This window comes from Myotis yumanensis, unplaced genomic scaffold, assembly GCF_028538775.1.
Source record: "Myotis yumanensis isolate MYYU_CA2020_CCGP unplaced genomic scaffold, mMyoYum1.0.hap1 SCAF_5, whole genome shotgun sequence".
Classification (NCBI taxonomy): domain Eukaryota; kingdom Metazoa; phylum Chordata; class Mammalia; order Chiroptera; family Vespertilionidae; genus Myotis; species Myotis yumanensis.
The window spans coordinates 37618641-37726268 of record NW_027223756.1 but is presented as its reverse complement, the minus strand read 5'-3'; the positions used below and the strand labels follow the sequence as shown (position 1 = coordinate 37726268).

The window sequence follows — 107628 nt, the reverse complement described above, 5'->3', positions numbered from 1 at the left end:
TCCTTCCTTCCTTTCTTCCTCCCTTCCTTCCTCCCTCCCTTCCTTCCTCCCTCCCTTCCTTCCTCCCTCCCTTCCTTCCTTCCTTCCTTCCTTCCTCCCTCCCTTCCTTCCTTCCTTTCTCCCTTCCTTCCTTCCTTCCTTCCTTCCTTCCTCTATTCCACTTTTTCCCTCTACTTAAGAAAAAGCTGTAACAAGACAAACTAAAGAACAACAAGATTGATTATGTCATTCTGGCCTTTGAGGGAAGAAGGGGGAAAATATCAAATGATTGGACAGGGTCCTTTTAAAGAACTGCTGCTTTAATTTATTTTCTTATGTTTTGTCAATAACTGTTCCTTCTTAAACAAGTGCTGCACTTTATAAATGGACTTTGCTTAGGCAAAACAAACACAGTCCCTTCATACTTTTCCTTCCTTCCTTAAAACATGGTGAGTGGCTACGAGGGACACACAGGGCCTGGCCCAGACTCAGAAGGGTGACAGGTGGCTTAGAGACACCCAGCCCCATGCGGCGGGAGGCAGGAAGGGGTCGGACACAGCAGCCGGCCTGTGGCACAAATGGCCACTTCCCAGCCACACAGCCCGAGTCCCAGGCCATACATGCCCCCTCCCTGGGGGGCACTTTAGAAACACAGATTGCGGCCCACTCCCTTTAGAGTCTGACGCAGTGGGTGTGGAGGGGGACTCTGTGCTTTTCAAGTTCAGGTGATTAGATAATCAATCCCAGCTCCTCAGCGTGGCCTTCGGGCCAGCCCGGATCCTCCCTGTGCCGGTGACCTTCCCACCCCACCCACCCCATGCGGCCTGGACTCCTCGGGGCCCTAGCCCATGACCCTCTGCTTCTTTGGCCGGCAACTCAGACTCATCTTTCCAAATGGCATTCAGCCTCGTAGCCCTGCCAGGCGGCGCCATTCCTTCACTCGCTCATTCACTGCTCAGCGCACGTGCATTTGTTCAGCACCTTCACGTGCCCGGCACTGGGCTGGGCAGTACAATGCGTAATGTACAGAGACCCAGAGAGAGGAAGAGTCCCTGCCCTCCAGTAACCCACAGAACAGCCGAGGGGATGGACGGGGCTCGGCTTTCTGGCCTCTGCTGTGCCACACGTTAGCAGGGGTCCCGACCCCAGAGGCCCCAGGGGTCCCACAGGCCCCTCGGGGAGGGAAGAGGCAGGCAGGGCTCAGGCTAATGCCACCCACAGGCCCCTTTCAAATGGGGCTGCAGCCAAGCGTGCCTGGTAGAAGGCAGCTCAGTGTTGACGGCCAGTTTTTCAGAAGCTAGAAACCAGGTGTTTATAGGAAATCTCTGGATGGTAAATGCAGCTCTGGTTTTCTTTATATCCGCTCGTCCTGGGAGCCGCATAAACCCCGCCAGCCTGGAGGCTGCCTGTAGCTAGGTCTTGGCAACGCCAACCCTCTTGGAACCTGGTGCAGAAGGGCCTGGGGTGGAGCGGGGTGCTACAATGCCCCCACCTTCAAGGAGCCACCTGGGTGGTGAAGCCTTCCCAGGCAGCCTGGGCTGGCGACGGGCTCAGCCCTGGGCCTCGGGCGCAGCTCAGATGCCTCCCCGGGCACTGGACCCCAGCCTGTCTCCTCCGGTCGCCCTAGGAGCCCCACCACGGCCAGTCTCTTTTCCCCATGCAGCGGTCCCCCAGGCAGCCTGCTTCACCCTGGCCGCTCTGTGGACTTAAATAATAAATTGCGGCCGAGAGAGGGAAATTAAGCGTTGCTGGGCCGGGAGGTGGGGGCTGGAGGCTGGAGGCTGAGATGGAAAATCTGATGAGGAGTCAGCGAAGTGAAAAGGGGTGGGCAGGCAGGCGGGAGGGCGGCAGAGGCGGCGGCACCGGCTGGGTCTTCCCTGCCCCATCCCCAGAGCCTGGACGGGGAGCAGAGCTGCAGTGCAGCCTCCATCGGTGGAAACCAGGAATCTAGCTCGGCCCTGCGATTCTCAAAGCAAGAGGGAGCCTGCTGCCTGGCCCTCACCCTCTCAGCGCTCCCACCCCTCCACACACACACTCTGGACCAGCCTTGCTCACACGGCTGGGCACCCAGAACCCCTTGGCGGTGAGACCTTTGGAGGTGAGGCCTGGGAGCAGCGGGGCCCACAGAGAGCCCCCCAGCAGGCCCCAGGAGCAGCTGTGAGAACCCCTTCCCGGGGTCAGAACCAGAGGCTGGGACCTGCACCTTCTGCCCTCACAGAACAGCCACCGGGAGAAGGAGACTGACACACCAGGGAAGCTCCACAGTCTGGAACGTCGCCAGCCTATACCAGTGGGTTTGTTTATGTGACAAAAAAATTAAACGAACACACAAACAGCCGTCTGTTGTTTGAGCCGCCCCACCTACGGTGATCTGTGATGGCAGCCTGAGCTGACCAGACGGACCCCTTCCTTCCAGCTCTCAGCTCTGCTTTCCCTGCAGTAGCGTCCTTCCAGACAGACCCCTCTCCACAGAGCTCCCAAAGGCTCAATGCCCCATCCTACCTCTCACCACCAGGGAGAGCCCCCAGGGTGCCGAAGTCGCCTGTGGGCCAGGCCTGGGTCACCTACCCACCCCCGAAGCCAGAGGCCAGCCCCGCCGAATCAGAAATGGAAGTTCCCAGGGAGATGTGCGCACCCCGCTGGGGGAGGACCTGAGGGCTCAGCGGCCGGGGACTTGCCTGCCCGAAGCTGCCAAGTCTGCTGAGTCCTCACCACCACCCCCCTCCCCCGCCCCCCGTCTGCCCGCCCCCCCTCAGCCGGCTCCCCTGCCCCTCCTGCCTCCCTCCTCCTCATCCGCTCCTGTCAGTGTCACTCACCAAACAGGGATCCCTCTGCTCACCTCTCACTGGGCCCCTTTCCCCCCAGCACCTGCCTGCGGCCAGATGGATGGGTCCTGGGGAGAGTGAGTGGGGAGGGCGTGTCCATCTGCAGGCCCAGGGCGGGGAGAGCTTGCCATGCTGCCCTTGTGACCCCAGGGGAGGCCCGGTCACTGTCCTGCATCAGCCACGGGGTGTGGGTGTGAATAATCAGACACTCCCCCAACGTGCCGGAACCACACCTGCATCTTCCTGCAGCCAGCACCCCCTCTATTTCCTTTCTCCCCTTCCTATTGAATGCACTGGGGTGAGACTGGTTAATACAATTATACAGGTTTCCGGTGCACAATTCCTCCTCTTTATTTAAAATCCCGTGTTCTGCCAGCAGCAGAAAATGAGTCTTGGTTAGCTCCGAAATTAGGGTCAACTCAGGTGATTCAGGGTCCCCTCCCCCGTCTCCGTGTCCCAGGATCCTAGCGAGTGTTGGCGGTGCCAGAACAGGGTGGCAGGTGGGTCACAGGTCCTCGTCAACCCCGCGGGCACCCCCAAGACGTACACGGGGACGTCTGGTTCTTGGCTGCCATCACCCTTCAGCGTTGGCAGCCGACGAGGTGTCTGTGTCCCCATCTGGTCCTGCTTGGAAGGGCCCAGACAGGGTGATGGTGCTCTTCCCTCCTCACAGCTGGGAGGCCCCTCCAGGCCACACTCCCCTGCTGGGGAACCTGGCTGCTCCCCCAGGGCTCTGGGGCTGGAAGCTCACCCGGCTGTCTAGGGCCCTCGCTTCAAGCCACTCCCACCTCCTGTCTACTGTCACAGCACCTCATCAGGGCACAGGGTACCTGGGGGCCTCACTCAGCCAGGAAGCAAGGCCCAGGTATCCCCTCAATGAGACCCCCGACTCCCTCGAGGGATAATCCTCCCCAGCCCCAGCCCGGGACCTGCCCCCCCCCCCACCACCACACACACACACACACATTCCCCAACACACAGAGAGCCCAGCAGGCCCAGCTCACTGCTTTCACTCCCCATTCGCCTCTCTTTCCACCCGGCCAGAAGTTTTAACCTCATCTCTCTGTGATGAGGGCACAAAAACATACTAGGCAGGGAGTGTCCCAGATTTGCTGTTTAAGACCGGACCTGGGCCTTTGGAAGCTAAAAAGCTATGTTTTAACACCTTTTCTTTCTCTCTGCTTCTCTGCCTGGCCTGCACCCCTCAGGCGGTCTGGTTGCTGGGATGGTGGGAATGTGACAGGCTAGGGAGAGCACCGCAGGCAGCACCAGCCACACAGGGAAGGGGAGGACTTCAGCATCACCTGCCCCGGGCTGGCTGGGCTGAAGCCACACCCAGGGAGACAGACCATTCCTGAGGGCCTGGGCTGAGCCACACCTGGGCGCTGGGGGATGGCTGCAGAGGCGGGTCCCTCCCGCTGGGGCAGGTGCATCCAGGCATGGAAACGCCCGGTGGGAACTCGTCGCAGAGGCCAGATAAACTGCTCGGCCTGCCGCACAGAAGCCAGGAGGACTCGTGAATGGAGAGCACAGGCCAGTAGTTGGTGAACAGGCCCAGGGGCTGACGCCGGGGCTGGAAGAGCCGGCCGGCCAGGCCTGCACCTCCCGGGTTCCTGTGTTTATGTCTTTGTAAAGTCCCAGCTGAAAATGCACACCCCTCCCTGCCAGAAGCTCACTCCTCACCTGCCCTCAGGAATCTGGCCCTGGTGCCGGGAAGGGGTCAGGGATCCTTGCAGCATGGCTTCTAATTGTGAAAAGCAGGAAGCCACCCAGTTGCTCCTCAGGGACACCGGGGGTGCGGGGGGGGGGGGGGGGGGGCGGCTAACACACGGGCTTGAGCTGGAAGGGAGACCCACACGCAGGAAGGAGACCCACACAGATCTACACACACAGAGTGTGAAACATGAGTGCAAAAAGCAGGGAGCTGGATGGTACTGTTTAAGAAAGAAAAGAGAAACCCACGAAAGATTGCCTCTTTTGCCCTGGCTGAGGGGCTCAGTTGGTTGGAGCATCGTCCTGTACACCAAGAGGTTGTGGGTTCGATTCCTGGTCAGGGCACATACCTAGGTTGCAGGGTCAAACCACAGTTGGGGTGCGTGGGGAAAGCGACTAATCGATGTTTCTCTCTCACATTGATGTAGGTTTTTTTTCTCTATCTCTCTCTTCCTGTCTCTCTATTGATATAAAAATAAAAACACATATCCTCGGCTGGGAATTTTTAAAAGAATGCCCCTCTTAAGGTCTATATGTGTAAAATCAAGAAGAAAAAATGGTAATAGCAGTTACCGCTGGGGAAGGGGAAGAAGGGGTGGCGTTGAGGCTTGTGATCACAGGGAGCATCACCTGGAATGTTCTAATTTCTTCAAAAGGAGAACAGACCCTTGTATGACGTGTAATTTATCGTAACTGAAGAAAGGCAAAGAATTCCAACAGCTGGGCCACGTGCCCTCCAGTGCCGGCCTTGCTCCCCGCGTCCCCCCCCCCCTCCCCACCGCCCCCCGCCTGTCTCCCCACCCCTCAGGCCTTCATTCAGCCCCTCTCTCTGCAGGCCCCAGAGCTGGAGCTGTTGGATCTTCCATTTAAAACTCCTCATCCAGGCCTCGCTGGGGAGTTCCTTATTCCCTCAGATGTGACTGTCTGTCACCAATAATAGTCTTTTTCGATTTCATTTCCTTCAGCGCCTGCCAGCCACTCTGAGAGCCTCCTTCCCATCCCTGCTGCACCCCCAGCCCCAACTCGGGAGAAAAAAACACATTCTTGCCTTTACTATGATGTATGTGATCCCATAAAATAGTGAAACAGATATGAAAGGTTGAGAGAAGGTAGATAAATGGCTCCTATTATTCTACCAATCAAATGAAATACCTCTCCACGTCCTCATTTGAATGATAATAAAACTCAGAGAGGCTGCTGGTTCGCTGTTGTCATCGCTGGCAGCCGCCTCAGCCCAGAGCCACAGGCCAAGGTAACCTTGGGGTGTCCTCCGCAGCTGGCAGGGGCCTGCAGCCCCCTCCCAGGGCTCCCTCTACTCCCACCCCTTTCCTCCGGTCCCTGCCTGGCCACCCCCATCCCCCGCTGACCCACCAGACAGCCACCAGCACCCAGCTCCCTGCAAGGCCCCGGGGAAGAGGCAGTGTCCCCAGATGAAAGGCCAGGCCTCCTCCCTTTATGCCCTCCCTCTCTGCCACAGCCTCGCACCCTCCTCAGCCGAAAGCCCCACCTTCCTGAGCCGCCCCATGGCACTGGCCACATGCCTCAGCCACAGGGCTGCAACCTGTGTCTTGCTCTGTCCCTGGAACAGGGCACGCCCACCTCCACTACTTGACCCTGAATCCCCGAAGGCGGGAGCCTGGGAGGAGGACTTGGCAGCAGCCTCAGAGCCTCAGCGCCAGCCCAGCGAGCGGAGTCCCATTCATTCCGCCTGCATGGACCACACGTACCTGGAGCCCCGCCCGGGTTCATGCTGCGTCAGCGAAAGAGCAGGCGGGAAGCCCTTCCCAAGGGCAGCCGCTCATGGGTGCGGGCTGCAGGTGAGGCCACCCCCATTCCAGCCTCTGTGCTCACAGCTCGGTTCCCATAGATCTGCAGGGCCTTCTGAGTCCTTGACTGACAACAGGGAACACCTATGGCCTTTTCCTTCCCTGCTTTTCCCCAGCGTTTGAGGGCACAGCATCGAGGCCTCACCCCTGCCTCACAGGCAGCCCCGGGTGTCCATTGGGAGACCGTGTGCCCGGTGGGCACTGACGCAGCTGGTGAGGCCGGGCAGGCTCCTCTCCGTGGTTTTCCAACCTGACGACCACCCGCTAAAGAGACGTTGCTTTAAGGTCTTCCTACTTACCGCCCCCGTGCTGCCCTGATTTCTGCCTTTCCTCCCAATAAACGCCCCTTGCTTAAGGCGGCCACGGGCAGTTTCTGGCACAGGACTGACCACGGTCTGGACAATGCCCCTCGTTGGCCGCCAAGGCAGTGGGACTTGCTCTGTCATCTGGCCCAACTGCGCCATCTCATTGTCGGACCCTCTCCCACTGGGCAGGCCCATCGAGCTGACTCCTCCACCGTCTCCCCAGCACAGGGCGGGCACCTGCCCACGGGAGACAGTGAATGGAAGGGACTAAGGGTGCCCATTTCACAGACCAGGAAGGTGAGCCCCAGAGGGCGAGCGACAAGTCAGGACCCAGATCTGAGTCTTCTCTCCCTAAGCCTGGGCCCTTCCTCTGCTCCGGCTGCTCCTAAACCCCAGGCTCTCCCTCTCCTGGTTTCCGCGCCAAGGAGAGTCCACAGGACGAGTGTCCTGAGAGACAAGCGCGCCGAGGCTCCAGCCGCAGGCAGGGGACAGTGAGCTCGGCTCAGGGTGACTGGTTGTGAGCAGCAGGCAGCTCCCGGATGCACCGGAAGGTTGTCGGGTGGCTCCCTGCGTTAGCAGCAGGCAGAGTGTCCAGGCAGGAGCTGCTCAGAGCCGGCTCCGGCCACTGCTCAGCCTTGTGTTAGGCCGCCCTCTCCTTGGGCTCAAAGCCTTGGGACAAGAGGTGGACATGGGATCCGCCTTTCTCCAGGATAAGGCCTTGGTAGACAGTCCCCAGGAGGCTGCAGCTGATGGAGGAGGGGGGGCCCGAAGAGAAAAAGCTGTTACCTCCAGCACGGGGAGTGGACGCGGGCAGCGGAGGCCCCACAAGCTGACAAGCCAGGCTCTGACTCGGTCACTCCTGCCTCCAGCCCCGCTCAGCCTCCCTTGGGCCTGGTCCCATTGCTCAGGCCTCCAGCGGGGTTAGGGTCACAGGCTTGGAGACCCCAGGCTCCTTGGAGGGGACGGTAACCACACACCATGCAGCTGGGGAGCCCGAGGCCCACGGAGACGGTGACAGCACCCAGGTCCTTCCCACCCCAGCGCTGGGCCAGGCCTGGCTGGGACCCGCCAGGGAAGAGGCAGCGCACGGGGCAGGAGCGGGAGCCGCGGGACCCTGGGCAGGCCCCCACAGCCCTGAGCCCCATCTCCTTATAGAAGAGAACGCTGCTTTGTGTGGCAATGGTGAGGATTTAACCTATATGTTTGCTCATGTGAAAATACTTGGGATGGAAATAAAAACATATGTCCACATAAAGACTCGTATACGAAAGTTCATAGCAGCTTTATTCACAGTCGCCAAACACTGGACACCACCCACTTGAGTGAGTAAGGGCACGGGTGTGCCCACACGATAGGACACGGCTCAGCAGTGAAGGGACGAACACGTGACATGCCCACCGACGTGGGTGAAGCTCAGAAGCGCGATGCTGCGTGGCAGGCCGGCCTCAGGGGCTGCACGTGCGGCTTCCACGCTGTGCTTCTCGCTCTCGCGGTGGCTGCTGCTCTGCAAAGTCACTGCAGACACTGCAGCTGCGAGCAGTGAGCCGTTGCTCCTGGGGAAGGTGGCTGGGCTCCCGAGAGCCCCTGGTCCCAGCGTGGTCATCCGCTGGTCAGCACGTCCCTGTGTTGTGTGTGTGTTTCTGTTTAAAGACCCGCTGCTTAATACGGACTGTTGATTCGTTAGCATTGAACTCACGGCCAGCAGCACTGCAAGCCGTGTCTGAACGAGGTTCATCTCACACTCGTATTATCTCCATGAGGCACAGCATGGCCTTCTCATTCTAAGAGACACTAGATAGCACTTCAACACCACACTTGAGGGCCAATCGAAGCAGCAAACCCACAACAAAACAAAACAAACAAACTCCACAAAAATGTGAAAAACACGCACCAACTAGACTGCAGAGAGGACACGGGTGCCGTGTGAGAGCTGACCAGAAGGCGGAGCGTGGCCTCGTCCCGCCTCCGCTGGAAGCGTGTGCATCAGGCATCTAAGTTTCTCACCACTCTGCACATGTCCACCAATGGCCGCTAAGGCACCGTGAGTATTGATTTGGGGGTTACAGTAAATTTAGCAAGTACGTAACTTCTCCAACGTGGAATCTGTGAATGACTATATATGAGACTCGGAGAAAAAAATCTAACTCGCAGTGACAGGAAACATCACAGGTGGGGGGTGGGGGTGGGGGGCAGGGATTGACGAGGAAGGACCCCAAGCCACTTTCTGGGTGAGGGAATTGTTCCCTATCTTGATTGCGGTGGGGGTTCTACAGGGCAATAAACTTGTAAGACTTATTGAAATACACACTTAAAATGGGTACAGTGTATTGTTTGTAAATTATACCTCAATGAACTTGACTTTACAAAAACAACTTAGCGTGATGCCTGACCATCTGGCTTTCTTCTTGGGATCTTGGGCAGCCCCTTGGGAGGGTCATCAAGGACAAAGGAAGAGGCAAGAGTGCCCACGTGGGCTTCATTCGGAAGCTATTTGCTGCCCAGCCCCGGCCCCATGAGACAGCATGTATGACCCGGATCTTCAGCTTCTCCCGCCCAGACATACTCATTCCACTGTGTCAGTCAGAACTCTCTCGGTTGTAGATAATAGAACCCAATTTGAACAAGATTGGACAAAGCGGGGGGTGGGGGGTTATTTACTCATGTCCTTGCAAAGAGCAGGGAAGCTCTGCAGCAGACATGACTAGATCAAGGGCTCGAGTGTGGTCACCAGGCTAAGGCTGGTCACCCTCCCCTGACCCTGTTTCTTCGCGTCACCTCCACTCTGGGACTGTGGGCAGGAAGGTCTCCCAGAACAGGGAGCTTTTCTGCTTCAGCGAAGACTCAGCAGCAGCCGTCCTTTGCCTAATTCTCCACGGCCAGGGATGGAACGTGCTGCCTGGTCCGGCCTGGGTCCTGTTTCCACTTCCCTCGAGGAGCAGGGACCAGGGGTGGGGGAGATTTCCCAGGTGCCATTTCCAGAAGTTGGAGGGAGAGGTGGGGGCCAGGCAGAGACAGCTGGCTTGAGCCAGAGCTACTAGTACTTTTCCTGGGCATGTCATAGACACATCAAGAACCCGAACCTCACAGGCAATAGATGGGAAGTGGAAATCAGACTCAATATTTTAGAACCCAATATATATATATATATATATATATATATATATATATATATATATTTTAGAACCCCATGAAAGCAGCGGGATATTCTGACTCCAGGTGTCCCAAGAGGAAGAGTAGAAAGAGTTCCTGGGGCCCAGGCCTCTTATTCCTGCGGCTCCCACAGGTGAGAAGATGCTGCCGGATACTTTCTGCTCCTGGTACAGAATCCACCTGCCACCTGCTCTTCTCGCCCCTGAGATCCCACTGACCTAAACACCTTATCCCTGTTTCTAGACGGACACCAATTATTTTGAAAACAGCCTTTCCCTGGCACCCCACGAGCTCGCTCACTCAGTTCTGGTCTTAAGGAAATATTGTGCTTCGACCTTTTTGGCAGGACCATGATCAGAAATCTCTTGAGAGCAATGAATTTCTCAGACTTTGGCTTCTAGAGGATCTGTTCTGTTCCCCACCCCCTTCAAGAACTTGAGGACACACTGAATTGTTCTTCAATTTAATCAACATTAGTGAAGCATCCGCTTAATTGGGAAAAGTTAAAGGGATGGTCCCTGTCCCTTTCTCCTTTTGCTAACCTTCATATGTACTTCATGTTCACTATCTTGTGTTATCGCATGGGCTAGGGCGCACATATAATGCGAATGGCAGCACTGGCCCTCAGCATCCTTGTCCTACTTCTGCGGCTGTTTCAACATTCAGTGCAATGTTTGTTCTATGTCGTTATCAGGTTAAAGAAATTCCCTTTTATTTCTCATTGTTAAGAAATTGTGATATATTTTTTTTTGTCGTGTTAATCCTCACCCGAGGATATTTTCCATAGATTTTTTTAGAGAGAGTGAAAGGAAGGGGGAGAGACAGAGAGAGAGAGAAACATCGATGTGAGAGAAACACATCTACTGGTTGCCTCCCACACACCCCAACCAGGGCCAGGGGTTGAGCCCTTGACCGAATCGAACCCTCGGCCCTTCAGTCCGCGGGCCGACACTATCTACTGAGCCAAACCGGCGAGAGCAGAAATCATGATTTTTTAAAAATCGTAAGTTGTTGTTGAAATTTATCAAATGCTCTTTCAAGGTCATATTTTACTGAGATCTGTAATCCAAAAACTATACTACATTGAGCTACAGAAGAGGGGATGCAGGAGCCTAGGAGGAGGGGGCCAGGAGGACCAGGGACGGCGAGGGAATTAAGGAACATTTAAGTAGGTTCTTAAACAACCGACCAGTATCAATGAGGGGGTGGCATTGTGCATTGGGGACAAACCAAGCAAGGACATGGGGGCATGAACCTGCCCTCAGAGAACGGGGGTGAGTCTGATGCGGTTCTTTCATGTGAGACCCCCTCTCCTGGCTTGCGAACACCTGCCCCCTGTGTGTCCAGGACACGCCTCAGCCCTGCAGGGATGATAACTTGGGCATTTGACAGTGAAGTCTGCACTTACGGCAAAAATCAAGAGAACCGCAGAGGTTACCCTCGAAAATTGTTTAAATTGTCCATAAAAACACACGTGGGTTTTATGTTTAAAACCCCGGGAGCATTCCAGAGCGCTCCTCCTTGCCCACAGGCTGATCCAGCCCGCCTTCGTATTGAGCTTTACCCGGCGACGCTCACTAACAGATGTTAGCGGCTGAAAGACCACGGAGCTGTGTCTCAAGTCCGTCACTGTGTCATGCCTGCAGCAGGGACTGGATGTCTTCTCCCAGGACGGCCCACAAGTCCTCTGTGTCTCCTCTCAGTCGGGCGGAGGCTGGCTCAGACACCCCTGGGACACCCCCTCCCAAATCTGCAGGCACGGGGACCCGGGGTCTTCCCCCCTGGCTTCTCCGGGGCCCTCCAGCACAGCTCATCCAGGCAGGACCTTACTCGCCGTCTTTGTATATGGCCGACACCACCTCGGAAAAGGTGTCCTGTCCACCGTGACCCCACCGACCTTGGCTTCTGGCCTAGACTAGTGGTCGGCAAACTCATTAGTCAACAGAGCCAAATATCAACAGTACAACGATTGAAATGTCTTTTGAGAGCCAAATTTTTTAAACTTAAACTATATAGGTAGGTACATTGTTATTAACTTAATTAGGGTACTCCTAAGGCTTAGGAAGAGCCACACTCAAGGGGCCAAAGAGCCGCAGTTTGCCGACCACGGGCCTAGACCATGACCCTTCTTGCTTTATTGCCACTGAATTCTCAGTTCCTCTCCTCCTCATGGGCCACCATCCAGCCACACAGGCCCCTTCTTTTTCCTCAAATGCCCCAAGCTCGTTCCCACCTCAGGGCCTTTGCACTGCCTGTTCCCTTTTCCTGAAATGCTTTTCTTTCTCGCTGTCCAGGTCTCAGCTCACATGGTGCCTCCTCAGAGAGGCCTCTCAGGTCCCCTCCTGAAGCATCCCTCCATTCAGGCGCCCCCTATCACATAACCTGTTCGTTTGGTTCTGAGCATTTAGCCATTACTCTCTTCAGCATTTATTTTCCTAGTCACTGCCTATCGCTCTGCACCCGTGGAAGACGGTCTTCACTGTCTTGGTTTCCTTATAGCTAGCTACCCACTGCCTGGCACTTAAATATTTGTTGACTGACTATACGACGGAATCCTTGTTTCTGACCAGCCCTGTGGCTGCTTGATGCAGCTTTGGAATGTTTGCCTCGCTCCCCCACATATGACTAACTGCGGACACGGCCTGCCTTACTTACCTGGGGGCCCCAACACTCCTGGGGTACCATCCTTGAACAGCTCCTAGACTGGCCCCTGCCACTGCCCCAGTGGGCAGCTGAGTTCCAGAGCCCCTCTGCCCACCTGCATACCTGTCCTGCCCCCAGGCCCAGGGTGGGAGCCAATGGCAGCCTGGGGGGCAGAGGCAGCTGCCGACTCCCCAGCTGAACCACGCGCCTGCGAGGCCCATCACCACCTCCCGCCCACCTCTCTGCCCCGTGCAGGCCTCCGGGGGAGCATCCCTTGCGGCGGCACCTCCCGCCACATTCATCCCCATTAGCTGCTGTCCACAGTGGGCGAACGGGAGATCAATTACCAGGGCTGGCCACTGAACCGTGCTAATGAGGATGTACGCTTGCCTGGCTGGTGGCAGGAATGGGTGGGAGGGCAGGGGAGGCAGAGGGGCGAAGAGGTGTGATGGGGGCTACCTCTCTAAAGGCTTGAGGGACAGGCCCCCTTCGAGGACCCTGGAAGATGCCCCCGAGGGAGCAGAGACCCCCACCAGGAACACAGGTTTAACTCAAGCTGTGCTTGGAAGCAGAGGAAGCAGCCTGACGGGCTCAGGGACTCAGGGGGCAGGGGTATCACTGGAGAAGAGGAGCACCTCTGGGCCTAGATGCCCACCCACCGCCTCCCGCCCCTCCGAGCCTTTGCTCTCCCCGCTGCCAAGAATGCCCTCCCTGGTCTACCCCACACCCCAAGGGTCTGATGTCTTCACTCCGCTCTCATCCAGACAGGAAAACCGCCCAGCGCATGGCGCCCGGCCCCAGTGCACCCCGCTCTGCGTGGTTCTGATTACACCGAGTGGTACTGATCTGCATGGAAAGATGCCAACCTCTCTCATAGGAGCAACGCAAAGGAAAACAGGGGAGAGGCATCTCCTTCTATCAGATCGGCAGGTGCACCTCAGCAAGTGGACTTGACCTCTTCAAAGGGCAATTTGGTAATAGCTATGGACATTTAAAATGCACGCGCCCTTTAGCCTGGCATCCACTCCAAGCATTTATCCTCCGAAGATAAAAGTACAAGGGTGTTCACTGCTGCCAACATCCTGCACATCCAGGGGCCACAGGCATCCATCGGGCCCCGCCACACAGGCCGCATCCCGGGCCCCTCGCCTGCCCCGTGAGATAAACAGAGCGCCCATCTCCCGGCGGTCTGGGGGAGTAGGCCAGTTTGTACAAATAATGTGCTTAGAGGAGCCCCCCGCACATAGTCAGTGTAAGTTCTTGCTGTTATTGCCGGTTTGTTCTAGTTGAAAAGAATTGGGTGCATCTCTACATACTGATATGCAATTATCTCCCAGAAATGCTGGTCGGTGAGAAATGCAGACAGAAGAGCGTGCAGAGGCCGTGCGTGCGGAGCGTGGCCTGGGCTCTGGCTCGCTGTTCTCGAGGAGCTGCTTGCAACGCACAGGCATCTCTGGGAGGGGCGGCAGGACGGCACCGCCGGGGGAGACGGATGAGAGGGCGGTTTGTACACACCTTCCATGCAGTTTGCAGTTTGTAACCACATGCCTGCACCACCTGTTCACACAAATCCATCACTTGTAAAGACTGATGACTCACCTGCCAGCGTCTCCCACCGGACCTTGAACCCTCTGAGGACAGGAACCCCGTCAGAGCCGCTGCTGAACTCCCAGTGCCCGGCCCGGCCTGGCACACAGACGTACGGGCCAATGTTGGCTGACAGGGAAGCCGGATGGGATCCCATGTGGCCCGCTGCCAGGACCCCTCTCTCCAGGCACAGTTCCCAGGAGACTCCCACAGATGGGGTGGGGCATGTGGGGCAGCCTGGAGAAGGTCTGGCCGGGGCAGGAGGCAGGCCTAGAGAGCTATTTCCCAGACGTGAACATCCCCAAGCAGGACCCAGGTGCTCAGGTGCGTCCAGTCCTCCGGGCGTCTAAGGAGCCTTCAATCAAGAGCTAGACCCTCGAGCCACAGCGGACGCCCCTCTCTATGCAGGTGCTCACGTCCCATCTGCCTATGGGACTGCACAGGGGACCAGGAGGCATCACCGTGGCAACGGCCTTGGCAGTGTCGAGGGGCTAATTGGGTGGATTTTACGCCGCTGGTGGGCTGAGTTCCAGGCCTCTGGTGGGCATGGGCATCAAACTGATGCCAGGGCTGAGGAGCAAAGTGAGGCCCCCGGACCCAGGAAGGGACCTGCTGGGGCCCCCTCTGCCATTAGCCCCAGCTGGAGGCCAGCCTCCCCTGTAGCCCTCCTCCTTCTGCGCAGCAAAGCAACGGCTGCTCCCCGGGAACCCCAGGAGAGAGGGCTGGGCTTTGCCTCTAACCAGAGCCTGGGGTGGAAAGAGCCCCAAAGCAGGAGCGACTTGACTGTCCACCACCCACGGGGGAGGCGAGAAGCAGAGAAACACCCAGTCACCTAGGGAGCAGCTTCAGCACAGGCGGGACGAGGGGCCAGAAACGCAACTCTCGGTGACATGGGGAGTCGCCTGCCACTCAGAACACACACAAAACGACACTGAGGCCCTAACCAGTTTGGCTCAGTGGATAGAGCGTCGGCCTGCAGACTGAAAGGTCCCAGGTTCAATTCTGGTCAAGGGCATGTACCTGGGTTGCAGGCACATCCCCAGTGGGAGGTGTGCAGGAGGCAGCTGATGGATGTTTCTCTCTCATCGATGTTTCTAACTCTCTACCCCTCTCCCTTTCTCTATAAAAAAAAAAGAAAGAAAAAAAATCAATAAAATATATTAAAACTAAATAAATAAATAAACAAAACGACACTGAGCGTCCGTCTTCTGTGGATACACGATATGCATACAAAAATGGGAAAGGTCCAAAAGCTATGATGACACCCGGGAGGCAGAGGAGGGGAACAGAACGGGGTGGTAAGGGGCCCTGAGTTTCTTCCATTTTTAATATGGGCTGGGTTCCCAGTTACATGCTACCAAAATAATTCAAAAGGCCCCACTTAATACCGAGGCCTGCCCCGCCCCCACACTGCCGGCCCATACTCGCTCTGCTATCTCCATGGCACTCACACTCTCCCGGGTGAGTGACTCATTACAAGATTCACTGGTGTTGGGGGCAGGGGCGGCAATGGGGGGGTAAGGACACATATGTAATACCTTAATCAATAAAGTACAAAAAATCTTATAAGTGATAAAGTTCACCAGCTAAAAGCATTTGCAGGTCTTTGCCATTAGAAGAAGCTTACTAAACTCTAAAAAAAAAAAAAAGATTCACTGGTGTTGTCTCCCTTCCTAGGTTGGGGGCGGGCAACCCCAGACCGAGAGGTGAATCCAGCCCACTGCTGTTTTTATATAGCTCAAGGGCTAAGGATGGTTTTGTGTTTGGTTTTGTTTTTTGTTTTTATTTTTGTTTTCTGTTGTTGTGGTTAATCCTCCCCCAAGGATATTTTTTCATTGATTTTTAGAGAGAGTGGAAGGGAGTGGGAGAGAAACATCGTCAGAGAGACACATCCGTTGGTTGCCTCTTGCACGATCCCCGACCAGGGCCAGGTATTAAACCTGGGACCCTTAGGTGCCCTGGCCAACGCTCTAACCATTGAGCCACTGGTCAGGGCGGTTTTGTGTTTTGTTTGTTTGTTTTTTTATATATATGTATTTTTTTTTATTGATTTCAGAGAGGAAGGTAGAGGGATAGAGAGCTAGAAACATCGATGAGAGAGAAATACCAATCAGCTGCCTCCTGCACACTCCCTACTGGGGATGGGCCCAAAACCAAGGTACATGCCCTTGACCGGAATCGAACCTGGGACCCTTCAGTCCACAGGCCAACGCTCTATCCACTGAGCCAAACCGGTCAGGGCGGTTTTGTGTTTTTAACCATTGAAAATCAAGAGGTGCATGTGAAAATTATATGGCATTCTAATTTCAGTGTCCAGAGAATTTTATTGGAACACTGCCACGCCCATTTGTCTTGAGAGTGGCTTTCTGCTGTAAAGGCAGAGCTGAGTGGCCCAAAAGCCTAAAATATTTACCCTTTGTCCTTTGCAGACAAAGGCTGCTGACCCCAGTCCAGACTGTGAGCACCATGCGATGGGTCTTCTTTTATTCTCTTATGGATCCCAAGTGCCGACAGCAGTGTCTGGCACATAGTAGGTGCTCAGTAAGTCTGGCTGAAGGAGTGAATGGAAGTGTAGGTGGTGGGGCGTGTTGCTTCAGCCTCCTAGGGAAAGTGAGCCCCACTCTGTCTGGCAGACACCACCACCTACGAGGGCCCGAAGGTGGGCTCATGTCTTCCTGAGCCCTGGGAGAGGCGGGAAAGTGGGGGCAGTGTTGTTTGTCCCTGGAGTGGACAATGCAGAGGGTGGCAAGGCCTGGATTTGGCAATAGGATGGACCACCAGGTCACTGAAAAGGTGGTATGGCCTTAGTCACAGAGGCTCCCCTCAATGAACTCTGCACTCGCAGCCCCTGCCTGCCCTGGGATCCCGCAGCTGCGTGGGCTGAGCTTTTGTGCCCTCTGGTGGTCACTGGGAGTGGCTCCCCTAAGGCATGCGCTGCCTTAGCCTTGCTGGCTTTCCTCTGGAAGGGGACCTTGGCCTGACCTCCCTAGGCCATCAGCAGATCCAAGGCTCGCCAGCCCAAGCTCTCTCTGTTCCTTCTGGTTCCCCTCTGGCCCTCCCTCTGAGGCAGCCAGGGTCACAGATGCCTTCCCGCCCAGCTGGAAGCCCCTCCTCTGGTCAGGCTAGGCAGACCCGGGCTCCTGGGGCACTTCCAGGCTGCCAGACGACGGCCACCTGTCACCTCCGGTGTGCACCCCGCCCTGACGGAGGGTGGGAAGGTCACCTTGGTCCACATGGCCCAGGGACCTGCTTAGCGGGATGGGCAGGGGGCAGCCTCACACACTCCCTTGTTTTCTACACATCTGGAAAGGTCCCGCCTGAGTTAGCACTCCTCGGTGCGAGGGAAAGACCTGCTCTGAGTTCTACCGTGGGGGCAGGAATTTGTCTCTAACCAGCGTGATACGCCACCTAGCAGTGATCACGTGCTCCTCACCACGTACACATTGCACCACGAGCAGCTGCTCGTCTGCCTCTGCCAAGAGACTGTGAGCGGGGAAGGCACGGGCCAGTGCGACCTGCCTCAGCGACCTCAGCCTCCAGCTGGAGCCCACCTGAGTGGGTGGGTGGTTGAGTGAATGAGTTGATGAGTGGGTGGGTGTCCTGTGGCAGGACTGAGCTTTGGAGAACTCTGGGTCCTCAGCCAGGGTCATGCTCACTCCTACCAGTCTTTGCCCATTTCACCAGTCCTATTTCCAAATATAGCCTGTTTCCACCATCTCCCTGTCTGTGCCCTCTGCCCCTCACCCACTCCCACCTCTCTAGCACCCCAGCTTCCTCGTGGTGAGCCCACTCTGGCTTCAGGGCTCCTGGGCAGCAGCTACCAGGAACACTGTTCTTCTGGCGCCTCCCAGAGATGGCACCCTCTCCTCCAGCCACCCCTTCAAAGGGGCCCCTTCCCCAAACACCCCAGCTGTCACTGTCAAGCCCAGTGATGGCGAACCTATGACACGTGTGTCAGAGGTGACACGTGAACTCATTTTTTTGGTTGATTTTTCTTTGTTAAATGGCATTTAAATATATAAAATAAATATCAAAAATATAAGTCTTTGTTTTACTATGGTTGCAAATATCAAAAAATTTCTATATGTGACACGGCACCAGAGTTAAGTTAGGGTTTTTCAAAATGCTGACACGCCGAGCTCAAAAGGTTCGCCATCACTGGTCTAGCCCATCCCTCTTACTTTTCATGCATATATTATTTTTTAAATATATTTTTATTGATTTCAGAGAGGAAGGAAAAGGGAGAGATAGAAACATCAATGATGAGAGGGAATCATTGGTCGGCTGCCTCCTGGACATCCCCTACCAGGGATCGAGCCCGCAATCTGGGCGTGTGCCCTTGACAGAGTCGAACCCGGGACCCTTTAGTCTGCAGGCTGACGCTCTAGCCACTGAGCCAAGCCAGCGAGGGCCATGCATGTGTTATTAACACAAATGCTTCCTTGCCAAGGACCCTGGTCTTCTTCCCCTACATCCCCAGCACTTAGTGGAGGTTCGATCATGCTTGGGGAACGACACCTACTGTGCGTTACTGGTGGGCACTGAGTGTGCAGGCTTCCTCCTGTGATGTCAGATAGGCAGGACGTGACAGGGCAAAACTCCAGTGAGAAGGGTCAGCGCCAAGTGCCTCCTCCAGCTGTGCTGGCAGCTCCCTCCCCTCTCTGCGCTGGCTTCATCAGGAAGAGCATCTCCACCTCACACAGGGGTGGTGAGGTTTGGGAGGGGATTGAGAGTGAAAGCATTTGAAATTAAAGACACAAGACAAACGCACAAGACTGTGAGTGAATTTATTGTAGCGTCTACCAACCGCCTGCAACCGGCACCTGTCAGGGACCCAGGACACGATGCCGGGTGCATGCCCACCCCTGCTCACTTGGCAGCGACTCCCAGCACCCCTGAATGGCAGGGCACAGGGGCCAAAGCTGGCCCCACACCTGCTGTTTGGCTCACAGGTTAATTTTTTTTTCACTAGTTGCCAAGAACTTAAAACCCAAAATATTTTTCATAAAAATCTGGACTTCTGGCTTCTCCAGATTACTACCACTAGACCTGCTTTCTCACTTTATAGCAATTAGCTGCAACTTCATGACAGCCACCAACTTGAAACGGGGATCTGCTTTGCCATAGGCCCCACCACACCCTATTGTCTCTCAGGCCAGTTGCCATCATCACCTTGATTGTACAAATACAGATGTGGGCAGAAGTAGGTTTACAGTTGTTCTTATGGAAAATAATACAATTAATAAATAATACAAAAATAAACTTTCGCACGCACAACTGTAAACCTGCTTTTGCCCACCCCTGTATTTCTCTTGTCACAAAGCGATGTTTCTCTGTGTCCCGTCTTCAGTGACAATGGGAACGCCAGAGCAGCACGGCAAAGGCCTCGCCACTCAAAGGCCTCACTTCATCGCCTAGAGTATGACCTACCCGGCCCTCGGGACAGCTGCGTGTGAGATCTGGGAACCAGCCACAAAGAGCAGGCAGCCAGGGAGCGGTATGGCAGTCACTCCACACCCACCCCTTCGTGGGGCTGATAACAGGCGGAGCTGAGAACAGCCAGACTTCCCCAGCTCGCTCCTTTTGAAGTTTTCCAGTTCCCAGAACCCCCGGAGCACTAGTAAGCGGGGGAGGACTCACCAGGCACTTGGCTGTACTTGGTGAGGTTGCCAGAGAAAAGCCAGATGCAGAGAATGCTGTACTGGAGCGCCCTCTGGTGGCCATAAGGCAGCTCTACAGGCCACCAGGAAGATTTTGAACTTCATTCCAGATTGTGTGCCCAGGAGTCCCCCAACTAGGCTCCCCACCCCCAGCTCTGGGCTTCCAGCGACTTCCTTCCCAAAACCTTCCTGACCTCCATCCACCCCTCAACAACCTTCCTGGGCCCACTGGCACCCATTTCAGTCCCCAGCAGGGTCAGCCCCCCTTCCCTGGCCTCTTCAAGGCAGAGTCCAGCCTCCGTTCTTCACATCCCTGCACTTCCCTCCAGGCTTGGCCACAGCAGTGCTGGCAGGGATACCCCTACAGAGGTGGGAAGGCAACTCCCAGCCTACAGGGTCCGCAGGGCAGAGCCGAGTGAGCAGAATGGGCCAGGTAGGGCCTCAGAGAATGGGGAATGTTGCCCTAAGAGACGTTGCCACTAAAGAGTTGCTGCAGCCAGATGGCCTTCTTCCTAAGAAGCCGGGGGTCTGTGAAATACACTTTTATGTGAACGATACCAAGTTTTAAAGTTCAGCTCAAATGTATGCATGACCCACGTCAGAGAAAACAGGGCAGGGTGGGTCCAGGCCAGGGCTCTGCAGCTGACAGAACCAGATGGTGGACGTAAGCCAGTGGTTTTCAAGGTTTTGTTTATTTAAGTAGTTTGCAGCCATCATCATGTTTGATCCTGAGAGGCAAGCAAGGGAGAGAAAATTCTTGGACTCACTTTAGAGTCCGAGACCTTGAGGCTCAAGTGGGATCCCGGAAGGGTCAAGGTCACAGCCAATAGAGAAGAGAGCTCTGGAGCTGCGTGGGGCCGCATCCCAGGCAACAGCAGGCCCCAGCGCCCGCCCCGCACCACCATGCAGAGAGGAGTGTCCCAGCCTGCGCCCTTCCTCGTCCCCCGGGGAGCCTGCCACGCAACAACACAGAGGCAGCGGCTCCCTGTGCACACCCACACTGACACACACACCCTCCATGCACACAAGTCCAGAACGGGCAGAGTCATGCGGCTTCTCTGTGGGCACACAGCACGCCCACACACGAGCCCCACATGGGGCTCAGGTCCAAGCAGAAATGCCCCCTGCAGCTGTGCCCATCACGGCGCAGTGGCAGGTCCCTGGGTAGGCCAGGCGGGTGGCGTGGCCAACGTGGCAGCCTCACCAGTTGGCCTTCACTGCCTTGATGTCACTCACGAGGTTCTGGGCCAGGCAGATGCCAAAGATCTGTTCAGAGGGAGAGTGGGTGAGGGACAGGCCGTCGGCAGGGTGGGGGGCCCAGGGTAAAGGAGTGGGGCAGGATGAGAAGCCTCCATAGTACCTGCAGGAGGGCGATGCCCACGAAGACGCCGGCCACGATGATCAGGTTGTCCTGCAGCCACTTCTCAAACTGGCCCACACAGCCTTTTGTGTGGATGGAGCCCTGCTGCTCCAGCTCCTGGGGGCACACAGGTGTGGGCTCAGTCCGCGCCCCCACGCCTCATCTTATCCCACTCCCCCCACCCCGCCCAGGGCCTCAGGCCTCCGTGCCTGCCCGCTGGAGCTCTGCCACAGGCCTTGGTGTGGCTGGCTCCTTCTCATCATCGGGGTCTCAGCACAGACACCAACTCTTTTGAGAGGCATGTTCTGACTGCCCAGCCCCACTCCCATCACCTTATTTTATTTTCTTCCAAGCTCTTAGCTGAAATTGTCACATTACTGTTCACATTTCTGCATCAGTGAGCTTCCTGTCTCTCCCTCCCCTGCAGTGGGAGCTCCGTGAGAGCCGGACTCCATCTGTCTCAGGAGCATGCTTCCCGTGTCCAGGGCAAAACTCGGCACCAGTGGGCGCTCAGAGTTGGAATGAGCAAATGCGCCTGTGCCCGTGCCCGCAGGTCTACTGCTCCCATGTTTGGCAGCACCAAGGCCTGGATGGTTCTTAGGACTCAGTGCCCCTCCCCACAGATCCCTGAGGCCCTTCAGAGGAGCTTATGGGTGCCCCTTCCCATCCCCGTGCCCCAGCCCGGTCCCAGCCCGTCTCACCAGTTTGAGCCGGATATCGTAGCCACACTGGGTGTTGAGAACATCTTCCTGAGGAGAAAGAGGCCAATGAGCCATCTGTGAGGGGGCCCCCAGGCCCATGGCACCCAGCACTCCAACGGTTCTTGCTTCCAGGGGAAGCAGATGGACATGGATTCGGCCGAATCCAGAGGCTCGCTGAGGCCCGTGTGCCTCTGCCCGACGCCAGGACGCACAGCTGCACCTGCCAGCTTGGGCTCTCTCCTGCTTAGGAGCCCTGCCTGCTCGTGTTTTACAAGAATGGGAAGAATCCTGGCCCCCAGTGTCCCAGGTGAACTGTGACTACAGAGATGTCCCTGTGAGAAGTTTCTGCTCTGAAGATAGCCTTAAAGGGATCAGAGCCCCCATCCCTGCCACCCCAGTATGGTGGCCCAGGGATATGGTGGCTGGCTGCAGCCTGGGGGGCCCTGTCACACCCATGACTGAGGGAGTGACCCAGCCCCCGGTCCCCAGACAACCTGGGCTGCATTCAACTGGAAGCACAGGGTGCCTGGAGCTCGGTGGGGCAGGCCGTGCCCAAGGGCCTGCAACTGCCATCTCACTATGATCAGAGACAGGTTTTGCTGAAGAGGCACAGCCCCCACTCCAGCAGGGCTCGGTGCTGCCCACGGACACAGAGTCCCCAGCCTGGTAGGGGTGGCCCATATAAAATGACCTCCTCCCTACAGCCACAGCCCCCGGGGTGGGGCCGAGCTAGCCCTGTGTGGGTTTTTCCCAGGCTGGGCCTGCTCTCAGCAATGCCCACCGCCCCACCCCTGATCGGGGCCCACTCACCGCAGGGTCCCTAACGCAGCAGGAGAAGGGCACCCCGCAGCGCTCCCGGCTCGGGTTCAAGTCAGTGCAGTTGAAATAGATATTGAGGTTCCAGTCGTTGGGCCCTCGGGCTCCGCAGCAAGACCACTAGACGGGGAGCGGAGGGGGAAAGACCCAGGTAAGCCAGACCCACCCTGTTTGGGGGCAGACCAAGGCTGTAGAGAGACAGGGCGAGGCTGGGAAGGAGTGCAGAGGCACCTCCCCACGCCCTCCCAGCAGACAGGCCAGGGCCCAGGGTCATCAGAGCAGCTCCAGGCTCCTGCTCACGTTGGTGGGAGCAGGAAATAGTGGGAGCCTGTCCCCCTAACCCGAGAGGCTGAAAAAGGAAGGGAGCACAGCCGAGTGGCTCCATTGGTTGAGCGTCGTCCTTTGCATCAAAAGGTTGCCGGTTCAATCCCCAGTCAGGGCACATATGGAAAGCAACCAATAGATGTTTCTCTTTCTTTCTCTCTTTCTCTCTCTCTCTCTCTCTCTCTCTCTCTCTCTCTCTCTCTCTCTCTCTTTCCATGTCCTCAGGTGAGTAAGGATTTAGAAAAAAAAACAAAAAAACAGGAAGGAATGAGACAGGGATGTTGGCCCAAGAACTGAGACTTCCTGCAGGACACCCCGAGAATGGGTGCTGGGCCAAGCCCTGTGGGGAGAGGCTCCACTAAATACATCTATGCCAGTCTCCCGATACTCGCCCAGAGATCTTCCTCTCTACAAGGGCAGGAGGGCAACCCTGCCACTCCTAACCCTCCTGTTGCACTTCATAAATGCTGTCGCCAGCACCAGAGCCCCTTCTCCCCTGCCCAGAACATCGTGGGCTGCCTCCCTAGGTGAGTCAATGGCAAGTGTGGGCACAGCATGGCCTCCGCCCGCCCCCTCTCCTTCTGCCGAGCACCTGCTGTGGAACAGTCGCCTCTGCTCACATCCCTGAGCCCCTCTTCCTCCAAGGTCACCCCCCAGAGGCCTTCCCCTCCACCCTTCCCCATCTCAACCCTTACCACAATTTATAATTTTACACACACATACACACACACACACACACGTTTGTTTGCTTTGCTTATTCATCCTCCATCTCTCCACCCAGATTGCCATCCCCACGAGGACAGGTCCTCACTTTTTTTACCCCAGAATCCCCAGCACCAGCCCAGGGCCTGGCACATGATAATTCCCTGCTGAATGAACAAACAAACCACACCCTAACCGCCTGGCCACCTGTCTCCTAGCCCTGGGTTGAGAGCACCTCAAAGCAGACACCAGCTCCGGTTCATCGCTGCATCCCAGAGCAGACTATGTGGACCGCACCAAACGAGGATGACTGTGTAAGTGGGTGTGGCTGGGATCACTGTGAGCGGGCGGGAACTTGTAGGTGTGAGGTGTCTAGGGTTTCGTGAACTGTTCACTCACTATGTCTTCACAGGGGCAGGTCTGCCAGCTTGAGGGCAGGGCTTCTGTATAGAGTCTCAAACTCTAATATGTTCAGAGGCCAAATAAGTAATACAAATGAGAGAAGAGGACCGACAGGCATACTAAAATACAGAGTGTCACGGACAGTGGCAAATAGAGAGCCCCTGTATCAGCCAAGGGGAGCAACAATGCAGCCCCAGCCGCTACTGCGGGCCCAGGGTTTCCTAGAAGGGGAATCTATATTTTTATTCCTACTGTAAGCGTGGTATAAGCCTAGCCTAGGAGCTGCCAGTTTGGAGCCTCTGGCCTCTATTCTCCAACCCTGTTTCCCTGCAGGACCAGGCACAGGGGGACGCACAGGGCGCGGGGGTGGTCCCCGCACACAGGGAACTTGCTCCCACTCATCTGCCCAGCAGGTGCCTCCTGCAGGTGGCGGGCCCGAGCTGGACGCTGGACTCACATATTCCTGAGCAAAGTCAATGAGGTTCTGGAGGTCAATGTCATCCCGATAGGCCTTGACGTTGTTGTTGATGAAGAGGTTGAGCTGGTCTCGTATCCAGTCCTTGAAGACGAAGACCAGGATCCCTGTCGCGAGCTCCAGGAAGAAGATGAGGCCAAGGAACACTGAGAACTGGGGGTGGGCACATACAGATGGCGGGGATCGGAGACGCAGGGCCTGGAGGGTGCCACGGGATCCAACACAGCCCAGCGTCCCCACCTTCCATCCTGTTCGTGTTGCTTTATGGTGTGAAGACAGTGCTGGCCTTACCGACCCATCCATTCCGCTTCCTCCGGTAATCACCTGTTTTGTTTTGTTTTGTTTTTGAGGAACCACCCTTCCCACAAACCTTCAGTTTCTGTGGCTGGGCTGCAGCCATCACTTTTCCCCATTCCCAGCTAGAGGACTGCGCGTGTGCCAACAGCTCACCAATCAGAGGGCTACCTCCCCGAGGCCACAGGGATTGGTCCACACAGCCAATCAGAATCACGGAGATGCAATTAAAGGACTTGACAGAATAGCTGAGAAGAGCCTCCGCCTCCAGTAGGAGTAGGAGTTCCTCGGAGGGCAGCGCGGGCAGCGTGAGGCCGGTACCCACAAATCCTGGGCATCCTTCAACCCCATGGGGAATGGAGCTAACCGAGAAGGACAGAGCCAAGAAAGAGAGGCCAAGCCAAGCGACACTGTGGTGGTCCCTGGACCCCAACGTGCCAGCAGCCAGCACACCCCTGGGCTGCTCTTAGTGAACCAATAAATACCCTTTTATGCTCGGGCCACTCGTTTTCAGTCATTTTCAACAGAAAGGATCCTATATATGGATAGATAATACGAATCTATTATTATAACGTAATAAAACTACCCATTATTAAGCACAAAAATATATGTAAGAAGTGGGTGTGAGAAAGTTGGGGTCCCCAGTGGGTCTGGGGGGGGGGCACTCACAAACTTGAGCAGGAAGGTGTTCTCCCGGAGGGCCCCGATGCAGCCAGCGAAACCCAGCACCGACATGATGCCTCCAACCACTACAAACAGCCACACAGGGTCAAGGCCTCCCAGATCCGTCAGCGCCGAGATGTTGGAGAGAACGCCCTGTGACAGGGGAGCAGAGACAAGTTGGGGTGCTGATCCTCCCATCATTTTGACCTGCAGCAGCCCCACGCCCTACCCCACCTCCTCACCTTCTCACCCCAGGCCCAGAGGCCGATGGCCAGGAACAGGGCTCCCAGCACCTGCAAGAGCAGAAGCCAAGAGCTGAGAGCTAGGCACCAGCATCCTGCTCCCCCCAACACAGCCTCTTCCCCCAGTACTCAGGGTCTCCAGGGGTGAGAAAGGAAGAGGGCAAAGGGCTGTAAATGGGATCCAGGATCCTTCACATCTTCCCAAGAACACATCTTAGTGTTTCTTCCCCCCCAGCACACAGCCTGGAAGATTAAACACGCCTAGCCTCAGAAAGGACAGCAGGGCCCCTTCCTGGAACTCAGAACCGGAACAGGGGGCGATCAGCAGCAGCGTCCTGAGCCTCTGCTCCTGCCCCAGCCCATACTGGGCTTCAGGGCTCTTGGCCTCTGCCCCGCCCAACTCCAGCCCTCTGGCTGCCGTGCAACTCTGTGACCACCAGCCCACCACCATCGCACCATTTCAACCTGTCAGCCAGAGGCCATTTCCTGCCAGGCTCTATTCTCAGAGCTCAGAACCAAAGCCCCTGCACGACCAGGAATCCTGATGCAGAGCAGGACCCAGCTGAGGGCCCCAGCCCGGGCCAGCGGCTGAATCCTGGAAAACAGGTGGCCACAGCTCTGCCTGGGCCTTCTAAACGCCACCAGCCATCCTGCCTCAATTCCTTGCTGGGAAGATGTCAGGGCCGCTGCCTGACGCTGAGCAGATCCCTGACCATCCATCACCTCCAGCCCAAGCCTAGGGCCATGAGCCCCCCCACCCCACCCCCCCCACACACACACACCCCACCACCCACACTCCTGCTTTCCCTCAGGCTCCTTCCCTAGCTGGTCAACTCCACCTTCAATGCCTTCCCCTCTCTGACCCAGGCTCCTCCCGCTGCTGTACTCTTTCTTTAGAAATGTCTTTCCTTCCCTCCCCCACACTGGATCTGGGATGTGAAACCAAACCTCACTTCTCCTGCCTCATCCCACTTGACCCACCCACAGCCCGGAGACAGGCTACCACCACTGCTTTCTCCTTCCTGCACCCCTCGGTGTTAAGTCCATGCCCGTCTTCCACCTGCCCCTTCTCAACCTCCCTCCCAGCACCTCTGCTTCACCCACCCTCCGCACATGGCCATGCCCACCCCCCACCAGATCCAGCCTTAGCCTTCTGCCCACTTCCTCTTCACACTCATTTCCCACCCCTTCATGACACTGCCATCTGTGGGATTGCGAGCCAAGCCTCTCCCTAGCTCCAGACACTACCGCAAACACGTGCATGTCCCAGGTTCTGTCCCAGTGCTGGGACCACCTCATGAATAGGACAGATAGCTCTCAGCCCTCATGGAGTTTAGACTCCAGTGGGGAAACCCACAGTGAGCGAACAAGGTAATTTCCGTTAAGTAGACCCTTTAAGGAAAATCAAACAGGAGCGGTGGGGAGTGATGGGGGGGAGAGCGAGCTTTAGTTAGGGAAAGGGGTGACATTTTAGCTGAGGTTTCAATGATAAAAGGTACAGAGAGGAGGAGAGAACCCCAGCGGGAGGGACTGGCAAAGGACCTGAGGTTAGGTCAGTTTGGGTTGTACAAGGGACAAGCTGAAGGAGGCAGGGCCAGACTCCGGAGGGGCTAAAGGCCATGGGGAGGAACCTGGACTGTTTTCTAGTGAGAAGCCACTGGAGGAGGATGAGCAGGGTCACACCGGGATTTGCTTTCCATTGAAACAAAACAAAAAATCTCTGGACCTGTTTCACAGGCACCTCCCTGAGGCCACCATGACCCCAACCTGAAACCTTCCCTTTCCCCCTCCCCCAAGCGACCTGGTCCTGTCATCCCGCCTATAACTTCCCCTGGAGTTGTCCCCCCTCCCCTCACCACCACCCCAACTTTACCCCAGCCCTCCTCCCTAGTCTCCCCACCTCCAACTCCTGTCCCTCACTCACCCTCCTCAAGGCAGCCAGACAGATGTGCCTCGAACAAACCCATCACCAGCACTGAAGCCCTCACAGCTCCACACTGCCCTCACATAAAACTCACACTCTGCCCCAGCCCCAGGACCCTGAACAAGCCGGGGGCTCCCTTGTCTGTCCCCCCTTGGCATTTGAGGGCTCCCTCTGCTCAAAGCTCTGCCTCACCTCCACCCACTGCCCACTCGGCTGTCACCTTGGCTCTGCACTTACTGGCTGTGTGTCTCTAGGTTAAATGACTTAACCTCTCTGTGCCTGTTACCTTCTATGTAAAATGTAGGAGATAATAAGAATACAGTAAACTATAATCCACTTGACAGGCCTAACCCTGGCTTCATTATCACCCCCTCCCCAGCAGGGAAGCAGAGGCCCAGAGAGAAGTGACTTGCCCACAGTCTCACAGCTAGGCCTATACCAGAAGGCCTCCAGGGAAGTCTGCACATCCCACACCCTCCGAAGCTGACGCTGCTGGAGCCAAAGGACACCCACGTGCGGGTGACGACACGGGAGCATGCGGGTAGAGGGCTGTGCCACTGAGTCCTGCTGAACAAAGCTGAATGGGCCTGGCATTTTGACCACGGCAGCAGAAGCAGAGGCTGCGGAGGCAGCAGGCGGCCTTGGGGAGATGAGATGGGGGAGGGAGAAGGGAAAGATGACTTGGCAGGGCCCAGGGGCACAGATGCCACCCTGGGAGGGGCACCAGCAGCTCCCTTCTCAGGGCAGCGGCAGCCCCACCCTGGAGCCTCGGTTTGGTCCGCCGTGGAATGTAGAATCCTGTTCCCCAGGGCCAGCTCCCAGCCACTCAATGGGGAGATCCTCCCCGGGACTCTGACTATTGGCCCTTCCCCGGAAAACCTCCCAGCGAGGGGCTGGGGTGGAGGCTCTGACCCAGCCCACTTGGCCCGAGCTGAAGGCGAGGTGCCAGGCCAGGTGCTGGGAGGGGGAGCAAGGGGGCAGGAAAGGAGACCCTGCCCTTCCCTTCTCGGCAGACTCTTCCCTAAACCGGGGCTGGGGCTCAGCGTGCACCCCACACCCCAGGGCATCGAAGTGAGCTGGGCAGGAGGAAGGGCCACTCGGACCACGCGCGTCCTGCCCCTTCTCCGCCGAGCCTTGAAGACTCCCGGTCCCCACACCCGGCGGCGGAGGCTGGGACCGCCCCCTGCAATCTGGGCTTCCCCGCAGCTCCCTCCGCGGGTCTCTGGGGTGGGCCGGCAGCTAGGAGTGGGGAGAGCGTCCTCAGCCCTGGGGCAGGGAGTGGTCTCCCTTCAGGAGGAGACGGAACCTCCTCCCGTCACCCCAGCGCAGGGCCCGACACCCACCCCGCGCTCACCCAGAAGACAATGTTGAAGCCAAACAGGAAGTATTTCCCGCAGCAGCCGACCCCGGGTTCCTGGAAGTGCTGGTGCTTGCCGGGCATGGTGAGCGCCCCGCCGGCCCGCCAACCGGAGCCGGGGCCGGGCCCAGCCCTCCGCGGGCAGCCCTGGCTGGAGCCGCCCGGGGCCTAGCCCGGCGGCTGCGGCTTCATAGCCAAGGCCACACCGAGCGCCCGTCGGGCCCCGCCCGCCCCGCAGGGACCGCCCCCGGCGCCGGGACCGCCCTGCTCCAAGTGCGCTGGGTACCCGCAGCCCCGCCTGGCTCCGCCCCCGCCTGGCTCCGCCCCTCCCCAGTCCCCTCCGAGCCCCGCCTGGCTCTGGCTCCGCCCCCGCCTGGCTCCGCCCCTCCCCAGTCCCCTCCGAGCCCCGCCTGGCTCTGGCTCCGCCCCTCCCCAGGCCCCTCCGAGCCCCGCCTGGCTCCGCCCCCGCCTGGCTCCGCCCCACCCCAGTCCCCTCCGAGCCCCGCCTCGGCCTGGCCCCGCCTCCAGACACCTCCCCCTCCCCCTCCCCTCCCCTCCCCCCCTCCCCTCTTCCCCTCTCCCCCCCCTCCCCCTCTTCCCCTCTCCCCTCTCCTCCTTCTCCCCCCGGCTTGGCTGCTCTCGCCCTCGCCGCGGAGAGCGCCCCGGCGTCCTTCATTCCCCCCGCCCCAGATGCTCGATGATGGCAGCACCAACCGCGGGCATGCAGGACCCATAGTCACCCCCACCCCGCAGGGCCAGTGCCCGCGCGCCCCAATCCCCGGCCTTGCTGTGGGAGCTCATCTTGGAGAGAAGTAACTACTGCGCTGGTGAGCAGATGGCGATGGAGGCTCGGCTGGGGTTCTGGACGCACGTGCAGGGTGTTTTCGCCCAGGAGTCCAATCTGACACGCGGTTCGCTCGCCAGAAACGTAGCCCTGCAGCCCCCGGCTCGCGCGGCTACACCACGCCCGGGCCCTGGGAATGGTGAGTCGGCTGGTCGCTGCCCCTTCAGTTTTTCTGGGGGCACACACCCCACCCCCTGGCTCAAACCCTTTTGGTGCTTGGAACCCGTCTTATCCCTCTTCCCATCCCAGCGTGGGCCTGATTGGGCTCCCTGGTTAGGCTCACACGAGCGCCTTCCAGGGAGGACGGAGCAGATCGAGGTTTTGGAGGGACTGAGTCATAATGTTAGAGCCCTCCTTTAAAAATCATTCCAGTTTTGCGCAAAGGGGGGTATTTATTTCGAACAGGAACAGAAAGGAGCTTGAGCTCCATCAAGTTTATCCACCTTGAGTAGCAAACCCGGGATGAGGTCTGACCGCCAAGCCGCCTCCTCCCCTGGGCGGGGCCTCGTCTACCCCCTTCACTGAAGCTCCGCCCTGAGCCAGGGAATGGGGAGGAACACCCAGCCTCTCCCCCTCCTCAGCTCCCTGTGAGATGTTGGGGTTCTGCCGCTAGGCCTCCAGCCTCTGGAGTGAGGGCACAGCCCTACTCCAAAGAAGGAAGCGGGTCCAGGGTGGGCTCCAAGCCTACAAATCTGCTGAGGGGAAATCCACAAAGGGTTTCCAGCACAGCGATCACCGCAGGAGAGGCCCGGGAATGCTGGCTCTCAGAGGGGCAGGAGGCTTGAGCCCCCTCCCCTAGAACGGAAGGGTTGGTCCTCAGGCCTAGCTAGCCCCCTTTCCTGGTAGGCACAGAGTCAGGACTGGATTATAGACTGTTCCTGTCGTCTTTCCACCTTCCCCGGTGACACCCCACCCCACCTCTGGGTGACACTGCCCTGGGTCCTCAGCCTGCCCTCCACCACACCACCCACAGAGCAGCCCCTAGGCCTGGGCCCCAACTCATGTTAAAGAATGTTCGTATTAACTCCCGAACAGGTGAGAACCAGCCCTCCGCCTTCGCCCCCAGTCCCGCCGGGACACATATACAGCAGTGGTGAGGGGCTCAGGGGTGGCTGAATGGAGAGGGGTGCCCAGGCCCTCTCACACCACAAACTTGTTCTTGGCCAGGATGTTGCTCTTAGTAGCTGTGTCTGCATGGGCCTGGTACCCAATGACGGTCTTTGTTGAGAGTCCCAAGCGCCCTTTGTAGACCTGCCTGGGATGGGAATAGGGGGTTAGTGGGAGAGGAAATGAGACAGGCAGTCAGCAGCAGTCCTGGAGGTAGCCGGGTCCTCTGCCCAGAGCTCCTACCCTGGTGCCAGCCACAGACACTCCAATTCTGTGTGTTTTAGTCATATGGAAACCCAAAATAAGACTAATGCAAAAGAAGCGTTCTTCTAGAAGTAGTCTGAAATCTAGGTTCCCAAACCCTTCATACATGTGAGGAAGGCAGAAGGAGTAAAAGGCAGGGAGAGTTCCAGAGGTCCTCCTTGTAGGCCAAGCCCCCCCCATTTCACTCTCTCCCCTAGAAGAGGCCGAGCCCCCACCCCAAGCCAGACACCCTCACCCGATGTAGAGCACGCCCGTCTGGTTTTCTGCCTCCCGCGTCCACACTGCGATCTTGTCCCCCTTGGTTCGGATGTTGATGACGGCCCCACACACCTCCTGGCTGTACTCTTCAAAGCTCTCCCCAATGAGGCACAGCAGCTGGGCCCAAAAGGGAGGTGATGAGGTCTCCAGCTGTGGCACACAGGGACTGCACCCGCCATCCTTGAGACCACTGCCACCACGGGTACCATACCGGCCCTGCCATCTCCTTTGGGGGACCCTCCCTACCAGCCCCTCCACTCACTGTCTCCAGCCACAGGCGGTCCAGCTCAGTGTGGCGCTGCTGTTTGGCAAGGCTGACCAGCCAGCGGCCACCCCGCTTATTCCTGGCGTCTTCCCACATGGGCTCGATGCCATCCTGGGAGGCCAGATGGCAAATCTACTGCCTCCCTTTGTTCAAAGGGAAGTGGGGGCCCAGCCACCTCCCCCGGTCCTGCTCCTGCCCCGCAGGAGGTCTCCACAGGCTAGTTTCTGTCATGCCTCCATCCCCTCTGTACGGGCAAGTGCCACCACCAGCCATTCAACCCCCAGAGCCTCCTCTGAGCTCCCCCAGGCTCCAGAACCCTAACATGTGTCATCGTTTACAGCCTTGCCCGTGTGTGTGCCTGTCTTCTTTACTGAACAGAGCTCCTGAAGACAGGAGTTCAAATGGGGGTAATTCACAAAGCCTCTGGGGCAACCCTGTGTGGGCCATGCCAGACATCCCAAGCTCAGCTGGGCACAAAGTCACCTGGGAAATCTTTAAACACTGACGCCAGGGTCGCACCACACACATCTGCTGGTCGGCAGCTCCAGGGATTAGCCTGGACCTTGGTGAGCAGTGCCCATGACCAATTCTGATGCCTATTCCTAGTTAAGGGACTCAGGCCAGAAACCTGGGCTCCTTCTTTGTATCCCCACTTTTCAGACTCGCCCTTCAAGGTGCAGCGCAGGTCTGACACTTTGTCCAGGCTCCTCTACAGCATTTCCTCCTCCTGGCTCTGAGGGAGGCTGTCCTTAGACTCCACCCACACACCCCCTGTGAGGGAGGAGTGCTGGGGAGAATCTGCCGCCCTGTGCCTGGGGGCGGGGAAGCAGGGCTTACCTTGAACAGGGCATAGTCACAGCCTGAAGAGAGCTTACTGGCCAGCTGGATGTGACTGTAAATCCTAGGAGAGTCCCCGACCCCAGGCTGAAAGTCCAGGCTTTTTAGGGCCTGGTTCCAACTGACCTCAGCCCCTCAACTTCTTACCAGACCCCACACTGCTTTCCACCCACCTTCCAGCCCCCAAGCCTTTGCTCACACTGGTGCTCTGGCCTGGAATTCCATCCTTCCTTACCCGAACCTTCAAACCCCATGTCCTCCCTGGAGCCCCCACCACCACCCACGCCCAGTGCAGGGTTGTTTCTGGTGCTCCCCCCCGCCGCCCCCCCCCCCACCCCCCCCGCTGGAGCCCAGGCCTTCTCCCCCAGCCCTAGGGTTATAACAGCTCCTTCCCGGTCCCTCACTTGGTTCTCCATAGACACTGAAGCATCCTAATTCTCGCTTTGTGGTCGAGACAAGCTCAGAGAGGGGACGGAACTTGCCCAGCGTCACAAATCATGAAGCAGCAGAGTCAGGGTCAGCCCCTCGCTTTCTCCCACTTCGCAGGCTTTCTCCCTGAGCCCCAAGAAGGTTTCCCCTGGCCTGTGCCCCCTGAAGAATCCACTGAGCCCCAGCCCTCACACACACTGCCAGGCCCCAGGGAGGACTGGGAGAGCTGTGTGGAAAGCAGCCCCCAGAAGGCGGGGGTCTGGGAAGGATCCTGCGCTCAGAGTCCCCGGGCCTCAGCCTCTTCCATGAAGGGCAGACACTCACGCCCAGAAGTCCTCCGCTGTGTCAAACTTGGTGACTAGTTGCAGGTTATCCTGCCAGGCCCGGCTGCGGTCATTCTTGAAGAACCACAGGGCCCACCTGGAAGCAGAGAGCCCTTGTGCCCACCCCCAGCAGCACCTGGGCTGGCAGGGAAGTCTCACCCTTTCCAGGACAAACTGGGGGACAATATTTGGGGTACAGACCCCCCAAGGTGACTGGAGTCAGTTACCCTGGTGGGGCAGAGGGCCAGAGGAGAAGTGGAGGCACTTAACCCAGAATCCCAGTGGGGTTAAGGCTGGAAGGAACACAGGGCCCAAGTCTTAGGCCAGCTCTGGCCTTCTCCTTGAGAGAGGACGGGGCTGTCCAAGGCCACAGAGCAGGAGCCTGCCCTACCTATTCTGCAGCAGGTGCAACTCCAGCGTGGCCTCCACTGGGCCCTCACTGTGGGCCTTCCCCCTCAGGGACAGCAGAGTTGAGGGAGAGTTTGGAGCCTCTTCTTTCATTGATGCTCCTGCTGCTGCTGCTGCCTCCCCTTCCTCTTGCTTTTTTTCCTCCTTCTCCCACATTAGGATCTCACCCTCAGCCTCTCTGACCTGACAGAGAAAGGAGTCAGGGTGGGCTGTGAATTCCGGCCCCGGCTGCCCAGGCTGCAGGAGGGGCAGGCAAGTGGGCTTACAAGGCTGCTGGTAGCCATGCTGAAGCAGGAACAGCCAAGAGGGACCCCCAGCTGCCAGCTTTTAACCCATCAGCACCCTGCCCCTGAGTGCTCAGGGCTGGGGAAGGGGTGGAGCCAGCATGGGGCTGCTCCGAGGGAGGAGGGCTCACACTGCTCCTTCTATCAACAGCCTTTAGCAAGCACTTTCTGCCTGCAGGCCGGGGCTGCGGGACAGGCGTGACCAGGCAGGCTCAGCCCCACCCACATCATGCGGCTGAGACGGGAAGGTAAGGGTCAATATTGGGGTGGCTGCCCTTAGTAACACCGAATCCCACCGAGGGTGGGGTTTGAATTTAAAGCAGACGGTCTCAGAGACGGCAGGAGCAGTGACTGGCACAGCTGGGGCGAGGCCAGGTCAGAGACCTGATACGTGCATGGTGGCATCCCCTTGTTTCTCTCTGCTGCCACTCACCTCCTCGCGTGGCCACCAATGCCATCTGACACAGCATTCGTCTGGTCTCGGGAAGCATCTGAGTTTATGTTAAATATAATCATTCAGAAACCGGGAGATTGTATTAAAAATCCACAGTTTGGGTTTCTCTTGAAAATTTGGGAAGGTCTGGCCACACTGGGGCCCCCACTTCACAGGTCCACAATCCACTGCGGCTGAGGCTGCACATGGCCCCACCAGCCCACCACTCTCCTGGCCTGTTCCAGTACCGCCCACCTGGGCATGGATGGCAAGGGGTAGTGCCACACAATCAGGTTCAAGTCCTCCCTACCCTGACCTCAGCCAACTTACTGAACCTCATTGAGTCTATTTCCCCATCTGTAAAATGGGAAGGTTAATGATACACAACTCAGAAGCTTATTGTATTAAATGATATAAAACACAAAAGGCCCATAGAAGAAGGCCTGGCTCAGAGGCCAATAGACATCACCTGAGAACTACCCTGTTGGGAGTGGGGGTTGGGAACTGGAAAGGGAAAGGGGGAGTGGAGTGGGGTGGAAGCTCTGGCTCTGAATACCCTTTCCCAGCCTTCTCAGCAGCACCCTTTTCTGCAGGGGCTGATGCCTCCCCAAGTTTCTTACGGTTTCTCTCCCTCCCCCTGCCCACTTTTAGGGGCCCAGATCTCTAAGGCAGTGGTTCTCAACCTTGGCTGCACATTAGAATCACCTGGGAATCTTTTTAAAATCCTGATTTCTGGGCCTCATCCTCCAGAAATTCTGTTTCTTTGTTACTAATGTTGTGGCCCCACCCCATAACAAAGAAACAGAATTTCTTTGGGAGGATGAGGCCCAGAAATCAGGATTTTAAAAAGATTCCCAGGTGATTCTAATGTGCAGCCAAGGTTGAGAACCACTGCTCTAAGGGGACCAGTCCCTTCCCCTCCCCCACACCAAGGGAAGCCCATGACCACCTGGAGGCTGACAGGCTTTATTTATTCAGCCCCCATCCCCTAATGCTAGGTATGTGCCAGGCATGGGGTTATGTGCTAGGAGGTGCTGAGTGCAAAAACTGGGTGGCCCCTGTTCTCTGATCTGCCAGGGAGCCAGACATCAGATAATCTCCCCAAGATCACCTTTGTAATCACCTCTGAAGGGAAAGAATTGCAGGTGGAGGAAATGAAGTCCACCACCTGACCTGGGGCTTTAGAGCAGTTCTCAAGTGCGTGCTCCAGAATCACCTGCCGGGCTTGTTAAGCAGACCACATTTCAAGAACTACCAGCTCAGAGGTAGCTCACTGGAGAGGTGATGTTTGAGCCGAGAGATGACGTATGAGTGAGAGTTAACTAGGTCGTGGAGGAGGGCATCTCAGGGGTGGAGCAGCATGCGAGAGGCTCTGGGGCAAAGGGAACATGGGTACTGGAAGATGAGGAGAAAGAACAGTGTGGCGAAGCCCAAAGGAGGAAGGGTTGGTAAGTCTTGATCCCAGGAAAGTGGAGAGCATCGCTGAGTGCTTAAGTTGGAACAGATGGGCTGGGCAGGTAATCACATGGGCTTTCCAGCAAGTTCTCTGTAGAAACAAAAACACTCTTGGCACCAAGAGTGGGAGGAGATTCATGAGGATGCTGACATAGTTTTCCAGGTGGCGGGGAAGATGGAGAGAACATGGGTTTCAGAGGTATTTAGAAGGAAGACTCAGTGGCGTTTAGTGATGGACAGGCTCTGGGCAGGTGAGGCATGGTGTCCCAGCTACCTGTTGCTGCACAATAAACCACCCAAACTTAGTGGCTTAAAACAATAATCATTTCTTTCACTCACAGATCTTCAGTTTGGGTAGCCCTCAGTAGGGACAGTTCATCTCTATTCCAAAGCATTATCAGTTGGAGTGGCTTACAGGCTAGGGCTGGAGTCATCTGCTCACTCCCAGTGGGGCAGTTGATGCTGGCTGTCCACTGGAACCTCAGCTGAGGGTGTGTGCTTGCTAGGACAGCTCTGGTGGCCTCTCCATGTGGCTGCTTCCCTTCCTCACATTGGCTGGGTTCCCAGAGTGAGAGTCCCAAGAGATGGGAAGCAGAAGCTACCAGTTTCCTAAAGCCTGGGCCCAAAAACTGGCACAGCATCATGTCCATGGTATATGAGTCCCAGGGCCCACATGCAAGGATGATGACATAATCCTTGGAAGGGGTATGACTTAGTCCACTGGGAGGAGGGTTAAAGAATTTTGGACAGAGGAAGCACTGGAAGAAGGCCAGGAAACCTGTATTTTCCCTCTATCCATTTGATAAAGTATACCCTTATAAGCAATATTGAAGAATTTATATTTTTCTCCCTACCTAATCCCTCCAGAAGTTGGCAGCTCTTAATATTATTATTTTCTTAGCAATATGTTTGTTTGCATGAATCCAATAAGAATCTGGTCTCTTTATAATAGAACACATAAAGCCAGTTTCCAACTGCAGTTTTATCCACCAAGACTTTGATTGGAATGTCATGATGGCGAGAAACATGCCTAGATTCTGGATGTCACCAGAAAGCTTTAAGGAATTAAGATTGACTTTGAAGCTGGTCAAATCCCCTTGGAGAAATGGCTAAAGACTAATTAAAGCTCAATCTGGAGATTCCTTATGAGACAGATTCCAGCAAAGTAGATTTTTAAAAGCCTGTATGATCAATTCTTCTTCTTGTGTTTATGCAAATAAGCAGGCCAAATTGAAACTGGACTTACTGAAGTAAATAGTCTTGATTTGACCATCTCTGATTTTTTTTTAAAGGAGGATGATTTTAGTGGGGGGAGGGGGTCTGTGTTTCAATAGAATCTATACTACACAGTTGTGGATATTAGACTCTAGTTAAAGTTTTACTTTTCACCAAAAAACTGAATTGGATCCTGAATTTTTCTAGTTTTCTTAAATATTTGGGTGCAACTCTCCAGACTAATGTTTCAGTTTTCTCCCATCCTTTGACTTGGAATTATTGAGAATTACTGATGCACGGTAAACCACACAAAATTTACGTGAGCACCTGGTGGTATTCAAACTGCAGATAAGGAGTATCTATCAGACTGTAACAGCAAAAGAAACGTCGAGCCTTACATCTAAATATCTTCTCGACAGACAGCCTTACAAGCTGAGCAACTAGTTTATCCTTTACTCTGATCATTAACCTTTGTTTCTTCTCTCCAGTCTTCATGGGCAAACCCCTGTGGGATACCTGATTGCCTGTTTACACAGCACAGGTCTCACTTTGGGAGGCCATCTGCATCACTGCCTCCTAAAATGAGATTTAGCAATTTAACTGAACTGACTTTTTTTTTCAGAACTAAATAACTGAGTCTATGAAATATGAAGCAACCTACCAACTTCACTTTATATCAACCTTTATTAGTTAAAAGGGTGGGTCTGCAGAAACCAAAGTTCTGCCTCCTTGAAACTGCTTTCCCCATCCTGGCCAAGAGGTTCAGATGAAAAATAAATAAATAAACTTACTTCAGGAAAAAGATCTTAAGGTGTTTCCCTTACCTAATTTAAATTAAATATAGTGAACAAAAGGGCTTCAGGCAGATGACACGCCTTCATCCAGGGAAGCCCGTCCACCAATACTGTAAAGTCGGTCCCTCCCTCTATCACCTGATTCTTACCTCTCCTCAGACCTTAAATAACTATAATTCTCCTCCTCATTTTCAGACCATGCTTTTTCACTTTCTTGTCAAATTTGTCACTTCTGGGATACAATTCCATATCAAGATGATAATGCTTCATGGATTCAGCCTACGCCTACTTCAGAGGAATCAGCTATAGCCTCTCTGTTCCAGTCTCAGATCCCATGCCCTTGTCCCCCTTGGATCATGCACGGAGACCCTTCCACACCATCTAGAGCAGCGTTTCTCAACCTGTGGGTCGCGACCCCTTTGGGGGTCGAACGACCCTTTCACAGGGGTCGTCTAGGACTATTGGAAAACACATATATAATTACATATTGTTTTTGTGATTCATCACTATGCTTTAATTATGTTCAATTTGTAACAATGAAACTGGGGGTCACCACAACATGAGGAACTGTATTAAAGGGTCACGGCATTAGAAAGGTTGAGAACCACTGATCTAGAGGCAGATACCACAGCCTTTGGCAGCAGGAAGCAGTTACTGAAGACAGACCATCCTCCCTCATCACCCCTAAAAAAATTCAGGGATGGAAGTCTCTGAGGGGGGAATGAGCAGGCCAGTAAGCCTGGAATAGGGAAACTGAGATAGATAATTAAATGGTTGAGCAGTTTACAGCCATTTAGTAAATCACAAAATCCTATCTTCCATAACCAAGGACACTTACAGGTAAATGGTTACACTTGTCCTCCCCAACCAGAGAGTAAATGGCTTAAATCACCCTATTCAGGGAAATAGCAGAAATCCAATGGTGTACTGGGCTAGTTTGGACCAGCTGGTGAGAACAAATATTAAAGTTTCAGGAATTTTATTAGCCATTTATAAAAGCCATGCCCTGGCTCAGTTGGTTGAGCATCATCCTGTGCACCAAAGGGATGTAGGATTCCCAGTCAAGGGCACATTGGTGGGGTGTGTGCAGAAGGCAGCCAATCTTCGCTCTCACATTGATGTTTCTCTCTGTTCCTGTCCCTTCCTTTCTATCTAAAAACAATAATCTATTCTTTAAAATCCATTATTAAAAAATAAATAATATAAACTTTTAATAATATAATTATGTTGAAAACAAATATAATAAGCATATAAAACAAATATAATAACATAATAAAAACAAATTTCTAATTATTTTACTATTATCTATGCTCTTAAGATCATTTTTTTAAAATATATTTTATTGACTTTTTACAGAGAGGAAGAGAGAGGAAGAGAGAGTTAGAAACATCGATGAGAGAGAAACGTCAATCAGCTGCCTCCTGCACACTCCCTACTGGGAATGTGCCCTTGACCGAAATTGAACCTGGGACCTTTCAGTCCAAAGGCCGATTCTCTATCCCCTGAACCAAACCGGTTAGGGCTTAAGATCATTTTTTAATCTATTTTATCTGATGGTGAAAATACAGCATATCTCTTCCCAATTCTCTGTTCAGTGACACCACGTTGAAAACTTGAAATTAATCATGGTAGGAGAATTTACACCATGGGTATCAGCAAACTACAGTTCAAGGTACTCCCCTTCTTGGATAGCCGTGTGTTAAAAGTTCCTCATACACCATGGCCCAGATCTATATCTGAAGCCAGCCTGGAGTGAATGCCTGAGCTCCGGGCTGACAGCCTGCTATCTGCTGGACACCTCCTCTAGTTTGTCTACAGGCGCCGCACATTTGGCATGCCCCAAACAAGCCCGTCACTCCCCCCGGTACTGCTCCACCCCCTCAATGTCTATTTCATTTTGCAGCAGCATTAATCGCCCTTGTGTCCAAGCCAGAAGCTGGGAATCTTCCTAGACTCATCCCTCTCCCTCTCCCCCAGCACCTGATAAGTTACCTCCTGAATGATACCCAAATCACACACACACACACACACACACACACACACTGGCTTTGTCATCCTTCCTGTGGATTCTGCCTCAGTCTCCTCCCTGATCTTGCTGCTTCTAGCCATGTCCCCCTCCAACCCACCCTAATTTGTTTCTATAAAATGAAAATCTCATGTAGGTCTCTCTTGTGCTTAAAATCCTGCGGTGACTTCCCAGTTCTGGGAGCACAGACACCTTTCATCTGGTCTTCTTTCTCTCCTCCTCCTCCTCTCTCTCCTGCTGGGTCCTTCCTCATCACATACTCGGACATTCAGGGGTTTTTAGTCATGAATCACAGAAATCACTTCTGGCTAATTTAAGCAGATGAGTTTATTAACTAATACTGGGCAGCTCAGAAACTCTCTGGGAAGGCCAGAGAACTCTCCCTGGAGGCCACACAGCCTGGAATGACGCCCCAACGTGCACACTGCCAAGCAGGCCCAGGAAGACTCCCCTGATGCTCTGGCTGGGCTGTCGTGCTGGATGCTCCCAGAAGCAGGTAGTTCCCTGGCAGGAGCTGCCACCACCACCACCTGTCCTCACAGAGCAGGCCCCTCATTCCTATTGCTCTGGCACTAGCTTCAGATTCAGAGTCTGGGGCTGAGGTCACACGCAGGTCCTGGCTGCAAGGAAGGCTGGGGAAGCACTGGGGGTGCCTAAAGGAGGAGGTGGGCTCTGCCTCAGAAGGTGGGGATTCCCCAAACATAGGAAGGGGGCAATTTTAATGCTGAGAGGCCAATGATAATGATAGATATCCCCTGTGCTAGCTCTTAAAATTATACAAGTAAAATACTACTCAAGGTAAAATAATCAAAGGTGATGAAATATAAAAGCTTCTCTCTCTAAGTCCTTTTGGGGGAGAGAAGGGACAACTACTGTTAATGGTTTTATTAAAAGTCCTTGCAGCCTGGCCAGCATGGCTCAGTGGTTGAGCGTCGACCTATGAACCAGGATGTCACAGTTCGATTCCCGGTCTGGGCACATGCCTGGGTTGCAGGCTCGATCCCCAGTGTGGGGTGTGCAGGAGGCAACTGATCCATGAGTCTCTCATCATTGATGTTTCTATCTCCCTCTCCCTTCCTCTCTGAAATCAATAAAAATACTTTTCAAAAAAGTCCTTGTAGATGTGTTCTTTGTATATTCAGATATGAGTACGTCTGTATAGATTTGTATATAAGGTATCTTTATAATGAATATAGCATGTGATATATGTAATTTTCTATGTAATCAAAATTGGCTTGTCCCACACCTTACAGTTTGGCACCTGTGTCAGTTCACATGGGCCTGGCAAATCCTTTCTAGGTAACATAGCATTTCACCGATATACCGCAATTGCCTAGCCAGTCCTCTACAGATATACATACAGGCTCTTTTCAGTTTTTTGCTACAAGAAGCCATGCTGCAGTGACTATCCTTGCACACATGTCTTTGTGTGCTTGTGTGAGTAGAGATCCGAGGGATACATTCCTGGAAGGGGGAACTGTTGGCTCGAAAGGAGCATGCATTTCTGTCTTTGTTAAACATTGCCAAATTGCCTTCCAAAAAGCATGCGCCAACTTGCAGCTCTACCAGCGGCCTGTGAACATTCCTCCCCCCCGCCCTCCCCCCCCAGGCCCTGAACACACTGGCTGCTAGCTGCCCCCTCATCACCTGTCACTTACATACCCTGTGCTTCTAGCCATAGTGCCTCTGCCCAGGCTGTACCCACTGACTAACATTCTCTTCCTCCCTTGTCTGTCAGATGAAATCTTACCTCACCCATGAGGCCCAGCTTAGATGTCACCGCCTCTGTCTGTACAGCTTTCCATGACTGCCCTAAGCTGTCAGAGTCCCTTCCTCTGGGATCCCAGCTTCTTGGGCATAATTCTGTCATAGCAGTGAAGGCGCGTGTGTGGCTGGAATTCTATGACCATTTTGACCATCCCCACCATAACCATACAACAAGTCCATCTCCTCTCCCTTCCTCCTGGCTCTCCAGCTGCACTGCCTTTTATCTGAAGTATAGTCCTGCCTCCGGACCTTTGCACCTGCAGTTCCCTCTCTATGGATCCTGCCTTCACCCATCTTGGCCTTGGTGCCTTTGCCAGGGTCTGTGCATCCATTCACCTCCTCACAGAGGTCTTCCCTCACCACCCTGTCTCAAGAATCCCTCCTCTAGTCACTCCGTTACATCACCATTTTATTATCTTCATCACACTTCTCACGAGCTGAAATTGGCTTAAATTGTCTGTCCTGTGCCCCATCTCTACACACACACACCCCGTTATAAGCTCCTTGAGTGCAGGAACCTCGTTTTCCGTTCCTACTGTCTCCAGCCTGGCGCCTGTGTAAACGCTCAGTAAACGTCCTTTGAATAAACCATCTGTATTTTGCAGAAGAGGAAACATTCAGAAAGGAGAGCTGAGTAGCCCAGGGCCCCGCGGTTAATTTTTAAAAGCACAGCCATCTGAGCTCCCAATGGATTCTGTTTCTTCCCTACTCTTAGCACGCTGCATTGTCTCCCCATGAGACTGGGCTCTTGGGGGCCGGACGCGAGTCTGACGCCCCGAGGTCCCCCACAGCACGTCCCAGGCTCCGCCTGGGAGGCCAGCGGGCTCTGTGGAGATGTCACCCTCCCCGCCCCCTTGTCAGTCAGGCCGAGGGGGCGGCGCGCTGAGCTCAGAGCTGCCGCAGCGCAGGAGCCGGAGCCGGAGCGCGAGCAAGTGGGGCTCTCGGCGCGAGCGGCGGCAGGCGGCGCACCCCAGGCCCGAGCACTGCTGCGCCCGGCTCAGGTCCTGTGTCCGCCTGCTGCAGACCGACCTCAGCGCCTTGCCACGGCCCGATCGCCCCCTGGCCCCGAGCCCACCCCGGCCTGGCCTACCCGAGCCCCTGCGTCTTCCCGCCGCAGCCTCTCCAGTCCCAGCTCCGCCCCGCATCCAGGTGAGGCGGCCGCGCTTTGGGAGCGGAGACCCGGAAAGGACTGGGGATGGAGAGGGGAGTAGGTGGGACGGGGAAGGGACTGGGGATGAGGAGGAGCCGGATGAAATGGGGAAGGGGCTGGAGAACGGAGAAGGGGCGCCGGTGGGCGCCTCTCCCTGTGCGCCCCGGGGCATGTGTGTCTGCTGCTCAGTGTCTGCAGCCGCCTGGGTGGCCGTGTAGCCGTGCGCCCGCGCCCGTGTGTCCGTGCGTGTCGGGGTGCCCGCGCGCGATAGAACGCCTGGGTGTCCTGTATGTGCACGTGAGCGTGTCCGTGGAGTATTTCTGTGTGCATGCACGGCCGGGTGGCATGTGTGTGTACAGTTAGGCGCAGAGCCGGCACTCCGGTTCCGCGGGGCTGCAGCTTGCGGGTTCCCGGGTAACCGAGGCGGGGGCCCCTCCCGCGTCCCGGGGTTTCAAGGACGCTGGGACTCGCCACTGCCCGGTGGCCTCGCGCGGGGGACTGGGAACGGCGGGAGGGGGTCCGAGCCGGAAGCGCGCCCGCGTCTCCGGAGGGCAGGGAGCCCCCCACCGCGTCCCTCGGGCCGCGCTGGGGTGAGGGTGCAGGGCCAGCGCCCCGTGCCGTGTGTTCGCCCACCCTAGGCCGCCAGGATGGACGTGTTCATGAAGGGCCTGTCCATGGCCAAGGAGGGCGTCGTGGCCGCCGCGGAGAAAACCAAGCAGGGGGTCACGGAGGCGGCGGAGAAGACCAAGGAGGGCGTCCTCTACGTCGGTGGGCGAGGGGCGAGGGGCGAGGGGCGAGGGGCGAGGGGCGAGGGGCGGGGCTGCGGGAGGCCGGGGGTCGCCGGGGAGAGGGCCTGGGCACTTCCAGGGGGTGGGGGTCTGCGCAGGAGAGTGAGTCAGCAGATGGAGCGGGGTCCGCAGGGTCACTGGGGACACAGCCGACGGGAGGGGGGATGGGAGTCAGGGTTGGTGAGGGTGGGATTCAGCTGAAAGGCCAGAGATGAGCGAGTGATCAAAGCAGGTCGTCTTCCTTTTCTCCTCCTCCTTCTTCTTCTTCCCATTAATAGTTACCTGGTTTTGAGCCCTTTCTCTCTGCCAAGTACTGTGTGAAATGCCATAGCACCTATTCCCTCATTTAATTCTCCTGCCCATTCCACAGACCAGGGCTGGCCTCCCCGGAGGTTTTACTGTCTTGCTCAAGGTCACACAAGCTGATAAGATCGGAAGCTGGAGTTGAAGCCAAGCTTTCTGGACTGCAAGGCCCCACCCCTCCCCTGCTGCCTCCCTCCTATATTTTTGGGACTCCCTCCAGCCCTCCTCCCCACCTACTGCCACCTGAGTTGCTCTCCGTGCCTCCCAGTGCCTGTAGTTCCACCACTGCCATCTCTCCTCCGGGTCCCCCTCCTCGCGTTGCCAGTCGGCATCAGGACAAAGGCCAAGTGGCTAAATCTCTCACCCTAGATGCGAGAGAGGAGGGAGCCTGCAGCATCGTTTGTATAAAGGGAGGCAAGACCCAGAAACTGGCATGTACTGAACCCAACCTGTGATTCAGGCCCTTCTTGTGTGCAGTGGGTAGAATGTCTCCTGTGCAGGCGGAAGGGGGCTGCTTTTGGCTTTGTGGTCATTTGGAAAATACTTGTTGACTACCTACTATGTGCCAGCCATTTCATGGCTCCCGGAGACGTAACAGTGGACAAGAGAGCCCAAGGCGCCTTCTCTCCTGATGCTGACACAGGAGTGGGATTTGACAAGGGGCTGGGGCGGGGCCACTTTGGTGGTGGGGGGGGGGGTCGAAGAGGGTGACATTGGAGCTGAGTCCTGAGAATAAGGAGCCAGGCTGGGGTTGGCGGAGGCTAGAGAGCGAAGGGAATGGTTGGCGGGCAAGAGCTGGTTCATGAAGGGCCCTTGGAGACCAGGGCAAAGCATTATAGTTGCCATGAGAGATTAGAACAGCCGTGGGCAAACTACGGCCCACGGGCTGGATCCAGCCCGTTTGAAATGAATAAAACTAAAAAAAAAAAAAAAAAAAAAAAAAAAAAAGACCGTACCCTTTTATGTAATGATGTTTACTTTGAATTTATATTAGTTCACACAAACACTCCATCCATGCTTTTGTTCCGGCCCTCCGGTCCAGTTTAAGAACCCATTGTGGCCCTCGAGTCAAAAAGTTTGCCCGCCCCTGGATTAGAAGATAGGGACTGACAGGATCTGATTTCAGTTTGGAAAGGTCCCAGCGACCTCTGGGGACAGAACAAAGCCCAGGATGTCCCCTGGAAGGTAGTGTAGCCACCAAGCAAGGGTGGCTAGGGCAGCGGTGATGGAGTTGGGGAAAAGGCTTGAGCCCACACCTACTGGAACCCATCTGGCCTCCCTTCTGCCTCCTCCCCCTGCACAGGAGCCACCAATGACTCCCAGTTCCTACCCTGTGAAGCCTCAGCTCCCTGTAGCCTGACATGGTCCCGCCTCAGTCTATGTTCCCAGCTTTGTTTCTCACCATCCCCATCCCCATCTCTGCTGGCACACGGACCACCTCGATGTGATTCCTGGAGGCCCCAGACACACACCTCTCTGTGCCCTGCCTGCATGGTTCCCTGTGCTTAGAGTACCCTCTCCAGTCTCCCTTCTGCACATCCACCTGCTCCCCATCTGTCAAGCCCAGGCAATGCCCTCTCCCCAGTCACATTCCCCTGGAGGCTGGAGGCCCTCTCCCCACTGCCTGAGATCCTGAGCACCAAATCTGCTCTCCTCGTACCCCATCCAACTGTGAGTGATTGGCCGGGGGCCGGGCACAGAGCAGGTGCCTAAAAAGGTTTCTGGGAGGAAGGAATGGGTACACATGCAGCTGTCCCCTGTCCCAGGGTATTGCTGGCTTTAGATGTGAGAATCCTGTCTTCCCACACCTGCCCCCCCCCTCCTCCTCCCAGGGGTGTCAGCCCGCCCACACACTCATTTCTGGGTCTCTCGGCTGTTGTCTGAGTTGCCAAATCCTCAGGATAGGAGATTCCTCTCTCCCTGGAGGGCTCCCCTCACCTCAGATCAGCCCCCTTTGCCTTTCCTAGCAGCCCCACATTTTGCTGTGACCAAGCTGTCACTTTCCTGGGAAGATCCAGCCCTGCCATAGGTGTCAGTCACAACCTGCACATCACCCATAGACCCATCAGGCACCTAAGACACTCCACTCCGGCCAGAAGGAGGAATCTGTACCCTTGTTAGGAGTAAAGAGTCTTTAGGAGAAATGGAGTGGGTGGAGGTCATATGGCAGCATCCATAGGTAGGATGTGGGCAGTCAGGCACCAGGGGCACCTTTCCAAATACATAGCCAGTTTGCCCCCCAGCCCCACCCTCGCCTGCTCCCCCGCCCGCCCCGGCAGAGAATTAAATGAACTGGTGCTTTGTACAGTGCTGGTGCTCAAACAACAGCCCCCTGAGGGTGCAGGTATCAGGGCAGGTAGGGGTGGTGAGGAACAGACAGCGGGCGGAACTGACGCCCTAAGGAAGTAGGTGTGGGGGGCTCAGTGCAGCGATGAGGGGGGACTAGTAGGATTTTGAAGCCCAAGGAGGCAGTGATGGGGCCAGGATGCCCACTGCCAAGCAGGTCCCTCTGCCCATTGTGTAACCGCTGTGCTTGCCAGAGTCTCTGACCCCTCAGCTCACAGCCCTTAAATGTGCCCCTTTATCTTCCTGCAGGAAACAAGACCCGAGAAGGGGTGGTACAAGGCGTCACCTCAGGTACCAGCCCAGCCCTGGCACAGCCCCTTTCCCTCCCCCAGCCTGAGAGCTGCCTGATTCCAGAGGGTGGGGGTAGGGTGGTAGAAAAGGGCACCCCCAAGGATTTAGGGGGTGCTCCATGGGAAAGGCAGGTCCCGGGTCACTACAGGGGAGGGGGCACCTATGTCTCCTTCACCTTGGCCCCCAAACCCCTTCCCTAACCTTCTCCCCACTCTAGTGGCTGAGAAAACCAAGGAGCAGGCGTCACATCTGGGAGGAGCTATGTTCTCTGGGGCTGGGAACATCGCAGCAGCCACAGGCCTGATGAAGAAGGAGGAATTCCCCACTGATCTGAAGGTGAGCAGTCCTTCCACCACACACATGAATGACAACAAATGTACACAGTGCCCATCAACCTGCCACCAGGCTCCCTGCCACCCCAGCCAGCCACCTTTCCTCGCCTTCTGCGGGACCCTGTTAGAGAGTCTAGGGGTGTATAGGTGCGGGGCTCCCTGTGACCATCACCCAGATCTGGCTGTGCACATGTATCCTGCTTGCAAGTGTGACCTGGACCACTCCTGGCCACGTCTGCAAGTGTCATCGATTGTTCATTCATTTCTTTTCATTCAACAAGTATTTATATCCGAGAGGAATTGTTCTGGGGATTACTGCAGTGAATAGTTACCTGCACTCATGGACCTGACATTTCGGTGATAGAAGACAGTAAAAAGCCAATCAATAAGATTATTTCCGACAGGGATAAATGCTATGAAGAAAAGACAACAGGGTGATAGGATAGATAGTCCAGGGATGCGGGGGCTGCTGTAGCTAAGAGGGCTTTTCTGAGGAGGTGACATCTGAGCTGACACCCAAGGGATGAGGCAAGCCAAGTGGGGAATGTATTTCAGGCAGTAGCAGCAGTTCGTGCAAAGGCCCTGAGACAGGCATGAGCAGGTGAGGTCCGGGGGAGCGGGAAGGGGGAGTTGTGTGTCACACGTTTGTGCAGGCATGTGCCCCCAGGTAGTGGCGGTGGCTATCCGTGTGTGCATAAGACAGGTGCCTGCATGAGGACACTCTGCAGAATAAGCGTTGTGAGCTCTGGAACCTCACAGAGCTGGATCTGAATCCCAGCTCCACTACTTCCTGATTGTGTGACCATGGGCAGGTCTCGTCATGTCTCTGAGCCTGAATCTTTGACTGTAAGATGGGAGAGGAGCACAATAGGGCTCTTATATAGATTAGAGATAACATAGATCAGAGGTCCTCAACACGGAAGCATGCATGAGAATCACCACAAGGCCAAGTTAAAATACAGACTGTTGGCCCCAACCCTAGAATTTCTGACCCGGTAGGTCTGAGGTGGGGCCTGATAGTTTGCATTTCTAACAAGAACCCAGGTGATACTGATGCTGCAGGTTCAGAGACCCCACCGTGAGAAGCACTGGTGAAGAGACAGGCTTGCATACAGTGAGTGCTCAGTAAGACACAGTGGCCCCATGACCATGTGAGCGGTCCGTGTCTGCCCCCAGGGGCCTGTGAGCACAGGTGTGCATGGAAGTGTACCATGCACTCTGTATTGCACTCCAGGCCCATATGTTTGCACAGACATTCATCCCCCTGTGGGATGATGCATGTCTGTCCACCTACAGGGGCAGATTCTGCCTCTGTGAGGTGGGGGCTCCTTCTTCCGCACCTGGTTTGGGAAGTCAGTGTGCATTCCACGTGAGTGTATCCATCAGGCTGAGGGAGACCCCACCCCATTCTCCACTGCAGACACTTTGCACAGTTGGTTCCTTCCCCAGCAGAGGTCTGGGACTTGGCTCGGAAGTTCTGCTTCAAGTCCTGCCCATGCATTTTACCAACTGTAAGGCCTCTCATTTCTTATTATTACGTTTCCAGTGATTGCTCCCATTCATTGACCTATTATATGGGCAGGCACTGCTCTAGACGTGTTACATAGAGGAGTTCATTTACTCTTCACAATGTCCCTGTGTGGAAGGCACCACAATTAGCCCATTCTACAGATGCAGGAACTGAGGCTCAAAAGAAGTGAAGTGACTTGCCCAAGACCCCATGTGTGCCTGCCTCCCTGAGAAAGTGGTTGGGAAGATAAGCTCAGGTCCATATCACTGGAGTCACTTGATGCCAACTGGTGCTAGGACCTCTGCTGGGGGCTGGGGTGCAAGAGAGAGGCAGGTCTGGGCTGTTTGTGAGGGGCATTTGCACAGAACCATCTTTCTCTGGCTGCCTACCTCCTACCAGCACCTCAAGCCTCCTCTCTCAAGGAAGCGCAAGATCATAGATTTACAATCCAAACCACAGCCCTCTGGGGCCACCCAGCACGGGGAAACCTGGGTGAGCCCAGCATGCGTGCTCCTGAGTGTGTCCCATCCCAGCCTGCTCACGTACGGCATCATGGAAGCCTCCTGTACTCCTACAGAGCAGACACCATCTCCCTTCACACCGAGGCTGCTGAGGTCAGCGGTGAAGTGACCTCCCCGATGCCAGACAGCTAGTGAGTGGCCAGACGAGGAAACACCCTCACGTTAGCAGCACCCAGATCAAGACTCAGAGCACCAGCCCCTCAGGAGGCCCACCTTCTACCCCTTTCCAGTCCTTACCACCAGGGCCAAGACTAGGGTGAGATGAGGGAGGTGTCTGGGGCACATCATTTAAGGGGTGCACTCATTTCCATGGTGCTGAGAATGGGTGCCTTCTCAACACTTGCACCCTCAGCCCCTCACTCTCCTACCTGCAGCCTGGCCCTGCCTCCCTGTCCGTGCTTCCTGCCTTCTAGCATCGCATCACAAATTAGCCGGGTGTTTTTAACATCCTGTAAATGTTATTCTTAAGTAGATGCTCTTCTGTACCCGGCTTCTTCCACTCAGCAGGGAGCTGTGCTATGTACTATTGGTCTCAATATTTATTGTGCGGAATCCATGTGTGATGAAACCACAAGGCATACATCCTTCTACTCTTACTTGACTTCCGAATTGTTTCCAAGCAATGTGCTTGAGCTTGAATTTTTTAAAATTGATTTCAGAGACAGGAAGAGAGAGAGAGAGAGAAACACACTGATGTGAGAGAGAAATACCAATCGGTTGCCTCCTGAATGAGCTGACTGGGGATCGAACCCAAAACTTGGGTATGTACCCTGACTGGGAATCGAACCCTCCACCATTTGGTGTACGGGACAACACTCCACCCAACTGAGCTACACCGGCCAGGGCTCAAGTTGGGATTTTTAACACCATGTTTCTTTCCTGGATTCTGACTATAGCTGGGTGACTAACATTTCTCCACCTCCTGGGCCTTGGTGTATCCATCTGGACACTGAGGGGAATGAGTCAGGTCAAGAGCTGTGTGTGAACTCCTTTGCCCAGGGGGGCCACCTAGACAGATAATTCGAAGGAGATGAAGCTGCTTGGATGGAGTTGGTGCAACTACCGTGCACCGTGATCTGTCTCAATGTCAGCCCTTCAGGATCCCAAGAGTCTTATCTCCACCCAGGAGGGAGGGACAGTGGTACTTGTGGGAGTGGGGGAGGTGGTATGCCCTCCTCCCTACAGGTTCCCCAGGGGTCCAGGTGTGTGCCGGCCCATGTGGCCTTGTGCAGCAGTACATTGGACCCCAGGTTATTGTGTGTGCAGCCAGCTCCATCCCATGTTTGTGCACCTGCAAGTGGCTGGCCATGTGTCTGGCAGCCCCTCATTTGCATGCCTACTGGTCGGCACCAGGCTGGGGAGCAGGTGCAGGGGGAAGGGACTAGAGTCTTAGCTCACACATCCAAGCAACACCACTGAGCTGTTGCTTCCAGCTTATCTTAAAATAGCAACAGCTGAAGAAACCAGGCCACACAGGGCCGCGGGGGAGGGATGGATGGAAGGTGGCAGGGGAATGGCTCAGAGCCCCTACCCAGCCCATCTGTGAGCCTCCATCTCCAGCCAGAGGAGCCTCCAGGGTTATCTCTGGGGTCCCAGTGCTCACACAGAGCCTGATGCAAGGGGGTAGGGGATAAATAGGTGACTGTGTGTGCTATCTTCCCGTTCCAATCAGTGAAAATGATGGAAGTGCAGGAGTCTGCCAGGTGCTGGGGAGAAGAGTATGGCGAGCCCTGCTCCACTCCCCACCCCCAGCTTCAAGCAGGGTTTGGAGGGATTTCACTTCTCACGCACTCATCCCACTTCCAAATAAGCAATTTAATTAGAAATTCTGGTTGCACTGCCAACAAAGCCTCACCTTCCCCTAATCAGCCAAGAGCTTCCCAGGGCAGAAATTTGGGGGGCATCCCTGGCTGCCCTCACAGGCCCTGTCCCTTCTCTGCCTGCAGCCTGAGGAAGTGGCCCAGGAAGCTGCGGAGGAGCCACTGATAGAGCCCCTGATGGAGCCAGAAGGAGTGAGCTATGAGGAATCGCCTCAGGTGAGGGGTAGCAGGGCTGGGTAGGGCTTTGGGCACCCCGGAGGATAGCTGCCATCCCCAGCTGGGGTGGGAGGTCCCTGGCAGGGTAGGGTTGGGCCAGAGAGCTTCAGGTCCCCATTACCTGGAACCCAGGTCCCCATAGGTGTTAGCATGGAGGGAGGACAGATGGGGTGTAGCACTGGGCCCCAGGGAACCCTGCCCAGGACTGGCCAGGCTGTTTCCAACTCGCAAGTTCCTTGCCTGGCCGGGGGTGGGGGGGAACGGGGTGCGGGGTGCACTGTTCCTCCTTAACAGGGAGAGGTCTCAGGCCCAGAGCCTGGCCACTTGGTTCCCAACCCCTTCCTCTTTTGCTCTTCTCCACTTCACCCCAATCCCTCTGATACAGGAGGAGTATCAGGAGTATGAGCCAGAGGCCTAAGGGGCCAGGAGGGCCCCCCACCAGCAGCACAATTCTTTCCTGGTCCCTGCCTCACCTCCCAGAGCCAGGGCTGTCCTTCAACCCCTGCTCCCCAAATACGAGATCTTCCTACACTCCAAGGCGCACCCTCGGAGCCTGTGTTAGTATCTGTCCATCTGTCTGTCCTACCCGCCAGCATCCAACCCTGGGTTGGGGCGTGGACAGGGCCTGGCCTGCAGACGACAAGGGCAGCCTCGCCGCCCCACCTGTGTTGCCCTGCCCGCCCCATCGTCCAGTGTCTGCGCGGATGTAGCATGTTCTATGTGTTTTTAAACCAAGATCCGAAAGCGACGGCGCCCTACCCCACCCAACAGAGGCTCTCTGAGCGACCCCTCCAGAATCCCCCACTCCACTCCCACATCGACCCCAAAACCTTTTTTTTTTTTTTACCAAAACCGGGAGTCAGGCTGTGCCATACCCCTCCCCCAGCCGGTCCGGTCCAAGCGCGGGCGTTGTGTGTCGTGATTGTGGCATGGAGAGTCCCCCAGCCCCTGTGTGAGCGTGTTCTGGGCGGGCGGCCCAGCCGCCCCCGACGTGTCCATGAATAAAGTCAACCTGTCTGTAGCCGGCGCCACACGGGCAGGGCTGGGGCGCCAGATGGGGGTGGCCGACGGACTTCCAAGTCTCAACCTGCCCCACTCCCCTCTTTGGGGCCGGGCAACCTCGGCCCAGGTGTGAGACTGACAACCTCGGACCTCCGCTTCTCAGCCTCCCACCCTCCCCGTGGAATGATCTGGGGAGAGGGGTTCTCTCGGGCGGGGACCAGCAGTTGGCTGGGAGGCGGGAGGCAGCCTCGGGAGCCACCTGCTGGGCGGTGAAGCGCCTGCTGCCGGTTAAGGGAGGACGGGAGCCCCGCGCCGCCGCAGCGCAGGGTGGACGGGTTCACACCTCGCCCCACACGCAGCACAAGCGCGCGGACCCGCGTGCGCGCCGGCCCGAGTGTACGCTCCCTGGCAGGCGCTCCCGCGCGGACACGTGCACACTCACAGTTGCACGCGCGCCGCGGAGTCCTCGGAAACCTGCAGCGCGGGCACTGAAAGACGATGTTGTGGGCCAACAGACCTCTCTCCTCCCCGGAGCGTTTACACGCACACACACCTGCGCGCGCGCGCACCTGCCCAAAGCAGACACACCCATCCAAGGGGACGGGAGATGGGCAGCTGTCTCCGGAGAAACAGCTCGGGCTTCACCCCTCCCGGAAAGGCGCCCAGAGGTTTGAGGCCTGGGCTGAGGTGGGCGAGGGTCTGCAGAAATCTGGAAGCCGGCCAGCAAACTCGAACAGACCAGTATCGACATTGGAGGGACCCCCACACCGCCTCGGTAAGGGAACGACGGGGCGGAGACACCTCGTTGCAGCGCAGAGGTCCCGCTTCCGTCAAGGCGAAGGAGCCGCTCTCATTGGCTCAGAAGGCCACCGCACCCGCGCCGAGGCCCCGCCCCCATCGATGCGCCGCTCTCTCGGCCATGGAGCTCCTTTATTTCATCCCCACTGCAGCCGGGCCCGGCCCAAGCGGAGCCCCCGCTTTTCCTTGCCGCTGGACCCCAACCTCGCCTGTGTAAGAGCTCACCCCCTTCTCTGCCTGTTCCGACATCCTTTCGGACTCCAGCCCTGGGCTGGAAGGAGCTTGACCAATTCAGTCAACCTCCCCCCCGACTCCCCCCACCAAGTGTTAGCGCTGCCCTTTCCCCGAGGGGGTGGGGGCTGGGATGGTGCCGGGCTCGGGAGCTCCTTGAGCATTGCGGGCGATCCGCCCACTGGGGTCACCTTGGCCTGTAGTGTACCGAGCCTTTGCTTCCGGAAGTCGGAGGCGGCTGGCAGATGTGTGTGTAGTGAGAACAAACCGGTGGGCTTGGCTTCTCTGACTCCATGTGCGGGTGCCAGGATCTCCACACCCCTTTTGACTGAATTAGGACACTATTTACAACCCACAGTACGCGGGGATTGCAAATTCCTGACCCTCAGTTTGAATTTGGCATATAGAGATGCTTAATTTGCTAGCACAAGGTTTAATTTTTTTTTTATGTGATTGCAGTTGGCAATAGCCCCTTTCTCTCCCTGTTCACTCATTTTCATGAGCTGCCTGCTAAAGAATCTGAGTTTGCCACCTCCTCTCCAGATACCAGCACCGGATCCCCAGTTTTAGATGCCAGAACAAGGTTTGCCATCTGGCTTAGGGTGGGGGTGGGTTATTCTTCCTTCTCCGTTGCCAAGCCACGCACCTGGTTTTCTGAGCCTGGTTTCTAGTCAGAGACCAAAGTTGTCTTCCGCCAGGGTCACTTTTAAATTGTATTCCAGACACAGGCACAGAAGCATCAGCAGAAGGTGCCAGCCCTGTGTCAGAGGGCAGCCCTGACTGAGGATGCACATGTAAGAACACACAACTCCAGGGCCCTCCCTGGTGACAGGGATGGAGCTACTTACCAAGTGCCCAGTTTGTCTCGGGCATCTGACATCTGTCTCCATTACTTTCACTTGAAATTGTGCTCAATGATCCCTTGTTATTAGATCCAGTTTACAGATGAGAGAATGGAGGCCAGAGAGGCAGTTACCTGCCCTGGGAAACATTGGTAGGAAGTGACAAAGGCCACAAGCCTGATCCCAAAGCCCAATTTTCCCAAAGGGACTTGCTCCTGGGGGAGATAAACACACAACACCATTAATAAAGGAAACCATGGGGGCAGCAGAGGGGAGATAAGAGATGCTGTGCAATTTCATGCAGACTGCAAGTGAGGTTGTGTGGGTGAGGTGTTGAGCTGTGTGTGCACACTTACGTACATGAGGGGAGTGTATCAGTTGATGTGTGTACATGGATATTGCCCACATGTGTTGTGTGTGTTTAGTCATCCAACAGTATGCGTTGCACACATACTCTGTTCTTAAAAGTGAGGGGCTGCAGGAACAGCCCTGCAGGTGTCTGCGAGGACATGGGTGTGTGGGCAGCCTGGCTGAGCCCTGCTGGGCCTGCTGATATCAGCCCCATCTCGCCTGATCCACACCTTCCCTTCTTTGCCTGTGCTCTTTCCTCCACAGCTGCCCTCAACTCAGCCTGTTGGAATCCTTCCCTCCTCTGAGCTTCCCCTAGCCCTCCAACAAGAAATGGCTAATCCTCATCACCCCATCCTGCTCAGTTGTGCACACAGTGACCCCTCCCCTCCCATGTCAGCACTCTGTGGACATTTGCTGGCTGGCGAACCTGAAAACCGCCCCCTCCCCCTGATGAAGGGCTGGGGGCTGTCCCTGTGTCCCCACCGTTCCCAGTTTCCCTCCCAGCTTCCCACTCCCACCCCCCCACCCCCCGGAACTTTATTTTTGTTGTCTCCCTTCCCTATTTATAGCTCTCTCCCCTCCAGAACCATCCCAGCATCCATCCTGTTGCCTAGAAACTGGCTCTGGGCTGAGGGTGGGGGAAGGCCAGGCCAGCCAAGGCAGGGGGGAGGAAGAACTGTCACCCACTCCCCCTCTCAGCATTGCTCTCAGGCTCCCAGAAGCCCACACCAGCCTCTGCCCAGCACCCACATGTGTTTCCTAAAAGATAAAACAACATGTGGAAAACAGCAGCCTTTGTGATTTGTGAAGCCCTTCACGACTTCTAAAGGGCAATATACATGCCATTCCCTGATGCCTCTCAGTAGCCTACCCTGTGGGAGGCCTGGACCCACTTTTTCAGATGAGGAAACTGAGGCTGCAGGAAGCAAAGGTCTCATAGTTCATGTCTTCTCGGTAGAAATTCCATGGCTTTCTTGGGACATTGGCCTGAAACGCTGAAAAGAAGCTCTGAGAGCACAAATAATCCCATAATCCATTATTTTCAAAAGGGTAAAGAGAAAAATGTCATGATCTTGTCACACACCAAGCCACCAGCCCTGCCTCTGCCATACACCCACCATACACTCTGCTGTGCCCCACACCATGGTCCCAACACGTCCCTGCAATGCCCCATCCATGCCACCCCACGTGCCCCCTGCCATGCCCAACTGCAGCTTGGCTCCTGGTCCTGATGCTCACCTTCCACAGGGTGAGCCTGAACTTGCTTCCTGGCTCTGTTACTTCACCAGCTTTGTGACCTTGGACAGTTCACATAACCTCTCTGAGCCTCGGTTTCCTCAGCCTGAAAGAATGCTGATTTCCATCCCAGAGGAGTAGTAAGAGACACAGGTGAGATAGTGCTTTGAAAACCACAGAGTGCTGTAACGTGTGAGTGACTAATTCAAATAATTACTATTGCTATTGCTACTATTAGGGCCAAGAGGTAGGGCAGGGGAGCCAAAATGGGCCCGGGCTTACCAAGGGAGCCCTGGCCTGTGTCCAGCCAGAGGACTCCTTTCCCTGGAAGAAGGAGGGACCTGGGTGGGGACTGCCTGAGAGCACCTACAGACCACTGAGGAGCGGGGGAGGTTCAGAGGCCTCCTGCCCGACTCCTCCGGCTCTCAAGCATCCCATCCCCTCCTGCCCCACTCCCTGTCTCCCACCCAAAAGGCCCACTTGTACCTTTGAAATTGGCTCTCTGGGCAGAATGGGGGAGAGGGCTGCCAAGGAGCAGCTGGGCCATGATTCAGCCTGAGTCACCCATCCAAATGCTGGGGCCACTCCCAGCTGGGCCAGGGCCTGCAGCTGCTGGGGGTGGGGATATGGAGAGGAAGGGAGGAGGCCTGTGTGGGCAGCAGGTTGTGCTCACATGTGCTCAGGCCAGGGCCTTTCATGAATATCATAGCAGCTGTGAGGGGCTGGTGCATATGAGGAGGTCAGAGTCGGGAGAGTGACTCCATGGACACCAGTTATCTGGGCTGACTGAGAAGGCAGGGTTTGTGTGTGTGTGTGTGTGTGTGTGTGTGTGTGTGCGTGCGCGCACGCCTGCACATGCATGGGGTGTTGCAAATATATCTGAGTAAATGAAGAAGAGCTAATAGTATGGACTGAAGTTTGGCTCCCAGCTTTATCACTTTCCAGCTGTGTGACCCTGGTAAATTACTTAACCTCTCTAAACTTCTATTTCCTCACCTATGAAATGGAAATAACAATACTATCACTCTCAGGTGATTTTTCTTACGAAGTAAATGTAATGAGATGATGACTGTAAAACAATTAGGCAGGCAGTAAGTGGTACATCACCATCATTATCATCATCTAGGGCAGTGGTCGGCAAACTGCGGCTCGCGAGCCACATGCGGCTCTTTGACCCCTGAGTGGTGGCTCTTCCTAAGCCTTAGGAGTACCCTAATTAAGTTAATAACAATGTACCTGCCTATATAGTTTAATTTTTAAAAATTTGGCTCTCAAAAGAAATTTCAATCGCTGTACTATTGCTATTTGGCTCTGTTGACTAATGAGTTTGCCGACCATTGATCTATGGTATCTGGGTTATACATTGCCTGCATGAGGACAGGTACATATCTGAGTGTCTGTGTTCAGGGGTGTGTCTGTACAAGCCTCAGGGGATGGGAGGTCTGAGTGAATGTTTCTTGAAGGAGCCAGTGAATGTGTGTTGTGTGTACAATTCTGAAGCAAACACAAGCACTTTCCAAAAAGTTGGATTCACTGTCTGCCATATGATCCCATCTACACACACACACACACACACACACACACACACACTCTACCGCCTCCACCACCACCATACCTTCCATAGAGGCTGTAGTTTGCTGAAATTGGCCTAGACCTGGACCAGTGTTCAAGCAAACAGTACAGGAACTGTGAATGCTGTTGCATTGGAACTCTCAGACCTTCTCAAAAGCCTTTAGCCTCAAGCAAAGCTGGAATGGGAGTAACTGGCTAGACCCCAAGGGTGGGTGTGCCTGGATATGAAAGGGGGACTGTGTTTGATAAAGTGGATATGAACATCAATAAGCATGAGGTGTGTGTGTGTGTGTGTGTGTGTGCATGCGCGCACGCAGGGGTGGCACTGGGGGTGGCTGCTGTCTCTGCGCTGGTACAGTCTGCTTGTCTCCATGGAGCCTGTTGCCACACATGCTTGCTTTTCAGAAAGTCACCGGGATTGTTTTTTCCACCCCCAGCCTGGGCGCCAGCCAAGGAGCTGTAGGCACTTGTTTATCTTTTGGTGCGTACGAGTGTGTATGGCTTCCCAGCGGCAGACCATCGAGATACACACACACATGCACACATACACTCTCGCACAGGTATGGGTGACCATGTTGGTTGTTGCAGAATGAGCCTGAACCCCAGGATGAGCCAAAACCTGGGCCCAGGCCAACTCGCTCTACATGGGGACAAAGATGACCCCTCAGCAGCCTCAGGGGACACACCACAAGTTTAGCAACCCCCAAAGCTCCAGGAAAGTGTGAGAGCCAGTTGCCCTGGCCTTGGTCCTGTACTCTACCCCCATTCCCCAGAACTAGTCACTGCACAGCAAGTGGCCAGGCCTGGGTTACTGCCCCCCCAAAGCTGGCAGTGGGGTAAGTCCCACCCCACCACTTGGACTGGAGTGGTTCCCCAAGGAGAATAGTGGTGCTGTGGTCAGAAAAGGGTGCACAGTGTTGGGCTCGCCATTACCCTCGTGTTCCCCATGAGTGCTACACTATGCTTGGTGCTTGGTGTGGGATTTTAATTTGTTGTTTGGGGTTTTATTTTCTCCATACATTCTCCTTAGAGCTCTGAGAGCTCTTACATATGATGAAGTTGAGACTCAGAAAGACCTTAGTCAAGGCCACACAGCTACTAACTGGAAAGACCTTAGTGTTTGGTTTTGTTGTCTGGAAACGTGCCATTTTAAATGTTTTTATCAACAAGTCCCCATGGAACAAGAGTGTTTGGAGTGTGGCAAAGGGCACAGATGGAAAGAGGCCCTGACTGTGCCCATGTAGCTGACAAGGCCAGAGCTCTGACCACATCCTCTCAGACAACCTTACCATTCCTGTGCCCACCAGCAAGACTCCCCGCAGCCAGGACCTGCATCTTTGTCAAAGAGCTGCCCTCTGGCTGTGGGACCCACTTTGCCTCATGCACTGCGAGCCAGAAGCACCTGGGAATTAACACTCAGCCCCAGTGTCTACGAGGCACTTGGATATAAATGTACCGGCTCCCTCACCCTTGGCCAGGGGAATTCTGAGATGTGCCTTTGTCCCATTTCCCAACACTTCCTGTGGGATTAAGCTTCACTCTCCCGCTGTGGTAGCTGGCTTAACAACTGCTCCGTATTGGATACCTTCCTCTCCTGGGTCACTTTCCCACTCCCCTGCTGGTGTCCCTGCACCTCCCAAATAAGCCACAATCTCTCTGTCTTCAATTCAGGTCTGTGAGCTGCCCCAAAGCACTGGATCCCGTCTTTCCCTTCCACCCTAAGCATCTGGGCCAGCCATCCTGCTCTCCCTTCCTGGCATCTACTGCCCCCCTCCCATCAGGATTTAGATGCTGCCGATCTCCTCCTAGCCCCATGTAGAAACCGTGGTATCTCCTTTCTCCCTGCAAGCTCAAACTTGTTGAAAGAGTCATATCCTTGTCGCTCTGGTGCCTTGCTCCTATTTACTCATTAACCACTACCACCACCCGCCGTCTGGCTTCCACCCCCACTATCCACAGACTATGCTTTCATCAAATTTCCATTACCTTCTTTTCAAGTCCAGAGGACATCTCTCAGCCCATGTCCTATCTTCCTGATGCAGTTAGCCCTGCCTTTCTGGAACATTCTCTCTCCTTGGCTTCAGAGACATCACACTCTCCTGGGTTTCTTCTGGTTTCTCAGATCTCTCTCTCTCGCTCTCGCTCTCGCTCTCTCTTCCCAGCTGGTACTTTAATGTTGGAGCTCCTCAGAGTGGATCTGGAGTCTTCACTCACCCACTTTGGTCTACATGCTCCCCTCATATACCAACACGTCCTCATGACTTCCATCACCAGCTTCCTGGTCTGTCTGCCTTGGCCACTCGGGGGCTCCGTTTTGGACTGTATGTGAAAGCACCGCCGTCCCACAAGCCCCAACTTTCCCCAGGGCTCATCAGGCATCTGTCCTCCATCCACTTGGCTCCCCAAGGCAGAACCTCTGTCTTCTCACGCCCACATCCAGCCCATGATCAAAGCTCCTCTCCATCCCAACAAACGCTGCCATGCTTCAGAGAGCATCGTCTCTCACCTAACCAGCGCCACGGCCTCCTCACTCACGCACGCCCTGGTCTGGTTCAGAGCCCCCCCGCCCCTGGGGGCTTGGATCAGAGGTTGGTCCTGCCGCTTTTCACATCTTATGAACCTCCCCCAGCCTCCATGCCTTCATCTGTATCACTGGGCCAATAATGTTTACCTTGAAGGACTGTAGGGGGAATAAAATGAAATGACAAATGTAGAACAGGGTTTGTAAACTGTGAAGCTAAGTGCCCTTGTGGGCAGCGAATGAGCAGTTTTCAAGGCCTGAACGTTAGTAAGCTGGCCCGGTAGGGGAGTTGTCCGTGGTGCTGAAAATTGGTTCGGGCATTCTGCGGTTTTCTGCTTCCCTGGAGCGCTGGCTGAAGACGCTGGCCCAATAGATTGTCTTCATTTGCCATCTAGATTTTTAAAAAAGATCACAGTGACTTATGGCTCACCAGGTAAGTGACAGGAATTTAAAAAATAGGGATTAAGTGTGAGGTTTATTAGCTGTGTGAGCAGAAACAAGTGATTTATCAGTATCTCAACATTCTTATCTGAAAAATGGGGCCATAACACATTAATATGAACACTCTTCTAAGTGATTGGAAATTGAAATTAGATGAAACCTGTAAACAAAACTTAACACGGTGCCTGCCCCTAAAAAAGCGTTACATTGACGTGTGCTGTTGCCATTTTTAGTAGGTGGTTCCACAGTACAGGGGAGAGGGTTTATCCCCTCTCCACAATTACGGAATTATTTTTTCTCCTCTGGAAAGTCAAAGGGGGGGGGGGACTATTTCTCTGCTGAGAAATGTCGAGGCGGGGTGGGCTGCAAGTCCTGCTGCCCTAGGCAATTCATATTTGACTGGGAGCCCCTGAACATCGACCTCAGGCTCCTTCATCCTTCCAAGACCACTGTGAAGTGATTACTATTAGTCCCATTTTATAGATCGGGAAATTGAGGCTCAGAGAGGTGAAGCGATTTGCTCGAGGGCACCTAGGGGAGAAGAAGTGGACTCGCACGGACTAGAAGGTGGGCGGTCACCTGGCTAGGGAGGCGGCTGGCGGGGGAATCCGAGGCGCTTCCCCTCAACCCCCACCACTGGTGTCCGCTCCACTCGCGCGGGCGTGGGCAGCGGCGAGACAAAAGGAAGGGGGCGGGGAGGGAAAGGCCGGAAGTGCGGGCAAGGCGGAGGCGGGAAATTTCCCCGCCCTGAGAGCTTGGAGATCTCACCGACCTGGGTCCCCATCCAGGGAGGGGCTTCCCCGCTCTGAACCCCAATTTCCCTCTCGGTGAAACGTGGAGAGGGTGTCTTGGGGCTAGATTGAGTGAGATCTGAGACAGCGCGCCCCGCCCTCCAGAGGCGCGCGGCTAAAGGGCAGCCCCTCCACCACTGAGTCTCCTAGTCTGTGAAATGGAAACTTAATCGATAGGGCGGGGAACCCAGAAGCCCAGGGGCCAGGGTGAGGGGCGTCCCTCCCTCCCTCCCTCTACCCGGCTTCCCTGCCGGCACCGCCCCTCCCGGTTCTGAGACCGGAGTCGCCAGCGCGCATGCCCGGGGCGGGGCGGGGCGCGGGGCGGGAGCGCGGATCTGGCGCGGGGGACAGCGGTGCCGAGTCCGAGGGTCCGCCCGCCAGCCCGGCCTAAGGCAGCCGAGGCCGCTCGGGCGGCCGCCGCGGGAGCTGGAGCGCAGCGCGCCTAGGAGACCGAGCGGCGGCACAGCCGGGTAAGCGCGGCGCCCGCACCTGCTGCCCCTCCGGGCGGGCAGCGTAGAACCCCTTCTTCTCTCCTGTCAAACCCGGAGCCGCTGTCCAGGGTCCTCGAAACCCCTGGATGCGGGGCTTCGGCCCCGTGGGCGGCGTGTGTCCGGCCTGAGCCCGGGTCCGTGTGCGCGCGGGGCCGGGGGCGGCGGGTGCCCATTCCTAGGCTCCTGGCCGAGGCGGGGCGGGGTGGGGGCGGGTCCCCGAGGGGCCCCGCCGGCCAGTCCGCGTGTGTGTAGAACCCTGGCCCCGCGCCTGGACTCGCAGCCCGCAGCCCCTTTGTTCCGCATGGCCATGGGGGGAGGGGGCCGGGGGGCGCTTCCCGCTATCGCGGGGAGGGGTCCGCCCGCGTTGATTCCTTTCTCTCCTAGAGCCAGCTCAGTGCTCGAGTGGCTCTGCTGTTCGTGAGACCCTGAGCACACTCGCCGTCGCACACTTAGTGTGGCACACACTCTGGGGTCCCATCACACACTGTCACACAACGCATGAGGCCAAAGGTCCACACATGTACACTGTGGGCCTTGGTCATTCCAGCAGACTCATACACTTGGCCACCTGTGCACCCACCCAGAACACCCAGTGGGAGCCTTGCGTACACACCCAGGCATAGCTACGCACTCACACCAGCCATCGCTATCACAGCATACTCAACTCAACAATACTCCCTGATCCTGACACACTCGCAGCCACCCTGCTCTGGCCTGCGTGTGCCTGTTCACACCTGCTCATCATGGTATCCCTCCTGTATCCCCGGACCCTGGAGTAGGCCGTCACACCTGTGTACACTTTCCCTGTCACACACGCTCTGTCTCTTAGCTTAACATCCACCTTCCCCCACATTCAGCCCCAGTGAGCACACTCTTGCCCTCTTGGGGATGGATGGGTGCATGGATGATCTGGGGGCCATTTCTGGAAGGAGGTTTGGCCATCACCCCCGTTAAGCTCTTTCTTACCTCCAGCCCCAGGCAGGGAGCTTCACTCCCGTGAGGGTACTGAAAGACGAGGGGATGAGAGGGTGAGGGGCAGCAGAAAGGATTGTCAGACAGACACAGGCACACACTCACGCCTGTCAAAGCCCACAAGCCTTTATAGGTCCTGTTACTATGGGCGTAAGTGTTCACTGGTGGCTGGCAGCCCTGGGAAGAAATCCTAGAGGGAGAGGAACGGGCTGGCTAGGTCTCTGAGCCAGAATGGGCATTTATAGGGGCTGCTCTGCCCAGGAGCAGGGCACACCTCCAGGCCAGCTCTCCCATGAGACTCTGAGGCCATGTAGCCACACATGTACACACCCCCAGGGTCCAAGTGGCCCCCATGCGACACAAACAAACAGGCTATTTTATGCATATGCAGGTTGCTCATGTGTACACCAAGCTCTTCTTGAGCAGAATGCAAGGGCCAAATCCCGGCTCCCAGGCTGGCCTAGGCTGGTGCACTCTACACTCCTGCTGCACACCGGGTGAGCTGGCCCACACCCTAAGGGGTCATCTGCTCATGGGGTTTGAGGTTCCTGTAGGTGGGGTGTGCCTGGGGGACACTCTTGCTTCCTCTCCTGAATGTTCCCGGCACTCTGCCTGTTAGGACCAGGGCATGGGAAAGACCCTTGGCCTACCCGCCAAAAGCAGAAAGGGGTTTTAAGAATCAAGGGTCAGTGTCCACGATCTTAGCTGATACCAGTAGGAAGAACCCAGGTTTTGGGTTCAGAAACAATAGGCTTTGAACCACAGTCCCCCACCCCATCTGTGTGCCCTTGGTGTCATGTCTTTTCTCCCTCTGTCCTGTGTCCTCATCTGTGAAATGGGATAATAATGCTCCCCTCATGAGATTTTTGTAGAGTCCAGATGTTAAAGGGAGCCTGAGAGTGCTGGGCCCAGGGCTGAGCACACAGTGGGAGAATGATGGAACTGGGTTCTAGAAAGAGGGTGGGGGTGGTGAGAAGGTGGCACCCCAGGCTTGAACTGCCTCTTGGAGAAGTGGCTGGATGGTATCAAAGCTTTTTCACGAGCCAGGAAGGGCCCAGCAGAACTGTGAGTAGCAGAGCCTCTGGGAATGGTATCTTGGCAGATCTTCAACCTTGGGCTGGGCCAGCTCTTCTAAATATAACCTGCATCCCCTCCCCCATTTCACAGATTGGGAAAGACCCATCCAAAGTCATGGAGCAAGTCCATGCTCAGGCTTGACCCCACATCTTTCTGACCCTGGCCAGGCTCTCTGCCCCTATCCCAAAACTGATCCCAAGTCCAAGAACCTTGAGCTGGGAACGGAGACACCGGCCTCTTCCAGGTGGGCCTTTCGGAAGGGGCATGTTACCAGCTAGGCCCTGCCTGCCTCTCAGGACCTCAGTTTCCTCCCTGGAAAGTAAGAACACAACACCTGCATGGCCGATGTCCGGGGTCTGCACATAAACACGGGGCCTTGTGTGTGAGGTCACTTCCCACCTTTCTATCTAGTCAAGGGTCAAAACTCAGGTGGCTACAGGCTAGATGGATAACGTACATGAGAGGCTGGCTGTGAGGAAAATGATGGTACAAATACAGTGACCCATGGCAACCAACATCAGCCCTATGTGCAGGACCCCACAGGGAGGGCTGGCAATTGTGGCTAATTAGAGACTACACCTCCATCTAACGAGGCAGCCACTGCTTGGCTCCTGCTGACTGTTGCCATGCAGAAAGCACGCTCAGATTGCCAATTTTTAGCTTTCCAAGAGGACCTGGAGATATGGTTTTCACATGAAATCCTCTAACTTTTAGAAGTTAATTCCTTTTTTAAAAAAATGTTTTAGCACTCTGGGTCAAACAAGCGTAGCTGAGGACTGGGTTTGCCGGTCTGTGCCTCTGCTGCAGGCCCTCCCTCCCCTGCCCCCTCCCGGGAGCACAGCTGGGCGCTGACAGGCTGAGTAGATAAAAACAGGCCTTCCACAGACACAGCCGGCCCCAAAGTGCAGAGCTGCGCACACCTCTCATCTTCATTAATTCTCACAACAGCCCTGTGGGAGCAGGGGGTGGGTTTGCCAGGGTCCCCAGTGGGAAGAAGGGACTTACCTAAGGTCACAGAGCTGGTAACTGGGGAGCTGTCCTGTCTTCCTGCTAGGCCACACGCAGGGGGAGGGAGCTTGTTGGAGGGACTAGTGTGAGGGGACCCAGGGCTGGGCTACTCAGGGTGAGATAAGGGGTAGTGAGGACTCAGAGCACCCCTCCTACAGCCTTGTTAACTCCCTCCAACTCCATCCCCAGCTCCTCCTATACCTGCCAGGCAGCTATTGAAATCCCATTTTCCAGAAGAGGAAACTGAGGTTATGAGAGGGGGCATGGCAGGCAGACCCAGCCCTCACCAGAACTTGGGCCCTCTCTCTCGTGGCCATCCACCCAGTCTACCTGGCTTATTACATCCTTTCCTATAGCCCAAAGGACCAGATAGATCAGAGGCCTCAAGTAAGTGACCTAGGGATCAACACTGGCCCGCAAAAGTGAGTTCTCTGGCCTGTGTAGTATTTTTAAAATTAAGCAACATTTAAAATATAGAAAAATCCAAGTTGATGACTTTGCTCAAAAAATGAGAACTGGCCACGCAAGAGCTACCTTTACTTCCCTGCTTAAGACACTTCAGGGGTTCCCAGTACCCTTAGGATAAGCCCTCGCCTCTCCCCCATGGCCTGCATGCTGGGCTCCCACCTGCCTCCTACTTCTCCCCCTTCCAATTCCACTCCAGCCCCCCAGGCCTTTCATGGCTGCCTCAGCTGTTACCTCCTCAGAGGGGCCTTCCTCAAGCATGTGTTAAACCAGCCGCCCACTCCTTTGTCTTCACAGCATCTATTATTATTTGAAATTACATGATTTATTTGTTTACTTGTGGATTGCTTGTCCCCCAATCTTTCCACACCTGGAAGGCAGGGACCATGCGTTTCTTATTCACTGCTGTATCCCTAGTACCAAGAACAACGCATATGTGGATTAATAATTGAATTCCTGCCCTGGCCAGTGGGGTTGATTGGAGCATCGTCCTGTGCACCAGAAGGTCGCAGGTTCGATTCTCAGTCAGGAACATACCTGGGTTGTGGCTTCAAACCCCAGTCAGAGCGTATAGGGAAGGCAACTGACTGATGTATCTCTCTCACATCAATGTTTCTCTCTCTCCTCTCCTCTCCTCTTCTCTTCTCTTCTCTTCTCTTCTCTTCTTTCTCTTTTCTTCTCCTCTCCTCTCTTTTCTTTTCTACTTCTTCTTCTTCCCCCCACCTAAAAAAATAAGAATAAATGAATTCCTAATCAGCTAGTAGAACTTAGTGCTAGAAGGGGCTATTGCTCTCTAGTTTACCACAGTCCCCACCATTCCCACTTCAATCAGGAGTCTTGAATCATCTCACTTACTCTGCTGTTTTTCTTATGGGAGAAAAATACTTCCCTGTGCCCATTTCACCATCTAGAGCCAAAAAATGAAGATGGACACAGTCCATACCACTCAAATCTGATGCCTGCTTGACCCTTGTGGGCCAGTGACCTTCCAACTCATTCTCTTTTTTATGCTGCTAAAAACCAGATGCAAAGAATTCCAGCCAGACCTCTCCGGTGCTTCAAACCTATCTCAGAGCCCTGGCCAGTGTTTCTCAGTAGTTAGAGTGTTGGCCCGTGCACTGAAGGGTTGCAAGTTCAGTTCCTGATCAAGGGCACATGCCTGGGTTGCAGGTTCTATCCCCAACCCTGGTTGGGACACATGCCAGAGGCAATCAATGAATGTGTCTCCCTTACATTGATGTTTCTCTCTCTTTCTCTCTCTCTCTCCTTCTCTCTCTCTCTCTCTCTCTCTCTCTCTCCTTCCCTCCCTCCCTCCATCTTGCCCTCCTTCCCTCCATCTTGCCCTCCCTCCCTCCATCTTGCCCTCCCTCCCCGCTTCCCTTCCACTCTCTCAAAAAAACAAAATCAATGGAAAAAATATCCTGGGGTGAGGATTAACAACAACAACAAAATCCTGTCTCACAGCTGCTCCTGTACGTTCCCCCATAAGTCCCACAGGCACCCAGTTCACCTTCCCAAGACCCAGTGCCCACCATTGTCTGTAAGACTACCCTCCCCCTGTGTCCCCACTTTGGTGATGACCCCCACCACCACTTCGAGTCCCATAAGCCCAAAGCCTGCAGACCCAGTGGTGAACAGTAGGAGCTATGTCCCCATCCAGGGACCTAAGTCTAGGTGGAGACCTGGAGGTGTAAGTGCAGAGTGACATGAGTCTGGTTAGGGGAAAACTGGAGGCTGTGGACCCTGAGGGAGCTGGCGGGCAGAGAAGGCTCACAGGGGAGGAGGAGGAGGCATTTAAACTGAGACCTGAAGGTTGATGAGAGCCAGGCAGGAGGGAAGAGGCCACGATGGGAGAGATGTGAACCATAGAGGAACCCAGAGAGGTGGTACGCATATATATGTGTGCGTGAATATGGGTGTGTATGTGTGTGCGTGAATACGGGGGGTTGAGTGAAATGGATGTCTGTGCTAGTGACAATGGGTGTGTGCATGCGTGTGCGTGCATGTATGTGCTTTGGGGGAGGAAGTACATAATGAATGATACAGCCCAGCAGGTCAGTAAGTCTGCAGGGGCTTGAAAGCACATTATGAAGTTGGATTTGACCCTAAAGGTAGTAGAGAGTCATTAAAGGTTTCTGTCTTTCATGTTTATTTGTTTTTTTAAGTCATAACTCACCCGGCCAGCGTGGCTCAGTGGTTGAGCGTCAGTCTATGAACCAGGAGGTCATGGTTCGATTCCTGGTCAGGGCACATGCCTAGGTTGCGAGCTTAATCCCCAATGTGGGGCATGCAGGAGGCAGCCTATCGATGGTTCTCTGTCATCATTGATGTTTCTCTCTCTCTCTCTTCATTACTGAAATAAAAATAAAAAAGTCATAACTCAAATTCAAACTTTATAGAGGGGCAGACAAAAAAATCTCTTCCATTTCCAAATCCCTGGTCTCACTTTCCAGAGGCAATCACTACTAAAAATTACATGAGTTTCCTTCTAGAAACATTCTCTTCATAATTAACCATAAATGTGTGTCTGTCCTTTACCTTGGCTACATGCATGGGATCCCACTGGTCATGCTGTCCCCCGGCTTTTTCACTTATTTTATTCTGGGCGTCTTTCCTCTTCACTCCACACATTCTGACAGCTATGAGGGGTCCCAGTGGTTGTCCTGCATTTTCTGAACACACTTCTCATCACCATCCATGTCCTCCTGCACCTCCGTACACCACCAGTCTGTCTTCAAGGCCGTCCCTGGAGGTGGGTGTGCTGGCCCAGATGCTATGTGCACTGAAATTGATAAATGTCCTTCCAAAAAGATTACAGCCAATTTACTTCCCCAGCAAGAGCCAGGGGAAGTAAATTGCATGGAATCGCATGGTTGGACCAACATCTTAAAAGATCACTCAGTCATTCATTCAATAAATATTTATTGGGAGCTACTAGCTTACTACTTGCTAGTCATTTTCTTGACTCTGAGGATACATCAGTACATGCAACAACCGCCCCCCCCCCACCTGCCGTCATGGTAAAGCCAAGTCATAAGCAATAAACCAATGTAATATGTCGGATGGTGACAGGTACTGAGAAGAAAATCGGAGCAGGGCAAGGGAGATGCAGAGCTCCAGCCAGTGTCGGGGAGGAGGCTGTTTTATACAGGGAGCAGACCATGCAGATATTGGGCAGAAAAGCATTCCAGGCAGAGAGGACAGCCAGTGCAAAGGCCCCAGGGCAGGGGGTGTTCGAGGATCAGCCAGGCAGCCAGTATGGCCAAAGCAGCATAATCGAGGGAGTGGTATTGGGGCCAGAAAATGCAGAGTCTCACGGGCCATTATAAGAAAGTTACTTTAACTTCGCATAAGGTTGAGGAGACACTTGCATGGTTCTGAGCACAGGAGGGACAGGATCTGCCTTGAGTCCTATTACGATCCCTCTGGCTGCTGTGTTCAGAATGAGCTGCTTGGGATGAAGAAAAAAGCAGGGCTGATCCAGGGGGGAGATGGTACGGGTTAAGCTCAGGGTGGCGGCCAGAGGCTGGGTATACTTTGAAGGCAGATCCATTATGTTTTGCTGATGGATGGGATGTGGGCTGTGGAGAAAGTTAAGGGTGACTCTAGGGATTTGGGCCTGAGAAGCAGCAAGGTGGCTTCGGAGATGAGGGCAGGAAGAGCGGGCTTCAGGCTCACTTTGGCTGCTGAGTGTGTAATGGAACCGAGCTGCTCACAGACCCAGCTGCCTGCCAGATCCTCTCCCTGGCTGTCCCCCAGGTACCACACACTTGGCTTGTCCAAAACGCAACTCCTCCTTTCCCCACATCTCCTGCCCAGCACCATTGCCTGGCAACCCACCCACCCCCAGCCAGAATCCTGCGGTCCACCCCCACCAGCACCCCCTACAGCCAGCTGGTTCCTGTCAGTTTTCCCTCAGAGCTCTCAATCCTGCCGACTCCCATTCCCCAGGACCTTTCCTGTACCTCTCATCTAGACATTGCAGCTGCTCAGGGTCCGCTGCAGAGAGGGGCTGGGTGAATGAATGAAGGACTGGATAAATGAGATTGAATGAATGAATGACCAGCCTCCTCATAAGCCTTGGCCAGCCCCTCTCCTCCAGCCCCAGCCTCCACGCCATTCCAGAGCAATCTTTGAAAACACACATGTTGGACTATATCCCTTCTTAGACTATAAACTATTCACAGCTCCCCAGGGCCTACACAGACATAACTGGTAGCCTACAGACATATTTTGTTTAGCCCCCAGAGTGTCGTAGATGGTGTGGTTTTTTTTTTTAATCTTGAATTAATTAGGACATTTTACATTAAAGTGCCGGGTTTCCCACTTCTCACTGGTACTACCAGGATGCATTTCTCCAGAACAATACTTGGCTGGTGAAGTAGTGGTTCTCCCCTCAGACAGGGCATACACTCTCCGGTTTGCTACAGTCTTCTCCACTCCCTATTGTTTTATACTTAGCCTGCTTCCCTCACTTAAATTACTACCTAGCCCCAGAGTCTGTGACCCCTGGGCCAGAGGACAAAAGCATAATTTCTAGCAGCATGGGGTGGGCTGACAAGGAAGGGTGATGGTAACGGAAGTTGAAAGTTAGACTGCGGCCAAATGGTGAAGGGCCTTGAATGCCATGTTAGGAAATCAGGGTCACCGGGGGCAGGGAAGCAGGGCAGTGATGTGGATGGGTTAGTGTTTTTAGCCCCAGCCCTCTGGGCATGAGGGGACCAGACGGGGGCAGAGAATCTGGTGAGGAGGCCTGGCTGCGAGGAGGAGGGTGAGAGAGGAGGCCCGGGTGGAGGCTCTTCTCCGCTGGGTCTCCCCTGCGTCTGAGTCTACTCTCTCTGTGTTTCAGAACCCGACAGCAGCCTGGGGCAGAAGCATGGCCATGAGGGCAGGTGGACAGTGCTGAAGAACCGGCCTGGCTCCAGTGGCTTCAAAAGGACCCCAGCCCTCGAGGACCCCAGCCCACAGCCCTCTGCTGCCCACAGGATGGGAGCCTGGGGGCTGGGAGCCCGGCCATGAGGGATTACTGCTCCTCCCCACGAAAGGCCAGCCCTGAACCCCCCAGGCACACCCCTGCCCCAAGCCCAGGCATGGACTCTAGACACAGCAACCCCAGTGGAACTGGGGAAGGAGCCTCCTGCTCTGAGGATCCTGGCAGGAGTTTGGCCTGCCCATCCCTGACCTGCATCCCTCCCCAAGAGGCACCCATGAAAGAGACAGTGGGAGCACTTGGAGCCTCGATCTCAGGGACACCAGAAATCACCTCCTCTGGGAAGCCAGAGCATGTGTCCTCGGCGAAAACTGACCCCTCATCCTTGGAGAGCAGAAAGCCTATGTTCTTGGAGAAGCTGGACTCCACACCTTCAAAGCAGGCAGATTCCACTGGCAGAGAAAAGGAGGATGCGGGGTCCTTGAGAAAGGCAGGTCCCATGTTCATAGGAAAGCCAGAGCCTGCCGTCTTGGGAAAGGGGGATCCGGTGGCTTCTGGAAGGATGGATCCTGGAACCCCAAAAAAGGAAGATCCTGTATCCTCGGCCAAAGTGGGCCCTGCGTGCCCAAGACAGGAGGAGCCCAGGTGTTCGGGACAGAAGCTCCTTGTGTCCTCAGAAGAGGTGGGTTCTGCACCCGCGGGCGAGGCAGATCTTGTGTCCTTGGGAAGGAGAGACCCTGGGCCCGCAGGGAAGGCGGACCCCAGGTCCCTGGAATATGCCCCGCCTGCAGCTGCAGGAAAGACAGATCCTGGCTTCTTGGCAATGCTGACTCCAAGGTCGCCGGTCAACATGGAGCCTGGGTCCCATGGAACAGTGGCTCCAGGGGCGGCAGGAAGGGGCCGGCTCGTGGAGATGACAGATCCTGTCTCCATGGGAAATGCGGACACGGTGTCCTCTACAGAAGAGGACCCTCGGTTCCTGGGAATGATGGCGCCCGCCTCCTCAGGACAGGGAGCTCCCACGTCTGTGAGCATGACAACAGCCGGGCCTGCTGGGCAGGCGGACGCTGGCTCGTTGAGCAAGGTGGGCCCAGTGCCTCTGGGGAAGGTGGATCCTGTGTCCTCGGAAAAGCCAGAGCCCCTGTCTCCCGGGCAGGCTGAACTGGCATCCGTGGGAAAGACAGGAGCTGTATCCCCAGAAAAGGAGGACTCGGCGTCTTCCCGAAAAGTGGACCCCCCCATTTCTGTGGGAAACAGAAAAACATCGCCTGCTGGGAAAGAGAACCCTGAGTCTTTAGGAAAGACAGACCCTGTGCCCTCAGTCCCAGGAGACCCCACGTTCTTGGGAACAGCGGGAACCTCGTCTTCTGTAAAAACTGGGGCAGTGGCCGAGGGGAAAGCAGTGCCACTGTCCTCAGAGAGAGCAGGCCCTGTGGCCTCTGGAAAGGTGGGTCCCACCATCTCAGGGAAGGCGGACCCGGCCCTGAGCAGGGTGGACCCTGGGAGCAGGGGGGAAGCGGACTCCGAGTCTTCAGGAAAGGTGGCGCCCCCAGCTCTAGGGAAAACAGCCCTGGCACCTGCGGGAAAAGCCCATGCCAGCCCGGAGGGAAAGGTGGGTGCTCGGCCTCCAGAGAAGGGGAATCCTGTGAACTCCACAAAGGTGAGCTCCGGGGCCTTGGGGAACGCAGACACAAAGCGCCCTGAGCGTGAGGGCACCACTGCATCAGGAAACGCAGAGGCTGCGTCTCTGCAGAAGGAGCAGCCACTGGCCCCGGAGAGGGAGGATCCTGGAGCCTCGGGAAAGGCAGGCCCTGTTGCCTCCAGGAAAGTGGAGCCTGTGACCCTGGGGAAGGCCGACTCTGCACCACCCCCGGGAAAAGCAGAGCCCCCGTCCTTGGGGAATGTGTCCCCTCCGGCTCTGGAGCAGGCGGAGGCCCCCTCCGGCCGCAGGAAATCAGATGGTAAAGCCTGCGGCTCAGCCACTTCTCCCTCGGGGGTCGCGGTTGCCTGGAGCGGCGGGGGCCTCGCGCAGCCAGCGCCGGCGGTCAGCACGGAGGCCTGCAGCCTGGGCCGGGAAGACCCCGCGGCCGCCGGGGCCCAGGGCAGCCCCGGCCCGGAAGCCGGTGTCCCCGCGCCGGGGCCGCGGACTCGTGACAACTTCACTAAGGCGCCGTCGTGGGATGCAGGTGCCCCGCCGCCGCGCGAGGACGCGGGCACGCAGGCAGGCGCGCAAGCCTGCGTGTCGGTCGCGGTGAGCCCCATGTCTCCGCAGGATGGCGCGAGCGGCCCGGCCTTCAGCTTCCAGGCGGCGCCGCGCGCGCCCAGCCCTGCGCCCAGGCCGCCCTCGCGTCGGGATGCGGGCCTGCAGGTGTCGCTGGGGGCCGCCGAGACCCGCTCTGTAGCCACTGGACCCATGACGCCGCAGGCCGCCGTACCGTCCACCGCGCCGCCCGCCTTCCCCGAGGTGCGGGTGCGGCCAGGCTCGGCGCTGGCTGCCGCCATGGCGCCCCCGGAGGCGGCCGAGCCGGTGCGCGACGTGAGCTGGGACGAAAAGGGCATGACGTGGGAGGTGTACGGCGCCTCCATGGAGGTGGAGGTGCTGGGCATGGCCATCCAGAAACATCTGGAGCGACAGATCGAGGAGCACGGCCGCCAAGGAGCACCTGCACTGCCCCCCGCCGCCCGCCTGGGCCCTGGCCGCGCAGGTTCGGTGCGTGCTGCGCCCCCCGAGGGTGCCCCCAAGCGCCCACCAGGCCTCTTCCGCGCGCTGTTGCAGAGCGTGCGTCGGCCCCGGTGCTGCTCACGAGCCGGACCCACGGCCGAGTGATCAGCTCCCCTTTTGTACGCCCCGGTTTCCACCCTTCTCAGGCTCCCTTCTTGACCCCAGATCCCTAGAAGGGATCCCTTGGACATGCCACAGGCCTCCAAGGTATGGGCAGCCTCTAGGGGCCTTCTCATCCTCTTTTTCCCAGCCCCCTCCCCTCCCACACAAATGAACCCTCTCTACCCAGCTCCCTCCTGGCCATGAGTCCAGGAGCCCAGCCCTGACTCCCAACCGTCCCCTCACAGCTCTCAGCTCCACTCCCTCCCAGTCACACTGGGCGACCTCAGGGACCTGCTCAGTATCCCGGCCCTGAGCGTGGAGAGCTGGTGGGCTGCCAGTGTCAGCCAGGTCCCCAGAATGAGAGAGACTGTGCATAAGCTCCAAGTGTGCAAGGATTGGTGTGTGAGGCCCCGGAGTGTGCAAGGCTCTGAATGTGAGGCCCTGGGCGTGTGTGAAATTGTGTCCTCCCCACGGGCTTTTCCCATGGCCCAGGCATCTCTTGCATGCTGGTAGTCACCCCCAATTCCTGTCTCTCCCTCACCTGGCCCAACTCCCAGCCCTACATCCACCCTCACAGAACACTCCTTACAATCCCCAGATGGGGGAGGCAGCTGCAGGAGTGCCCTGGCCCTGCAGTTGAAAGGAGAGTCACAGAAGGGTCAGAGGGTCTCAGACAGCTCTGGGTTACAGGTCTTGGGCCACAGGCAGACTGAGTGGCAGCTGGTCTTGGGTATTGGGGCAGAACGGAGAGCTCATTCTACAACCACAGTTGTCCTTTAAAGGCTTCCCTCTCCAGCCTCTTGTACCCCCTGTGCTGTGAGCCCCACAAGTCTCTGAAGACCACTCAGAACACCTAGTTACCCCCCCTCCCCTCCAGCCTTGGTTTTTGGCTACAAACTGTCACAGTATACATTGGTAATAAAATGTTCCCCCAACTCTCATCAGTTGTGATTGGCAGCAAGCAGAAGGGAGCAGACAACACAATACTAGTATATTATTATATGCAGGGATGGTAGGTATAGTTTGGGGGAAACAGAATCTCTTCCGAGGTAGACCAGAAGAGGGGGCCCATGCAGGGCTCTGTGGCAGGGCCCCATCACAGGTCGGTGGTATCCAGGCCAGCATTGGTGAAGGACAACGCCTGCTGCTGTCCATCTGTGCCCGCCGTCCTTCCTGACAGCACCACGCTCAGGGGCTCTGCGTCCGGCTCCATCGGACTCTGGGGGGGCTCCTTCTGTAGGGGGAGAGAGGAGAGGTGTGAAGGGCAGGGACAAGATGGGGTGATGTCTCCAGGCCCTGAGGAAGTGGGTAGGCCTTCTAGCCCACACAGACAGATGGCTCCTTGGCCGGAGTCCCACCCTGCTCCTCTCGGGGCCTCAGTTCTCTGGCTGTGTCCCAGAGGTGGCCATGCCACTGGAGGGACAGATGGACCCAAGTGAAGGGCGGGACCTCACCTGATGGGAGAACTACTCTGGCCTCTGCCCCATCCTCAGACACAGCAGCACTGTGGTGTTCGGCCCAGGCCTGAGTAATGCCAGGCCCTGGATCCTGTGCCAAGGAGCCGGTCCAGCAAAGTTCCTGCCACCTGCACCCCACGGCAGGCACCGTGCTGGCAGGCTGTGTCAATGGCACAATCTATCCATTACCTGAAGTACCCACAGGAATCCCGTGAGGGAGGAATTGTGTGCCCCACTTTACAGGTGTGGAAACTGAAGCTGAGAGGGTGCTCATGGCCAGGGAGGGGCAGCGCAGGGTTTGGGCCACTGGCCTTGCTGGCTCTAAAGTTTGTCCACAGCACAACACTGCCTCTGGTGCAATCCGACATCTTCTGCAGCCAGGGTCTCACTCTGTTCATTGTGATGCACACTCACATATCCTCCCCTCCCCCCTCCGCCCCCCCGCCTTGTGACATGCTGCACACACACAGCCAAACAGACACACTTCAGAACTGAACCCTTCAGTAGCCCAGGCAGCCCCCAGGCTCCGCTACTGCACAGCAGAGCACCACAGGGCAGAGCCCCAGCACCGTCCCTGGGGGACCACCAGGGCTTTTCCAGGCTGGGCTGTTCCTGGTAAACAGTGGAGCATCTGAGCGGCCCCAGGTCAGGCTAAACTTTGTCCTTGTGCTCCCTAGAGCCCTCGCCACTTACCCCTACCCCCCCCCCCCCCCCCCCCCAGGAGTGTTGGCACGGTGCAGCCCAGGGAAATGCTACTCGCCTTGGAGACGGCCTGGGTTCTAGTCTGTACTTGACTTGCAAGCGTTCTGACCTTGGGCAAGTCAGCACCCCTCCCTGGCCTTGGTTGTTTTAAACGGTAGGATTGGATGATCCCTCGGGTTTCTTATACCTTCCCCACCAATGCAGAGGTCTTGAGTGAGTCAGGGCACCAGGGATCTAAGGAAAAGGCCCCCCACTGTGTTCCCCACTCAGCCAAGGGAGAAGAGGGGCAGCCAGTTCCTGAGAAGGCCCCAGGGCCTCCACGCCTGCCTCCTGCTACAGGACAGGGGGTGGGACCTCGGGCCGCTTCTGGAAATATAATGACCCCCTGCCATCCCGGGACAGTCGTGGCTCTCTCCTGGCTTTGAAGGCTCTCGGTGGCCTGGCCCCTTCCCTCTCCGGACTCTTCAGAGCTCTCTGCCTTTCCCAGCCCACAGGTCCAGCCCTGCTGCTGGGGCCCCTGACTGCACTGCCCTCTGGGGGCAGCTTTGGCCTCCGCCTGTCTGGCCACCAGCTCTGGCAGGCAAGACTATTCCCTTCTGCCTCAGTTGCCCCTAAACATGTCCGTGGGACTTTTCCAACCCGTCTTCAACCAGAGATGAGCTGTTTGCCCAGAGACCTCTACCACTGCCTGGTGGCCCGGATTGTCATCTCACTCCCATCCTTGGATCCTGTCTGGAGGCCTCCATGTTACAGCCAGACCTCAGTGCAACAGTCTGGTATTGTAATGCCCATGAGAGGCTTTGGTTGGCCAAGTGCTTCCATGTAAGGCATCCTCAAGGGAAAGTAAGCACTGAAGGCATGGTGGGGAGCCCCAGAGAGCAGGACCTAGCTGAGGGTAGGACCCAGAGGCCGTGGATACCTAACCACTCCCCCCCCACACAGAACCTCAGACTATTAACATTCAGTGGGCCTTAGCGCTTCTTCTCCAGTGGTGGTTTTCAAAGTGGGAAGGAGAGATGGTAGTTCCTTCCGGTTCTGGCGCCCACCCCTGCAGGGAGAGGACCCATCATCCACGCCTCTCCTGCTTCTCAATCCTGCCCGCACATGAGGACCCCAGGGCTTTCACAGCACATCCATGCCAGGCCCACCTCAGCCCTCGGATCAGAGTCCCTGGGCTGGCAGCCAGTATGTCTAAAGAGCTCCCCAGGTGATTCTAAGCAGCAGCCAGGCTGTGCGAACTCTTGAGCCAATAGAACTAGCGGACTTATTGAACAAATGGTGGTACTGTGGTTTATTTGAGCCTACCTTCTCTCCTTTGCTAGGTTATATTCACCTCCACATCTCTTCCCCCCACCCTGCCAGCTCTTCTATACGGGATATAAAGGCAGGGAAGCAGATATTTTAGCACTTACTTTGTGCCAGGTGGTTTTTATACCCACTCTTATTTCATCCTCACAACAGCCCTACTTGGTTGGTGTTCTGATTCCCATTTGCAGGTGAGAAAACAAACCAGAGGGAGAAGTCACCCACCCCGGGTCACAGTGAATAGTAGAGGAGCAAGGCTTGGACTCCATTCCAAAGCCATAAGGTGTCTCAGGGCCTGGAGCAGAAATGCTAGGTCAGAAGCAGACCCTCTGCTCTGTCCTGACCCCACTTCTTCAGACAAGGACCCCAGGTCAGAATCCCCAGGCAACAACTAATCCCCCGTCTTGCCTTGATTTCCTGTTTGTTCTTTTCCAGGTCCACAGAGTTGTCATCCAGGGAGTTGAGGCTATGGGGGAGAGGATGGAATTCAGACAGTTGGCAGGCCCAGTCCTCCCTGTCTGTGGTCAAGAACCACCATTGCCTCTACCTTCTTCTCTACCATACCATCATCATCACCACCACCATTACAGCCACCATCACCATCACACCATCACCACACCATCACCAGCACCATCATCACCACCATCACTCCCACCATCTCCACCACTATCACCACCACCATCATCACCATCACCATCACACCATCACCACACCATCACCAGCACCATCATCACCATCACTACCACCACCACCATCAGAGCCATCATCACCATCACACCAGCACCAGCACCATCATCACCACCATCACTCCCACCACCTCTACCACTATCACCACCACTATCATCACTACAGCCACCACTAACACCACACCATCACCATCTCCACCATTATCACCACCAGCTCCATCACCAACTCCACCACCACCCATCATCACCACCATCACCACCATCACCACCACCACCTGCACCATCACTACCACCACCAACCAGCATGGTTATGAGTGACACTGCTCACCTGAGATGGTCCACGTCGCTGGAGGAGGATTGGGACTCAAAGCCCAGGTCCTTGGTGGGGAGGTTCAGCACGGGATTGGCCCTGGAGAAAAGGCCTAGTCAAGCGGCCGTGTGCCTCAGCCTCCCCATGGGACCTCTTACTCACCCTTTGATCCCACTCACCGCTCAGCGGTGTACATGTTAGTCCCAGGGATGGCAGAGGTTGAAGGCATCACCCCTGCTGCTGTTTTCCGGGCCTCCTTGGCAGCCTTTATAGCCCGAAGCTTCCGGCGGTAGCTGTGGGGAACCAGGAAAGGGATCACTACTTTCCCTGCACACCCACTGTATGTCCAGTGCAGGCCCTGGGAGTGTGACTTCAGAACAACCCTGACAAGTAAGAGTATTCCCTCCATTTTGCAGTGTACAAGTAACTGTCAAAGAAGGAAAAACATTTGCCAAAGGCCACACAGTTGACTAGTGTCAAGGCCTAGACTCAAACCCACATGTGACTGCTGACTGCAAATTATTGGAAAAGGAAAAAGAAGCAGCATTTATTAAGTGCATTTTAGGTGCCAGACATCTTGCTGGGTGTGAGATGCACATTGCTTCCTTGAGGACTTTGAGGAATCTAGTCTCATGCCCATTAGGCAGATGAGGAAACTGAGGCTTGAGGAGGGAGATGACCCAAGATGTCACAACAGGTCAATGCGGATTGAGTACAGGTATACCTGACACCTAAACCCAAACTCTATTTACCCCCTCTCCTTTATGGCTTGGGGGGGGGGGGGCAGAGGTGGGGTTGGAGACACAGGATGATGAGAACGTTACCTCTTTCGGGTACACAGGAGGGCAATGGTCATGATCACGATGACCAGCAGCAAAGCCACTCCCAATCCTATGATGACGCTACTGAGCACCTTCGGCAAATCTGACTTCAGATTAGCCTGGGAGCCCTGGAGAAAGAGTGTGAGGGAGGCTCTGGGGTCCACAGACATACCCCACCCCACTCCCCCACTGCTCTCTTCCTGCAGTCACTCACCAGCACCACCAGCCCCAGCTGCACCAGCTGTGTCTCTGCGTCCCGGTCTTCCAGGATAATCCTATCCACAGAGCCCCGCTCAGGCCCGAGGGACATTGGCATCCCCCGGGCTTCCTGGTCACCCTCCTGCCCCACCCCCATGGGCAGTCCCACTCACCGTCTCAGCTCATCAATTGTCAGGGCCGACCCATTTGAGAAGACAAAGTAGGCATCGAGGTAGGAACGGCCTCGGTCCCTGGAATGGGCAGGGGTGAAGCGTTAACAGGAGCCTAGAACCACCCAGCAGCCCCTCCTGCTGCTCCTCTTCCTCACCAACCACTGGGCCTGCTGGCACTCACCGAGCTGTGGACTCTATGTCCTTAATGTCCACAATGTAGACAGTAGTCCTGGTCACCTGGGCCAGAGCCCTGCAAAGGGGCGGGTGTCACAGAGGCCTGGGGTAGGGCCTTAAACCAGGCCAATGGCCAGGGCCCTGCCAGTGAAATTAGGAATTGTGTGAATTAGGAAGGGGCACTTCCCCCGGACAGCTCCATTGGCTAAGAAGGTAGCACCTCTGTGCAAATAGAGGAGGAAGCTCTTCCTCTGGGGTTGGGTTAACAGCTTAGCGAGCAGAGTGCACAGCCTTAGCAACTGTACACAGCAGCCCTATTGAGGTTGTTCCCTGCCCAGCCAACCATAGGCGTCTGGGGACGTGCAGAAAGGAGGTGCAGGTACAGGGTCAAAGACAGGGACAAGATATGAGTCTGAGACAGGGCTGAGAGACATTCCATCCTGGCCTTATCAGGGACCAGGCTCACAGGCCATGTTCTTCCCCACACCCGCTTCCAGGCTCCCCAGACCTACGCCTTAATCTTGTCCGTGTTGGCGCCCACCTCCTCCTTGCTCGTGGAGAACTGCAACCTCACACGGTAACTCTGATCCACAGTGAAGAGCTATGGAGGGGGCATGGGAGAAGATGAGGCACAAGGGACCCAGGGGCTGGCAGAGGACACCAGGGCTGGAGGCAGGGCCCAAAGCTCACGTTCAGGGTGATGTTTGCTTCCAGGGCAGGACCCACTGAAGGTCTGTCCTGGGCCTGGACGGTCACTTGGTAGGTGCCTTGGCGAGTGGCATCAAGGCTAGTCTTAAGCCTATGGAAGGTGAGAGGGAACAGCTCAGCCTTGGGATGCAAGCTGGAGTCCTCTGGAACCCACTTGTACCCTTCCAAGGATGAGGAACTCACTGCCTTGAGGTCCCCTTTGGGCTTCCCCCACCCCCATCCAGGGGCTGCCCGTAGTTACTCAATGTGGCCAATGAACACATCAGCCTCTGAAGAGGTGGAGACCCGGAAGAAGTCCTGGAAGGGGAGCACGGCCCCATCCTTAGTGATGAAATCCGCTTGGAGGATGGAGAAGCGGATGGCCCCGTTGCTCCCTGAGTCATTGTCTCTGGCCTGGGAGCAAGAGTGGACGACATCTGTGGGCCAGGCCAGGGAGCCCTCACCCCCAGCAGGAATCAGAGGCTAGAGTGGCCTGGAAGGCTGGTCTGCATAATCTCTATCAGCCTTCCACAGGCCACCCCAACTGAGCAAATGCTTTAAACATTACAATTCAAGTTCTGGCAAGTCCCTGCCTCTGGCCCCCCAACCCAACAGGTTACCAACCAAAAGTCCCTTTCATGTGGAAATCCTACCCTGCCCCACCTACCCATGGCCACACACACACATTCAGATTTCCTGAGCACCTACTGTGTGCCAGGCTCCTTCCCTTGGAGCCCTCATTTCAGTGCTCACTGACATGAGTACAAATTCCCCTAATGAACCATAAAATGACTGGGAGAGAGGGCACAAATATTTTTATTCATTCTAGTGCCTTTTAGAGAAAAATATAGCCAACACACAGAAGCATGAGTCCACTATGTCACTGTTCAGGATGAGGCCAAAGCTGGTGTTTAAGTTTAAAAAAAAAAGTTGATTTAAAGAAAAAAAAAGTTGCTCAAAGCCATGGCCAGACACATGACATTGGAAGACAATTGGCTAAAGACTGGAAAACTGACTCTTTAAGACTTTGAAGGAAACTGAGGCTCCAAGAGAGACCCTGTCCTACCAAAAACCCAGCTCTCATGAGGCATCCATCTCCTGCACCCACGTCCTTTCCACAGCACAGAGTGGCACCCAGACACCACCGCCTCTGGGTTAGAGTCACTGCCAGGAACTGCCAGCTTCTTGTCTAGAGGGAAGCTGAGTTCCAGAAAGGCATGGCAACTGCCCAGGGCAGCAAGAGGCCAGCCGGGCCCAGGCCCCAGGCTGTGTGGGAGGCCTCACCACTTGGCATAGCCACCACCCTCGTAAATACACCCATATTTGATACCATAAAGAATTGAGTCTTTTGCCCTAACCGGTTTGGCTCAGTGGATGGAGCATTGGCTTGTGGACTGAAAGGTCCCAGGTTCGATTCAGGTCAAGGGCATGTGCCTTGGTTGCGGGCACATCCCCAGTAGGGGGTGTGCAGGAGGCAGCTGATCGGTGTTTCTAACTCTCTATCCCTCTCTCTTCCTCTCTGTAAAAAATCAATAAAATATATTATAAAAAAAAAAGAATTGAGTCTTTTTATGATGTTGCTCTGGAAATGACTTAACCACAAGGAACTTGTTTAATGTACAGTTGATTTTTCTCTAATACTCAAGAATCCTGGTGTAGTGAAACAAATCTAGCCTGCAAGTGGTTTTTATGGTCATGAAGTTTTTATGAATACTAAATTTAACAATGAATGAAGTTTAATTATATCAATTAGGCAGGTGTTCATTTCCATTCTGGCGTTTTCTTTTCAGATGTTGAAGTCAATAAATTTCCCTTCTGGTGTTAAAACATTTGGGGCGCAGCTCAAAGGCCTAAAGGCCCTGGCCCCATGTCTCCTGGGCTAAAGTGACTGCCAAAGGCAGAGCCAAGAACTTACCCGGACAGATGCCACCTGCTGGTTGGGTATCACAACTTCTGGGACGATCACTACAAGTGTTGATAGGAAGGGGTCAGTGGGGTCAACCTGGCCTAGTGCTGACCACTAGCTTAGCTCATCCCCTCGAAACCTGCCCTCAACCTCTCTACCATCAGGGACTCCCATTACAACGACCCCTGAGCCATTAGTGAGCAGGTCATCCATCTCCCATTGTGCAGATGGGGAAACCCAGACCCAGAGAGGGAGGGCCTGGTCCAGGGTCAGATAGGAGTGGGGGCAGAGCCGGGGTAAACACTCAGGTCCCCCCTCCTGTTGGAACCTTGGGGGAGAGGCAAGATTGGAGGCCTTCCTCCCTTTCTAAGGGCGCACCTGGGCCTCAGGAGGGTCTATGGGAGTTGCCCAAAGGCAGTCCTGGCAGTGGGGAGGGAGCGGGTTGCTGCTTACCGAAAGTCTCACTCTGGGGCAGAAAATAGGGCGCATTGTCATTTATGTCCTCGATGGTGATGGGGAGGCTTCCTAGGAAACAAGGTTGGCTGGCTCTGGTCTCTAGGCAAAGGCCTTGCCCAAAAAGCCTGGGCCTCAGCCATGCTCCCAGCAGCCTCTCTCCCATGCATCACCCAGTCCCCTCTCCCGCTCCTGACCTGGGATGCCCAGTCGATCTCCTCTGGCCTTTGTGGGAGGGAGTATCCTTCCCAGACCTCGGAGAGCAGTGGACCAGGATTGAGCCCAACCCAGGTATCGGTCACCCAACCACAACATTATACTGTCACTTACCAGCTGTGTAAGTTAGGTTATTGAACCTCCCACTCTGTGCCTCAGTTTCCTCATTTATAAAGTTATATGGGGGTCACCGAGCTCATGGGTTGTGTGGGAGTGAAATGAAGAAGCGCTTACCAGGTGACCGGCATAGCCCTGGCTGAAGTAAGGACGGGGCATATGCCTGCTATTAATATGGTTATTTTGCTACTTAGGTCAAAGGTGGGATACAAGTACACGACTGACTCTGCAGTGTGCTCTGTCCTTACACCGCCCCGCAAAATGAGAGCATTGAGTGCTATCTGTGTGCCAAGCACTGTGCTAAATGCTTTACATGCGTGTTCTCGTTTGATCTGCACAGCCAGCCTGCCACCCGACTGCATCTGACAGATGGGGAAGGTGCCACAGCTTTCCCGGTGACACAGCCGGTAAGAGCCAGAGCCAGGATCTGAACCCAGACCTTGCAGGTTCCAGCCCAGGGCTCTTTCCCATGGCCCCTACGCAGCAGCCTGCCAAGCCCAATGTGCCAGACCACCTCACCATTGTCACTGTAGGCCTGGAAGCGGGGGTCCGTTGCGAGGTCATAGGCCCGCACGACCAGGGTGACCAGGTCACAGGTCTCATAGTCGATGGCCTCGCTCTGATTGATGAGCACAGAGCCATTGGCCAGCACAGAGAACCAGCCGTGGCACAGGCTGCCCACATCCACCCCGGCCTTGGTACAGATGACGTTCATAAGCTGCACCTCCAGCTGGGCATCGGTATCCACATCCTCGGCGACCACCTTAGCCACCTGGCCGTGCTGCGAGCCGTTCTCAGCCACACGAATGCCCCGGAGCGAGTTTGAGTTCAGGGTAGGTGGCTCATCGTTCACGTCCTCCACACGCACGAAGATCCCTGCTGTGGCCTCCGCCCCTTGGGGGTCTGGGTTCTCGGCACTCACTGTCAGATTGTAGGAGGCCAGGGTCTCGTAGTCCAGGCTCACGTCTGAGGGCAGCTGGAGGCGGCCCTCAGCCCGCCCAGACCCCAGCATTGAGCCTCGGAGTATGAAGTTGTTGGCACCGCTCCCTGACAGGCTGAAGCTGATGCGGTTGTTGGCTTCTGTCTGGTCTGCATCCCAGGCCAGCACTACACCCACCAGCACTCCTGCGGACAAGAAGCAGAATTCCCAGGGACCCCTGGCCTGGTCACTGGAGGCGTCCCCTGCTCTTACCTCCCTCGGGCGCTTCAAGCCCAGCCTGGGAGGGGTCATATGCCACACTGGTCCAGCCCCCGGGCCCGGCCTGGCCCCGAGAGGACTTACCTGAGTCCCTCTCCTTCACCGAGAAGATGTAGTTGGACTGGTTGAAGATGGGCAAATTATCATTGATGTCCTGCAGACAAGGGCGGTTCTGAGTCCCAGACCTCAGGAGCCCTGAGGGCTCAGCCTCCCCCAGAGCCCAGACTCTGTGGTCCCCCAGACAGCACTGCCCACTTCACAGATGGAAACAGCCTTTAGAGGGTAGAACTAGCCCAGGTCTCACACCTGGGGCTCTGAGGCCTGTGGCGGGACCTCTGAAGTCAGTTATATACTGTCAGGGAGCCCCGCCTCTGCTCTGCTTCTCTGCCCACAGCTCAGAGCTGCCTTAGACCCTGTCTTCTGCAAGGGTGGTTCCCGTCCCCATGTGTGTCCCTGTCTGGCCCAGCTTGACTGCCATTTCTCAGATGTATGTGTTGGCACCAATACCACTGTGTGTCCACAAAGGCCCTGCAGCCCGAGCTTCCCCTCGCCCCCTTTCCTCCTGTCTCTCCTGCCCTCAGCCAACCCCACGACACTCGACACGCCTCTGTGCTCAGGCACCTGCCAGGGCTGAGGCCTGGTCCTGCCTCATTTGCTTACTGTTTTCTGTTCTTGCCTTCCCTCTCTGGCCCTGGCCACCCCACACACAGCGTTACCACTGCTGTCAGAGCATACAGCCAACGCCGCCTGCCGCGTTTGCCCCTGACACTGGGGGTGCTGGGGGTGCCCTTGAAGTTTCCAGCCCTCCCCCAGGCAGCCCACAGACACCCGCTTTTGCTTTCAGCTTTTTCTAAATAACAGTAGAAAGGACATCTTTAGAAACAAAGCCCCCCCCCCCCCCAACTCGATGTATTTTCCTTTTACTGATTTTAGAGGAGGAAGGGAGAGGGATAGAAACATTGGTGAGAGAGAAACATCATCGATTGGCCACACCGCCACACCACACCCACACCCACACCTGCCCAACTGGGATCCAGCCCGCAACCTGGGCATGCATCCGACCAGGAATCGAACCAGTGACCTCCTGGTTCCTGGGTTGATGCTCAACAGCTGAGCCACACCTGCCGGGCTAGGTGTCTTTTCTGATGGTGATTTCCCATAAATGGCATGACTGGCTCAATGCACACAGCCAGCTGCCTTCGCCAGGCCTTCCTAACTCTAACGCAAAGGAGTGGGGAAGCGCACAGCTGTGCGTCAAACCCGGCTCCACCTCTGCCTCACGTGTGACTTTGACCTCTCTGGGCCTCAAGGTCTTCACCTGCAATACGGGGTCGGTCGTAGTCCCTGCGCGCAGGGCCATAGTAAGACTAGCCCATGGCTGTGAAAGGACCACTCACTCACTGAATACAGTGCTGCTTTCTTCCTTCTTTGTGGCCCACTTCTACCCCAAAGACAGTTGACAAGTCTTAATTCAGCTTCTGTTTCTCCATTTTCCCTGAGGTGTCACTCGGATCCTTGTAGGAAAGTGGCACTTCCCAACCTGAGGGAGCACAGGGCTGCCCTGCAAGGTGGTGCACTCACACTCTCAGGGGCTCCATCCACACACCATGGACATAGCAGGGTGCACATTTGTTACAATGCCTTTCTAGAGGAAGGTGACTTGTGGGCTGGTACCAGACAGACTGGCTTCAAAACCCCATTCTGAGGCCCTGAGCAAGCTACTCAATCTCTCTGTGCCTCAGTTTCTTGATCAATAAAATGGTAATAACCATCACTACCTTGCAGGGCAAGGTGCACAGTAGACACTATAAATGCTGATTTTCGCCCCTTGTCTTTGCCCTTGAATGGCGGTGGGAGACAGGAGGGATCAGGTGGATTTGTGAATGAAAGTTAGAGCTAGTATTCACTGAGTGCCTGCTATGGGTCAGGCACTTTCCATTCGTTAACTCACTTTATGTTATTTTCATCCCCATTTTACAGATGAGGAACTTTAGGGCACAGAGAGGTTGAGAAATTGCCTAAAGCCACACAACCAGGCAGCCAGGATTCTAACCCATCAGCCTGGCTCCAGAACTCTCTTACCCACCATGCCGAAAAGGGCAGAATGTAACTCGAGCTGGGCGGAGGTGGGGAGCTGGCCATCTGTTTGGAAGCCCCCCAGTACAGGTTCCATCCTGACCCCTGACCCTGGCTGAGCCAGGCCTTACCTCCACAGTGATGGTGACATTGACCTCAGTGCTGAGGACAGGCACGCCACAGTCAGCCACACGCACAGTCAGCACAATTCGGCCCTCCAGGGTGGGGTCGATGGCCTCTCTGTCCAGGGGGCCCAGGTTTCTGAGAAGCCCTGTGTCAGGATCCACTGAGAAGTTGTGGCTGTAGGGACTGGGCAGCAGGCTGAAGTACAGGCGGCTGTTGTTGGTGCCTGGCTGGTCCTCATCGTGAGCCTGGACAGATAAACGGGGATGGGTGCCAGCCCTTGGTGCTACCATGCCCCTCAGTCATACCTCTGCAGCCCAGCCTCCCCTCCAGCACTGGCCATGAGGGCAGTAATTGGGTCTGGAGCCCGTGGGATGCTGGCCAATCTCCCAGCCTCGGTTTCTCATCTAAGAGGGTCAGATCAAGAGCTTGCAAGAGCTTCTGAGATGGTCATTCATTCCACAAATGTCTCCTGTGTACCTACAATATGTCGGCTCTGTTCTAGGCACAAGTAATAGAGCCAGGATCACGACAGTTCCCATATGGAGCTGATATTCTAGTGGGGAGGGAGTCATGGAGGGAGTATATTATAGACATTCAAAATTTAAACAAGCATGGCATAAGTGTGAAGTCAGCAAGACTCTGATTTTCTCATGATGACTGTGTACCTGTCCTGCCAGGGTCCTGAATACATGCTCAATTGCCTTTACGTTGATCCAGCACAGACAGTACAACAGGCCTTTGTCCATGCTGTCCCCTCACCCTGAATGCCCTTTACACCTTCTTTGCCTGACTCCAGGCCAGGATGGCGCCTCCCCTGGGCCTCCAGGATCCTTGTGTTACCTTCAACATAGCAGAAGTGACATCCTGGGGCTACTGTTCAGTGCCCTCCTCTGAGAGTCCTCTGGGGGCATGGTTATGATGCATTCACCTCAGAAAACCTGGGGTCCAGCAAAGGGCCTGGTGCATAGTAATAGATGCTCAACACACGTGGTTTTAAATACAGAGCTGGGCTACTCTAACTTGGAACTAATTCTTTCCCTTTCCTCCCTTCCCAGCCTCCATCTTCAGCTCTTTCATTTTAGTTCTGTTGGAATCTTGTTTATTAAACGCCTCCTGTGTAGGTAGCCCGAGATGGTTTTTCCAGAAGCCTGGCCCCATCTGTTCATCCCTCAGCACTCTGAACTCAGGCCAGCTTCTCTACCAAGTGCTTCTCAGGGCTCACATGGGCACCATGGTTACAGCAGCAGATCTGACATGCTCCTGACCAAGATGCTCTAAGCCCAGGGTGAGAAGCATCGAGGAGCAGCGGAGAAAGGCCCAGGATGTTGACCTCCAGCCCAGCACTGCTTTTACTGGTTATGCAACTACAGAAAAAGTCACTTAACCTCCTTGAGCCTCAGTTTGCTTCTGTGAAACGGGGACCATTAGAGCATCTGCCTCACAAGTCAGTCTAAAGATCAGGGATGGGAACATGCTCTGGAAACCACACAGCCCCGGAAAGATGGGAGGCTCCATGGCCACGTGTGTGTTATTCTGATGACCTGGCCACCCGCTTCTCACAAGACCCCCTTTCAGATGTCTCAGGGGAGAAGCTTCCCTTAGGTGTTTCTCTAGAGACAATAGTGGGTTTTATCTCACAAATTCAGTCAACCCAGTCATTGATCTCATTTCATATATATATATATATATATATATATATATATATATTAATTAGACCGGAAGAAGCCGGGGCTGCTAGGGAAGCCTGGGTCCCAGGGGGCCAGAGGGAAGCCAGTGCCAGCAGCTGGGGGAAGCAAGGCCTACTCTTGCACGAATTAAGTGCATAGGGCCTCTAGTATATATATATATATATAATTGAGTTCAGAGAGGAAGGGACATGGAGAAAGAGATAGAAACATCAATAATGAGAGAGAATCATTGATTGGCTACCTCCTGCACACTCCACACTGGGGATTGAGCCCACAACCTGGGCATGTGCCTTGACCAGAAATTGAACTGTGACCTACTGGTTCTTAGGCCAACATTCATTTCCTTTTTTTGCTTTGGCCATTAGGAAGCTCAGAACTGAATGTTCAGGCCACTCCTAGCAATTGTGTGGCTCTGGGTTCTAGATCTACCTTTGTGCCCTTTAATAATACCATAATTATTTTCTCTCTCACTTTATTTCTTTCATACTTTTATCTTATTTTTTTAACCTAAGCCACCTCAAATCCTTTTTGGAATAAGGCAGTGGCCTGAATTAAAAAGAGCAATATGGGTTTTTTTTGTTGTTGTTTTTTAAATATATATTTTATTGATTTTTACAGAGAGGAAAGGAGAGGGATAATTAGAAACATCGATGAGAGAGAAACATCGATCAGCTGCCTCCTGCACACTCCCTACTGGATATGTGCCCACAACTAAGGTACATGCACTTGACCGGAATCGAACCTGGGACCCTTGAGTCCACAGGCCAACGCTCTATCCATTGAGCCAAACCGGTCAGGGCAAGAGCAATATGTTTTTGAGGGCTTGCTCTGTGCTAGGCTTTGTGCCGAGTACTTTCCATACATTATTCCCCAGTGACCCTGGGAATAAGTAGGATGATTGCCCTCATACTCTGAAGAGGAAACAGAGGCCCAGAGAGGCTGAGTGACTTCCTCTTAGCCACACAGCAAAGCCCAGATGCCAGCCCAGGGCCAGCAGGACTACAGAGCCAGGCTTGGTGCCCTTCCCCCTGTCCCCCCCTCCAGGTCCAGGCTGGCTTGTACCTGGATGGTTACGGAGACATCGCCCTTCTCCTCCTGGACAAAGATGTTGTAGGAGCCGGTGACCACTGGCTGGTTGTCATTGATGTCCAGCAGGTGGATCTCCAGCGTGGTGGAGGACGACAGGTTCCCGCCATCGGTGGCCTGCAGCGTGAGGTAGTACACCGCCTGCTTCTCCCGGTCCAGCAGCTTGCTGTTTTTCACCATCACCGTCCCTGAGTCTGGATCCACCTCAAAGATATCTGCCCTGTGCCAGGTGGCCAGATTGAGCAAATAAAAAGACAGGGTGCCCACTTAAGTTTGAAGTTCAACTAAGCAGTGAAAAATATTTTCTCACATTTGCAACATAATGGAACATTTGCAACCTATTTATACTAAAAAAATTATCCATTGCTTATCTGAAATTGCAAGGTAACTGAATGTCTTGTTTTGAGTTTTTTTGTTTGTTTGTTTGTTTTTTGGTTAATCCTCACCAGAGGATAGTTTTCCATTGATTTTTAGAGAAAGTGGAGAGGGAGAGACAAAGGGAGAGAGACATCGATGTGAGAAAGACATATCAATTGGTTGCCTCCTGCACAGGGATGGAGCCTGCAACTGAGGTTACGTGCCCCTGGCCGGAATCAAATCCGGGACCCTTCAGTCCGTAGGCCGATGCTCTGTCCACTGAGCCAAACCGGCTAGGGAGGCTGTCTTATGTTTTATCTGGCTACCCTAAACACCCCATGCCCACCCAGAGACCTTACCCATTCCCCGAAAGCAGGCTGTAGGTGATGCGGCCCCCCTCACCCGTGTCTGGGTCAAAGGCCTGGAAGGCAGAGGGACAGATAATGGCACACTGTTCAGAAGTGATGGCTCTCACTGCCAACCCCACACTTGATGGAGACCAGGCTTCCCACTTCCTGACACAAAGGGAGCACCCCCGACACAGATTCACACTAGACACCCCCACACCACACACCCCCACACATACTCACACATGCATGCACACTTGCTGAGACCCAAAGGCATCAAATGATATGGAGACTTGGGCAGGGCCACAGTCCCCAGTCTGCCCTCCATGTCCCCCAGCCTGGCCCAGCCCTGTCCCCCATCACTCACATGAATACTGTTGGTTACCACAGAGCCCACTGGACTGTGCTCGAAGATACTGAGGTTGTAGTGGCTCTTAGGGAATGTGGGCCTATGGTCATTAATGTCTCTCAGGTGGATGGTCACCAAGGCGACGGAGGAGTTCCTACTGACCGAGTCAATGGCCACAACCTGAGGAGAGGGAAGGAGGCAGCAGCCTTGGGACCAGAGTGTCCCATGGCCTGAGCTTCCCAGTGCCCCCGAATGCCCCTCACCTGCACCAGCATCACCGTCTGCTTCTCGTAGTCCACCAGTGACGGGTCCCGCACCAGCACCTGCACGTCGGCTGAGCCTGCTGCCTTCTCAGGGGAGACACTGAAGGCTGTGGCATCAGGGCCCCCCAGGGACAGCAGGAAAGTGCCATTGCTACCCTGTAGAGGGGGGCTGTACAGTAAGGACCCCGCCCGCTGCAATACACACACCTTTCCACAAGTCTCGGGCCTTAGGTTCCTGCCTTAGGAAACCCTGTCCCCTGAGGTCCCATGAGAGGGAGGCTCTCAAAAAACTGAGGCATGAGGGCCCTGGAAGACTGGGCTCATCGCTAGTCCCTGGAAATGTAGGCCCATCAGAAGACTTCTGTAGGCTCTGTGGGCCCCAGATCTGAGCTGCAGAGATGGAGCCCAGACACACACACACCACTCCCATGAAACATTGCAACGAGCCTTCCCTACCAGCCACCATCCCCACTCTCCACCACTCACACCAACACCAACACCAATACCCAGCATCACCCCATTACTTATATCCCCTCCACTCCACTAAACACCAACCACCCACTCAACACATCCACCCAATTACCACCCCCCAATATCACCCTCCACTCCACATCTTATGCCAACTCAATGTCACCAAATGCAACCAAACACTATCCATAGCAGTCATCATTCAGTACCAAGCAAGTCACCCACCACTCAGTATCATCCTCCATTTAAGTATACCCTGCATCTTAATACTCACTCAGACCACCCTGTGCTCCACACTCCGCACATCCCTCAACATCCAGTACTATCCCAACACCTCTCAGCTTCAACCACCATCACCACCCTCTCCTCAACACCACCAAAAGCTGTATTCCACTCAATGTTACCCAGCATCCAGTACCAATCTCCATTCAACTACCTTTCTGTTCACCAATACCTAGCATCACCTTGAGCACAAGACTACCCACAATATCCCTCAACATTTCCAAATATCACCCCACAACTCTGGTTTTCACCACCACTCATGATTGGCACCACCACCGCCCATCATTCATCCCCCACCATGCCTCGCGGTACCTCACTTTACAGGTTACTCTGCACCTCCCTCACCCAGCCATCTCCCATCATTCCCCCTGCCCATGCCATCCTTCGTCTGGGTGCACATGCCTTGTCTGGGTCGTAAACCACCATGGTGAGGTCATCGATGGGGATGCGGGTGGCGGAGTGCTCGTCCACAGAGCCAGTGAAGTTGACTTGGGCTTCTTTGGGGGTGAAGGTGCAGGCCGGGAGACTGCAGTTGAAAAACTCGGGTTTGTGGTCATTGACATCTGTCACCCTCAGCGTGACCCATATGCTCACCTTGGCCTCCTGCCCGTAGATGTTGAGGTTCACCTCTGTGGCCTGAGAGCAGAGCAGAGGCCAGAGGTCAAAGGTCAGAGAACCAGTGCTCAGGAAGAGCTGAGATAAAAGGTCAGAGGTTAGAGAGGGGGATGGAAAGGGTGTGATGGACCCCTCACTCACCGTGATCTGTACTTGCACCTCCTCATCCTCCTCCAACAGCTGCTCACGGTCCAGAGAACCGCTGACCTTGATCACCCCATCTGGCCCGATGTTAAACCAGCCAGGCCTTGTGGAGTCTGGCAAGAGGCAGCAGGAGCAACTGCTTTCAGTGGCTTTGACGAGCCTCTACCCCTTCTCTGACCCCATCCCCAGCCTGGGGCCACCCTTGTTCTCACTGGAGATGGTGTAGGTCACCCGGTCATTGATGCCTTTGTCTCTATCCACAGCCTCTACCTTCAGCACTGAGGTTCCCTGCAAGGAGGCATGGTCAGTGGTCCAGACCCTTTCTCCATCGCTCATCTCCACCTAGACCCCACCCCAGGTCCCCAGCACACCTGGGGTGCGTCCTCAGCCACGGAGGCCGAGTAGAACTCCCTGACAAACTGGGGGTCAAGGTCCGGCTGGTCAATCACAGAGATGGACAGGAAGACAGGTGAGGAACACTGGATGATGAATTTGTTGTGGTATATGCCGCCTGAGTCCTGCGGGGAGACGGGCCTCCATGAGCGGGGCCAGCAGTCCCAGTGCCCCGGCCCCAGCTGTGCCTGCACCCCCACTCACACAGGCCATCAGCTTCAGCTGGTAGAAGGCACTCTTGTTGTTGTAGCTGAGGCTGCCATTGAGAATGATGGAGCCGTTAGACAGGATTCTGAAGAGGTACTTGCTGTCCTCAGTGCTCGGGATGACCTGAGGCAGAGCACAGTCAGGCCACACTCCCCAATGGCCCTGCCCCTGACACCTGCTCTGAGAGACTGCAGTGGAATCCCACATCTGCCATTGACCAGCCCTGCAACCCTCACCAGGTCACGAAACCTCTCTGAAGCTCAGTTTCTGAGCCTCGGTTTCCTCTGGCAAGTGGGCTCAGATATATGCCTCTGTGGGTTGAAAGGAGGGTCAAGCAAGCTAAGGTATGTGCCAGGCAGGTAGTGGGCGCTCACAGACAGGAGCTACAGCTAGCAAGTCTGTCCTCATGAGAACCGGGTCACACTCCTATGTCTGTGTGATCTTGGACAAGAACCTGTATCTCTCTGAGCCTTGATTTCTTCTACCAGATGGTGTGACACGGACTCAGTGTCCAGGGCAAGAGGGTGGGAAGAAGGGTCTGTCTACAGCAGGTACCCTACTTATGCTTTTGGGCCAAGTGAGGTTCAGAGGGGCCACCAGAGGCTTGAGGACAGGAGCTGGACCACTGCACAGCCACCATCCTTACCCAGCCCTCAAGGTCCCTGCTGGCTGTGTGGGAGATGCTGCCCCTAGTGGTCATGAGGGGTGGTGGGGCCCACACTCACCTCCTTTATGAAGTATTGCACAACACCCGCAGGCCCCGTGTCTTTGTCCGTGGCCAGCACTGAGAACACCAGAGAGCCAACTGGCAGGGTCTGTAACAAGAGACTCATCACCTATGAGCTCCAATCCACCCCCTTCACGCCTGAGTGCGTCACACCCCTGCCCTGACCTTCAGTGTCCCCAACTGTCCCACTGAGATGATGACACACCTTCCAGGGCCTGAAACCCAACGTTCCACAAATGTTCCCTTTTCCTTCCCAACTCATGGGCCTCTGGAGGCAGCTAGAGGAGCAGGAACAAGTCCCCCTCGACGCCTGTCCCCACGCAGCCTTCCCACCACTTGAGCTGGCCTCTGATTTGCAGTGATGACTCCAGAACCCAGGATGTGTCACTCCCCTGACAGACATCCCTGTGGGCTCTCTGTAGCCCACAGCTGTAGTATGTCACAGGCAGCACCCTGCAGAGCCGGAAGGTTCTTCTCAGAGGCCTTTGCTGCCTGGAACCTGGCCCTGCAATTCTTGTCCACACCCTCACTATTTCCACATGGTGGCCAGGTTCTTGAAAATCAGACTACATCGGTTCCCCATTCCACTCAGAATATAAGGTCCATGCTGCCTCCACAGCCCTCCACAGTCGGGCCACTGCCCACCTCTCTGACCTCACCTCCCCTTCACTCTCCAACCTCCATCCACACTGGCTTCCTGGCTATACCTAGAACATTCCATGCTCACCCCCACCTCAGAGCCCTTGCATCTACTGTTCCCCTGCCTGGAACATCTTTTTTTCTGGAGCATTCTATAGCCAGCTTCCTCTTGCCTTCTAGGTCTCTGCTCAGATGTCACTTATTCAGAGAAGCCTTTGTGACTGCTTAACCTAAAACACCACCCCGCCCCCAGTCATCCTCTCTGGTTTTGTCCTGTTTTATGAGCTCCATGAAGATTCACACCATCTGAAATCATGCTTATTTAATGTTTCCTTGATTAGTGTCTGTGCTCTTGACTAGAATGTGAGCTACTAAGGGTGGGCAACCAGGCTGTCTTGTTCACCAGATATCCTCAGCACCTAGGACGGTGCCTGGGACTAGCAGGTGCTCCATCAGAGCCTGTCTGGACCTCACCAGCCTCATGTTTGGTGTTGCATGGAGACCTAACCTCATGGATCTTCAAAGCCATGTGGTAATGGCGTTGTTTGCTGCTCAGGGACACCTGGGGAATCTCTCCCCACCTATACAGTTCAAGTGAGGCTGCCTCCCCTTACTAGAGGGGAAAGCCTATGATGCAGATCTAGCCAATCACAGCATTTCATCACCGCATGACCCAAAATGGGCCAATGAGAGGCAGCCCTGGGGTTTTGGTTGGGATCACCAAGAAAGAGACAGTCTGTGTTGAAGTAGCAAAGCTGGTGGGACGCGAGCCTGGAGTGACTGGGGACACTTTTATCACCACAAGGGAGAACTGCACCCCTGCCCCAAGATGGAGGCAAGAGAGCAGCAGAGCTGAGAGGTGGAGAGAAATCTCTTCTTGATGGCATGGTTTGAATAACCTGGATCCAGGCATGCCTGAATCTAGGTATACCTCTACATGTTTCAGATACACAAAAAAATCAACTCCTTTATTTCTTTTTATAATTGAAAGAGTTCCAATCCAGTCTGATGGATTGCCAAATGTTGCTGTACCTATTGTTCATGGGGTTGCATCCCTGGATTTGGTTCCTACAACCACCCCTTCTAGCAAGTGCTTTTCCCAATCCTGGATCCGTTAGCTGTCTCTGGTCCTTCCCACACTGAGAAGAGCTTCTAGGATACCTGACCTGCACCTCCCCCCCCCCCCCCCACACACACACACCATTAAGACAGATGTTACCTCGCTGATGTCTGTGGAGAAATCGGTGTTCTGGAAAACAGGTGCGTTGTCATTTCTGTCCTCCACGATCACCTGAAATTCCTTCAGCACCTGTGGGGAGAAAGCCCAGGTGAGCCTGGAAAATGCGGGCTCCTGAGAAAGCACAGTGAGGAGCATCTGGGCAAGAGAGCGAGTTGACATAGTTTCTCAGGCAGACAATTAGGCAATGTTGGGGGTAACCTTTTATTTGATACAATTTCAAATGCCAGAAAAATTGCAAGTATAGTACAAAGAACTCCCCGTACCCTTCATCCGGGCTTGCCCGCTGTTTGGTTTCTTTCTCCACGTTTATGGAGCCATTTGAATATAGACTGCAGACATCATTAGGTCACTTTTTAAAATATATATGTATATTTTTTAAATATATATATTTTATTGATTTTTTACAGAGAGGAAAGGAGAGAGATAGAGAGTTAGAAAGATCGATGAGAGAGAAACATCGATCAGCTGCCTCCTGCACATCTCCCACTGGGGATGTGCCCGCAAGCCAGGTACATGCCCTTGACTGGAATCGAACCTGGGACCTTTCAGTCCGCAGGCCGACACTCTATCCACTGAGCCAAACCGGTTTCGGCTAGGTCACTTTTTAAACATCTAAAATGTGCCTGTCCTATTACAAGAATGTTCATTTTAGCTTTGCTTGACATCATGTAAAGCTGTGGGCAACCTAATGTCTACAGAACAGACCAGCTAAAGCACCATGTGTGGTCCCCAGGCTGGAATAGAGACAGTAAAGAGACAAGGACTCCAGCACAGAGTCCTTTGGAATGAACTCCAAAGCTGATAGCTGAGTGGACAGGGCAGTTCAAGACAATATGCACGGTAGGATCCCACATGGGTTTCAGAAAATGCACAAGAAACTACAACCTTCTGCCCAGCTGCAGTGGCTCAGTGGTTGAGTGTCGACCTATGAACCCAGAGGTCACAGTTCGATTCCAGGTCAGGGCACATGCCCAGGTTGTGGGTTCGATCCCCACTGGGGGCTGTGCAGGAGGCAGCCAATCAATGATTCTCTCTCATCATTGGTGTTTCTATCTGTCCCTCTCCCTGCCTCTCTGAAATCAATAAAAAAATATTTTTTAAAAACCACGACCTTTCTTCTGTGGATGAACATGTGTACGTGAACACTCAGGGGGGATATGAAAGAACACAGTGGCGGTGGCCACTTCAGGTGGGGGTGGGCTGGGAGAGTTGCCTGAGGGGACTTGACCTCTATCTGCAGTTTTTGAAATGTTTACAAAGCGAATGCGTTCACAAATACCCAATTCATTGAAATTGTTTTTTTTAAATGGGAAATATGTTTTAAAAACAAAACCCTCAACTTTCACAGACACAAGACACTATGATACTTAGAAATATGAGCATGGATACCACCACATTTAGCCAAATAAATCGAAAGTGATCATCTCAGAGGTGTTGGGTAGGGAGATATTTGGCATTTTTTTTTATTACTGTGCACATTAATTAGTAATATAATTAGTTCTATTTGTAATATAAGCAATGTTTTATAGAATTAAAATAAATGAATAATATATCTTAAGATCTTTGTAAAATTGTATAACAAAAAGTGGACAAGTATAATTTTGATAAAAATAAACATTCGCTTCTTTTTTGTTAACTGGGGCTCTCTCTGCTTATTTGAGGCAGGGGGCACAGTCAGGAGTGTGCCCCAGCCCCTGACCTCTGACCCCTGGACCTCCCGCCCCTCCACACCCCATGCCGACTCACTGGGTTGTTGTGACCATCGCTCACGGAGATGTTAACTGCCAACCAGAAGAGTGTCTGCAGCGGGAGGAGAGAAGGGGACCAAGGTAAGCCCCGACTTGAGGAGAGAGCGCAGCCAGGGCACCCATCCCCGGGCCCCGACTCCCAGGCCCTCCTGGTCTCCCTGCCCCCTCACGCCTTCCAGACCACTGCCCTTTACCTCGTAGTCCAGAGGGCTGGCCAGCTTCACTTCCCCAGTGTCTGGGGTGACAGTGAAGAAGTAGGCGTAGCTGCCTCTAATCCCATAGGTCAGAGGGTCCCCGTCACCGTCCTTGGCTGCCATCCAGAAGGCCTCAGCACCTGGCGACGGGGCAGGGAATGTCCAGGGTACACAGCCATCTCTTTCACGACTGGCCTGGCCAAGCTGCCCAAGAGGCTGGGCTGTGGGGTCTGACTTCTCTGTGCCCAGAAACATGGGCCCTCCCCAGCCCTCCAGGCTCCGGCCCCTGTGGACAGGGGCACCAGGTTTGGTGGCTGTTACTCAGCACCCAGTCAGAGGTCTTTTTTTAAATATGTTTGTATTGATTTCAGAGAGAGGAAGGGAGAGGGAGAGAGCGATAGAAACATCGATGAAAGAGTAACATGAACCAGCTGCCTCCTGCACACCCCCTACTAAGCCCGAAATCTCGGCATGTGCCCTGACCGGGGAATCAAACCAGGCGACTTCCTTGTGCATGGGATGATGCCCAACCCACTGAACCACACCAGCCGGGCTCAGAGGCCTTTTGATCACAACATCCTGTTCTCCTGTGGGGGAATGACCACAACTGCACTGGACTCAGCAGAGTGGGCTGATACCCAGGCATCTCCTTCCCCTGGCCCGGCCCTAGGACCTGCCCTCCTGGGATTCCTTGAGAGAAGACCAAAGACGGTTGGAGGTAAGGTATCGAGCTGCAGCAGCTGGATGCACCCTGGGGTGGGGGCTACTGAGGACCCTCTGGAGGTGCCTGGGCCCCTTCTAAGTTTTCCCTTCACCCTGAGAGCTTGCCCAGAATCTGCCGGAACACTCTGCTCAAGTGAGGGGCTGCACCCCCAGAGAGCACCCCCTGGCTGAACGGGGCTGGGAATATTGAGGGGCTTAAAAATCTCAAGGTCATCTTCTCTCCAGCCTGAAAGAAACATTTTACAGATTCACCAAACCCACAGCGGCTGCCTCAGCCTCACCTCCTCTATCACATCCAACCTTCGTTCAACCCACCCCTACCCCCGGAAACCCCGCTCTCCTCAGCCTCCCCTCTGCCATTGTTAGACAGCTGTTCGTTAGCAAGGGCTTCCTGCTTTTTCTCAAAATGTCTTTCCCTAGAGCCCCCACCCACGGGCCCAGTCTGCATGGTATTTGTCTTTATGCCAATACATTCATAAAATGTAATTTTAATATATTTTTCTGGAGAAAAGGACCCACAAAGGCAAAAATGCCACAACAGTCGCATTCAGGCATGGGGCCCAGCGCCATGAACCGGGTGGAGGGGAGCTAGGGGGGGGAAAAGAGGAACTGTAATAATCTGAACAATAAAGATTTAATTTAAAAAAAAGAATTCTATGTTTGTCACTAAACTCAAGTTGATATTTAAAACACCATAATTCTAGATTTTTTAAAAAGTCTGTCTGACAACACTAAACTGTTGCATGGTGCTCACGTGAGAAACACAGGTCTTAGTAGGGAGGAAGGACAGCGAGAGACTGGAAGGGGCAGGAGAGGGGGCTGGGGTGTTGCAGCGTCCTGAGTCCTGATTCCGGAGTGGTTACCAGTGAATCCAGTGTGCTTTTCTGAATATACATTATACAGGTAACCCTCACGTTTCCAAAGTTTGCCTTCCGCCACTTCGGTTTTACGAGAGAAATCCGAGGCGGGTTTCCACTTTGGTTGGAAAGGGTGAAAAGCGGAAATAGCGTTCAGCCTGTGTTTTACCGCAGCCTTTACAGAGGCAGCGCTCGCCACAGCGAGAGGCCCCGCCGACTGCCCCCTGCATCAGGCCCCTGAGCACCTGTGCTCTGTCTCGGTTTATTTTGTGCGTTATTAGCAAGATGGGTCCTAAGGTGTCAGAGAGCCTAAGAGAGTTCGTAAGGGTGTTATGCTTAGTATTAAACTGGACGTAATTAAGAGTTTTGATCATGATGATGAAATAAAAATATTGTACACACATTGAATTTTTGGCCTGGGAATGCTCAAAAACATTTCCATATAAACTAATGAGAATTGCTTCTTGCCATTTTGGCTAAGGAAAGGTTTCATAGGAACACTACTTTTGAGGGAAAGGCTGTACTTCAAAATAAAAAGCCTAAATAACAGATTTTTTAAAAATCTGATTGGAAATGCTTCCACACTGCAAGAGAGCTTCATCTCAGGAAGGAGGAAATTGCTCTTTGGTTTAGAGCAGCCATGTGGTTATAAAAGAGCAAAAAAACACCCAGCCAGTGTAGCTCAGTGGTGAGCATTGACCTATGAACCAGGAGGTCACGGTTCAATTCCTAGTCAGGGCACATGCCTGGGTTGCAGGCTCCATCCCCAGTGTGGGGCATGCAGAAGGCAGCCAGTCAATGGTTCTCTCTTATTGTTGATGTTTCTATCTCTCTCTCCCTCTCCCTTCCTCTCTGAAATCAATAAAAATATTTATTTAAAGAAAAAAAAGAGCAAAAGACCCTCATTTAGTCTGGCTGAAAAGGAGGGAAGTGTGTTGCTCTGAACAATAAAGTAACTAGCTTCCCCAGAGGCTGCAGAGGGAGAGTATACAGGCATCTGGGCCTGGGGAGGGGAGGAGGCAGGCAGGGGTCAGGGAACCTGACCAGAGTGGACATTCCCTTGATGACAGTGAGCACTGGCTTCCTGCCGAGTGCTGTCATCTCCTCCCTTCTCCCCAAACCTCCAGTAAAGACTGGCGTTGGCCAGGGAGAAGGAGGGAGATTGGCCACTACGGGAACCAGGAGGATGGAAAGAGGTGGAAAACAGGACCATTGTGTGAGTCTGGGTTATTTGATGCTATGTGAGGGCTCTTGACCCAAGTGCTGAAGTGGCCAAAACAAACTTCTGGAACAAACTCTCTTCAGATCACCTTTGCCTGTGGCAGGAACTGGCGCTGCAGGATGAGGAGCACCCCTCCATGGGAGCCCCTGGGATCCTCTTGGGGGTAAAGACTTGGCCCAGGCTGGACACAGGAGGCGGTTACTCACCCACAGGCAGGTCCTCTGGCAGGGTCACTGGCAGGCTCATGTTGGGCAGGAACTTAGGAGCCACATTGGCTGTCGCTGTAGGGACACAGAGCACGGGAATATCTAAGCACCCCTGCGAAGCCTGAACCCCTATCTGGCCCTGTGGGAGCCCACGCCATTCCCACTGGCCAATCTTCCATCCAGCTCACCCGCCTGAGTCTGGAGTCCTCCCCAGACTTCCCCAGGGCAGCCGACCAGAGGGCTGGTCATAGAAGCTGGGTGTGTACTGCTGAGGGACCCGCTCCTTGCTAGAGGGCTCTGCCGAGGGTCTCCAGGTTAGTGCTGTTCTGGGAGGGGAGGGGAGGCACCTACCAGACACGACAAGGGCAGGAAGCAGCAGGCAGGACAGCCATGGCCACGCCATCACGTCTGGAGGGAGCTGGAGGAAGAGGCATCATGGAAGGGGCACCTGTACCCAGGCCTTCCTCCTTAAGCAGACCCCCATCAACGTGCTCTGACCCAGGTGCACCCAGCATCACCATTCAGCGCTTCTCCCCCAGGTCACATCACTCTCCGCCCACTTCCCAGGCGTTCCAGGGTAAGGGGGAGTCAGAGAGAACCAAAAGGGTGAGCAGGGTAGCTGAGCCTGGTCCAGAGCCCCAGCCTGGGACTGACCTTGAACCTGACCTCAGAGTTCAGAGCCCACTGTGTAGCAGGCACTGATCTAAGCACATTAAAAGCATAATCTCACTATTCCTACAACTATGAGGTGGCTGCTAAGAAACCAAGGCTGAGAGAACAGGGGCTTGCCTGAGGCCCCACAGAAAATCAATGACAAGACCATGCTCTGAACACAGGTCCTTTGGACACAGAATTCATTCCCTCAACCACGGCACCATTCTCCCTGTTTGAAGTGCTCGAGCCTGCTGGTCATTGCCTGCCCTTCTCTGTCCTGTTTCTTCATCTGTAAGATGGGAAGGATGACTCTAACAGGTAATGGGGGAGGGAGAATGGAGTGAGGGGGACACAGCTACATGCCCACTAAAGGACAGCACGTCCTGCTCAGTGCCTGACACACAGTAGGTGCTCAGCAAATGCAAATCCCTTCCTTCTGCATCCTGCAGGGTCATCTTCGCTTTCTCACCACGACAGCCAGTACAGTCCCCATGGAAACTGCTCTGGTCTCTCTTCTGTGCCTATCACCACGCTGGTGCTCTGAGACTGACTCCAGAGCTCAGGAACAGGGTGGGCTGTGCGTGGGTGACGCCAAGGACTGCATTTCTGCAGTGGGACTCTAACCAGTGCCCCTGGGGAGTGGCTGCAAAAACTGCTGACTGGCCCACCCTGCGTGGCTCAGTGGTTGAGTGTCTACCTATGAACCAGGAAGTCAGGGTTCAATTCTAGGTCAGGGCACATGCCCGGGTTTCAGGCTTGATCCTCAGTTGGGGCGCTTGCAAGAGACTGCCGATCAATGATTCTCTCTCATCACTGATATTTCTCTCTCTCTCTCCTTTCCTCTCTGAAATCAATAAATATATAAATATATATATATATATATATATATATATATATATATGTTTTGTTTTGTTTTTTTTTTTTTTTTCAAAAAACTGCTGGCTTGCCAAGGTCCCCAGAGATGATAGCTGCAGACAGCCCACGTGCTAGTCAGTAGGCTACACTCAGCCTGGTTGGAAAATGCTGGACCCAGCTTCTCAGGAGGAATCAATAAGTCCTCAGTCCTCAGAATCACGTATGCTGAGCCACAGTCCTCAGTGAGACAGAGACCATGCTGTGGTCGCTGCTGGCGTAAGGGAGTCGGGGTCACGTATAGTGACTGAGGCTGACCTCGAGCTCTCCCGGAGGCAGGGCTGGGGACACGGACAACAGTTCAGTTTGGGGTGGGGATGGAAGTGGTGCTGGTGGGGGTGACGAGGTAAGAGGACACCTCGGAATGTGTGTGATGACAAGGGTAGAGAGGCAGATGGAGCTGGTGGTGTTGGCCGTGGGGTGGAGAGGATGGTGCTGGTGGGCTGACAGTGGAGAAGCGATGGAGTTGGGCATTGGTGATGGTGGTGGGTGCTGGCGTCCACCGTGCGAGCAAGATCCAGGGCACTTGAACCCTGGCTGCATGCAGCCTGTCCTGGCATCCCCTTGTGGTGTGGTCTCGGACCTAACCCCCCCCCCCTTTTGTCCTCTTTGGCCCCCTCACTGAGAGGTGAGTCAGCAGCCACAGGACCATTAGTCACAAAGTGCAGCCGCAGGTATGCAGGTGTGCTCCTCACCATGACAAAGTTCACCGCAGCGCTGTCGGGAAGACAGGAGACTCCTGCCCTGGGACCCAGCCCGAGGGGCAGGGAGCTGGCCTGGCCACAGCTGCGGGTGGCACTTTGTCCCATCCCATTTAGTCCTCAGCATATCGTGACCCCGGAGGGGAAGGGACATGGCCCAGTCAGTAATGGGATCAGAACCCAAAGCAGGAGTCTGAGCTGCTCTTTCGAAGCTTCTGGTTTTCTCTTCCTCATCGACCAGACCTCCCCCCAGGCCTGCGGAGACCCTCGAGATGAGGTCAGGGAGAGCAGCCTCCGTCAGCAAAGCCCCCAAGCCAGCTGGGGCCCAGGCTGGGACGCCAGCCTCTGACTCCCAGTCGGCCCTGGGTTTCATACAACTTCCCCATTCTCAGAGAGACTTACAAACACACGCTCATTTGATCATAATGAGGCCAAAGTTCTACGATTCAGAGCATCATCCTCTGGATTTAGTCATCTGAGAAAACTGCAGAGTCTGTGTGAGCTGGGAAGGCACAGAATGAACCTGCCCCACCAGTGAGTGTCCCCTCCCCACTGGGCACAACCGCCCCCAGGCTCAAACCTCCACCATGGCTCCCACCCGCTGCAGACCGATTCCTGCCTTTCGTCCTGGCAGGCTGGGTCCTCACAGGCCCAGGGTCTCTCTTCCCACACAAGCCATCTGGCCGGTGGCACCGAATGCTCCTGTCTCGGTCCACACCCGAGGCATGTTGTCCTTCCTCCAGACATCGGCATATGTGTCCCTCTGCCCGGGACACCGTCCCTGCCTTGTGGTACCTGCAGAGTCTTTCTATCCTCTAAGGGCAGGGCAGGCCTGGTGCCAGGTTCAGGCATTGGTGACTCTCCTCTGGCCCCTAAGACCCTGGTACACCAGCAGGAGCAGTGGACAGACCAGGTGCAAATGGACAAGAAGTGAATGATGTGGACGAAAAAGGGGCCACATAGTAAACCTGACAAGCTCAGGAGAGGCCTGGCCTTATTCACTCAGAGACCTAAAGTAACCACGTAGGACGGTCTGAAATTAAAATCTCCTAAAGCGAGTCATGGAGGGTAGTCATGTCCTAGGTGGTTATCTTCCTTGACAAAGGTCAATCTTTACCTTAACTGAGTCTGTCTATTGTCTTTTTGCAACTATAATAATATAACCTTTGGAATGTCAGAGAACTCCCCTTTCTCAGACCCCTCAGGGCACAGTCACCCACCAGAGCACAAGACCACACAACCCTCATCTTGCTCTTCTGCAGACCATCTCATGCCGTCTCTATGTGCGTAACTGTTCACTGCTAACCATCTCATGCCGTCTCTATGTGCGTACATGTTCACTGTTAACCATCTCATGCCGTCTCTATGTGCGTAACTGTTCACTGCTAACCATCTCATGCCATCTCTATGTGCGTAACTGTTCACTGCTAACCATCTCATGCCGTCTCTATGTGCGTACATGTTCACTGCTAACCATCTCATGCCATCTCTATGTGCGTACATGTTCACTGTTAACCATCTCATGCCATCTCTATGTGCGTAACTGTTCACTGCTAACCATCTCATGCCGTCTCTATGTGCGTAACTGTTCACTGCTAACCATCTCATGCCGTCTCTATGTGCGTAACTGTTCACTGCTAACCATCTCATGCCATCTCTATGTGCATAGCTGTTCACTGCTAACCATCTCATGCCATCTCTATGTGCGTACATGTTCACTGCTAACCATCTCATGCCATCTCTATGTGCGTACATGTTCACTGCTAACCATCCTGTGCCCACCTCACTGCAGCCCTCCTCACTCACAGGTCTGATGTAAAATAAGTATATGTCTCTCCATTTTACTCTTCATCCAATCTCAGCGGTTTCCCGCATTGCTTTCCCCCACCTCCCTAATCCATCACAGAGGATTTCATGTAACCCCCTTACACCCTCCCCTTCTATTCTGATGTATAAAGTAGGTGGTAAAACTGCCATTTTCTGAAGCATTTTCTCAATCAATTGAGATTTTGCTTCCTGGCAATTGTAGTCAGTTTAGCTCAAATAAACTCATGAAAATTCTCTACAGGTTTGGACGTTTCTTACGTTGACAATGGAGTTGCCCTTGACAGTGCCCAGGCCAGTGAATTCCCAGGCCTCGCTGTGCTGGGCAGCGCCAGGCACGGGCGCGAGACATGGCCTTACTCCAGCCCCCAGTCACTACATAGCCACACCCAGCAGCTCTTGTTTCCTCCTCTGCCTCTCAGTTTACCTTCTGGAAAATGGGACTATCTACATTCTAGAAATTACAGCTTCCTCCCCACCCCCTTTCCCTACTCTCAAAAAGTGCTTGGAGAAGAACCAGAAAGGACACCGAGGTGAATTAGGGCGGCTCCTGGATCCCACCCCATGAGACATGCAGACCCTGGCGTGGCCGGACACACCCACTTCTGCTCCTCAGCCTCTGGTAGGAGGCATCAGAACAGCTCTCAGCAGCCATGGCTCCAAGACTTCCTAGAATGTGGAGGCACAGGGAAAGGGGACCACAGGCCTTCCCAGGGCCTTCAGAAAGGCCAGAGAGGGAGGCGGCCCTCCTCACTCGCAGGTCTGCAGCAGCAGGCCCAGCCTTCACTGCCACTGACACCTCTCGCTCACAACACACTTTACTTCCACTTCCTCATGTACTTCCTTCCCACAGTTGGTCCCTAGCTCCGGGAAAGGCCATTCCAAGGCCCAAGTGTGGAAACTGAGGCCCAGCAAAGCTCAGAGAGTGATGCCCAGAGTAAGGGCACAGGGCTAGACCAGGGGCCCCCTCCAGTGCCCACCCCCCAGGCTGCTTCACTGGCAGACAGATATGGAGTCAAAGGGTCCTGGGTTCTGATTACTGCGCCACCCCAGGCGAGCCCTTACCCTATCTCCCTGGGCCTATTTCCCTGCTGAGAAGTGACGTGAGGATAAGAACCACAGAGTCCACACATTGGTCACACCTGTTTCCATCTGTCAGCTCCCAATGTGCCTTGAGCCCCTGCTTTGTGCCGGGGGACCAACCCAACAGACCCTGCCTCGGGGCAGAGGCCCAGGCCTGGCCCGGCTCTTAGCGGAGTCTCCACCTGGGACACCAGGGCGAAGACTTGTGTCAGGGCCTGGGAAGGAGGCAGAGCTGGGGCCCAGCCAGCCCGTAGTCCTAGCCAGACACTTCCTCCTGCTGGTGGAGGAGGCACTGGAGCCAGTCACTGACCACAGGCCCAATTCTGCTTCAGGGCTCTCCACCTTCCTCCCACATGATCACCATCCCCATTCTACAGATGAGGAAACTGAGGCCCAGAAGAGTTCCAGAGCCCACCCACAGTCAGGACGGAGCTAGGATTTGAGCCCAAAAAGACCATCAGAGCCCAGCTCTTTCTCCTCAAGCTCCGGGGCCCCAGGCTCAGCCACCATGACCTCGCCCCCTGGAGCTTCCTGTGTAAGGAGCCCAGGCAGTTTAACTCATGTTCCGGGGGGACCTGCCTCCCTCCCATCCTGTAAAAATCCTCAGTGGGTCCAAATGACCCAAGGCCTTGTTAGGGAAGGACGGACGGGAGACCTCGGAGCCCTGGGGAGAGGCATTGTTAGCCCCACACTGCAGAGGAAACTGAGGCCCGGTGGCCAGGCTGGGACTCACTCCAGAGTTGCCCAACCCAGCGCCCATGCTCTCTCCTTGCACCCAGAGCTCCCACCCAGCTGTGGTGGTACCCCCAAAGCTCGCCTTGGTCCCGAAGACCCTACTGGGTCCCTACACCAGGCAGGAGACCCCATGCCCTGCTTCAGCGAAGCTACGTGGTCCCTACCTGTGCCCCAGAAGAGGCTGCGGAAGCGGCGGACAGACACCGGCAGGCGCAGGTGGGCACTTTCTGGGGCTTTCAGTGTGCGGCTCACAGACTTTGGCACCATCTCCGCCTCCCCTGAGCAATCATTAACCCTGCCAGAGACCACACCTCCAGGATGGGGAAGACTCCTGGGAGGATAGGCCCCAGGGCTCCGTGGATGAGATCCAGGCCACAGGAGAGAGGGCCTGGCAGAGCCGGGGCCCAGAGCACCTGGGAGCCAGGCCCAGCCCTGGGGCAGGCAGGAGTAAGACATCCAGGGCAACATCGTGAACTTGGTCCGCTCCCGACAAAGAGGCCTCAGGGACAGACCTGTGGAGAAGGTCAGAGAAGGAGAGGTCAGGAGAGGCAACTAGTAAAATAGTGTAATAATCAAACAGGAGGTTTCACAGAGGGATGAGGCCAGCCCTGAGCTTGGGTATTGTTGCTGAGGCCCTCAGAGGTTATGACCATCCCTGGGGGCCTGCATCTACCTCTCCCTGTAGCATGATATCAGACATTCATATCTGTAACTTGGAGGAAATAATAGTACAGTGGGGCCTTGACTTGCGAGTTTAATTCATTCAGAGACCGAGCTCGTTAAGGAGCTCGTTAAGGAGCTCGTTAACTCAAATTACTCTGTCAACTCAATGCAAAAAATCGGAGGAGAGACAGCTGGTATCTCAAAAAACTCGTTAGTCGGGACACTCGTAAGTCAACGCCCCACTGAACGCACATCATAGGATTCTTATGAGGATAAAACCAGATCATGGAGATACCATTCCAGGTGTAGGGCCTGGCATGTAGCAGGGAACCCACCAGGACACTGAATCTGTAGCCTTTGCAGATTCTCGCCATAATCCTGAGCGACCCTCTCCTCCTGGGAGGAGCCACGCCTGCCTCACACTCAGTAGATACATAGCAGGTAGTTACTATATGCCAGGCACTAAATTCAGCAGGGATCTTTGTTCCCCAACCTCCCGAACTTAAAACAGATTATCAAAACATACAGGCATGTGCATCCATGCTCACAGCAGGATTATTCACGACAGCTGACATGTGGAAGCAACCCAAGTGTCCATCAACAGAAAATGCATTAACAAAATGTGGTATATAGAAAAAAATAGAATATTATTCAACCTTAAAAAGGCAGGAAATTCTGACACATACTTCAACATGGCTACACCTGAGGGCATTACGCTAAGTGAAATAAGCCAGTCACAAAAAAAGACTGTGTGAGTCTCCTTCTATGAGTAGCTAGAGTAGTCAAATTTACAGACGGAAGTGGTGGTTGCCAGGAGCGGAGGGGAGGCAATGGGGAGCTATTGCTTCATGGGCACAGCTTCAGTTTTGCAAGATGAGATGAGTTCTGAAGATGGATGGTGGTGATGGTTGCACAACAGCGTGAAAGTACTTAATGTCCCCTAACTGTACACTTGAACTGGGTAAGAGAGTAAATGTTATGTTATGTGTATTTTACACAATAAAAACAAATTTTATAAAATACTACAAGCTTGCCCAGCTGGGGTGGCTCATGGTTGAGCATCAACCTGTGAACCTGGTCAAGGCACGTTCCCAGGTTGCAAGCTCCGTCCCCAGTGTGGGGTGTGCAGGAGGCGGCCGATCAATGATTCTCTCTCATCATGGAAGTTTCTATCTCTCCCTCTCCCTTCCTCTCTGAAATCAATAAAAATCTTTAAAATAAAAATAAAATGCTAAAGCTTCGCAAAATGTGAAGGAACCTGGATGAAAGCAAAACGAGTGGGAAAAAAAGAGGCGAACCGAGGCCTGAATAGAATTCTCAAAATATTTAAATATTTGCCCTTAAGTTTTGGGTAATTGTCAGAGGTGGGCCATGAATTGAATTCCAAGCTTTCCAATAGGCAGGAAAGAGAAACGGAATCCATTAAGTCCATCCATTAAAAAAAAAAAAAAAAAATGAGAGCGAAAACACACCAGGATCTGGGAGCTGTGGGGCAATTCTGAGCTCTGATGCCTGAGAGGTATCTTCTGTGTGTCTCCAAGGAGAGGATGCTGCAGAGGTGGGCGGCACCCGATATGACTGTTACAAGGCAGTTGTTCAGAAAGCAGCGCAGGGATCAGGGTCTGCCTTCCGTGGTGGTGGGACAAGTTACAGAACCTCCCTGTTGCCATAATCTGGACATTGTGGGTAAACCTACCTCAGAAGTTGGTGGTGAGGATGAAATGAAGTCACGGACACGGTGCCCAACCCAGAGTAAAGTCCAGGAAAGTATTAGTGTGTGGAGTGGGTGGGTGGCTGGTGGCCTAACTGGTAGCAGGACAGGAAGGTGACTCCACTCCAGGCTCCAGGTCTGTCCCAGAGCAAGGGAGTCAGCCTGTGTCTGTCCACTCCCTGCTCTCCTCTCCTCCCCCAGTGCTGACTGCCGGGGCCAATAGCTCTGAGTCATTGCTCTGGCCCCCGAGGGTGTGTCCCGGCCTGCACAGACCTTTGGACAGCATCTGGATGAGCCATCAGGTGTGAATAGATGATGCCCCCCCGCCCCACACACACACACACACACACACACACACACACAATCTAAAAGGGCATCTGTCTGCCGGCCAGATCGCATCTAAAAAGCTCAGGCCCAGGCCCAGGGTCACTGCAGGGAGTGGCAAGTGGCTAGCCAGAAAGTGGAGCTAAGAGGCCAGGATGTGGATTTAGATAACCTG

General features: G+C 54.9%; 5 protein-coding genes across 6 annotated transcripts; 2 read left to right on the top strand and 3 right to left on the bottom strand.

Annotated features, from left to right (window-relative positions):
* Positions 1-20361: 20361 nt before the first annotated feature.
* Positions 20362-29164, bottom strand: TSPAN17 (tetraspanin 17). 2 transcript variants are annotated; one of them, XM_070415088.1, is made up of 8 exons: positions 28946-29164; positions 25668-25718; positions 25432-25578; positions 24451-24792; positions 22560-22685; positions 21750-21797; positions 21049-21165; positions 20362-20954 (listed from the first exon to the last, which is right to left on the bottom strand). In XM_070415088.1, exons 1-8 carry the CDS (start codon positions 29030-29032, stop codon positions 20889-20891), a joined length of 984 nt encoding a protein of 327 aa, XP_070271189.1. In that variant the 5' UTR covers positions 29033-29164; the 3' UTR covers positions 20362-20888. The 2 variants fall into 2 exon arrangements, with proteins under 2 accessions (XP_070271189.1, XP_070271190.1); XM_070415089.1 differs by having other exon boundaries at positions 24451-24621; positions 28946-29161.
* Positions 29165-30932: 1768 nt separating this feature from the next.
* Positions 30933-33967, bottom strand: EIF4E1B (eukaryotic translation initiation factor 4E family member 1B). Its single transcript, XM_070417182.1, has 7 exons — positions 33950-33967; positions 33667-33866; positions 33277-33372; positions 32524-32587; positions 31684-31797; positions 31399-31538; positions 30933-31047 (listed from the first exon to the last, which is right to left on the bottom strand). Exons 1-7 carry the CDS (start codon positions 33965-33967, stop codon positions 30933-30935), a joined length of 747 nt encoding a protein of 248 aa, XP_070273283.1.
* Positions 33968-42558: 8591 nt separating this feature from the next.
* SNCB (synuclein beta) lies at positions 42559-51955 on the top strand. The gene is made up of 6 exons (XM_070415087.1): positions 42559-42806; positions 43446-43575; positions 46494-46535; positions 46753-46871; positions 50845-50934; positions 51320-51955. Exons 2-6 carry the CDS (start codon positions 43455-43457, stop codon positions 51350-51352), a joined length of 405 nt encoding a protein of 134 aa, XP_070271188.1. The 5' UTR covers positions 42559-42806; positions 43446-43454; the 3' UTR covers positions 51353-51955.
* A 9125-nt stretch (positions 51956-61080) lies between these two features.
* GPRIN1 (G protein regulated inducer of neurite outgrowth 1) lies at positions 61081-73427 on the top strand. The gene is made up of 2 exons (XM_070415086.1): positions 61081-61189; positions 69582-73427. Exon 2 carries the CDS (start codon positions 69748-69750, stop codon positions 72487-72489), a length of 2742 nt encoding a protein of 913 aa, XP_070271187.1. The 5' UTR covers positions 61081-61189; positions 69582-69747; the 3' UTR covers positions 72490-73427.
* Positions 73428-73454: 27 nt separating this feature from the next.
* CDHR2 (cadherin related family member 2) lies at positions 73455-105014 on the bottom strand. The gene is made up of 32 exons (XM_070415085.1): positions 104920-105014; positions 99198-99264; positions 98847-98921; positions 95839-95978; positions 95643-95696; positions 93876-93965; positions 92016-92105; positions 91288-91413; positions 91062-91208; positions 90903-90978; positions 90688-90803; positions 90334-90567; positions 89182-89337; positions 88937-89098; positions 88582-88643; positions 87842-88085; positions 85097-85336; positions 82974-83043; positions 82211-82816; positions 81359-81430; positions 80915-80964; positions 79262-79413; positions 79003-79111; positions 78825-78913; positions 78320-78388; positions 78139-78216; positions 77982-78042; positions 77771-77895; positions 77126-77239; positions 76965-77045; positions 76359-76416; positions 73455-73720 (listed from the first exon to the last, which is right to left on the bottom strand). The coding sequence occupies exons 2-32, from the start codon at positions 99247-99249 to the stop codon at positions 73583-73585; spliced, it is 3936 nt and encodes a 1311-aa protein (XP_070271186.1). The 5' UTR covers positions 99250-99264; positions 104920-105014; the 3' UTR covers positions 73455-73582.
* Between the last annotated feature and the right edge of the window lie 2614 nt (positions 105015-107628).

What these genes read in the sequence shown, in the direction of transcription:
- EIF4E1B (XM_070417182.1), bottom strand. An exon ending in GTGACTATGCCCTGTTCAAG is followed by an intron (nt 31,798 to 32,523) that starts GTAAGCCCTGCT and finishes CTGGCCTCCCAG; the next exon opens with GATGGCATCGAGCCCATGTG. An exon ending in ACGGGCGTGCTCTACATCGG is followed by an intron (nt 31,048 to 31,398) that starts GTGAGGGTGTCT and finishes TTCCCATCCCAG; the next exon opens with GCAGGTCTACAAAGGGCGCT.
- CDHR2 (XM_070415085.1), bottom strand. Translation starts at nt 99,249, where the DNA reads ATGGCGTGGCCATGGCTGTCCTGCCTGCTGCTTCCTGCCCTTGTCGTG. An exon ending in GCCAGAGGACCTGCCTGTGG is followed by an intron (nt 95,979 to 98,846) that starts GTGAGTAACCGC and finishes CCCCGTCGCCAG; the next exon opens with GTGCTGAGGCCTTCTGGATG. An exon ending in AGCGACGTGGACCATCTCAG is followed by an intron (nt 76,417 to 76,964) that starts GTGAGCAGTGTC and finishes TCTCCCCCATAG; the next exon opens with CCTCAACTCCCTGGATGACA.
- SNCB (XM_070415087.1), top strand. Translation starts at nt 43,455, where the DNA reads ATGGACGTGTTCATGAAGGGCCTGTCCATGGCCAAGGAGGGCGTCGTG. An exon ending in GGTACAAGGCGTCACCTCAG is followed by an intron (nt 46,536 to 46,752) that starts GTACCAGCCCAG and finishes TCCCCACTCTAG; the next exon opens with TGGCTGAGAAAACCAAGGAG. An exon ending in GCTATGAGGAATCGCCTCAG is followed by an intron (nt 50,935 to 51,319) that starts GTGAGGGGTAGC and finishes CCTCTGATACAG; the next exon opens with GAGGAGTATCAGGAGTATGA.
- GPRIN1 (XM_070415086.1), top strand. Translation starts at nt 69,748, where the DNA reads ATGAGGGATTACTGCTCCTCCCCACGAAAGGCCAGCCCTGAACCCCCC.
- TSPAN17 (XM_070415088.1), bottom strand. Translation starts at nt 29,032, where the DNA reads ATGCCCGGCAAGCACCAGCACTTCCAGGAACCCGGGGTCGGCTGCTGC. An exon ending in TTGACTTTGCTCAGGAATAT is followed by an intron (nt 22,686 to 24,450) that starts GTGAGTCCAGCG and finishes CTCCCCGTCTAG; the next exon opens with TGGTCTTGCTGCGGAGCCCG. An exon ending in TGGGCATCGCCCTCCTGCAG is followed by an intron (nt 20,955 to 21,048) that starts GTACTATGGAGG and finishes CCCTCTGAACAG; the next exon opens with ATCTTTGGCATCTGCCTGGC.